Here is a 121,896-nt window from a genome sequence, read left to right as displayed (position 1 = left end):
ACCCGGTTCCTTTCTCCATACCCTCTGCCCATGGGACCAGGAGTTCTATTTACACTCAGCCCTGGGCCTTCAGCTCAGTTACAGCTATGCGTAGCTATGGACTTCACTGACCTGGACTGCGACCTGTGGAATGAATTCCCAGACTGACCTCAAAACTATTTCATCACTGTGCTGATCACGGGACTGTCCCTGACCTCGAGCAGTGGGCTGCCTTCCTGGCTTCTATACTTGTCTCATCATGACAAGGCACAGCGTACTTGCCTCATCTCTGTGGACTTGCCTTACCACCTGCACTCACGGCTGATGAACCTGCTCGATTTACCTGCCTTGTTTAAATACTGTGGCATGGGGCTGGCTTGCTCTTGTCTTTGTCTTCCCTGGAAAGTAGCTGGTGGCTTCTGGCATTCATTGGCATGTGTAGTGTAAATCCAGGAAAGAGGAGCTGCCTGCAGAAACTGTACGAAGAAACCGTGTGAGATATTGAATGTGTAGGAGTGTATGTGAAATGAGCAGGAGGGTGTGGAGAATGATACATGTGTGGGAATTGAGTGGGGTACTGCATAAAGCGGTGAGTATTGATGTGGTGCAGTATTGCTGCAAAGGGAGTGACATAAAATACCAGGAGGAGGAAGTAGTAGCTAAATGATGAAGCCTGACGGGCAAGTTAAAAAATAAAAACAAGAATAATACACTAAAATAATTAAGAAAACAGATGCTCTCAGCAGTATAAACTGTAGTGCAGAAGTCTGTGAGTCTTCACTGCTTAAAAAGCAAAACTAACATGAAAACAAACAAAAAAAGGCTGTTTTAAATGAGCCTTTTGTGTTGCTGGGTGGCTTTAAGAGGGGGAGGTCACCCACTATGATTTTAACCTGCTAAAAAAGAATCGATAACAGAGGAGTAAAGTACGTACGTTAAAAAACAGCCGAAAATATATCTGATATCTTAGGGAATATTCATTGAAGCGTCGTGAAGGAATTCTGAGAGCTTTATTCACGGATATTTCAGAAGGGAGTTTTAAAACGGATTCTGCGTTCTAAGCGATTTCTGCCCTGAAAGCAGCAGTGAGGCTGGTGCAGACGGGCCGACCTACCTACGGCTTGGCCACGCGCAGCCCTGAGCCGCGCCAGCAGCTCCCTGTGGTACCGGGCGGCTTTGGCGGCGGCCGCCATGTTGTGACGGAGCTGCGCCTCCCGCGCAGGTGTGTCACCTGCCACCGAGCGGCCACGCATCCACTCCCCGCCCACACACCCGCCGCAATCGACCGCCGAGGTAAACAGCCGCCAAGCGGAGTAGCCCCGCCCACGCGAATATTCCCCCGTGATTGGTGTGAGCAGCGGCAGCCCTGCCCGCTGGTTGGTGGGGTCCTCTGCCACTCCCGACGTTTGAAGGCGGGAGCGGGCGCTGACGTGTACGTGCGGAGTGTGCCGTCCCTCTCTCCGCGCGGAGGTGGGCGCGTGGCGGGAGCCGTCACGTCAGCCGCGCGTGGTTCCCGCCGTCAGCGCGACCCGCGCTTCGGATGCTTGCGCAGCCGCCCTGAGCGGAGGCGACGGGCGCCGAGAAGAGGCTGACGCCATGGAGGCGAAGGCGGCGGACCCGCTGCTCTGTGACAGCCTCATCCTGTGGGTGAGTGGCGCTGGAGGGCCCGTTCCGTCAAGGCCGCGCGGGCACCTGTTGGGCTCCCGGTGTTGCCGCGGTGACGGAGGGCGGGCCGGGGGTTGAGGAGCCGTGTGGGAGCGGGGGAAGGCGGGCTGTGAGATCCGGGCCTGCGTCACGAAACGGTGCTTAATGACGGGAAAGCGTTCTGTCAGAAATAGCCCTGCGGAGGCGGTGTGGTGAATGTCCCGTGTAGTGAATGTCCTGTGGGCCCGAGCAGCGGTTCTCCAGTGTGGAAACCGCTCTGTAATTAACATCATCAAGAGCAGAAACCACACAGCTTCGTTCAGTTTGTTCTTTCCAAGTTCCTAATGTTATATGTGCCTAATTGTTTAGTATGGCCGCGATATCCAGTAGGGTCTGAAAGGGAATGCTGAGGCAACGTGGAGAAGCCATCTGAGAAGGCTCTGCAGGTCTCTGTTGTAATAAAAGTTTGCATTTGTTTATTCAGCAGTACAACAAAAGCCTGGTCACCTTGTTTATGACTGTGTTCTGCTGCTGTATCTCCCTGGCCTTTTTTCCCCACAATTTGGGCACATTTTATAGTAGGAAACATTCATTGCTTAAAAAATGCTACCTGTTAGTTCTGTAATGTGGGTGTCATTGAGTTGAATGTTTTGATGACGTTACAGAAAAATGTAATATAGTTGCATTAAACTACACAGGGGATGTGCATGAATTCCTAAGAAAAATTAAGTAATGTGTGTTAAGATTGTGTTAAAATTTGTTAAGAGCTCACCAGTCCACCGCAGAAACAATTCTCTAAGTGAAGAAAATAAACTGGTTCCTGCATGTGAAGTCAACTCTGGGTAGGAGTGGATGTCCCATCCCTGGAGGCATCCAAGGTCAGGCTGGATGTGGTTCTGGGCAGCCTGGTCTGGTGGTTGGAGACCCTTCACAAAGCAGGGGGTTGTAACGAGATGATCGTTGTGGTTCTTTTCAACCCAGGCTGTTCTGTGATTCTATGAATGGCATGTAGGAGCTCTATCAATAGAGCTGGGGATGTTCTGGTACTGTGCCTCTCAGTTTTCTGCTGTTTTTGTCTCCAAACTGGAGCAGTGTTAAGACAAACCTCTCTACATATGGGTCACTTCTGCATAGCAGATCCTCTGTAGGGGAATGGCCGGAGAACTGTAATGCCTTGAAAGTATTTGTGAGGCATTTGTGCACACTGGCCTTTAAATATATGTGTGTGTGTGTGTGTGTATGTTGCAGTTTTTAGCGTATGTGTGTTTTGGTGTGTGTCATCTGTAATTTAATAAAAGGGGAGGAAAGTGAATAAGGATTGCGTGTGGGGATTGGAAGTACAGTGTGCCTTAGAATCAGTTTTCCTCCCATAGTTCATTTTGCATTAGCACTCCTGATCTAAAAGCAGAGCTGAATTATGTGAAATCACGTGCGGGTGACAAGTGTGACACATGTAAATTGAATCTTTTTGTGTCCAAAGCTGAATAAAAATCATGTCATGGTAAAGGCTTGATCTTGTTTGTACAGAAGTCACTGACACAACTTCTTTCAGTCACTGGTATGAAAACCTACTGAACTGGTTTGTTTACAGGAAAACCTTGTTTCTGCTTGGTTATGATCTCCTTCTTAAAGTATCTTTTAGATATCTGATATGAGAGTACATAATCCAAAGCTTTACATGTGCAAATCAGAAGATGCACAAGGAAAACTGTGTTAAAACTGTCTCTAAAAGGGAGGGGTTTGAAAGTCTGGTGGAACTAAGTCGTCCTTCCCAGTTCTCTTATGGCAGCATGGAGACAGAAGGCTTTTTTTTTTACAACAGATGTGCTTTTATTTCGGTGCTTTATGGCACTGGCAGTATTTGTAATGTTAATGTCCTTGTGACTTAGTCCTGTGTATAGTCATAGTGTATGCCTATGAGAAAGATATCTGCTCCTGATGTAGAAATAAATGGGGTGGTTGTTTAAGCCAGACTCCTGAAATGGTCTTTAGCTTGAGTAGCAGTGTGTCCTTGGGGCTATATTTAGAAAAACTAATCAAATTTGAAAAAATTAGTACTGGTGCAAACTAAAAATCTACAGTTGCTTCTACCAACCTCCTCCCTGTGCTCCCAAATCATGTTGGTTTTGTAAATACACAAAAAACGCTCAGAGGAAATGACTGCATTGGCATGGGGTTTGGAGAATCCTTAATTAATACCCCTGCTATCATATTGTTTGTAGACTCTTATAAAACTTTAAAATGTGCAGAGAGACTAAGACTCTTGTTCTTGCTTTTTGCTTAATCCTAATGAGCTGTTTTATTCCTCTAGATAGCAGCATACATAAAGCAGCTGCACACCACAAGGTTTTCTAAAGCTATTTGCTCAGCTTTTGCAGAATTAGGTGGCCTTGGTCATAGAACTAAAATGACAGAACCTGTTACCCTACTTAGCAATTTATTTGGTTTACAAGGCTGTGTATCCAAGGCAGCACTGAAGTATTGTGCCATAAAACCCTGAATTCTGGCGTGCTGAATCTTGACATGTGAGCTTATGTCTGCTCCTGTGTTGACACGAAAGCTGCTATGCTATTAGAAAGCAGCGCTGTCAATCACTGCTGCTTCAGTTTGTGTTCTGCTTAATCTTTTATGTAACCTGCAAGGGATTACTGACTTCTTGCTCGCTTTAATACAAGATTTTAAGAAGACTTTTCAAATTGAAAAATAAATGAATAAAAAATTGTTTGTTTCTCCCTCATCTGGGGTTACATGAACAGTTTTAGAAACTTTTTGCCTGATGTGGTGTGACTTGAGGACCTGGGTACATCTGTTTTAAGGCTTTATAGCTTGAAACTGTTAGTGTTGGATGCAGAGCTTGATAGATAGCCCGACAAAAGAGCATCCTGTGGATGTGTGATGCTGGTGTTATAGATGCTTCCTCAGACTGATGGGATAGTTGGTTATATGCTGTGTGTATAGCAGTCTGATAGGCAAATGCTCATTGCAGAGCTCTGTAACAAAGCAGAAGTGTTGAAATTGTTCGTTCTTTGAGTTTGGCTGTTAAATTTGAATGGTCAGGATGGGAGCTGAATCCCGTTTGTGTAGTCCTTGCACAAAGGGACTCCATTTATGCTTGTGCCTAGAAGCAGTAGCTAGAACACAAGGATTAGATTGAATAATTCATACAGAATAGATCGGTAAACTTCCTATAAAGAACTTTCATCTGTAATCTGGTTTTCTAATAGGGGTGAAGAGTGAAAACTGGGGCTTTGTTGCTTAATCTTTAGGTAGAAATATGTAGAAGAGGTGACTTGCTTAAACGTGGTTGGATGTACGTAAACGTTAAACGTAGTGTGATGCTTGGAAATTGGCAGGAAATATAAAGCTATTTTAGCTGTAAATATCAGGAACAGTATACGAATGAAATTCAAGTACCAGGAGAAGATGTATAGTAGATTTTACAGTAGAAATTTATTTTGTGTAACAGTATTTTGAAATTGTACGTTTTAATAAGAACATCTGTGGACTGATGTTTGAATTCCTGTGTTGAAGGAAATAAATACATTGCCAGCTTGCACTGCTTCAAATGCTTCAGTCTTTCTCAGTCATCTTCATACCCCCCAAGTGTGCCATAGCTCTCAGATAACTGCATTTTCCAACGTTTTTGCATAATTTTCTCCCTTTTGTTCTTAATCACCAAATAATATCAGGACATATTTGTGCTGTGACTTCTGTTACGAAGTGCATCAATAAAAGGCTGGATTATTTTTATCTTATTCAGCATTCACTTTCTGTTTGATGCCAATTTTTCTTGAGGCAATATGTATCCACAGTTAAGTGTTCCAACATAATCTGAGGGGTGGGTGAATGGGACCTTTAGTTCCCAAATTAGTGATTTATAATCTGAGGTATAATAAAAACGCTAGTATGGAAAAACAAAGCATGATAAAGCAAACTTTTAAGGTACAAGTTGTAATCAACAGCTACAAATACTGAGGGAATTAGGTTAAAATCTACATCATTCAAAAGAGATTTCAGACTGCCCACAAAAGAAGGGGAAGGTCTGAAAAGTATATAGATGGACCTCGTTCCTAAAGAGGAAAAGGAAATTGGTAACTTATGTTGTGTCCTTCTGTCCACTGACTAAGAAAACTGACTAAGTTTTTCACTCTTCTAGTTGCAGACGTTCAACACTGCCGCACCTTGCAGGAATGTTCAGGATTTGACCAATGGTGTTGCCATGGCTCAGGTGCTTCATCAAATGTAAGTTGATACATGAGTTCAAAGAACAGGTATTTAATTTCTTGAGGCTTGTGTATGTAAGTCACTTTCCCACCCAGAGGTTTATTATACAGTGATAAATTCAGAGCAGGTGGCTTGTAGCAGAAAATGAAGTGTTTCTTTAAATCATCCCCTGAACAAAAATATAGTGGTATAATAAAGTGATAGAAAGGAGAAGGGGATGAGGAGATATTCTAATACTGTATTATTAAATTTATACTTAGGAGTAACAAGGCAAAAAATACGATCTTTTTCAATTTTCTTGTTAGCAGTGTTTCTGTGGATACCCATAGTTTAGGGTTACGTTCCTCTATAGAATAAGGAACTAAAAGTTCAAAAGGCACTGGTCCATTACTACTTAAACTAGTGGGAGTGGGCTGATCACCAGCAAAATCATTGCAGTTGTACTGGCATGATGACAGAGTTCAACTGAGTGACCCGTTAATTTTCGAACTTGAAGTCTCCTCAAAGAGGATTCTGACATGAGGCATTTATTGAAACTAGTTATCACTGCAGTTTTGGTTTTGGTGGTGATTCCAATAATAAATTATCATTTCTTATGCAAACTGTATTTTTGATTATTAAGAAATTACTTGTCAACCTAAAAAAGGTTTATTTTTACAGATCTTGAGGAGTGTTGTGTAAACACTCCCCCTTTTCCTGAGGTGTACAACAATTGGTGTGGGGTTGCCTAGTGAAGATTTGCTGAGGGTCACTTCCCAGCATCTCTGTGCTGTGTGTGTTAACAAGCTCTGCTTGTCGCTGTTACTTAGCTAGATGTCCCTGCAGGATGCCACTATTGCTAAACCAGTGTGTCAGTCAGACAGCCGTGTCAGGATCAGAGAATAAGAAATAATCAGCACTCCTACAGGCAAAGATCTGTAGCAGCAATGTAGCATAATGGCCAGAACACTGGCTTACTGTGTGTTTTGTGATGCTAGGGTTGTTGCGGACAATTTAATTTAAAAGCAAGTTAGTGAATAGTGGGGGTAATAGCTGTCTCTTATTAGGTGCTTTGATATCAGTGGATAAACAATGCTGTGTAAAAGTTGAGATATAGTTAGATATGATGTGATTGTAACTTTTTGCAGCTTAAGGTGTATAAACTCCTCTGCCAACAACTCATTTATGCTGGTGAAAGTGAATATAGTTCTGTCTAGGATAAACGGATAGAAAAGAAACTATCAAAAACAACTACTATCAAATGAAAGTAGATAAAATGTCTTTTTTTTTCCTCGATAAGTGCCTTTGAATAATTGCAGTGAATGCTGTGAAAAGTCCAAATGTACAAAAGTAGGTAGCAAATTTAATGACAGCTCTTTCCAAATGATGACATTTCTGTACAGCACTGTGACAGCTTTGGTAGGTGTAGTAACTGAGCGTGACAAAGGCCTTTACCTACTTGTGTTTCCAGGTCTAGATGGCTCAAACCTGTACAGAAATTCTTTCTGGCCAGGAAGATGCTATCTTAATTCAGCCAGGAGGATGGATATTTCCTGTGACATGAGTATGACATGCAATCTCCTGGAGTTCTTGCTTCATTGAAGACCCTAGTTAAACATCATGATGATTTAATGCTGAGAATCTGATGGCTTATTTATTTACACGCGTGCTTATTAATGCTTCAATCGTTTAATTTTGTTTCAGAGATGTTGCTTGGTTTGATGCATCTTGGTTAAATCGCATTAAAGAGGATGTTGGTGACAACTGGAGGATAAAGGTATTAAAAACTCTGATTAATAGTAGTTTTATGAGTGTGGATCTGGTGTCCCTCCTGAGCCTGCCTGGCCGTCCAAAACCTACAGATCAGAATTAGGCTCAGACTTGTTGAGGTTACGTTGAATGTACTTGAACTGTTTATTAATAGTTTAAGTGACTTCTGGAATTGGTGCGTGGGGATTTTCTGTTGTGATATTTCTCTTCCTCTGTCATCGTGGTCCTCTTCCAGAGCTGCTTTATAAACATTTGATTGTAAAAATTATTGATTTCACTGTACTTAAATAATAGATTAATAAAAACCTGTAACCTTATCTTTCATGTACAACAATTAGTCCAGTAATCTGAAGAAAATACTGCAAGGGATTATGGACTACTATCATGAGGTATGGAATTCTGATTGTTCTAATCAATAAATATGTTTTTCACTTAGGGTCCTTTTTTTTCCTCTTTCACCTTGGCTAAGTAGTGTGTATGAGGGGCTTTTTGGGTAGGATGTATGTAGTAATTATCTGGTTAAATGAGAGATCTGAATGGACAAAAATTAGTGTAATCGTATAAAATTGGATATGTTTATGTGTATCACACACATACATTCTTAAGCATGTATAATTTAGATAAGACTTAGAGTATAATCTGGAGACTAGTTTTCTGTTGCTGCCTGGACAAATGTCAGAAGTACTGAACTACAGAATCCTGCAGGCTTTTGGATGTATCTTCATTTTGCTCCTTCCAAGTAAAGCTTTAATCCTTTCCTATTCAACAGGAACACATATAACAGCCTTAGTCTATTCTCATATTCATCTAGAAGCTGGGAGATAAATTATAAATTCTGGGGATAAAGATAATGGTGTTCCCTCTTAAGCAGATCAAGTACAGTAGCTGTAAATGGGTGCTGTGTCATGACTTAAAAAAAACAACAAAAACAAAAAGTAATGGAAAGCATTGTAATTTTTATGGACAGTGATTACAGTGATTAATTACAGTGAAAAACTTACCTGATCATCTTACTGCTTCTTGGTTTCACCTCTTGTGATATCAAGTGCCAAGCCATTCCATATTGCCAGCATTGAGGTTCTCTGGCAAGCCCAGGAGTGGAGTTTGTTTAGGTTGATGAAAACCTAAGAGAGGAAATAAATTTAGAATAAATATATTCTATATATATTCTATATATAAATAAACATAAATATATATATATATATTTTTTTTTTTTTTGTCTTGTTGGTAGAAGAAAATTATTATCTCATATCTGAGGGCTGTCATAAGATCTTTAACTTACTGCTGCTTTATTTTCTTCTGCAAATGGTCATTTAAAAAAAATAATAACAAAGATGACACACCCCAGTTAATAGACTTTCAAAATTTGTGTTCTTGCTGGGACAGTTCTAATGAACTCTTATTGAAGTGCATAACTACATGGCAATAATTGCTGGCTGATTTCAGTATATCTTAATGCCATCTACTTTTGATTAGATTGGAGGCAAACATCAGGTACAGAGGTTCATAAAAGACACTGGCTAGCACTGTATTGAGCGCCCCCTACGCAAGTGCACACTCGAGGAGAGGGAGTTTAGAACTGCTTTTTCTTGCCCCATAAAAGAATAGTTTGTGCTACGTCTGTATCATGTATGAAGTCCTGTAACAAATGTGTTAACAACATCTGTTTTATCGAGGCCATTTCAGATTTCCTAGGCTAATTATAATATGTGCTCTCTGATAAACCAGTATTTTTAGTTTGTATCTCCGCATTTAATGGTTACAAGCTTTTCCTTCCATAAGTTTTTTCATAACAAATTTATTAATGGCCCTTTCATTGTCGAAATTTCTTGAATGACTTATGATTTCATGGTAAGCAAAACCAAAAGTCCCATGTCTCTTTTTGATTATGTTTCAGTTTTTGGATCAGCAGATTTCAGAAGAACTTATTCCAGACTTAAATAAGATTTCTGAGAAATCAGATCCTACTGAACTGGGGAGGCTTATGCAGCTTATTTTAGGCTGTGCGGTCAACTGTGAAAAGAAACAAGGTATGCACTGCCTTAATCTGATGAACAAACAGACTGACTCAGGACATGGTGATTTTTAAGGTGGAAGGCACGTAGAATCTTTCTTATGTATCAAGATGTCTCTGTTGCCTAATCAGATGCCTAACCTGAAACTGGTATTTACTTAAAAGCAGAACACCTATGGAAATCTGTGTATAAAACTCAAACTTCAAGATTCAAACTGTTCAGGATTGGGTAAGAATAGTGTAAAGTATGCGTGGGGGAATTATTCCTACATTGTAAAATACAAATAAAGACTTCAAACATATTATTCAACTGCTACCTCTCAAGCAAGTTAAATGAAAAGCTACCTTCTGTTTATGTGCAGAGGCTGAAGTTTTATTTGTCTCTCACAAGAGCTGGTGGCTAAAAAAACCTTGCCATGCTTTCATTCACAGAATAGGTTTGATTCCTGGGTAGTCTGGAATGATTGCATCAAAGAGCGCATAGGAAGTAAGCTGTCAGGTTGCATTGGCAATGAAGATACTAGCAGTAAATGTCTTTTGTTACACTTGATTAATTCACTTGCAAGGGTTTTGACTTTTTTGCAAAAACGTATTCATGTGCATCTGTATAGGTGAGTATTAGAAAAAGTGCTGTGGAAGTATGTGTGTCTTGATCTCCTTTCTCTGCTGTATACAGGATAAAATTTGTTCACTTAGGAATTTATAATTCCTTATGTTTAATTGGATTATGGTGATGTTGGTTAATGCTAATGCTCTGTGTGAGAAGAGCACTACCTGTTTAGGAGCAGCTCTTTAGAGAACAGTTTCTCCTGGATCTTTCTAAAAAGTTGTCAAGTTGTTCGAAGCATCAAGATGAACATTGTTATTAATAACTACAAATCTTACTTTCCACAGAACAAATACAAAATATCATGACCCTTGAAGAGTCTGTTCAACATGTTGTCATGACAGCCATTCAAGAAGTAAGTAACTCCCAGCCTAGTGCACTCAGCTGAGAAATTTGCGTAACTATTTGGAGACGATAGCCACCAACCAAATAGTCTTGGTTTTAGTCCCATGTCCAAATGCACAACCTGTGGAGGTGCATCTAGAAATGTTAAGAAACGTATCTAGTTGCCAAGTGCTGATTAGATTGTAATCTGGATCTGAAATTTCTTCCCTGTTTATAGTCTTGTATCCAGACTGCTGATCGTAACTGTGGGGCTGCATTGTTCTGACAGCTCCTGATGTACAAACTCCCAGCTGAGTCCCTTCTATTTTTGTCATGGTTCTCTCCCACTGCCATCTTATTATGTTCTTAGTTGGATCATCTCAGTGATCCAGCTCAGAGCATAGTCACATTTGTTGAGGGTCAGGACTGAAGCTCAGCAAAATGTGGAAGTAGTCAATAACTGCAGTACTGACATTGGAAGAAAAATTTATGTGTAAATGCACCCCCATCAAGATAACGATGGAGATAGTATTAGACTTTAAAATTTCCTGATTAAAACGATCTATATAGGTTTAAAATCCATCCTATTTACAGAAATCATTCCATACACCTCATTTGTTGTTTTGTGACTAATCAAACTGAGTGAGGTCAAGAAGTAATACTGTACTTCCTGAGTAAGCAGTAAAGCCCTTTAACTGCTGACAAACAATGTGCATCTTTGTATCAGAGATCAAGGAAAGCTGTGTTAACGTTCCTATTGTTTGCTTTTAATGGCAATTAGCTCACAGTGGCACAAAGAAGTATGATAACTATTAAATTTGAGCGGTGAAACCCTATCTTCTGGTCTGCTGTTTTAGCTTGACTGAGGAATATATTCATCAAGTAACACGTTACTGTTTGCGCTTCAGTTGGGGGGGGAGGATCAGCTATCTTACTCTAGATTTTCTTCAAATTCTGTATCAACAATGAATAATTTTATTATTATTAATCTGTTTTTATGTATTGGAGGGGAACAAGGACATGATAGAAAATACAGCTGGTATGCAGCAGTAGTAGACAGTGGATTTTCAGAATATTAACCTCCTATTTAACCTTTTTTTTTTTTTTTTTTTTTTCTTCCCGTGGCCTTTTTCTGTAGCTCATGAGCAAGGAAGCAATGGGTTCTTCTGCAAGTGATGCACCAAGTGAAATGGAACAACAGGTGAGTGCTTAACACTCTGTAGTTGTTATAATTCAGGACTGAAGATTATGCTGGTATCTTGACTTCCCTCAAATGAAGAGGACGGCTCTTCCTCTCTAATTCTAAAAACAAAACAAAATAGACAAAACCAACGACAACAAAACAACAAATATGTTAGATCTTGTTTTCTTCTCTCTGCACAAACTGCTTGATGTCTGTTCTGTCAGAGCTGGCATTAAACCGTTCAAAAAAGGTAGAACAACATCCTGATGTAGGCTATTATACAGTAAGGTAATGCTCTCTTTTATTGCCAGTTCTAAGAAATGGATTAAAAGGCTTGTGCTAATAAAGCTTCTTTAAAATGTATGTGAAGGAAACTAGGTAATCCTCCTTGGTGGTGTAGAACCTACCAATACAAATCTATGTAGCAAGAAGAGCTAAGGGTACATCAAGACTCAGCTGTATCAGACTAAATGCTTTGTTTTCTTCTGAGATGAAGGTATTTGATTGCCCAGAGCAAGCTTGAATTTAAAAAGATATTGCTGTATTGACAATGAATTTTATATTGAGAGAAGGAAGATAGGCATCCCACTTTTAGATTTGATACACATGTATAAGTCTCACAACTTACTTAATGAGCATATGTGATCCAAAGAACTGGAGGCATTTAACAGGCATAGACTTTGAACTTGTGACAATACAGTTACCTCTGGTTTTATTTGTTCTTGTTTTGCTTTTAGCATAAGTTGTATTGAATTTGAATGTTTGAGTTTCAGTACTTAATACAGGCAGTACTCGTTTAAACTGTGTTTAAATGAACTGAGGTCCTGATCCAACAGTAGATGCAGGTTTCTAACTCTGTGTGAGTGCCTAATGTCCTTTAAATGATTTATTTAAGCAATTGAGACGCTTCGGAGACTAGAAGTGTTTGACTGTCTTTGTTCTTTTAAAGCTTAAAAAAGCTTTGGAGGATCTTCAAGAAGCAATAGCAGAAAAAGAGGAGTTGGCACAAAGATGTCAAGAGCTAGATTTACAGGTAAGAAACAGTAAGCAGCTTATTTCTTCAGTGTGTAGTAGTGGTGTTGTTAAGATGCAGAAATTAGGAAAGTCAAACTGAATTTTGTATTCATTTAACTTTTAATGAGATTTCTTAATTGTGTTTTCTTGGAGGGGGGAAGCAACCATTCTCCACACTGTATACAATGACTTTGCTGATGGAAATGTAAGCTGAGGTCCTGTGTCAACTCTTAACCCAGAGGTTGTTTCATTGTTACCTTTATGTTCGCCTCTAGTAGCAAACAGCCATCAAAACAAAGATGCCACAGCTTTTTATCACTGCTGCTGTTAGTCCTTTGAACTTTATATTAAAAAGAAATGCCATTCATTTACTAATCAGTCATTAGATTTAATCAAAGGAAAATTATGCAGTTTTCAAAAGCAGTTGATAAAAGATTATAAAATTTATCTAAAAATTTGAGCTTTCTTGTACACAGTTTGATCATGGAGAATACTTTGAGAAATAGAAATAAGAATCTAATTGCTCGCTTAGCCCCTTGCTTAACTTGCAAAGATAATACATGTACCTCTGTTTTTAGTGGTAATAGCAGTTGAGTCTCTTTTGAGAAAGGATTTGTTGATTTCACAGCAATAAGTGAGAACTTGAATTTTTATTTTTTATTTTTTTTTCTAAAGAAAATTAGACAAGTGCTAGCCCTAAGTCTGATTCCTTTGTGAGAATAGAAAGAGGCTTATGTGCTAAAGCAGCTCATCTCGTATTTGATCCTGTACAAAGCAAACGTTTGTGTGGCATCTTCTTGTAGGAGCCAGAGTGCTGTACTGGCTGTAGGAGCCTTAGTAATAAATAACTCGAGACCAATTTTAGATTTCTTACAGACAGTAATGACTGAAATAGTTGTGCCTGCATAGAAAGGGAGTTCTGGTTACTAACTGTAGATACAGTTAGTAGATAGGATAGGATGATCTTCTTGGGGACTTAAAATATTAATTCAGTTCTTTTTCCTGAAGCAACAGTATGCCTTCTTGGTAAAAGCAGAGACATAAAAGTTCTTGTGAATAGAACCCTGAAGGAGAAAACAATTTCTTTTAAACGTGCAAGAGAATTGCTCTGACAGTTGAATTTGCAGATTACAGTTGTTAAACTTTGGAAAGCATTGTATTTACTATTCAGAAGTTCTCACTTCTAGAGATGAAGAAAGGTTGAGGGAACTGGGCTTGTTTAGCTTGGAGAAGAGAAGGCTCCAGGGAGACCTCATTGTGGCCTTCCAGTACTTGAAGGGAGGTATAAACAGGAGGGAGTACAACTGTATAAGAGGGTGGATAGTGATAGGACAAGGGGGAATGGTTTTAAACTGAGACAGGGGAGGTTTAGGTTGGATATGAGGAGGAAGTTTTTCACACAGAGGGTAGTGAGGCACTGGAACAGGTTGCCCAAGGAGGCTGTGGATGCCCCATCCCTGGAGGCATTCAAGGCCAGGCTGGATGTGGCTCTGGGCAGCCTGATCTACTGGTTGGTGACCTGCACACAGCAGGGGGGGTGAAACTACATGATCTTTGAGGTCCTTTTCAACCCAGGCCATTCTATGATCTAAGGAGTGGCTGAACCTTGGACAGGAAGTATTACACTGAGTAAGGCTGATATGCTGTTTACTCACAGGTGTTTCTGCATGCAGGTATACAGTAAGTTGTTATCCAGTACTTAAAAAAGGCTGGACCTAGAAAGCCAGCATCTAATGAAGTGCTGCAGGAAAAATCGTTTTGTTTCTTAGATCTGTTAGATAAACTTTTAAATTTCAATCACAAACATGCTGTTACTTAGTATTGCATGGTTTAGGTTATATGTATCTGATGTTTTATCTAATAATGTCACCATGATATGCTTTTTTAACTTATTTATTGAAGCCATAATAATGATTGACACTTCTCATTTAAACTAATTCTTAATAAATTCACTTGTAAGGTCTCAGTCTTCCTTGATAGATTCCAAGAATATAAGAAAGGTAGGTTTTCTTTATGATTCAGGAAAGCATAACCCACAAAGCATATTGTCCCTGTTTAAATGCCAGTTAACTAACACGTGCTACATGCTCTTATGTTTGACAGGATGTTAAAATTAACACAGTAGTTTTCACTAGAAAAACTTTACAAGTTCCATCCTCTTAATCCTCCCCCATTTTATGGCTGTTAATATACCTACTGTTTCAGTACAGTGCCGTATTCTCATTTGCTTAGCTGTGAACACTCAGTTTCAAACTTGTTGCAAAAAATGCATGCTCTATCTGAAGCAGTCCAGGTTTTTTCTTTTGCGTGTGTGCTTACCAGCTTCTGGCGCTTGGAACCGCTTCTTGCGCAGCCGTTCACTGCTGAGCGCACGGCAGTACCGTGTGAGTGTGCCATCCTGCTTTTATTGCTAAGGACAAGCAAGATGGAGAGTACCTTTCCACCAGTACTTTACGGTTTTTGTATGGTGCCCGTTGTATCTTTTCTACTGAAAATCAGTTTCTCTCCATATCGCATCATACGCCTCTTCCATGGTTTCAGTTACAAAAGTTTCTTTTTTTAGAGATACTTTTCCTTTAGTGCTTCACGACTATCAAACACTAAACATCTGTATGCTATGTATTTACATTCTGAAGTTTCTAAACACTCAGCCTTTCTCATGAACTAATTTGGTGACATGTTTCTGTCTTGCTCTAGTTCTTTCCAATTGGACGGGTCTTACAGTGTTGATGCTGTTTTATCTGTGCTAGGTGGCTGCCCTTCAGGATGAAAAGAACAGCTTGGTGTCAGAAAATGAGATTCTGAATGACAGGCTGGAGCAATTAGATGACTCTCTTGATGATCCAAATACTGCGGTAGCAAAAAAGTATTTTCATGCGCAGTTGCAGCTAGAACAACTGCAGGAAGAAAACTTCAGGTATGAAACCATTTTATTTTTCTTTCAAAAAAGCCTTACTTGTCACGTCAAATATATCCTGAGAATTTCTGATAGTCTTTCAGGGTTTTCCATCTTAATTTCTTTTGCTAAAATTCAGTAGCACTTCACTACTGTATTAACATAACCTAATCTAAAGGCAGTCCTCAACCTTAATAAGAAAAACAAGTTGTTATTCTGTAATCATTATTTTATGGCCCTTTCACACATTAATCTTTGTGATCCGTATGTTAAAAAAAAAAAAAAAGCATTTTCATTTTTCACATGGTTCCCTGAAATAATAATAAACATAACCTACAGTATGTAATATAATCCATTGTGGGTTAAAAAATAGGCCTTAAAATGCTTCGTACTTACTGTACCATTTTTTGGCTTCTTAAATCAATAGGTTTCCGTTTTAAAAATCTATTTTATTAGTTCTAGTACTAAGTGGAACATTATAAGCCAAATGTGTGATGAATATATTCTTAACAGACTTCCTGTTTTTGTTGTGGTAGGCTTGAAGCTGCCAAAGATGATTATCGTGTCCATTGTGAAGATCTAGAAAAACAATTGATTGAACTACAACATAGAAACAACGAACTAACCTCCTTGGCTGAAGAATCTAGAGCCTTGAAAGATGAAAATGACATTCTTAGGTATATAATTCTGCTCCACATTAGTAGGATTTAATGACTAACCTCAAGGCTTTGTATTTCTTAAGAATTTTTCTATCTGTGGATAACTCTCTCCTAAACAAGATACAAAGGGCATGTTGGAAAAGGGCTCTTAATTAAAGCTGAAATGAAGAGCAATTACATGCAGAGCTTCTCTTGTTTGTATAAGAACAGCAACTTAGAGTTCTTCTGTAAAGAAGGATTAAATAAATACGGAAATTGCTGTTCATGTGGGATGAAAGGAAACTTAGGCTCTGGAAGAATGAAGATATTTTTGTAGGGATTCATACATGTATTTTACTAAAGGGAGACATTCGTGTTGGCAAGAGCCTGCCTTTTCTGATGTCGGAAAGCACATGTGCAGCTAGAACTTTGACATAACTTTTGGTATCTGAATTCTAGGTTAGATTTAGGTTCACTTCTTGATACCACTATTTATAAAACAGAAAATCATAGAAGCATTTAGGTTGGAAGAACCTTCAAGATAATCAGGTTCAACCACTACATCAACTGTAATGTCATAAAGGCCTACAGTAAACACCACTTATCTGGCTTACACGTGCAAGCATATAAATGTTGGGGGTACCCTTAGTATTTCCCAGCCCTCCACATCCAGCAGTGTCGAAGCAGATGAAGCAGCAGTCACCTCTGGAGTCTGGTCCAGCCACTGGTCCCTACTTGCTTCGTTGCCATGTTACATCAGACATTTGGATGGGCCGGCAACTCCTCTTAACATACTGATGCAGAAAGAAGTTACCAGGAGAAAGAGTAACAGCAGGGCAGCACCATCACAAAACAATCTATCAGCCTTCCCCCATGGTTTGGTACTTATCCTCAAGTGTTATCTCAAGTCTCTCTTGCAGCATTTTTATCACAACAAAGAGAAGGAAAAGCTGGGGAATGCCACGTCACCACAGGAAAAAGTCCATGCTTAGATTTTTTTCATGCCAGGATCAATGGCCATAATATGAATAAAACATGGAAAAAAATGATTTCAGGTGTTTATGTTATAGTGGTTCTTAAATAACATCAGAAATAATAACATCTTAATAATAGATTTTCTCGTGTAACTTCCTTGCACTAGCTTCTAGTGATATGAGACAGATATTAAATTTTGTTAATGGTCAGCTGGCAATCCTTGATCATATCTGCTAATGGTTTTTCTCACAGTATCCCTCTAGTGAGGATATCTGCATTTTTGTCCTTTCCACTTACCAGAACTTTGAGGTAACTGTGCAGCACAGGATGTTGTGGTGTATTTAAGTTACACTCTGCAGGATTCCATAGAGATATTTGATACACTAACGTCTGCTCATACTTCTGGCACGATTGACTTAGTCCAGTGTGAACCCTGTGGTGATTTCACTCTTCATAAACAATCTTTGCACATAAGAGCAAGTTTGCAGTTAAAAACAGAGCTGCAAGATTTAACTCTGCTCTGAAGTATGTTGAACCTTCCTTTGAAAATAGCTTGAACGTGCATGTAAGAAGAATGTGATTTATTTAATCTTTGAAAGAGCAGTCTGTCTTCTAATTCCTGTCTATCCTTTAAGAGCTACGGCAGACAAAGCAAGTAAGCTGGAGTCAACTGTTGAAGTGTATCGTAAAAAGCTGCAGGATCTGAACGACTTCCGAAGACAAGTCAAATCTCTGCAGGAAACTAACATGATGTACATGCACAATACAGTCAGTTTGGAAGATGAACTGAGGAAAGCCAATGCAGCCCGTGCCCAATTAGAAACCTACAAAAGACAGGTAGGGCTGCACCTATACTAAAGATGTTATTTTTTTTTTCTTCAGATACTTTTACCTAAATGAAAGCATTTTTGTTTCACTGGAAAAAACAAATAATAATGAGTAGTTTAATCTAAAATATCATGGACTTGAATATTCAAATATGGTGGTTACCTCTTATGGTTGACAACATCAACATTAAATTAACAGGCCATGGACTTAACCTGTATTCTCTCCTTAGACCTCTTAGAGCTCTTCACCTTTAAAAAACAGAGGAAAACAAGCATATTAACAATCTTAACTGTAGCTTCCTCCTTGATTGGTTGGTTATCCATTATTTGGAGGTTTTTCTCCTTTACTTTAACTGAGGTAACTTGTAATCTTGTGAGAAACTGTTTAGCTGCTACTGAGATCACCATTTGCATATGATGTTCTTAACATTATATTAAAAATCAATTTTAAAGAGAAAAATTTATGCTTATGATCATAGGATAGGATGAAGGTTCTCACATAATTCTAAATGTCGCGTGTGTATTTGTATGCTAAACGTAATCTCTTAATAAAAAAGGTCCAGGAGCTTCATCACAAGCTGTCTGAAGAATCTAAAAGAGCTGATAAGTTAGCATTTGAAATGAAACGACTTGAAGAAAAACATGAAGCTTTGGTCAAAGAAAAAGAGGTAAGTGTGAGCTTATTTGAGCAGCTAATGAAAATGAGTGTGTTCAGTGAGTCTGTGTGCACATATCTCTGTAAAACAAAAATATATTAAAAAAAAAGTTAGTACTACCCCTTATGTTAGTACTGCCCCTTATTAATGTTATTTGGGCTTAAAATATTGCAGTATTAATTACTTCCATCTCAAATTTGTGTGCTTAGAGACTGATAGTACAGTGTGATGCATTGAAAGAGACCAACGAAGAGCTCCGGTACTCACAGATGCAGCAGGATCATCTGAGTCGAACAGGTACTGCTTTATCTTCAGAGGCTTTTCTCTCATAATCAGTGATTTTTGTATGTTTGTTAAACTGAACTTCTGCAATTTCAGATGCATCTCGTATTAAAAGTCACGATAATCTTGCTGCTGAGCTTCTGCCAGTGGAATATAGGTAAGACATAAAGGTTGAGTTTGTTTTATGATTTTTGTGGATGGGACGTAACATTAATTGTCTCCATGAAAGCTCAGATTCAGGGCCTTTTCACCCACTTCTTGATTTGCATCCCTCATGTTTACATAGATCCCTTCATGTAGTTGTTAGTAATTATTTCCCCACACTGAAAGATTTGCATTCTTTCTTAAAAACATAACAGTTTTCTATATGTAATACACAAAATATGCAGCAGCTAAAATAGAACAGCTAGTTGCTAGCTCTGGTTACTTTGAAAGTCTGGCAGAGTGAAGCATAAAGACACAAATAATTTGAGTTTGGAGTTACATAATTTACAACTTTGCTTATCTCAAGAAAATGCTTTTGTGGTGTTTCCGAAGTTTAAGTTACCTTTCCATCCAAAATTGAATTATTACCCTATCTATATTCTTCAGAACTTGTGTTCAACTTAAGTTGAACAGGAACTTTTTCTCTTCTTTTTTCTTAATCAGTGCTATCAGTGGTGACTCTTTTCTTCTCAGGTTTTTTTTGTGTTGTTTTTTGTTTTGTTTTTCAGAGAAATGTTTATTCAGCTTCAGCATGAAAATAAGATGCTTCTACTGCAACAGGAAGGATCAGAAAATGAACGTATTACAGAGCTCCAGAAACAGCTGGAGCAAAAGCAGTGGACAGTAAATGAATTAGAAACTGAAAAAAGGTGACGGGCGAAACAGTATCTAAAATATAGCGAGATGTGGTTTCTGGTCCTTCAGAGTGGCATCTGTAGCACAGCACTGTGCTGGCAGCCAGTTGCCCATTTAATTTCACCAGTGTGAAATGAACAGGAAGGGATAACGACAAGCTAGATGGAAATCTTAAATATGACATAAAATTTAGCAGCTCTGAGTCTGGATTGGTGTGAAGAAACTGTAGTCTGTAGAACACTCTTAGCTCTGATTCCTGGTTTTCTAACTCGATTTCTAACGCTGCAAGCAAATGATGCTGGGATATGGTTTGAATTTTTTTGTCAGTTAACAAATGCTGAAAGCAGTTTTGTAGGACATGATAACTTAGGAGCAGTTAAGGTTTAAGTTCACTTAAACCTTAAAATGGTTTCAGTTCAATCATTATAAAATGTTTAATAGAGCTGCCAGATGTTTGTTTCACCAGAACCCCAAGTCATACTAAAATAACTTGGAATGAGTTTATTTGTGGCTTATGTCCTGCTGGGTAAGTCCTCTGCAAAATTATCAGCCAGGCAGGAAGAAAAAACTCACTGTACTGTGATCTGTTTAGATGATATTAACTGTCTTTCCTTGGCTTTTCTACTTTAAAGGCTAAACAAGGAGCGTATTGGAGAGTTACAACAGCAGATTGAAGATCTGCAAAAGACTTTACAGGAGCAAGGTTCTAAGACAGAAGGAGTAAGTGAAAGTTCAGCTTTCTTGACCCTGATGAATATGGCTTAGCAGTTCTTGTTTAAAATCCTTCAGTGCAGCATCAAATACTGTTTAGGTGTACCTCTTCTTTTTCAGTGTGTTTGGTGTTGACTGATACTAAGGAAGTAGGATCCTAGCTAGATGCTTTTTTTTTCTATTTTTTTCCTTCCCCATTTAAGAAGCTGTAACTCCTCTGCCTTTTACTTCACTTCAGTAAGTCTCTAGTTTTATGCTTAAGTGGTGCTGTGATGAGAAGGATAACTTTAAAGAAAGAAAGATACTGGAGTTGGTATCTATCTGGTGCAAAAAATATGAATGCAGTTATGGGAATAAGTAAAAAATGGAGGTTCTAAAGCTTGCTTAACTTTTTTAGATGTGATCAGTTTTCAAGGATTGCTTGTAGGTTTGTTCTTAATATTGTACATTGTGAAATGCTGAAATTAACTGAATTTTAACTTTCCTTTGTAGTCTAGCAACCTGAAGCAGAAATTGGCAGCACATATGTAAGTAACACACGTGCACCCACAGTAACTTAATTATGCCAAGTAATTTGATTCTTGTAGTGTGTAAACTGCCCAAGTCGTCATAGTGATGTCTTGTGGCTTTTTCAGAGTCCTGTTTTAAATACTGTGCTCTGGTCTTGAGAATCTTTTTCAGTGGTATCCACTTAACCATCTCTTCTTCACCAGCAGTAACTGAATTGTTCTGATTCTGTAACACTTACAAACGTCACCCTTGCGCAACTCAAAATGCGTTTAAGTATTCTGAAATGTATCCACCCTTTCAGCAAATGGAGTTCATGCTTAAGAGGTGCTAGAGAGGTTTTTTTGTTGTTCACTTTCTTTCTTGCTTTTACCCTTAGGTAATTTTTGCATTGAATCTCAGTTACAGTTTGTATTGCTGTGCAAAAATGCATACTAATATTTAAACTCAAAAGCATCACTGGAGTTTAAAGCTGTTGCTTAAACATTTCCTGCAATTAACTTGCAACTGCTGTATCTTAGAACTGTGCATGAAATCATGCATAGAATTAAGCTTAATTCTTTCATTTGTAGGGAAAAATTGAGTGAAGTTCATGATGAGTTACAGAAGAAAGAGGCTGCTCTTGCAGAACTACAGCCTGATGTTAGTCAGAACCGTAAGTCGGGTTTTTTTTGTCTGTTTATTTTTTCCTCTCTGTGGATCTATGTTGTTTCTTCTGAAATGGTTTGCATAGTCTCTGGACTGTGAGATACCACTCTGGATAAGGCTTTCTTCTGGAGTGTAAATTTGAAATGTGAAACAATTAAAAAAACAATCGCTTGGGGCTTTTTTTATTTTGGTGGTTTGGTTTTTTTTGCTTACTTGTTTTGCACACAGAGGCTGAGGCTGGTTGGGGTGTTACTTTTGTTGAATGATAAATGGGAGTTCAGAGTCAGATGGAACCCTATGATAGGAAACTGCATAGCAGCTGAAAAGTTACCTGGGGGGAGGAGGAGGGAGGAGGCTTAAATACCATGTCTATCTTTGTTTTGGTTGTCATTGTTCGTGGTTTCCACAAATAGCCCAGAAGATTGGGGAGCTGGAAGCAGCTTTACGAAAAAAAGACGAGGACATGAAAGCAATGGAAGAAAGATATAAAATGTACCTTGAGAAAGCAAGAAATGTGAGTGGCATATTTCTGAAGATACACAAATTCTTGACTATATTGATTTGTCCTGTTCCCAAACCTCTCCTGCCCTTGATTACTTGATTCCAGTCAGAAATGTATGAGAATATATAGTTCAGCCTGAACAATGAGATGCATTAGTCATCTTCAGTAACTTAATATCCTATTTCCTACTGGATTAAGAAAACAAAAGCTTGGTTCTCATCCTCCTTGACCAACTTGTACTCGGTCTGTTTTTGTATTTCTCCTGTGAGCAAACGAGGTGCAAAGCTGATATGTAATGCATTTGTTTTTGCCTTTTATAGGTGATAAAAACCTTGGATCCCAAGCTGAATCCAGCATCTGCTGAAATCATGTTGCTTAGAAAACAGATAACAGAGAGAGACAAAAAAATTGAAGCATTGGAGGTAAAATCTATATATACTTAAAAATAACTTCAATTAGCGTGTTCTGCTGTCTTGGATGTTAGACACTGAAGTTACTCATGATCCAGTACCCTTCAATGCTCCTTTTATTTGGGAACTGCAGAGACTATTAAACCTATAGATTTTTAGCAGTGTCTTTCCTTGTACGTCTGAAACACAAATATGAAATGTTTCTAAAAACTTTTAAGATGTGCTAACGAATACAGCACAAGAGTAAGGATTTTGCTGCCACACAGTAACTTGTACAGAGCTGCAGAGTCTGATCTTTTTCGGTGGTAATGAAATTCAGTTTGTGTGGCTAACTAGGTGTTAGGGCAATGACAGTTTTATTAGACCCATGGTATCAGTGGTTTCATCAACTGGAGTGCTTGAAACTGTACTGAGGAGTAAAACGTGCTAATTTAGTAAAATTTCATTGCCTGTGATTCTCTGGAAGGAGCATTGGCAGCAATTCAAAGACAAAGGGAAACTGGGAAATGCTGCATTTATTTCCATAACAATATTGATGGGACGAGTTAGAAGAGTTACTTGACAAATACAGAATTCATCACTATGAGTTAGTAGGCCTAGAGGTCTGGCTTAACAAATGTTGTAGCCTCAAATTTCTTTTATATGAACAAACTAGTCATTAAAAGTACATAGAGAATAGAAATTCAGTAATGTGACAAGAATATTCTGCCAAGTTATGTTCTTATCTTTAAGTCTCTTTCACTTTAAAGTGCAAAAAGACTTCCAGACTATTTCTAGACTTTGCAATACACTTTCATACTTTATTTTTCCAGTTTGAAAATAAGTTTCTAAGTTGAAGTGCAGTTTCTGTATAAAGGTTAGTTGCTTCTTGAGGTAGTCACTGTCTCAGATATCTCTGTGTTGTTTAAGGAAACAACTTTATTTACATTTGTACACCTTGTAGTTACTTTGCATGCTTAAAGTTTTCTTCTGCAAAACTTATTTTCTTACTGAGCTGCAGTAAATTTATGCAGACAATTTCTGTGTATAATTTGAGATTGTCTTCTCCAATCTCTCTTTCCAGGCTGAATACAAACTTGCTAAGTTACGTGATTATGAGGAAAATTTAATTGTAACTGCATGGTACAACAAGGTGGGTCAAAAGATCATTTGTTAATGTTTTAGAAATCTTAAAAGTGCATGTTGCAAAGTGTGGCACTGAAATATTACTTTTTTTTTTTTTTTTTTTTTTTTTTTTGGATATTCACTGTGAACTGGTGCTTAGGACAGAAAGGCAATAATTTAGCTACTTGTCTGAAATATCCAACTTGCAGGTTAGCATGGCCTCATGCCTAAAAACATTGAACTAAGGTAAGGAGAGGAGCCTGAGATTCTGAGTTTGAAGTGAGATCCCACTCTTGCACTTTCTAATGCTGGCTGCAGGCAAGAATGCGAAGTTTAATGAGTTAGTTAGTAAATGAGCTAGAATTTCCAGTTTTGAGGTAACTTGGAATCAACATTCCAAGCATCAACATTCCCAATAGTAATATAAAAGGAAAATGCTTTAATAGTCAAGTATTTGGTAAAATTATTATACTTAATCTTTTCTGCTTGGCTTTGGAACAGGAGACTTAAAATTTGTCATAGGTCATGACTGCCATCTTAACAGTCATAAGCTGTCATAAGGTTCCAGCTGGATTTGTCAAACCAAATTCTTTAATGCTCAATAGCCACATCTCACATAACTCTAGGCAAAGAGAGGCCATGATTCCAAAGACTTTCAGACTCCTGCTTCAGATCTGTAGAGTCTTTAGCGTGGCATTTGTGAAATTAAGTTAGAGCCATACTTACAGCAGTGTTGCAGTGTTAGATCTTAGACTGCTGTGAAAAGGACTAGAGAAAGTTCATTTTCATTTGAAACAATGTATAGAGTTTCATGAAGGCTGGGAAGGAAAATCAAACAATGAAAGCAAAGTTAAATAGCATGCTTAATAAAGAAACAACTTTGCAATGAACTAAAATTAACATATTCTGTGGTGAACGAATCTGATTTTCTTTTGCATTGGTTCATACCTTGTATGGCACTACAAGGTTCTCCTAGAAGTATAGTAAAAGCAATTACTTACGCATATTAACTATGTGTGTGAAAGATGACCAATCTTTTGTTTGCTGTGTGAAATAAGTGTTTTCTCATTTGCAGAGCTTAACACTCCAGAAATTAGGTATGGAAGCCAGACTGCTTGGCAGTGATGGTGCCTGCAGGGATGGCCCAGGACGATCCTTCCTAGCTCAACAGCGCCATGTCACCAATACTAGAAGGAATCTTCCTGTTAAAGTACCAAGTGCAACACCTGACTGAACCACAAAGACAGTGAGGGAAGCTTACATGCTTAAGTGTCCTTAAATGTTTTATACCTTCCACTTCAACTATTTGGTGAAAGATGATGTTACAGTGGTGGGCATCTGTGAATTCAGCATCAGAATTTATCAAGAACTTAGCTTGATTAACTTGATCAGTGGTATCCAGAAGGTAGCACAATAGAAGTAGATTTAATAACTACAGTATGTACTTACAAGCACAACTTAAGATTTATATTTGCCTTGAAGATATATTGTAAATATGAAAATTGGCACTATATATTTAAAACTAATCAATTTATTTGGACTAGAGACTTGACTTTTGTAATAGGAAGATGTTATGCAAAAATATACTTCAGGAAACTGGCAATATTTGACATTTTTGCTGGCCTCTTCTAAAATGAAGTTTAAAAAATTGGTAACGTGCTTTAAAAATACTTCTTCTATAATATAATATAAAATACAATTTTAGAAGCAAGAAAATATTTGCTTTTATTTAAAAACAAAATTTTAAAATTGTATTACTAGTTGACCTGTATGACAGGAGACAGGCTTTGTCATCTCAAGTCAGAGACACAATTATGCAGTCTATTTAAGTAAAGGTCAAGTTAGTGCTTATATACACTGAGGAAATCCTACCTTGAAGATGTTGAATTCACCAAAGCCAAATAAGCTTTTGTTTTAGGAAAAAAAAAAAAAAAAAAAAAAAAGAGCTATTGTATTAACTCAAGTCTGGGCTGTGTTTTAAAAGTCTGGAGTACCTGTGCACTGCATCTGTGAGACGTGGGAGGATGAGGGGACAAGGCTGCAGGTGGAGATGGTGTAGGAAGAAACCTTTATTTCCAGCTATGTATACAACCTTAGGAATAGAAATTATTTTTCTTCATTTTTAAATGTAGTTTCACTGCAATTATTCTGAACTAACTGTGCTCTGCAGGTGAGTGAAATGCTGCTTTGCTAATCCTTGGCAGCAAAGACTGAGGGTGAAAAGTCAGGATTGATACCTGACACTTGAGGGGGGAGTTGCTACCTTTCTCCAAATGTGTGTGTCCCTTTATTGCAAAAGTGTTCCATTTTTGTGAACTGTATTTTTAAGAAATTTATGTCCATCCTTTTTTTCAAACTGTCTAGAACAAATTTGTTATAGCTGGTTAAATGACAGTAATAGCAGTCCTTTAAATGAATACACTTAACAGTGTGCAAATGAGGTTGCTGCACCTGTCTGTAATCCATTATAAATCTCGTCACTGAAAACATATAGTACCTTCACCACTAAGGCCATCTTTTATTTGAGAGCTGGGTTCAGCTTTGTTTTGCAGAATTGAAGTTTCTGCTTTGAGTTTGGTTTGAATTATGAATTTTGAGTAGTCTTGCATTTTGTATGCCCCTCAGTAGGGCTTGTTCCTTGATTTTTCCCTTCCCAATCTTCCTTCCCTTCTGCCTTCTTGGGCATTGTATGCAATGCCAGAGAAAAGGAAACTTCTCATTTGTAATACTTAGTAAGCATTGCTTCTTAATAGTGTTGATGGCTTACAGTCTTATACACCTAAGCACTGCATAAAGATTTCCTCTTGTGAAACTTACATCTATACAAGGTATTATTTAAAAGCCAGATTCGTCTGAAAGGTCGGGTTGTATGAGCAAAGAACATTCCAACAAACTGCTTTTGAACAGTTGTGTCTGTCAGTTTGTGTTCTTCAGGACTCTGTGCTTCTTTGACTACCTCTTGAGTTTTGAAGTCTTTGACTGCGGCAGCGATGGTTTTGTTTTTTGTATTCTTAAGATACAATTGTGTGTTTAATCTGGTGGTGGTGTGGGAGATGGTGGTGAGCAGTAGAACATGAGAGTAAGCCCTAGCAGGATGCTTACATTTCTTAAAGCCTGGTACTTCAGCGTGTTCTGGTGAAATATGAACCTGTTGTTGATGGTGTTGAATGAGTCTCTTAGCTTTTGTTCTTTACAGCATGAAAACTCTGGACATCCTTCAAGTACTCATCTAGTTAATAGGCTTGGTACATGCGGTGTTTCTCACGGTAGTAGAGCTGTGTCAGTAGTCGTGTCAGGTGCTGAATAGTGAAAACCTTGGAGCAAATATCTCTATAATCTTCTCAAAACTGCGGACCCTGGGACCAAAAAATGACCAAGAACCTCCTTGTTATTTAATTAGAAGCTTATCTTCTAAGCAGAAATGAAAAATTTAAATACCTAATTACAGATGGGAATAAGGCTTTTTCAGAGTAGGAGTGGTCTCCAGTAAACCTATTGAGGATGCAAACATTTAAAATGTTCAGGTATTTGGAGAAAATTTTCTTCCTTGGCTTTTTTCCAAACTGTTAAAACTTAGATGGGTAAATACAATGTTATTTAGTGTTTCTTTAGAATTTAGGGAACCTGCAGAACAGTGGCTGTTATGGGTTATGCTCTGTGAATGAGGAAGTGATGCGCAGAAATAATTATTTGAATCTAAGCCATACTGTCGTATTCACTTCACCTCATCTGGGTGTGCAAAGAGGAATAAAAGTATTGTTAACATCATTAACATGAAACAAAAGCTACGAGTAGAACTGCTGTGTTGTAGCTACATTTCACATGCCACATAACAGCAGAACTACATCAATCCAACGCTTTTGATGCAGTGTGCATTTCCAGATTTCACAGTTAGGAACAGATTCATCTGAGGTGACACTGTGGAATACTGCTGAATTTCATCAGCACTATTGGTAATTCTGGTTGGTTTCTGGTAAAACGGGTAGTATGAATCCCGAGAAGCAAAAATAAGTGACATATCATTTAACTCACAATTTTCTTTTATATAAGATCTAAGAAAATAACCACAAGGGAGGAGAAATGCTTTGTAGCAATAATAGAAATTTAGGGCTGTTGGGTTCTTTTACTCAAGGTGGATCAGGCAGCAGTTTTGAGAAGATGATTTTTAGAACAACTGTATTGTAATGGATTAAGAAACGGTCACTAAAAATAAATTTTTCACCTAAGTTTTTCTTCATGAAATATATATGTATATAGGTATTCTATTTTCTACAATATACACTTACTTGAAAGTAAAAAATATAAGCAATACCAATGTTTTAAGTAGCCATAGTCTAGAAATTAGAAAACAAAAATAATTGTTTGAGTTGATAATGTCTAGTAAAATAATTTTCTTAAGGCTTCCTTGCTTTTTTCCTTTTCCTCCACTAGTCCAGCTAGAGGTAAGATTTCATGTTGTATCAGTGTCTACATTGTCAGTTGAAAACAAATGTAAACACTGTATTGCATAGAACTTGAAAAGTTGCACTAATTTTTAAACTTCTTTTTGTTTTATTTCTTTGGAAATGATTCTTTTATATTCACATAAAGATTTTTAAAATGAATTCATTGGTGTCTTTTTTCTCAGTTATGCCCTTAATGGTACCTAGCTAATGCAAGCATCTGTTCTTCTAGGCAACGTATGAAATAATTGTGTGCTGTTCCAGTCACACTGTATCAAATATTACCTTACGGGATATTGTTGTCTTGCAGCAACAAATTGGATGTGTGATGCCCTTCCCAGTTCATTCCTGCTTTATGTTCTGCTTCCTTGTCCAGCTAGTTGCCTCTAGTAATCATCAGAGAACTGGGCAGGTGAAGTGGAAAGGTTAAAAGCTGCTAGAAATTAGTTCTTGAATGACTTACATAATTGCTTATTGGTACTGAAAGAAGTTCAGATCTCTGCATGCTCTCCTCAGCCACACCTAATAGGACAGCTCTCTGCTCATTATTATTTGGAAAAGAAGACTTGAGAGTGAAGATCAGCAGGAGGAAAGAGCCTAGTTTCCTTCAAGGTCCTCATTTCTGACCTGTTTGTACCAGAGCTCGTCTGTATCCTAATCCTTGGCCTGAGCAGCCTGATATGTAAGCAAACACTTTTATTACCTTGGTCTCTTATCCTCCATGAGGAGGGGAGCTGGGGACTATCTTGTGGAAAAGGGAGGGACTTTGAGCTGGTGGAAATAGCCAGTGAGAGAGAAGTGAATGGCCAGATTTGGAAGAATTGGTTTTCATCATTTTTTGAGGCAGGACCTAAAAGCATTTTAACCCATCAAAGAATAGAAATGCAGGTGTTTATTTCAGGGAGAAGGGAAGGAAAGAGGCTGTCAGCTGTGAATGTTTTCAGCCCCTCAGCTCGAGGGGAGCCGCTGCTGCCTTCCTGAGCGTGGGAGGAGGGAGTAAAGGCTGCTGGGTGCAGGAGGACACAGTAGTGGCTGCGTGGCAGCCAGGGAGTGGGGAGAAGAGGGTCAGGAAGGCCTCATTATGCATCTAGTAGGAAACCTGCTCAAGGTTCCTGTATTGTATCAATGTGTTTGTTTCCTAGATAACTTTCTCACATCTCTCCCTTACAGATCTGTGAAACAGGAGCCACGAGTGCCAGAAATATCATCTTCGTCCAAACTGTTGTCTGGAATTGTGCTATGTGTTACAGAACTGTGCTTGGTCAGTATGCAACCGTGGGAGAAATGGTGTGCCGCTTCTTTACCAGGCAGCTCTGCAGTGTCAGCTCAACCTTCCCTGCTGCCTCCTAACCAGGTGTGGAGAAGATTCAGGTTTGGGGGAAAGATTCAGTGGGGGAGAAAGAATTTAGCTTATTCTAGGAGACAGGATCCACAATTTCTTTACCACCAGCTGCAGATGCTCTGTAAACGGATGTCAGAAATGGCACTTGTCATCCTCTGAGTGCCTGTCACTGCATTCATTGCAGTGGTGTGGCAGAACGCAGCCACCAGCTTTGGTGGTTTTCCTGCTGGTTTGCTCACAGAGCTCGGATCATGAATATTCATCAGCTCTGAAAGAACGGCCTGTGCTGTTCCTGTGCCCTCCTTTCTGCTAAGGGAGAGCTGGTGCTGTGCAAGCTCAACATGACTCTACATCCCACCCCCTGCTGCCCCCAAATGCTGGCATGGCTGGAGACTGCAGGCAGTGCTGAAAAGGCTGTGCTGGTCATCACTTTGCAAAATGCTTCACATCAAAAATGCTTCAGTTGGGATTTATTAATGTGCAAGAGAGGGAGATGTCACAGGGCATCAGTGTACTTCTAACAGTTTTCCTAAGATCAAAGTAGAAACTATTTCCAGTCACTATTTGTACTGCTCCCTTCCACTACTGATCCACAGCTGTGATGCATGGCCATCAGACATGGAATTAAGAAAGTCCTGAGTACCTCAATCATTGACAGTGCTGGGCTGCAAGCCCAAAAGTGCCCTGACCAATCTTTTTCAGCTGATACAGTGTGTAAAATGTGCCTGTAAAAGAAAGAGAATTGGCAATTACTTTAAAAGAAACAAAACGTGTAAGGCTGCTGTTGCAATGGCCCATGGCAGCTGGTGAGGGGTCAGTCAGTGGATACCATTTGAAGCTGAGAGTTCTCCCTCAGAACAGAGGCCGCACTCCCTATCGAGGCACTGCACAGATCATGTAGGGTCGCGGGGCCAAGGTCATGCCCAGAATAAATTTGAAGTCGAAGATGGTGTCCGGGGGAGCCTGGAAGGTGAATTTCTGGAGCAGAGCCGTGAAGAAGAGGAAGAGCTCGGCGCGGGCCAGCAGCTCACCCAGGCAGGCGCGCTTCCCTGCGGAGACAGCCGCCCAGCGCCCATTCAGCCCTGCTGGCTGCCCAGCTGCTTTCTCTGCTGGAAAAGCCTCAGCAAACACCTCCTGCAGGAACATCACCCTGCCCGCATCCCTGTGCCCACCTTACATTTCCAGCACCAGGACTGCCATCCCAGCTGAGCTCCTCATGGAGCTGTAGCACGATCTGCCCCCAGCTGGGTGCTGCAGTGAGGGCACATGCATGTCAGTGTAGACACACACATTTTACCCTACCCTGCTGGGATGAGCAGTGCTTCACGTGCAGTCCCCATGAGCCCAGCTTGGAGCCAAATCACCAGAGAAAGCATGTCATTCTTGGGCAGGAAATTGGAGATGCTAAAATCACTCTCCACCAGGAAGCTGCTGACCAGGACAGGGCACCCTGTGGTGGTGGTGGCAAAGCCGATTGGACTCAGCTGTGTGGGACTGGGAGCACAGAGCACTGCTCTCACCTTGCTGAAAGCATTGTTGGGGTCTCCAGCATTTTTCCTGGCTCCTGTGTTTGTGAATAAGGGGCTAAGAGATGAGAGTGGTGCTTTGAGGTGGCTGCATGGTCACTGCTAAGGAAGGGTTCAGTTTGCACCATTATGGGCAGTAGGATAGCAGCACCTCCTGCGTGCAGCCACTGCCTGCTGTTACCATCACTAGTTTGCTCAGGGTCTCCCTTATGCAGCTGAAAGCCCCATCCCAGTGCTTCAGCACAGAAGCATCAAACTGCAGCTGATCTTACCTATAGAAAATGGCATAAAAGCCTCCCTTTTCCAGAACTGACCATCCTTCAGGAAATGCTCAGGGTTAAAACTGTGAGGGGTTTCCCAGTCCTTCTTGTCAAGCATCACGGAGGATAGGTTTGGGACTACAATAGTGCCCTGCGAAAAGAAAGAAAATCACTTTGCACTCTCTCTGCCACTGCCAACAGGAGGAAAAATTTTACTTTCCTGTGTGCTTGCCATGAAGAACATCTGTATTCAAATCCACCACAAGTATTTTTTCCTCAGGGGTGATCTCTGGGCGGGGTAAGGATGCTGCTGCTTTGTCCCTTTGTGGACTGGGAAATGGGAGTGTTCTCCTAAAGACTTGTCTGATGTATAGTCAAGTTACCTTGGGCAGGTGGAAACCAGCCAGGACTGTGTCCTTCATTGCCTCTCTAGGCAAACTGAAAGGGATGATGTTGCCTTTCCTCTGCACTTCATGGATGACGGCGTTGGTGTAGGGCATCTTGTCCCTGTCCTCCAAGGCTGGCTGCCGTGTCTGCCCAATGACAGCATCAATCTCTGCTTGCACACGGGCTGTTTGGAAAGAGGAAGCATCAGCTATAGTGCAGCAAAGCCATAGCTCCCCTGGGGACACCATGTCATTTTTATTGTTTGGCTCCCCCAAGGATCATCCCACATCAATCATGTATCACCAGGGCATCTTGCACCTTCAGGTACTAAAGGGGCCCTGAGCTCTTTGCAGTGCACCTGTCACCTCTGCCCAAATGCCAGCCTTTGTTGGAGAGGTTGCCCCTTTTGTCTGTTGGTATTCCAATATTAGAAGGGCAAGGATCATCATAGCAGAGGCATATGGCTGAATGCAAAAACAAACAAACAAACCACCAAACTTTCCTGTGCCTAATTTGCAAGAGTACTGAGGGATTCACATAATTGCAAGGGTTGGAAGAGATCACTAGGGATCGAGTCCAACTCTCCTGCTTAAGCATCTTCCCTACTGTAGGTCACATGTGTAAACATCCAGGCAAGTCCTGAGTATCTGCCAAGGAGGTGACACCTTAAGCACTCAGGGCAGTCTCTTCCAGTGCTCTGTTACCTCTACTCTAAAGCAATTCTGCAAATTTGTGTGGAACTTCCTATGTTCCAGTTTTTGGCTGTTCCTCCTCTTCCTATACTAAACAACACTGAAAAGAGTCCAGCCACATACAATTGCCTCCCACACTTTTTAGGTATTTATAAAGGGGTCCTTCTTGGCAGAGCTCCTCTCCAGTAGGTCATCCATCCCCAAACTGTTGTACTGTTGCTTGTGGTTATTTCTCTACAGGTGCTAAACTCTACACTTGCTTTAGTTGAATCTTATCAAATTTTTCTCCTCTCTTGGCCTGAACAGAATATCTCACCAAGCTACAAGAGAGCTGTGCACATTCTACTCATACCTTGAATCTCTGGATATATGGCCATAAACAGCAGGGCCCAGCGGATGGTTGTGGAGGTGGTCTCAGTCCCAGCAAAAAACAGGTCGAGAGTGCATGCAACCAGGTTATCCTCGCAGAAATCACTGCCATTGGGCTTCAGAAAATCAAGTGTTAGTGCCACATTAAAAGCAAGAACTTCCCCCAAAATCAGACTCAGTCCCACCTCAAGGGTTTTGGCAGAAGCTGCTGGCCCTCTGCATCCTCATTCCTCCAATGGATGCCCCAAAACTAATGTCCATCCTGAGCTCACATACGGACACACCAGCAGCTCAGGTGGGGAATTTCATTTGCTTCTCAGCCCTCCTGATCTCCTGTCCCCACTGAGGAAGGCCTTGCTCCACACTGCTGACCTTGGCCATCTCCTGCAGGTAGCTGTCGATGAAGTCTCGGCTCTCTGAGGGGTTCAGGTCTTCCTTATGTTTGCTGATCTTCTCTTTCACAAAACCTTTCATGAGTCTCCAGTTTTCAAAAATGGTTTGGTGAGATCCTGGGAGGTACTTTATTACAGAGGGGAAAGCATTGTACAGCTTTGGATAGAAAAAAAAGAAAAAAAGAAGGAAATTGAGTAAAGGACTGAAAACCCAAATTGTTCTCAAAACTTGAAAAGCCTGCAAAGCCACAACCCTACAACAGCAGAGTAGATGGAATTAACTCCTCACCAGAAGAGCATGACAAAGGATTGCTATCTCCACCGTCAGAGAGATTACTGCATTCTTCATAGTTAGAGCAAGAAGCTTGGTGCTCAGTGGACAGGAGCAGTGATGAAAGAGAGCAATGTGAGCATTGCACAGCTTGAGAATGTGGCAGAAATAAATTACAGGCAGATGTACTCGATGCAATGGAAAGAGGAATGGCAATGAGTGCTCTTGGAAACTTTAATATTGCTCCTTCCCATAACCTCTCCTAGGGACCCACCCAAACCCTCTGCTGTATTCATTTCCTTCCCAAAGCACAGGAAAACCAGCTGGGGTAGCTCAGCTTTGTGACCACTGGGGACTGCACCAGCACCAGAACATCTTAAGGGAGAAGAGGCACCACAAAGCTGTGGGAAGCAGCAAAGAAAATGTCATGGTTCCAGAGCAAGGAGAAACAGCTCCTGGGCTTGGCCAGCCCCCACGTTTTGTGAGGGCCTCACCCTGAGCAGTGTGCAGTTTTGTGTGCTGTATTACGTAAGGATATAGAACTAACAGAAAGCATCCAAAGGAGTGCTACAAAAATGGAGAAGGGTCTACAAGGCCAACACATGAGGATTGCTGAGGTCTGTTGTTCTGTTCTGGGGGTGGGGGGGGCTGTACCTGGCTCATTATCTTCCCATGGAGGGTAACAGTCTCATCCATCAGCCGCAGCAAGTTTTGGAAGTTTCCATCATGGTATTCAAACCGATTGCCAAAGGTGATGGAGCAGATAACGTTTGAAACAGCATTGTTGATTTTAAGGTGAGGGTTGAAAGGATTTCCTGGAGAAGGAAAAAGGGAACAATCATTCTCTTCCGGTCTCTGCAGACAAGGGGAAGAAAGTGCCATCATCAGAGGAAAATATTCAGTAAGTGGGATGAAAGATCCTGGATGGGCACCTGCTTGGAGATGCTTGTTTGCTTAGAAAGGAAAATGCAAAACAGCTTCAGAAGAGCAAACATCATTGGTGTTAATTCAGAATATTGGTGTTAACTGGCCCATGGAATTTCCCAGAGATCTCAAAAGGAGCAATAGACAAAGGTAGGCTAAGAATACTGTTTTGAGTGTTACACAGTTGCATCTATCAGTTAATCTCAGGGCAAAACACTTATAGAAGGAGTCTGGGATGCTGGCAGATGATTGCTTAGCATTGCTTATGAGATGAGGAGAAAGAGGATGTTGGTGGGTTAGTTAGCAGCTAGCAGAAGATGAGTATGCCCATGAGACCAAGAATGAAAATAGCATCTGGGCTCGTATCAGATACAGTGTAGCCAGCAGGAGCAGGGTGGTGATCATCCCTCTGTGCTCAGTACTTGTGAGGCCACATCTTGGGTGCTGTAGTAACTAGACAGATCAATACAACGAGAAAGGCATTACAACAAAGATATGATGACAGAATGAGTGACACAATAGAAAAGTACTATAAAGGATGGGAAAAAGATTGCTTATCTGTAGCAGAAGATTCCAGGTTCACACAGGAAAGCTTCACCAAGGACAGATCTCCAAGAAGAGATCCTTCCTTAGTGGCAGTCAGCCCTTAAATGAGGTCTAAGAAGGTGCAGCCAGGCTCCACCCCTTCTGGTCACACAGCTGAATTCTGTCACAGAGCTGAATTGCCTTCACCTGTGCTCCCAGGGCTGAGGGGGTCCTTTCCTCAGGTGCTCAATCAATGGTTGAGGCCATGACTCAGCATCTCCCATACAGGTGCTGAGTTGAGTTTTGGGCCCCTCTCTTCAAGAAAGACATTGAGTCTCTGGAGCATGTCCAGAGAAGGGGAATGAAGCTGTGAAGGGTCTGGAAAACAACTCTGATAGCCAGCTGCAGAAGGAACTGGGATGGTTCAGTCTGGAGGAGAGAAGGTTCAGGTGATACCTTATTGCCCTATACATCTCCCTGAAAAGAAGCGAGAGCAAAGTGGGGTTTGGCCTAACTTCCTAAACAACAATGATGGGATAAGAGGTAATGGCCTTAAGTTTTTCCACGGGAGGTTCAGGATGGATATTACAAAAAATTTCTTTTCAGAACGATTGATCAGACATTGGCATATGATTCCAGAGAGGTCATGGAGTCACCATCCCTGGAGGTTCTCAAGAAAAAGGAACTGTGGCACTAAGAGAAATGATTAGTGGACATACTGAGCATGGGTTGGGGTTGGACTTGGTGATCTTAGAGGTTGTTTCCAACCATAATGATTCTGTGGTTCTATGATTTTTCAGCAGGCATTAGCATAGGGGAAATTAAAATGGTCCAAGCTGGATTCTGCCTTCAGCACAACTGCTGAGGGAAGTGCTCCTCACCCTGCTCATCCCTGAACGCATCCGTGAGGAACCGGCACTCCTCCTGGATCCGCTCCTCCAGGCTCCTCTTCCCCAGGCCAAAATTTCGGAGGGTGGTCAAGGTGAACCTTCTCTGCTGCTTCCACAGGTGCCCATTGGAGGAGATCAGCCCTGGCAGAAGCATTCCACAGTGAGCAAAGATGCTCTCAGCAAGGGGAAGAAACTGGACAGCATACTGATAAATGAGGAGTTGTGAATGTAGCCATGTTCAGAGCGAAAGTGAAGCTACAACGTTTCCCCCAGCTTTTCTCCTGGTATGTCCAAAAGAATGCTGTTTTCACTGTGCTTCAGATATGTGTAACTATTGATAACTCACCCAATTTGTTGAAGATCTCTGTGTTGATAGGAATTTCTGGGCGATCCAGGAAATTCTCTCCCTGGGTCACAAGGGCTTCCTTGATCATTTGCAGCCCATTTAAGATCACAAAAGACTGGGTGCCTACTTGCATGCTGAAGATATCTCCATGTTCTTCAATTATCTGGGAAGGGGGTAAGTATATAATATGGGATTGATTTGCAAGGACTTTTTTTCCTAGAATCCTGTACCCATAGGGAAGGACAAGGAGATTTGAAATGGAAATAGGGCAAGCTGAACCTGGGAGAGTGATGCGATAAATACTGGCTTGATTGTTTGCAGTCTTTTTCCTTGTTTCTTGAGTTAGTGTTCAGGATTAGATATAAAACTTTCCAGGTTGCATTTTTGAGGCTTTGCAATACTCAGGTGAGCAAAAGTTTTCAGCTGTTGTTAACTCCCTTTCCAGTCACCCTTGTCCTCACACCCACGTACGGATGCAGTGGAAGTGCCATGCCCTTTGCCCAAAGGATGTGGCTCTGTATTCCAAGCCAAACCTTATCAAAGTTGCAGTTGATCAAGGGCCAACCTACTTCCCACTTGTGGAAAGCTCTCTGTGGGCCATTGGATTTAATGTGATTGCTTTGGGTGGGTCCCCTCACCATGCTGAAAGTCCTCTTACCTTCTGTGTTGTGGCCAAGGGGTCTTTGGCAAACAAAAATTGCACATTTCCCAGGAACGGCAGGGCAAAAGGACCGGGGGGGAAGTCCTTGGGCTTTCTCCTCTTCATGTAGTCAGCGACCAGCAGGAAGACCAAGAGGAAGACCAAGAGCATCTGCAGGGAGACGCTGTCCCACAGGAAGCGCAGCATGGTGCGGCCGCAGCTGTGGGCACAACCGCAGAGGGGCTCGGGCCGGCCCGGCCTCGGGGCTGCCTTTGGGCCGCCGCTGCCTCAGCCTCAGCCACACGCGTTCGCCAAAGCCCTCCTCGACGCCACCCGCGCATCTCTCATCTCGCCGACGACAGCCCACCCTCAGCGCACCGGCAGCTCCCCGCTCCGCTCCCGTCTCCCACCGCCGCCTTCCCACAGCCCGGCGGCTCCCGCACGGCCCTCCCTCACCGTCACGGTCCCCGCTCGCGGCCGTCGCCTCCCCGCCGCGCACAGCCGCACACGGAGCCGGGCCACGACGGACGCGAGATAAGGCTGCACGGAGCTCCCACAGCGCCTCTGACTCACGGCCCGAGGCTCCGGTGCCGGCAGGGCGCAGATGGCACTGAGCGCTGCGACGGGACGAGCGCGTCCTGCCCGGCGGTGACACCGGCCCCTCCCGTCCCGTCCCTTTCGAGGAATTCTTTTGCTGCCGGCTGAGAACTGCCGCGTTCCCGTCGCGCTGCGCAGCCGCAGCTCGCACTCGCAGTGCGGTGGGCGGTGCGGGCTGCTTCTGTTTGGGGTCGGCAGCTGTGGCAAAATGGATTTGTCCGGATGAAGGCGCTGCTCGGAGGCTCCCGAGTGCCGTTGCGCAGCGAAGCTGCTGCGGTCCTATGATCAACTTTAATAAGTTCAACCTTTTCCTGAAACCTGAAGCGTTCCCCTGCGCTCACATGGGATGCTCTGCTCTTAAGATAAACATCTTCACGGCTTTTGCCTTGTTGAAAAATCACTGCGGAAGAAAAGAATAGGAAGACTGCAACCATTTGTTTCCTCCCATGATGCAGCGTAGCTAGATAAGGAAGCAATAGAGCATAAAATAAAAGGGAAGTGATTAGTATTTGTTTGCTCACGCAGTGCAAATAAGAGTTGTTTCCATGTCCCAGGGATCAGACCTGCACCAGAGAGAGCAGAAGTCGAGAGAAGTCGAGAGAAGTCCAGTAGTCTGGAATGGCATTAGAAAATCACATATTCATATACATGAATACAGTCTGTGGATATTTTGCGTCTGTTAAAACATGGCAGGATTGAAGCAGCCAGTGAGAAGCACTGCCATTCCCTTCTCGCTATTCTGAAGAAGGAAAGGAAGGAAAAGAAGGAACATAAGGTCTGGAAAGTCAATTGAACATCTCCATTTCTGCTGTGCAGGGAAGGCGTAGGAGACCCTCAGTGGGAGCAGAAGAGGACAGCAATGGTAGCTGCGTGGCAGATAGTGCCAGGGTTTGGTTAAAGCAGGGTCAGGAAGGGCTCATCCTGCATCTAGAGGGAAAGCTGTCAAGGTTCCTGCATTGTATCAGTGGATTTGTTTGATTCCCAGGGCTTGTTCTCTCATCTCTGCATTACAAATCTGCAAAACAGATATATCACCTTTGCCCAACCTGTTGTCTTCCACCTGTCTGGCACAGAGAAGTAGAGGATGTGGCAGTCACAGGATGATGTTTAGTAATTATTTATTGATGTACTAGAAGGAGAGGTGATAAAAGTTATGCTTGTATTTTATTTCTTACAAATTATTTTCCAGAGATCAAAGTTAAAAAAAAGTTTCTGATTGCTGCTGGTATTAATGTTGTACTGCAAGGGCTGCTACTGTGTTCTGACAGATCTGGGCTACAGCTCAAGAAAAGCAATCTCTAACACTGCAGATTTTCTTGCTGCTATGATGTACGGCCATCCAGCATAGAATTAAGAATGTCCTGAGCTCCTCATTCATTGACAGTACTGTGCTGCAAGCCCAAAAGTGCCCCAGCCCATCCAATACCAATTGTCTTTCTCACCTGATACAGTGAGCAAGATCCACTTGTAAAAACAAGTGATTTTGTAATTGCTTTCAAAGAAATAAAACTGCTGATGAGCCCACAGCAACCAGTGAGGGCTCAGTTTGTGGAACTGCTCCAAAGCCAAGAAGATCCCCTCCCCAAAACAGTGGCCGCACTCCCTACCGAGGCACTGCACAGATCTTGTAGGGCCGTGGGGCCAAGGTGATGCCCAGAATGAATTTGAAGTCGAGGATGGTGTCCGGGGGAGCCTGGAAGGTGAATTTCTGGAGCAGAGCCGTGAAGAAGAGGAAGAGCTCGGCGCGGGCCAGCAGCTCACCCAGGCAGGCGCGCTTCCCTGCGGAGACAGCCGCCCAGCGCCCATTCAGCCCTGCTGGCTGCCCAGCTGCTTTCTCTGCTGGAAAAGCCTCGGCACACAGCTCCTGCAGGAACATCACCCTGCCCGCATCCCTGTGCCCACCTTACATCTCCAGCACCAGGACTGCCATCCCAGCTGAGCTCCTCATGGGGCTGTAGCACGATCTGTCCCCAGCTGGGGGCTGCAGTGAGGGCACATGCATGTCAGTGTAGACACACACATTTTACCCTACCCTGCTGGGATGAGCAGTGCTTCACGTGCAGTCCCCATGAGCCCAGCTTGGAGCCAAATCACCAGAGAAAGCGTGTCATTCTTGGGCAGGAAATTGGAGATGCTAAAATCACTCTCCACCAGGAAGCTGCTGACCAGGACAGGGCACCCTGTGGTGGTGGTGGCAAAGCCGATTGGACTCAGCTGTGTGGGACTGGGAGCACAGAGCACTGCTCTCACCTTGCTGAATGCACTGTTGGGGTCTCCAGCATTTTTCCTGGCTCCTGTGTTTGTGAATAAGGGGCTAAGAGATGAGAGTGGTGCTTTGAGGTGGCTGCATGGTCACTGCTAAGGAAGTGACTACTTTTCACCCATATAGGAAGCAGCACCTCACGTGGATACAGCCAATGTCTGCATTTTCCATCACTAGTTTGCTCAGGGTCTTCATTTTGCAGCTGGAAGCCCCATCCCAGTGCTTCAGCACAGAAGCACTGTGATGAAGAAGAAACTGCAGCTGATCTTACCTATAGAAAATGGCATAAAAGCCTCCCTTTTCCAGAACTGACCGTCCTTCAGGAAATGCCCAGGGTTAAAACTTCGAGGCGTTTCCCATTCCTTCTTGTCAAACATCACAGAGGTTAGATTTGGGATCAAAATAGTGCCCTGAGACAAGAGAAAGAAAATCACTTTGCACTCTCTCTGCCACTGCACCAAGAGAGTGCTTTAATGTTCCCTTTTGCTTGCCATGAAGATCATCCGTAGTTCAATTTGTCACAAGCATGTGTTCCTCTTTTTTTTGCCTGGCCATATTTTCCTACTTCTTGGCTATTTGATCAAGATATATCTGCACTTTTCTCACGTCAGCATTTTTTTGTTCATAGTTCCTCTAAGAAAAGTCTGCATGAGGAGGGCTCTATTCCTTGAGGATGCGTGTGGATGCCTCACCTCATGGCCTTCATTCTGGACACAGACAATGCAGTGTGCTGGAAAGTGATTTTGGGACAGCAAAATATGATCCACAGGAGTGATCTCTGTAAGGGGCAGCGATGCTGCATTTTTCTCCCAGCAGGAATGGGGAAATGGGAGTCTCCTCCTAACGACTCAGTGCTAGGGATTGGTGTTACCTTGGGCACCCGGAAGCCAGCCAAGATTGTGTTCTTCACCGCCTCTCTAGGCACATTGAAAGGGACGATGTTGCTTTTCCTCTGCACTTCATGGATGACAGCATTGGTGTAGGGCATGTTGTTCCTGTCCTCCAGGGCTGGCTGTCGTGTCCGCCCAATGACAGCATCAATCTCGGCTTGCACACGGGCTGTTTGGAAAGAGCAGGGATCAGCTATAGTGCAGCAAAGCCATGGATCTCTGGGGAGACCATGAACTTTTTGCTATGCGAGTCTTCAAAGGACCATCCCAGGTCAATCATGTACCACCAGGACACTCATGGTACTTCTCTGCATGTTCATCACTCAAGCTGCTGCATGGGCCCTATGCTCCCTTCAAAGCCTCTTTCGCTTCTGCTATAAAGCCCTCAGGGATCTCCAGTGCTTGTGGGGGGAAGTGCCTGCGTTTGGTTCTTGGTCCCATATTAAAGCATTACAGAATTACCAGGGAAAGTTTTAAAACAGCTTAGACGTGTGCCTGAATACAGAAGAAAGCATTTGTTCCTCATTTGTACGGAGGGATTCCTGTTTTTCCTTTCAGCCAAAAGGAGTCTCTCACCAAGGTTTATAAACAGGAAAAGCACACAGCCCTGCTGCTACCTGTACCTTGAATTTCTGGATACACGGCCATATACAGCAGAGCCCAGCGGATGGTTGTGGAAGTGGTCTCAGTCCCAGCAAACAGTAGGTCAAGAGTACATGCCACCAGGTTATCCTCATGGAATTCCCTGCCACTGGGCTTCAGAAAACCAAGTGTTAGTGTCACATGAGCAGCGAGGGCTTCCTCAGTACCCCACACAGTTCTGCCTCAAGGCTTTTGGCAGAAGCTGCATCCTCATTCCTCCAATGGATGCCCCAAAACTAATGTCCATCCTGAGCTCACATATGGACACACCAGCAGCTCAGGTGGGGAATTTCATTTGCTTCTCAGCCCTCCTGATCTCCTGTCCCCACTGAGGAAGGCCTTGCTCCACACTGCTGACCTTGGCCATCTCCTGCAGGTAGCTGTCGATGAAGTCTCGGCTTTCTGAGGGGTTCAGGTCTTCCTTATGTTTGTTGATCTTCTCTTTCACAAAGCCTTTCATCAGCCTCCAGTTTTTAAATATGGTTTGGTGAGATCCTGGGAGGTACTTTATTACAGAGGGGAAAGCATTGTACAGCTTTGGACAGAAAAAGAGATGAACAAATTGAATAAAGGAAAGCAATCCCCTCCTGTTTTCAAGACTTGAAAAACCTGCAAGCCACCGCCCTGCAATGCTGGAGTAGATGGAATTAACTTATCTATCTCCAGAGGAGCATGACAAAGGATTGGTATCTCCATTTCACAATCAAGTAACTAGTGTGTTCCTCAGTCACAGCAGGGAGCTTGGCACTCAGTGGTTAGGAGCAGTGATGTGATGGGAAAGAGCAATGTCAGCATTGCATAGCTTGAAAATATGGCTGAAGGAAATTACTGACTGATATACACTGCGTGGAGGATAGCTACAACATCCTTGATTTGTTCGGTGTTGCTCCTTCCCAAAACCTCTCCTTGAGAGATTTTGGGTGTACAATATAAAAAGGATATAAAACTATCAATGAGTGTTCAAAGGAGTGTCAGTGCTGAAGTGTCTACAAGCCAAAGCGTATGAGGATCAGATATGGTCCCTTAGTTTGTTCATCAGGAGGAGGGGGGCTGTACCTGGCTCATTATGCTCTCATGGAGGGTAACAGTCTGATCCATCATCCGCAGCAAGTTTTGGAAGTCCTCATCATGGTATTCAAACCGATTGCCAAAGGTGATGGAGCAGATGATGTTTGAAACAGCATTGTTGATTTTAAGGTGAGGGTTGAAAGGATTTCCTGGAGAAGGAAAAGCGAACAATCAATTTTCTACCCATATCCACAGAAAGAAAGGGAAGAAAACACCATAATCAGTGGAAAATATTCAACAAGTGAAATGAGTGGCCCTCAGTGGACACCTTCTGGTTGGTTTCATTGAAAAGGAAGTTGTGGAATGGTTGCAAACACCACTGGAATGAACTGGAAACATTGGTGTCAACAGCCCCAAGGAATGTTCTAAAAGTTTCAAATGGAGTGATAAACCAAAGGTGGGCAAAGAATGATGTTTTGAGTGTAACTTAGCTGCATCTATCAGTTAATCTGAGGACAAAGCACCTGTAGAAAGAATCTGGGATGCTGGCAGGTTGCCAGCATTCCCTGTGAAATAAGGTGAGGTGTTTTTCAGCAGGTATTAGCATCAGGGAAATGAAAACAGTCCAAGACGGATTCTGCCTTCAGTGCAACTGAACTGAACTGCTGAGGGAAGTGCTCCTCACCCTGCTCATCCCTGAACGCATCCGTGAGGAACCGGCACTCCTCCTGGATCCGCTCCTCCAGGCTCCTCTTCCCCAGGCCAAAATTTCGGAGGGTGGTCAAGGTGAACCTTCTCTGCTGCTTCCACAGGTGCCCATTGGAGGAGATCAGCCCTGGCAGAAGCATTCCACAGTGAACAAAGGAAGGTGCTCTCAGCAAGGGGAAGAAGACAGGGGGTATCTGCCTTGATAAAGGGAGCTCAAGCATGCTGGTGACTCTGCTCACCATGAGTGTCAAGCCATGGCATTTTCTCCAGCTTCCCTTCTGGTATATTTGAAACACACTAACAGCACATTTCAGATATGAATTTAAATAGATAGCTCACCCAATTTACTGAAGATATCTGTGTCAAGAGGAATTTCAGGGCGACCAATGAAGTCCTCTCCCTGGGTCACAAGAGCTTCCTTGACCAGTGGAAGTCCATTTACAATCACAAATGACTGGCTGCCTGCTTGCAAACTGAAGATATCTCCAAATTTTTCAGTAAGCTGTGCAAGGAGTAAATGAATGAATAAATAAATAAATGGTGATTGGTTTGCAACGACGTTTTCTGAAGAAAGAATGCATGCCCTGGCATTGTGCACCACAGGGAAGGACAGACAGACTTGCAATCATGACAGGGCAAGCTGAGCCTGAGAGAGATGTGGTTGCACAAGTGCAAGGATGTTGGCTTGATTGCACACAGTCATGTTCCTCATTTGCTAAACCAGATTTCATGAGTTGCTGTGAAGCTTTCCAGGCTGCATTCATCAGATTTTGCAAGACTCAACTGAGAAGGATTTTCCAGTAATTGTTTAACTCCCTTCCCAAAAAGTTTTCCCATCAGACCGGCCTACAGCTGCAGATGAAATCATGGCACTGTACCATGCCCATTGCCCAAAGGATGTGGCTCTGTATTCCAAGCCAAACCTCATCCATGTTGCAACTGAACATGGGCAGTTTCCTTCCCACTTGTGGAAAGCTTTCGGTGGGCCATTGGATTTAATGTGATGGGGTTGGGTGGGTTCCTTAAGACACTTAAAATCCCCTTACCGTCTCTGTTGCAGCCAAGAGGTCTCTGGCAAACAAAAACTGCACGTTTCCCAGGAACGGCAGGGCAAAAGGACCGGGGGGGAAGTCCTTGGGCTTTCTCCTCTTCATGTAGTCAGCGACCAGCAGGAAGACCAAGAGGAAGACCAAGAGCATCTGCAGGGAGACGCTGTCCCACAGGAAGCGCAGCATGGTGCGGCCGCAGCTGTGGGCACAACCGCAGAGGGGCTCGGGCCGGCCCGGCCTCGGGGCTGCCTTTGGGCCGCCGCTGCCTCAGCCTCAGCCACACGCGTTCGCCAAAGCCCTCCTCGACGCCACCCGCGCATCTCTCATCTCGCCGACGACAGCCCACCCTCAGCGCACCGGCAGCTCCCCGCTCCGCTCCCGTCTCCCACCGCCGCCTTCCCACAGCCCGGCGGCTCCCGCACGGCCCTCCCTCACCGTCACGGTCCCCGCTCGCGGCCGTCGCCTCCCCGCCGCGCACAGCCGCACACGGAGCCGGGCCACGACGGACGCGAGATAAGGCTGCACGGAGCTCCCACAGCGCCTCTGACTCACGGCCCGAGGCTCCGCTGCCCCGGGGCGGTGCCGGCAGGGCGCAGACGGCGCTGAGCGCTGCGGAGGGACGAGCGCGTCCTGCCCGGCGGTGACACCGGCCCCGCTCCCTGCCCTCCTCCCCTCCCGTCCCCTCCCCTTCGAAGATTTCTTTTGCTGCCGGCTGTGAACTGCCGTGCTCCCGTCGCGCCGCGCAGCCGCAGCCCGCACTCGTGATGCGTTGGGCGGTGCGGGCTGCTTCGGTTTGGGGGGCGGCAGCTGTGGCTGCGGAGATGCGGAAGTGAGTAAAAGGAGCTGCTGCGTTCACCTGCTACACTTTAACAAGTTAATTCCCTGCTCCATTATGGACTCTAAAGCACTCAGAAAAGCTCCCTTGCACTCACGTGAGATGCTCCACTCTTAAAGTGAATATTATCCTAGAATCATAGAATCTGTAGACTTGGAAGGGACCTTTAAAGGCCATCTAGTCCAATTCCCCTGCAGTGGACAGGGACTCTACAGCTAGGTCATGTTGTCCAGGGCTGATGCAACCTCGCCTTGAAAGTCTCCAGGGATGTGGCATCAACAACATCACTATGTAAGCTGTTCCAGTGCCTCACCACTCTCATTATAAAAGATTTTTTGCTTGTATCTAACCTAAATCTAGACCTTTTTGAGCTTGAAGCCATTTCCCCTTTTGCTATCACCACAGGGCCTGCTGAAGTTTCTCTCCTTCTGTTTCCTGTAGCTCCCCTTTAGATACTGAAAAGCTGCTATCAGGCCTTTGAGTTCCATTTAAGGGCTTTACACTAGGCAGGAAAAGGGTAGGGGATGCAGTGAGGCTTGCTAGGGTAGAGTGAGCAGCCTGAGGCTTTGTACTAGTTTTGATGGGGGAAGAATGTCAACTGCAGCAGGACAGAGAAAGGCTTGGACTTGCTGTCAGGCCAGGAGATTGCAGGGAAAAACCTCTGAACTGTTCTACCTACATTCTTCTGGGAACTCCTCAGAGCAGGTAATATTGCCAGCCCCACATACAAAACCCTCTCAGGCCCCTTTAGGAACCAGTGGGAGAAAACTTCACAGTTCTTCCAGAGGTTTGAGGGAGGCCCACTCTAGTAAGGTGGTGTGTCAGAAAGCACAGCTGAAGTGCCTTTATACCACTGCGCGCAGAATGAGGTTCACCTGGGCCCACTGCTCCGCCTGTCTAGATCCCTTCAAAAGGCATCCCATCCCTTTGGTGTGTCAACTGCACCCCACAGCTTGGTAGCACCAGCAAACTTGCTGAGGGTACACTTAATTCCACTGTCGATGTCAGCGATGGAGTAACAGCCCCAGCATCAATCCCTGGGAGACACCATTTGTCACCAACCTACATCCAGACATTGAGCCATTGACCACCACTCTCTGACTCGATCCTGCAGCCAGTTCTTCATCCATTGAGCAGTCCACCCGTCACATCCATACCTTTCCAATTTGGAGAGAAGGATGTTGTGGGGTTCCATGTCAAAGGCCTTACTGAAGTTGAGCCAGATGACATCAGTGGCTCCTCCCTTGTCCACTGATGCAGTGACACTATTGTAGAAGGCAACTAGAAGGTCCCAGTTCAGCCAGGCTAGTCTCTTACCTTCCTTTCCTGATTTGCTACACCATGTCTTCTGCTTGTGTAAAACATCAAGGAGGAAGAAAAGGAAGACTGCAACCTTTATTGTAACCCACAAAGCAGTATGGGTAAATAAGTAAGCAATAAAGAAGCAGGGAAATTCAAGTAGATAGAGGTGAGAGGTGCACAGAGACTCAGTCTGTGTACTTGTGCCAAAGCTGAGAGTTCTCCCTCTGAGAATAGTGGCTGCGCTCCCTACCGAGGCACTGCACAGATCTTGTAGGGCTGCGGGGCCAAGGTCATGCCCTGTGTGAATTTGAGGTCAAGGATGGTGTCCGGGGGAGCCTGGAAGGTGAATTTCTGGAGCAGAGCCGTGAAGAAGAGGAAGAGCTCGGCGCGGGCCAGCAGCTCACCCAGGCAGGCGCGCTTCCCTGCGGAGACAGCCGCCCAGCGCCCATTCAGCCCTGCTGGCTGCCCAGCTGCTTTCTCTACTGGAAAAGCCTCGGCACACAGCTCCTGCAGGAACATCACCCTGCCCGCATCCCCGTGCCCACCTTACATTTCCAGCACCAGGGCTGCCATCTCAGCTGAGCCCCCCATGGAGCTGTAGCACGGTCTTAATGAGGGCACATCCATATAAATGTGTATGCACACGTTTTATCCTACCCTGCTGGATTGAACAGGACTTCAACTGCATTCCCTGTGTGCCTGGCTGGGCTCTAAGGAATGGAACCAAATCACCAGAGAAAGCGTGCCATGCTAGGGCAGGAAATTTGGAGATGCTAAAATCACTCTCCACAACGAAGCTGCTGGCCAGGACAGGGCACCCTGTGGTGGTGGTGGCAAAGCCCATTGAACTCAGTCGTATGGGACCAGCAGCAAAGAGCACTTGCATTTCTGAATGCATTTCTCAGGCACTTTTGTAGTCTCATATGTTTGTGAAGAAAGGTCTAAGAGGTCATTGCTAGGGGTCTGTCTGCACTGATAAGGGCAGTGGGCAAGTAGCACTTCCCCGTTCCGAAGCAAGTGTCTGCACTTTCCATCAGTGCTTAGCTCAGGTTCTCCATTGTGCAGCTGAAAGCCCCATCCCAGTGCCTCCGCACAAAAGCATCAAACTGCAGCTGGTCTTACCTATAGAAAATGGCATAAAAGCCTCCCTTTTCCAGAACTGACCATCCTTCAGGAAATGCCCGGGGTTAAAACTGTGAGGCGTTTCCCATTCCTTTTTGTCATACATCACAGAGGATAGGTTTGGGATCAAAACAGAGCCCTGAGACAACAGAAAGAAAATCACTTTGCACTCTCTCTGCCACTGTCATCATGAGGGGGATTTTTACCCTTCCATGTGCCAGCCATGAAGATTATCCATAGTCAGATCTCACAAGGATGTGTCCCACTCCTTTTACGGGCCATGTTTGCCTTCTTCTGGACTACTTTGATATGCAATCAGTATATATCCACCCTTTTCTCTCATGAACATAACTATTCCTAAAAATTCATCTAAGAAAAAGTTGCATGCTCAGGGCTCTGTCCCTCCCTGCTATGCCCAGATGCCGCACCTCATGGCATTCATCCTGGGCACTGAGAATGCAGTGTGCTGGAGAGCAGCGTTGGGTGAGCAAAACAACACGATCCACAGCAGTGAGCTCTGGGACAGGCAGCAATGCTGCAGCTCTGTCCCTGCAGAAATGGGGAGATGGAAGTCTCCTGCTCAGACCTCACTGATCCAAACTGGGTTTACCTTGGGCACCCGGAAACCAGCCAGGACTGTGTCCTTCACCGCCTCTCTAGGCACGTTGAAAGGGATGATGTTGCCTTTCCTCTGCACTTCATGGATGACAGCGTTGGTGTAGGGCATGCTGTTCCTGTCCTCCAGGGCTGGCTGTCGGCACTGCCCAATGACAGCATCGATCTCGGCTTGCACACGGGCTGTTTGGAAAGAGCAGGGATCAGCTATGGTGCAGCAAAGCCATAGAAACCCTGGGGACACCACAACATTTTTGCTGTGAGGGTCCCCCAAGGACCATCCCAGGTCAATCCTGTGCCACCAGGGGACTTGTGGCACCTCTCTGCATGTTCATCTCTCACTTCATACACTAAATGGGCCCTTGGCAGAGCCCCTGTTGCCTTTGCTGGACAGCCCACAGTGGTCTCCAGTGCTTGTGGGGCATATGGGCACATTTTCCTCTTTGTCCCATGAGAAAGAACAGCAAAATCATTAGGAAAAGTTTTAAAACATTGAAGGTAAACACTTGCAGTAAACAATACTTGCAGTAAATCTGTCGGAGAACAGAATATTTCCACTTTTTCTTTCAATAAGGATAAACTCTCACCAAGCTACAAGGGCTAAAAATAGGAAATGGATAGCAGTGCTGCTACTTGTACCTTGAATTTCTGGGTATATGGCCATAAACAGCAGGGCCCAGCGGATGGTTGTGGAGGTGGTCTCAGTCCCAGCAAAAAACAGGTCGAGAGTGCACGCAACCAGGTAATCCTCGCAGAAATCACTGCCATTGGGCTTCAGAAAATCAAGTGTTAGTGCCACATTAAAAGCAAGAACTTCCCCCAAAATCAGACCCATTCCTTTCTAGTTCTGCTAGAAGCTGCAGGACTTCTGCATCCCCATCCCTCCAATGGATGCCCCAAATCTGATGTCCATCCTGAGCTCACATATGGACACACCAGCAGCTCAGGTGGGGAATTTCATTTGCTTCTCAGCCCTCCTGATCTCCTGTCCCCACTGAGGAAGGCCTTGCTCCACACTGCTGACCTTGGCCATCTCCTGCAGGTAGCTGTCGATGAAGTCTCGGCTTTCTGAGGGGTTCAGGTCTTCCTTATGTTTGCTGATCTTCTCGCACACAAACCTTTTCATGAGCCTCCCATTTTTCAAAATGGTTTGATGAGATCCAGGGAAGTATTTTATTATGGACGGAAAAAAGACGTACAGCTTTGGAAAGAAAAAGAGATGAGCAAATTCAAGAATGGACTGAAAAACCCCTCCTATTCTTTAAACTTGAAAAGCACGCAAAGGCACAGCCTACATTGTTGGAGTAGATGGAATTATCTTCTGTCCAGAAGAGCATGGGAAAGGATTGATATCTCCATGGTGATAGTGACTAGTGAGTTCCTGAGTCGCAGCAGGGAGCTTGGCACTCTGCGGTCAGGAGTGGTGATGCAGGGGGAGGGAGAGCAAACTGAACGTTGCACAGAGATTGCTGGCTGATGTACCCTTTTCAATGGAATGACGAATGGCAACAAACACCCCTTGTACATTAGTTCTTGCTCCTTCCCATAACCTCTCCTAGGGAACAGCCCAAAATCTCTACTACTTTCAGTTCCTTCCCAAAGCACTGGAAAACCAGCCGGGGATAGACTGACTTTGTGATCCAGGGGGAGCACATCTGGCATCTTTGCAAGGACACATGCAGCAATGGAGAGCCACCACACAGCTGTGGGAAGCACCAGGGAAAATCTCGTGACCCCAGAGCAGAGGGAAACATCTCCTGCGATTCGCCAGCCCCCTATGCTTGATGGACTCACCTTGAGCAGTGTGCAGTTTTGGGTGCTGCGATATATTAGGGTACAAATCTATCAGAGAGCTCTAAAGGAGTGCTATGAAGACAGAGATGGCTTTACACAGCAAAATGTATGAAGAATGCTGAGGTCTGTTGTTTTGTGCACCATGGAGAAAACTGAGAGGAAGCCTCACAGCAACCTGCGCCTTGTTGCAGAGAGCAGAGCGCAGAGCTGAGCCCGGCTCTTTGGTGACAGCAACAGGATCCAAGGGACTGGTACGGAGCTGTGTGAGGGGAGGTCAGGCTGAGAGAGAGGAAACATTGGACATGGAACAGGCACCGGGGGTAGTGGGCACAGCCTTGATCTAACTGAGATCAAGGCGTCATTGGGCAACGCTCTCAGACATAGGTGTTGATGTTCAATATTTCTGTGTGGAGTCAGGAACTGGACATGAGTGCCCTGGTAAATTTTTCCCAACTTGAGATCACCTATGAAGCTAAGAAAGTGCTCGAGCTTTTGCAGTTGACTCCAGAGAAGAAACAATAGCTCTTCAAATCTGCAGGCCACCTGTGCTGAAGCAGGAGGGCTGTACCTGGCTCATTATCTTCCCTTGGAGGGTAACAGTCTGATCCATCATCCGCAGCAAGTTTTGGAAGTCCTCATCATGGTATTCAAACCGATTGCCAAAGGTGACGGAGCAGATGATGTTTGAAACAGCATTGTTGATTTTAAGGTGAGGGTTGAAAGGATTTCCTGGAGATGGAAAAGGGAACAATCAATTCTCTTCTTGACTCCACAGAAAAAAAGGGAAGAAAGCACCATCATCAGAGGGAAATTGGTCAACAAGTGAAATGAGTGGTTTCCAGTGGGCACCTTCTTGGAAAAGGTTGTTTGCTTGGGAAAAAAAGATCTGAAATGACTCAGAAGAGGAAACACCATAGGAATTAATTGTGAACATCGATGCTGACAGGTCCATGGTATTTCCTAGAGGTCTCCAATTCAGCAAGAGGACAAAGGTGGGGTAAGAGTACTGTTACATAGCTGTATCTATCAGTTAATCTGAAGGCAAAACACCTGTAGAGGGAGTCTGGGATGCTGGCACATTACCAGCATTGCTTGTGAGATGAAGAGAAATGTTGGCAGCTGACTGAAGGTGAGCCAGTAGTGTGCCCACGTAGCCAAGAAGGCAAAGGACATCCTAGCTCGTGTCAGCTGTAGTGTAGTCAGCAGGAGGGGGTGGTGATCATGCCACTGTTCTTGGCACTGGTGACGCTCCCCCTTGAGTGCTGGGTTGAGTTTTGTGCCCCTCTCTTCAAGAAAGGCATTGAGGCCCTGGAGTGTGTCCAGAGAATGACAACAAAGCTGTAAAGGGTCTGGAACACAACTCTGATGGCCAGCTGTGAGAACTGAGATTGCTCAGTTTGTAGGAGTTTCAGTGGAGAAATCATTGCCCTTCGCCACTCCCAGAAGGAAGGTTGCAGTGAATTTGGTGTTGATCTCTTCTCCTAGGTAACCATGATAGGATGAGACATAACGGCCTTGAATTGCTGTACATGTAGGTGAGGTATTAAGTAGAATTTCTAGGAGAAGTGGTCAGACATTGGAACAGGATGCCCAGAGGTGGCAGAGTCACCGTCTATGGAGGCATTAGAAAATGCGTTGATGTGGCACTGAGGGACGTGGTTAGTGGGCATGCTGGGAATGGGCTGGAATTGGACTTGGTGATCTTAGAAGGATTTTCCAACTGAAATGATTCTTTGACTCTGATTTTTCACTAGGCATTAGCATAGGGGAAATTAAAATGGTGCAAGCTGGATTCTGCCTTCAGCACAACTGCTGAGAGAAGTGCTCCTCACCCTGCTCATCTCTGAACGCATCCGTGAGGAACCGGCACTCCTCCTGGATCCGCTCCTCCAGGCTCCTCTTCCCCAGGCCAAAATTTCGGAGGGTGGTCAAGGTGAACCTTCTCTGCTGCTTCCACAGGTGCCCATTGGAGGAGACCAGCCCTGGCAGAAGCATTCCACAGTGAGCAAAGGAAGATGCTCTCAGCAAGGCGAAGATGATGGAGGACATCTGCCTTTATAAAGGAGGCTCAGCCACGCTGGTGACTCTGCTCAGTGAGAATGCAAAGCCACAGCATTGCCTTCTGGCACATTTAATTGGACAGCACTTTGACTTTGTGTTTCAGATCCCTGTCTCCACTGATAACTCACCGAATTTGTTGAAGAGTTCTGTATTAGCAGGAAATTCCGGGCGATCTATGAAATTCTCTCCCTGGGTTACAAGGGCTTCCTTGATCATTTGCAGCCCATTTACCACCACAAACGACATGCTGCCCACTTGCGTGCTGAAGATGTCTCCGTGTTTTTCAGTAAACTGGGGATGAGTTAAAGAAATAAACCACAATTAATTTGCAATGAATTTTTCTGCTTGAAGAGGGAAAACACTGGTATCCTGCACCCACAGGTTGGGACCAGAAGACCTGTCGTGGAAATGGGGCAAAATGAGTCTGGGAGAGATAGAATAATTGCATAAGTGTTGCATTGATAGCATGCATTCTTTTTCCTCATTTCTTCTGTCAGTGCTCTTCAGTTGGACTCAAACCCTCCAGGTTGCATTTTCCAGGCTTTGCAAGGTTCAGCAGAACAAGTATTTTCAGCTGATGTTTAACTCTCTTCCTGACTTCCCTTCCCAACAGATATGCCTACAGCTGCAGTAAAACACAAGGCGTTATACCATACCCTTTTACCCAAAGAACATTGCTCTGTATTCCAAGCCAAACACCATCCATGTTGCCTACTAAGCCCAGGCCAAACATACTCTCCTGCACTGAGAACCCTCTGTGGACCACGGGGCTTGAATGTGAGTAGATTAAGATGGCCCCCTCCCCAAGATGAAAGTCCCCTTACCTTCTGTGTTGCAGCCATGGGGTCTTTGGCAAACAAAAATTCCACATTTCCCAGGAAAGGGAAGGAAAAAGGACCGGGAGGGAAGTCCTTGGGCTTTCTCCTCTTCATGTAGTCAGCGACCAGCAGGAAGACCAAGAGGAAGACCAAGAGCATCTGCAGGGAGACGCTGTCCCACAGGAAGCGCAGCATGGTGCGGCCGCAGCTGTGGGCACAACCGCAGAGGGGCTCGGGCCGGCCCGGCCTCGGGGCTGCCTTTGGGCCGCCGCTGCCTCAGCCTCAGCCACACGCGTTCGCCAAAGCCCTCCTCGACGCCACCCGCGCATCTCTCATCTCGCCGACGACAGCCCACCCTCAGCGCACCGGCAGCTCCCCGCTCCGCTCCCGTCTCCCACCGCCGCCTTCCCACAGCCCGGCGGCTCCCGCACGGCCCTCCCTCACCGTCACGGTCCCCGCTCGCGGCCGCCGCCTCCCCGCCGCGCACAGCCGCACACGGAGCCGGGCCACGACGGACGCGAGATAAGGCTGCACGGAGCTCCCACAGCGCCTCTGACTCACGGCCCGAGGCTCCGCTGCCCCGGGGCGGTGCCGGCAGGGCGCAGACGGCGCTGAGCGCTGCGGAGGGACGAGCGCGTCCTGCCCGGCGGTGACACCGGCCCCGCTCCCTGCCCTCCTCCCCTCCCGTCCCCTCCCCTTCGAAGATTTCTTTTGCTGCCGGCTGTGAACTGCCGTGCTCCCGTCGCGCCGCGCAGCCGCAGCTCGCACTCGTGATGCGGAGGGCGGTGCGGGCTGCTTCTGTTTAGGGGATGGCAGCTGTGGCTGCGGAGATGCAGAAGTGCGTGAAAGGAGCTGCTGCGTTCACCTGATAAACCTTAACAAGTTCAGTAATGCTTTATCATGCAACCTGATGTGTTCCCCTGCACTCAAATGGGGTACACCACTCTAAAAGGAAAAATCCTCATTACTTCTGCCCTTTTAAAAAACAAATGCTGCAGAAAAGTAAGATTGCAGCCATTTATTGTCTCCCATGAGGCAGTGTGTGTAGATAAGAAAGCAGTAAAGTTGCAGGGACTTCCAGGTAGACCAGAGGGGAGAAGTGCACGAGGTGAGCAGAAATGCTGAGAAGGCAGTGTGTAATCTCCACATCAGGTTTTGAACCTGGTCATGGCCGCTGCATTTCATCCTGGGCAGCACTGCAGTGCCAGCTCAGCCTTCCTCACTGCTGCCTGTCCAGTGTTGAGGAGAGCACTCAGGATTGGGGGAGGGAAAAGAAGACTACTGAGGTAACACTAGGAGACAGGACCTGTATTTGCTATGGCTCCAGGTGCTGCTATTTTAGAAACAGATGTCAGAAGTGGCACTTGTCATCCTCTGAGTGCCTGTCACTGCATTAATTGCAGTGATGTGGCAGAACTCAGCCACCAACTTTGGTGGTTTTCCTGCTGGTTTGCTCATAGAGCTTGGATCATGAATATTCATCAGCTCTGGAAAGAATGGCCTGTGCTGTTCCTGTGCCCTCCTTTCTGCTAAGGGACAGCTGGTGCTGTGCAGCTCAGCATGGCTCTGTACCCCACCCCCTGCTGCCCCAAATGCTTGCATGGCTGGAGACTGCAGGCAGTGCTGAAAAGGCTGTGCTGGTCACTACTTTGCAAAATGCTGCACATCAAAAATGCTTCAATTGGGATTTATTAATGCTCATGAGAGAGAGATATCACAGGGCATTGTGGTATTTTTCTTTTGACAAATTGCTTTCCTAAGTTCAAAGTAGGAACTGTTTGCAATTACTGCTTTTACCAGTATAGTGAGATGAGCTCAGGTGTTGCTCTCTATCAGTACTGATCCACAGCTGTGATGCATGGCCATCCAGCATGGAATTAAAAAAGTCCTGAGCTCCTCATTCACTGGCATTGCTGGGCTGCAAGCCCAGAAGTGCCCCAGCCCATCAAGTGCTGATAGACCTTCTCATCTGACACAGCCTGCAAGATCTGCTTGTAAAAAGAAATTATTCTGCAATTGCTTAGAAAGAAACAGAACACGTGAGGAGGTTGTCAGCATGGCACATGGTGGCTGATGAACGCTCAGTTTGTGCATCTGTGCCAAAGCTGAGACATTCCTCCTCCAAGAGCAGTGGCTGTGCTTCCTATCGAGGCACTGCACAGATCCTGTAGGGTCGCGGGGCCAAGGTGATGCCGTGTGTGAATTTGAGGTCGAGGATGGTGTCTGGGGGAGCCTGGAAGGTGAATTTCTGGAGCAGAGCCGTGAAGAAGAGGAAGAGCTCGGCGCGGGCCAGCAGCTCACCCAGGCAGGCGCGCTTCCCTGCGGAGACAGCCGCCCAGCGCCCATTCAGCCCTGCTGGCTGCCCAGCTGCTTTCTCTGCTGGAAAAGCCTCAGCACACAGCTCCTGCAGGAACATCACCCTGCCTGCATCCCTGTGCCCACCTTACATTTCCAGCACCAGGACTGCCATCCCAGCTGAGCTCCCCATGTAGCACAATCTGTCCCCAGCTGGGTGCTGCAGTGAGGTCACATGCATGTCAGTGTAGACACACACATTTTACCCTACCCTGCTGGGATGAGCAGTGCTTCACATGTAATCCCTGTGTGCCTGGCTGGACTCCAAGGAACGGAACCAAATCAGCACAGAAAGAGTGCCATGCTAGGGCAGGAAATTGGAGATGCTAAAATCACTCTCTACAGGGAAGATGCTGGCACTCTGTGGTTGTGGTGGCAGAGCCCACTGACCTCAGCTGTGTTGGACAGGGAGCACAGAGCACTGCTCTTGCATTCCTGAATGCATTTCTGGGACACTTTTGTATTCTCCCGTGTTTGTGAAGAATGGCCTAAGATGCAGAGGTGGTGGTTCTTTGAGGTGCCTGCATGGTTACTGCTAAGGAAGGGTCTAGTGTTGACTGGTACAGGCAGTGGGCAAGCAGCCCTCCTATGGTGGAACCAGCAACTCCTGTTTCCATCACTGCTTAGCTCAGGTTCTCCATTGTGCAGCTGAAAGCCCCATCCCAGTGCTTCTGCACAGAAGCATCAAATCCCAGTAAACTGATCCAATCTTACCTATAGAAAATGGCAGAAATGCCTCCCTTTTCCAGAACTGACCATCCTTCAGGAAATGCTCAGGGTTAAAACTGTGAGGAGTTTCCCATTCCTTCTTGTCAAACATCACAGAAGACAGATTTGGGATCAAAATAGTGCCCTGGTACAAGAGAAAGAAAATCACTTTGCACTCTCTCTGCCTCTGCCAACAGGAGGGGGATTTTTACCCTCCTGTGTTGTTCACAAGATCATTGTTAGACAAATCTGCAATCCACGTCTTGCATTCATTTTGCCTGGCCGTGTTTTCCTATTTTTTGATTGTTTAGATGCACCCTTTTCTCTCATGAACATAACTATTCCTAAAAATTCATCTAAGAAAAAGCTGCATGCTCAGGTCTCTGTCCCTCCCTGCTATGCCCAGATGCTGCACCTCATGGCATTCATCCTGGGCACTGAGAATGCAGTGTGCTGGAGAGCAGCGTTGGGTGAGCAAAACAACACAATCCACAGCAGTGAGCTCTGGGACAGGCAGCAATGCTGCAGCTCTGTCCCTGCAGAAATGGGGAGATGGAAGTCTCCTGCTCAGACCTCACTGATCCAAACTGGGTTTACCTTGGGCACCCGGAAACCAGCCAGGACTGTGTCCTTCACTGTCTCTCTAGGCACATTGAAAGGGAGGATGTTGCTTTTCCTCTGCACTTCATGGATGACAGCGTTGGTGTAGGGCATGTTGTTCCTGTCTTCCAGAGCTGGCTGTCGGCACTGCCCAATGACAGCATCGATCTCGGCTTGCACACGGGCTGTTTGGAAAGAGCAGGGATCAGCTATAGTGCAGCAAAACCATAGAAACCCTGGGGACACCACAACATTTTTGCTGTGAGGGTCCCCCAAGGACCATCCCAGGTCAATCCTGTGCCACCAGGGGACTTGTGGCACCTCTCTGCATGTTCATCTCTCACTTCATACACTAAATGGGCCCTTGGCAGAGACCCTGTTGCCTTTACTGGACAGCCCACAGTGGTCTCCAGTGCTTGTAGGGCATATGGACACATTTTCCTCTTTGTCCCACGAGAAAGAACAGCAAAATCACTAGGAAAAGTTTTAAAACACTGAAGGTAAACACTTGAAAACAAAACCAGTACTTGCAGTAAATCTGCCGGAGAACACAGTATTTCCCCTTTTTCTTTCAATAAGGATAAACTCTCACCAAGCTACAAGGGCTAAAAATAGGAAATGGATAGCAGTGCTGCTACTTGTACCTTGAATTTCTGGGTATACGGCCATAAACAGCAGGGCCCAGCGGATGGTTGTGGAGGTGGTCTCAGTCCCAGCAAAAAACAGGTCGAGAGTGCATTCTACCAGGTTTTCCTCATGGAATTCCCTGCCACTGGGCTTCAGAAAATCAAGTGTCAGTGCAATATGTGCAGCGAGGACTTCCTCAACATCCCACTCAGTTCTGCCCCAAGGCTTTTGGCAGAAGCTGCATTCTCATCCCTCCAGTGGATGCCCCAAATCTAATATCCATCCTGAGCTCACAAATGGAGACACCAGTAGCTCAGGTTGGATCTGGTTTCTTTCTCAGCCCTCCTGATCTCCTGTCCCCCACTGTGGCTTGCTCCACACTGCTGACCTTGGCCATCTCCTGCAGGTAGCTGTCGATGAAGTCTCGGCTCTCTGAGGGGTTCAGGTCTTCCTTATGTTTGTTGATCTTCTCACACACAAACCTTTTCATGAGCCTCCCATTTTTCAAAATGGTTTGATGAGATCCAGGGAAGTACTTTATTATGGATGGAAAAATTGTATACAGCTTTGGAAAGAAAAAGAGATGAGCAAATTCAAGAACACGCTGAAAAATCACTTCTGTTTTCAAGACTTGAAAAGCCTGCAAAGCCACAACCCTTCATTGCTGGAGTAGATGGAATTATCTTCTGTCCAGAAGAGCATGAGAAAGGATTGGTATCTCCATGGGAGATAGACTAATGTGTTCCTCAGTCACGGTAGGGAGCTTGGCACTCAGAGATCAGGAGGGGAGATGAGGTGGGAAAGAGGGGAACATCAATGTTGCAAAGCCTGAAAATATGGCTGAAAGAAGTTACCCGAGCATTTGCCCTTCCCATAACCTCTCCTAGGGACCTGACCAAACCCTCTGATATATTCAGTTTCTTCCAAAGGCACTGGTAAACCAGCAGGGGACAGCCTGGCTTTGTAATCAAGGGGGACTGCATTGTCACTAAGATGCATGCAGGGATGGAGAACGGACACACAGCTGTGGGAAGCACCAAGGAAAATATCATGGTCCCAGAGCAGGGGGAAACTTCTGGGCTTGGCCATCCCCTGCGCTTGGTGATGGCCTCCCTTTGAGTAGTGTGTACATTTTTGTTTGCTGCAATATATAGGCATTTAAAATGATCAGAGAGCAAGCAAAGGAGTGCTAAGAAAATGCTTTTGCAGGGCAAATACATGAGGAGTGCTGAGGTCCCATGGTTTGTTCAACATGGGGAAGATGAAGGGGAGGCCTCATGGCAGCCTGCAGCTTGTCAACAGGGAGTGGAGGGGCAGTGCAGAAATCTGTTCTCTGGTGACAGCAACAGAATCCTAGGGATCAATCTGTGTCAGGGGAGGTCAGTCTGAGTGAAAGAAAAAAGTGGGCATGGGGGGCTGTACCTGGCTCATTATCTTCCCTTGGAGGGTAACAGTCTGATCCATCATCCGCAGCAAGTTTTGGAAGTCCTCATCATGGTATTCAAACCGATTGCCAAAGGTGACGGAGCAGATGATGTTTGAAACAGCATTGTTGATTTTAAGGTGAGGGTTGAAAGGATTTCCTGGAGATGGAAAAGGGAACAATCAATTCTCTTCTTGACTCCACAGAAAAAAAGGGAAGAAAGCACCATCATCAGAGGGAAAATAGTCAACATGAAATGAGAGGTTTCCAGTGGGCGCCTTCTTGGAAAAGGTTGTTTGCTTGGGAAAAAAAGATCTGAAATGACTCAGGAGAGGAAACACCATAGGAATTAATTGTGAACATTGGTGCTGACAGGTCCGTGGTATTTCCTAGAGGTCTCCAATTCAGCAAGAGGACAAAGGTGGGGTAAGAGTACTGTTACATAGCTGTATCTATCAGTTAATCTGAAGGCAAAACACCTGTAGAGGGAGTCTGGGATGCTGGCACATTACCAGCATTGCTTGTGAGATGAAGAGAAATGTTGGCAGCTGACTGAAGGTGAGCCAGTAGTGTGCCCACGTAGCCAAGAAGGCAAAGGGCATCCTAGCTCGTGTCAGCTGCAGTGTAGTCAGCAGGAGGGGGTGGTGATCATGCCACTGTTCTTGGCACTGGTGACGCTCCCCCTTGAGTGCTGGGTTGAGTTTTGTGCCCCTCTCTTCAAGAAAGGCATTGAGGCCCTGGAGTGTGTCCAGAGAATGACAACAAGGCTGTAAAGGGTCTGGAACACAACTCTGATGGCCAGCTGTGAGAACTGAGATTGCTCAGTTTGTAGGAGTTTCAGTGGAGAAATCACTGCTCTCTAGAACTCCCTGAAAAGAGATCGCAGCAAGGTGCGTGTCGATCTCTCCTCCCAGCTAGCAGTTACAGGATGAGAACTACTGACATTAAATTACTTCACAGGAAGCTGAGGTTAGGTATTAGGAAGAATTTCTAGGAGAAGTGGTCAGACATTGGAACAGGATGCCCACAGAGGTGGCAGAGTCACCATCTATGGAGGCATTAGAAAATGCGTTGATGTGGCACTGAGGGACGTGGTTAGTGGGCATGCTGGGAATGGGCTGGAATTGGACTTGGTGATCTTAGAAGGATTTTCCAACTGAAATGATTCTTTGACTCTGTGATTTTTCACTAGGCATTAGCATAGGGGAAATTAAAATGGTCCAAGCTGGATTCTGCCTTCAGCACAACTGCTGAGGGAAGTGCTCCTCACCCTGCTCATCTCTGAACACATCCGTGAGGAACCGGCACTCCTCCTGGATCCGCTCCTCCAGGCTCCTCTTCCCCAGGCCAAAATTTCGGAGGGTGGTCAAGGTGAACCTTCTCTGCTGCTTCCACAGGTGCCCATTGGAGAAGACCAGCCCTGGCAGAAGCATTCCACAGTGAGCAAAGGAAGATGCTCTCAGCAAGGCGAAGATGATGGAGGACATCTGCCTTTATAAAGGAGGCTCAGCCACGCTGGTGACTCTGCTCGGTGAGAATGTCAAGCCACAGCATTGCCTTCTGGCACATTTAATTGGACAGCACTTTGACTTTGTGTTTCAGATCCCTGTCTCCACTGATAACTCACCCAACTTGCTGAAGAGTTCTGTTTTCACAGGATATTCCGGGCGATCTATGAAATTCTCTCCCTGGGTTACAAGGGCTTCCTTGATCATTTGCAGCCCATTTACCACCACAAACGACATGCTGCCCACTTGCGTGCTGAAGATGTCTCCATGCTTTTCAACAAACTGGGGATGAGGTAAAGAAATAAAGAAGGATTGATATGCAATGAATTTTCTGCTGGCAGAGAGAAAGCCCTGTATCCTGCACTCACAATGACGAACAGTTTCAATTGCACAGGAACAGGAAGAAAAACTAGGAGTAGTGTAATTTCATAAGCTTTGGCCTGACTGTGTGCAGTCGTTTCCCTGATTTCTTCTATCACTGCTCTGAAGTTGGGGTAAAACCTTTCAGACCGCATTTTCCAGGCTTTGCAAGACTCAATTGAGCAAAACTTTTCCTGATGCTGCTTAACTCCTTTCATAGAAACCCTTCCCATCCGAGGCACCTACAGCTACAATCAAAACCGTGGCATTGTGCCGTGTCCTTTGCCCAAAGGATGTGGCTCTGTGTTCCAAGGAAAACATTGTCCACAGTGCCTTCTGATTCCAGGCTGCACTACAACCCACCCCCAGAGAGCCCTCTGTGGACTGCCGACTTTGAGCGCTGTTGAGTTTGCATTGCTTGGGTAAGACCTCTGTACGTAAAAAAGCCCCTTACCTTCTGTGCCACAGCCATGGGGTCTTCGGCAATCATAAACTGCACATTTCCCAGGAATGGCAGGGCAAAAGGACCGGGGGGGAAGTCCTTGGGCTTTCTCCTCTTCATGTAGTCAGCGACCAGCAGGAAGACCAAGAGGAAGACCAAGAGCATCTGCAGGGAGGCGCTGTCCCACAGGAAGCGCAGCATGGTGCGGCCGCAGCTGTGGGCACAACCGCAGAGGGGCTCGGGCCGGCCCGGCCTCGGGGCTGCCTTTGGGCCGCCGCTGCCTCAGCCTCAGCCACACGCGTTCGCCAAAGCCCTCCTCGACGCCACCCGCGCATCTCTCATCTCGCCGACGACAGCCCACCCTCAGCGCACCGGCAGCTCCCCGCTCCGCTCCCGTCTCCCACCGCCGCCTTCCCACAGCCCGGCGGCTCCCGCACGGCCCTCCCTCACCGTCACGGTCCCCGCTCGCGGCCGCCGCCTCCCCGCCGCGCACAGCCGCACACGGAGCCGGGCCACGACGGACGCGAGATAAGGCTGCACGGAGCTCCCACAGCGCCTCTGACTCACGGCCCGAGGCTCCGCTGCCACGGGGCGGTGCCGGCAGGGCGCAGACGGCGCTGAGCGCTGCGGAGGGACGAGCGCGTCCTGCCCGGCGGTGACACCGGCCCCGCTCCCTGCCCTCCTCCCCTCCCGTCCCGTCCCTTTCGAGGAATTCTTTTGCTGCCGGCCGCGCTGTTTTGCTGCCGGCTGAGAACTGCCGTTTCCGTGATGCAGTGGGCGGTGCGGGCTGCTTCTGTTTGGGGGGCGGCAGCTGTGGCTGCGGAAATGCGGAAGTGCGTGAAAGTAGTTGCTGCGTTCACCTGAGAAAGTTCAATCCGTGCTTTTACATGAACTCTAAAGCACTCACAAAAATTCCCTTGCACTCACATGAGATGCTGCGCTCCTGAAGTGAATGTTTTTGTGTCTTCTTCCCATTAAAAACATCAGGAAGGGAAGAAAAGTAAGATTGCAGCCATTTATTGTCTCCCATGAGGCAGTGTGTGTAGATAAGAAAGCAGTAAAGTTGCAGGGACTTCCAGGTAGACCAGAGGGGAGAAGTGCACGAGGTGAGCAGAAATGCTGAGAAGGCAGTGTGTAATCTCCACATCAGGTTTTGAACCTGGTCATGGCCGCTGCATTTCATCCTGGGCAGCACTGCAGTGCCAGCTCAGCCTTCCTCACTGCTGCCTGTCCAGTGTTGAGGAGAGCACTCAGGATTGGGGGAGGGAAAAGAAGACTACTGAGGTAACACTAGGAGACAGGACCTGTATTTGCTATGGCTCCAGGTGCTGCTATTTTAGAAACAGATGTCAGAAGTGGCACTTGTCATCCTCTGAGTGCCTGTCACTGCATTAATTGCAGTGATGTGGCAGAACTCAGCCACCAACTTTGGTGGTTTTCCTGCTGGTTTGCTCATAGAGCTTGGATCATGAATATTCATCAGCTCTGGAAAGAATGGCCTGTGCTGTTCCTGTGCCCTCCTTTCTGCTAAGGGACAGCTGGTGCTGTGCAGCTCAGCATGGCTCTATACCCCACCCCCTGCTGCCCCAAATGCTTGCATGGCTGGAGACTGCAGGCAGTGCTGAAAAGGCTGTGCTGGTCACTACTTTGCAAAATGCTGCACATCAAAAATGCTTCAATTGGGATTTATTAATGCTCATGAGAGAGAGATATCACAGGGCATTTTGGTATTTTTCTTTTGACAAATTGCTTTCCTAAGTTCAAAGTAGGAACTGTTTGCAATTACTGCTTTTACCAGTATAGTGAGATGAGCTCAGGTGTTGCTCTCTATCAGTACTGATCCACAGCTGTGATGCATGGCCATCCAGCATGGAATTAAAAAAGTCCTGAGCTCCTCATCCACTGGCATTGCTGGGCTGCAAGCCCAGAAGTGCCCCAGCCCATCAAGTGCTGATAGACCTTCTCATCTGACACAGCCTGCAAGATCTGCTTGTAAAAAGAAATTATTCTGCAATTGCTTAGAAAGAAACAGAACACGTGAGGAGGTTGTCAGCATGGCACATGGTGGCTGATGAACGCTCAGTTTGTGCATCTGTGCCAAAGCTGAGACATTCCTCCTCCAAGAGCAGTGGCTGTGCTTCCTATCGAGGCACTGCACAGATCTTGTAGGGCTGCGGGGCCAAGGTGATGCCCAGAATGCATCTGAGGTCGAGGATGGTGTCTGGGGGAGCCTGGAAGGTGAATTTCTGGAGCAGAGCCGTGAAGAAGAGGAAGAGCTCGGCGCGGGCCAGCAGCTCACCCAGGCAGGCGCGCTTCCCTGCGGAGACAGCCGCCCAGCGCCCATTCAGCCCTGCTGGCTGCCCAGCTGCTTTCTCTGCTGGAAAAGCCTCGGCACACAGCTCCTGCAGGAACATCACCCTGCCCGCATCCCCGTGCCCACCTTACATCTCCAGCACCAGGACTGCCATCCCAGCTGAGCTCCTCATGGAGCTGTAGCACGATCTGTCCCCAGCTGGGTGCTGCAGTGAGGGCACATGCATGTCAGTGTAGACACACACATTTTACCCTACCCTGCTGGGATGAGCAGTGCTTCACATGTAATCCCTGTGTGCCTGGCTGGACTCCAGGGAATGGAACCAAATCACCAGAGAAAGCGTGCCATGCTAGGGCAGGAAATTGGAGATGCTAAAATCACTCTCCACAAGGAAGATGCTGGCCAGGACAAGATGCTGTGGTGGTGGTGGCAAAGCCCATTGACCTCAGCTGTGTGGGAATGCATCATAGGATCACAGAATGGCTTGAGTTGGAAGAGACCCCAATGATCAGCAACTTGCAACCCCCCTGCCACAGGCAGGGCCACCAATCTCCAGATCTGGTACTAGATGAGGCTGTCCAAGGCCATATACAACATGCTCTTGAACACCTCCAGGGATGGAATATCCACAACCTCTCTGGGCAGCCTGTTCCATCTCCTCACCACTCTCTGTGAAGAACTTCTCCCTGACATCCAATCTAATCCTTCCCTCCTTTAGCTGTCTCCAACAGCTCCATACTTTTGCTGTGCTGGGGTCTCCAGATGTGGATGCAGTACTCCAGATGGGGCCTCACGAGGGCAGAGCAGGGAGGGACTATCCCCTGCCTGTCCCTGCTGGCCAACCCTCTTCTCAGTGAGAGCACAGAGCACTGCTCTCACCTTGCTGAATGCATTTTTGGGGTCTCTGGAATTTCTGTAGTCTCGTGCATTTGTTAAAAGGCCTAAGAGATGGTGCTGTTGGTGCTTTGGGGGGGGGGGCCATGGTGACTGGTGAGGAAGGGGCTGCTTTTCACCAATATATGCAGGGGGCAAGCAGCAGCTCCCATGGTGGAGCCAACGTTTGCTATTTCCATCACAAATTTGCTCAGGGTCTCCCTTGTGCAGTGGAAGCCTCCTCCCAGTGCTTCAGCACAGAAGCATCGAACTGCAGCTGATCTTACCTATAGAAAATGGCATAAAAGCCTCCCTTTTCCAGAACTGACCGTCCTTCAGGAAATGCCCAGGGTTAAAACTGTGAGGGGTTTCCCATTCCTTCTTGTCAAACATCACAGAGGATATATTTGCAATCATAATAGTGCCCTGAGACAAGAGAAAGAAAATCACTTTGCACTTTCTCTGCCACTGCCAACAGGAGGGGGATTTTTACCCTACCTCCTGGTCACTATACTGATTCCTGCATAGATGGAGAAATGGGAGAGACTCCTGCTCAGACCTCAGTGCTTAGGATGGGGTTACCTTGGGCACCCGGAAGCCAGCCAGGACTGTGTCCTTCACTGTCTGTCTTGGGACATTCAAAGGGATGATGTTGCTTTTCCTCTGCACTTCATGGATGACAGCGTTGGTGTAGGGCATGCTGTTCCTGTCCTCCAGGGCTGGCTGTCGTGTCCGCCCAATGACAGCATCAATCTCGGCTTGCACACGGGCTGTTTGGAAAGAGCAGGGATCAGCTATAGTGCAGCAAAAGCCATGGATCTCCTGGGGATAACAGATAACGTTTGCTGTGCGGGTCCCCCAAGGACCATCCCAGGTCAATCCTGTGCCACCAGGGGACTCATGGCACCGCTCTGTGAGTTCATCACTCCACCTACTAAATGGGCCCTGTGCCTTGTGTAAAGCTCCTGCCGCCTCTGCTGGAAAGCCCTCAGGGGTCTCCAGTGCTTCTATGACTGGTGGCCACATCTGTCTCTTGGTTCCAAGGTAAAGCATTACAAAATTACCAGGGCAAGTGTTAAAATAGACAAAGCACACACATGAGCAAATAAACAAAACAGTATTTTGCATCTCTCCTGCTTGAGTATAGAAGGATTCCTGATGGTCTTTCAAAAGAGTGACTCTCTTACCAAACCACACAGGCAAAACCCAGGAAGCACACAGCCCTGCTGCTACCTGTACCTTGAATTTCTGGATACACGGCCATATACAGCAGGGCCCAGCGGATGGTTGTGGAGGTGGTCTCAGTCCCAGCAAACAGTAGGTCAAGAGTACATGCCACCAGGTTATCCTCACAGAAGTCACTGCCATTGGGCTTCAGAAAACCAAGTGTTAGTGTCACATGAGCAGCGAGGGCTTCCTCAACAACCCACACAGTTCTGCCCCAAGGCTTTTGGCAGAAGCTGCATTCTCATCCCTCCAGTGGATGCCCCAAACCCGATGTCCATCCTGAGCTCACATATGGACACACCAGCAGCTCAGGTAGCATCTGGTTTGTTTCTCAGCCCTCCTGATCTCCTGTCCCCACTGAGGAAGGCCTTGCTCCACACTGCTGACCTTGGCCATCTCCTGCAGGTAGCTGTCGATGAAGTCTCGGCTCTCTGAGGGGTTCAGGTCTTCCTTGTGTTTGCTGATCACATTGCACACAAAATTTTTCATCAACTTCCAGTTTTTAAAAACAGTTTGGTGGGATCCAGGGAGGTACTTCATTATGAAGGGGAAAGCATTGTACAGCTTTGGACAGAAAAAAAGAGGAAAACTGAGTAAAGGACTGAAACCCCTTCTGTTTTCAAGACTTGAAAAGCCTGCAAAGCCACAACCCTACAGTGCTGGAGTAGATGGAATTAACTCCTCACCAGAAGAGCATGACAAAGGATTGCTGTCTCCACTGTCAGAGGAACTACTGCATTCCTCAGAGTTACAGCAAGAAGCCTGGCACTCAGTGGAGGTGGTGATGCTGAGTGAAATGGAGCAATGTGAACATTGCACAGCTTGAAAATATGGCTGAATGAAATTTCATGAAGAAGGCCTCTGTGCAACCGTATGATGAATGGCAATGAACGTCCTTAGCAACATTATCATTGCTTCTTCCCATGACCTCCCCTGGGCCCTGCCCAAACCCTCTACTGTATTCAGCTCCTTCCCAAAGCACAGGAAAACCAGCTGAGGTAGCTCAGCTTTGTGATCACTGGGGACTGCATCTTCACCAGGATGCATCCAGAGGTGGAGAAGGATCACATAACCCTTCAAGGCTGTGTCTTCATGGTCTCAGAGGAGAGACCATCTCCTGTATTTGACCTGACCTCTGTGGTTGGTGATGGCCTCACCTTAAGCAGTGTGTGCAGTTTTGAGCGCTGCAATATATTAGGATATGAAACTATTGGAGAGCACTAAAGGAGTGCAAAGAAGATGGAGAAAGGTCTAGAAGGCAAATGTATGGGAAGTGCTGAGGTCCCTTGATTTGTTCACCGTGGAGGAGAATGAGGAGAGGCCTCATGGTGGCCCTGCAGCTCATCATGGTGGCCTGCAGCTCCTCACAGGGTGAAGGGGCTGTGCTGAGCTCTGCTCTCTGGCAGCAGGATCCAAGGGACTGGCATGGAGCTGTGTCAGGACAGAGTAAGGTCCTGCCCCATAGGGAGGGGAGCACAGGACATCTCTTCAGGGCAGTGGGCAAAGCCTTGAGCTAACTGAGCTCAGGGAACGTTTGGACAGTGCTCTCAAAAATAGGGTTTGGACCGTAAGTATTCTTTTATATGGAGCCAGGAACTGGACTTGATAACCCTTATGGGTCCCTTCCAACTCAGGACATTCACAGAATCTAAAAAGTGCTCAAGGTTTTGTGGTTGACTCCAGAGAAGAAACACTGCCTTCCAAATCTGCATGCTACCAGTGCTGGGGGCAGGAGGGCTGTACCTGGCTCATTATCTTCCCTTGGAGGGTAACAGTCTGATCCATCATCCGCAGCAAGCTTTGGAAGTCCTCATCATGGTATTCAAACCGATTGCCAAAGGTGACGGAGCAGATGATGTTTGAAACAGCACTGTTGATTTTAAGGTGAGGATTGAAAGGATTTCCTGGAGATAGAAAAGGGAACAATCAATTCTCTTCTTCTCTCCACAGAAAAGGAGAAGAAAGTGGCAGCATCAGAGGGAAAATGTTCAATAAGTGAAATAAATGGTATCCAGTGGAACACCTTCTTGGAGATGGTTGTTTACTTTGGAAGGAAAGACTTGAAATGGTTGCAGAAGAGGAAACATCATAGGAATTAATTGTGAACATTAGTACTAACAGGCTCATGGAATTTTCTAGAGGTCTGAAATTCAGCAATCTGACAAAGGTGGGGTAAGAGTACTGTTTTGAGTGTTACACAGCTGCATCTATCAGTTAATCTGAGGGCAAAACATCCTTATAAAGAAAATGGGATGCTGGCAGGTTGCTAGCATTCCCTGTGAAATGAGGTACATTTCAGCAGGCTTTTGTGTAGGTTTAGTTAAAATGGTCCAGGGTGGATTCTGCCTTCAGCACAACTGCTGAGGGAAGTGCTCCTCACCCTGCTCATCCCTGAACGCATCCGTGAGGAACCGGCACTCCTCCTGGATCCGCTCCTCCAGGCTCCTCTTCCCCAGGCCAAAGTTTCGGAGGGTGGTCAAGGTGAACCTTCTCTGCTGCTTCCACAGGTGCCCATTGGAGAAGACCAGCCCTGGCAGAAGCATTCCACAGTGAGCAAAGACAGATGTCCTCAGCAAGGCGAAGATGATGGAGGACATCTGCCTTTATAAAGGAGGCTCAACCATGCTCATGCTACTGCTCAGAATGAATGTCAAGCCAGGGCATTTCCTCCAGCTTTCCTCCTGGCAGGTTCAAAAAAAAAAAAAAATCAATGCTTTTTAGATATAAGACTCTATTGATAACTCACCCAAGTTGCCAAAGACATCTGTGTTGATAGGAATTTCTGGGCGATCCATGAAGTTCTCTCCCTGGCTCACAAGGGTTTCCTTGACCAGTGGCAGCCCATTTACAATCACAAATGACTGGCTGCCTATTTGCATGCTGAAGACATCTCCATGTTTTTCAGTAAGCTGGGGATGAGGTAATTAAGTATATGAGGGTACATTTGCAATGACATTTTTTGCTGGGAGAAGAAAAGCCTTGGCATCCTACACCCACAGAGAAGGGCAGGCAGACTTCAGTGGAAATAGGGCAAACTGAGCCTGAGAGAGGCAGCAGAATGGCTGCACAAGTGTTGGCTTGATTGTGTGCAGACTTTTTCCTCATTTCTCCTATCAGTTTTCTGAAGTTGGGGTAAAACCCTCCAGGCTGTATTTTCCAGGCTTTGCAAGACTTAGCTGAGCAAGGATTTTCACCTGGTGTTTAACTCCTTTCCCAGTCACACTTGTCCTCAGAACAACCAACAGCTGAAGTGGAACCCATGGTTCTGTCCCATGCCCTTTGCCCCAAGGATGTGGCTGTGTAGTCCTGGGCAAAGATCACCCACCTTGATGATCATGGGCTAAACGTCCTCCCCACTCATGAAGAGCCCCTCTGTGGGCCATGGAAGTGACTGGAATTAGACTGCATTGTGTTGGCCAGTACCACATGTTGTGAATCCCCTTACCTTTTGCACTATGCCAATGGGGTCATTGATAACCATCAGAAATTCCACGTTTCCCAGGAACGGCAGGGCAAAAGGACCCGGGGGGAAGTCCTTGGGCTTTCTCCTCTTCATGTAGTCAGCGACCAGCAGGAAGACCAAGAGGAAGACCAAGAGCATCTGCAGGGAGACGCTGTCCCACAGGAAGCGCAGCATGGTGCGGCCGCAGCTGTGGGCACAACCGCAGAGGGGCTCGGGCCGGCCCGGCCTCGGGGCTGCCTTTGGGCCGCCGCTGCCTCAGCCTCAGCCACACGCGTTCGCCAAAGCCCTCCTCGACGCCACCCGCGCATCTCTCATCTCGCCGACGACAGCCCACCCTCAGCGCACCGGCAGCTCCCCGCTCCGCTCCCGTCTCCCACCGCCGCCTTCCCACAGCCCGGCGGCTCCCGCACGGCCCTCCCTCACCGTCACGGTCCCCGCTCGCGGCCGTCGCCTCCCCGCCGCGCACAGCCGCACACGGAGCCGGGCCACGACGGACGCGAGATAAGGCTGCACGGAGCTCCCACAGCGCCTCTGACTCACGGCCCGAGGCTCCGCTGCCCCGGGGCGGTGCCGGCAGGGCGCAGACGGCGCTGAGCGCTGCGGAGGGACGAGCGCGTCCTGCCCGGCGGTGACACCGGCCCCGCTCCCGTCCCGTCCCTTTCGAGGAATTCTTTTGCTGCCGGCTGAGAACTGCCGCGTTCCCGTCGCGCCGCGCAGCCGCAGCCCGCACTCGTGATGCGTTGGGCGGTGCGGACTGCTTCTGTTTGGGGTCGGCAGCTGTGGCAAAATGGATTTGTCCGGATGAAGGCGCTGCTCGGAGGCTCCCGAGTGCCGTTGCGCAGCGAAGCTGCTGCGATCGTATGATCAACTTTAATAAATTCAACCTTTTCCTGAAACCTGAAGCGTTCCCCTGCACTCACATGGGATGCTCTGCTCTTAAGTTAAACACCATTATGCCTTCTGCTTTTTTTTTCTTTTTTTTTTCTTTTTTTTTTTTTTTGTGGAGAGATCCTTAAATTATAGCTTTTCGATGTAGATAAAGGAAGATTGCAACCATTTATTCCCTCCCAGAGGGGAGCGTGAGTATGTAAGGTTTCGTTAAGGTAAGAGGGAAAGTCGATATGAGGGAATAGAACAGCTTGTGTTTGCTCACGCTGTGCAAATAAAAGAGCTGTACCCATGCTCCAGAGGTCAGACTACAAATGGAGAGAAGTCACTGTCCACTCCAGAATGGCTTTAGAAATTCCATACGTGAAAAAAACAAAAGCCCACAGATATTTTATGTCTTCTGTATCAGGAATAAAATAAACGCGCCTGTAACAGAGAAAAGTTAATTAAAAACGCAATAGGATGAGAGTTAGGAGAGCATGAATGCCGGCATGGGATGTGCAGAGGACTCTCCCCTGCGGCGCAGATCTGTCACTGCACAGCAACTGCGCGGCAGCACAGCGCTTGCCTGGGAAGGCGTCCAAGCCCAGTGGAAATGAAGCCTGATGTAATCCTGTTTTCCCGTTAGCTATCCACTATCCTACGAGAGCGTGCGTAGAAAAGTCACTTACGAAAGGTCAGAGGGAGAAACAGAAAGAAAAAAATATATATTTCTCGCAAATATATTGCAAGTAAGAGCAGATAGGAGGCGACATGGGCTTTTGAAGTATTAAATTTGAGTTGCAGACTTGGAATAATCTTCATAGAATAGAATCATAGAATCATAGAATCACCAAGGTTGGAAAAGACCTAAGAGATCATCCAGTCCAACCGTTCACCTATTACCAATAGCTCCCACTAAACCATGTCCCTCAGCACAACATCCAGCCTTTCCTTGAACACCCCCAGGCTCGGTGACTCCACCACCTCCCTTGGCAGTCCATTCCACTGCCTGACCACCCTTTCTGAAAAGTAATACTTCCTAATGAAGTAATGAAGAGAGACCCTCACATGGGCAGAAGAGAACGTCCATCAACCACAGCCCAGCGCTGTGCTGTGGAAATGGCCCTGACCTGTGTTAGAGGCAGATCTTGGGACTTCCCACCAAGCAGCTTCCCTTGATAACTGTTTTCAAGGTTGAAGCACAAGAAGAATAAAATTTCATCCAAAATCTGTGGTGAACACCTTGAGAGCTGCAGTCCCTGCCACAGAACCAGGCTGATGCATTAGCGGCACAACAATGAGGCCACGCATCCCACTGGTTTTAAGGCTTTATTGCTCTCTCTCACTTTTTTTTTAAGTTTTAATAACAATATTAAAAGCTAAAATAACTTTTGTTACTTATAGACATTAACTGTATAATATATAAGGGTTGCTCCAAAAGTAGTGCCTCCTGCCTTATGTCAGCCCCTGACAACAGAGGCAGCTGTTGGTGGTATGGCAGTAGAGGTTGGATCTTCCCACCAATACCCTATTATTTTCATTGCAGTGGTTCATTCAGATGGCAGCAGAGGGGCAGTCTGCCAAAGTGGCATCTGAGATGAAAGCACATACAAAGCAAAGGTGTATCACTGAATTCCTCTTCATTCAACGCAGCCCAGGCCAGTCAAAAGTTTAGACACCCATGGGCCAGCCAATAAGATACTTCTACCATCTTATTTAAATTTCTATATACATATGGAAGGGGGAAAAAAAAAAGAAAGGATGTTTATGTTTCCTCTGCAATGTATTATATTTAGGTATTGACTTCCCATTGCAAAGCAGAAACAGTGCTTTGTGGGGAACGCACGCTGCACCAATCCTGAGGTCAGGATCTGCGCTGGCAGCTAGCTGTCCATTAAAGCAATGGGTATGAGCCTAGGTCTCATATGTGCAGACAGCCACCCCTAGTGAGCAGGAAGGCCCCCAAACACACAGCCCATGGCCATTCACTGTGCAGCAGCATTGAGTTTTAGCGATTGCAAGGTCTCTGGGTGATGAACATGCCCACTATAGAAGAGACACAGCAAGCACAAGTGTGCCCATGGCTTACAACTGACAGCCACTTCCTTGGCGTTGCTGAGGGTGAAAATAAAGCAATAAGGCTTTTGAATTCATGTATTTTATCAAACTGATCAGGGAAAGGAGTAGGAGCACAAGGGTGCAGTGCTTGTCCTCACTGAGGTGTGCAGAATGCAGCCCTCCTGCCCTCCCCCCTGTCCACACACCACACAGGGCTGCTGGCTGTGAGGAGTCCCAGCACTGCAGCCTGCAACCTAATGGGACAGCTGAGAAGGGAATGCTTTCCATCTTGCCCTCAGCAGCGAGGCAGGGCGCAGAGTTGGAAGGGCTTGGGGCAGCGCGTGAGGCTGATTGTGAAGGCAAAGCTCAGCACAGTGGCAGATGGAGCTTGGAAGGTGAATTTCTGCAGCAGGGAAGTGAAGAAGATGAAGAGCTCAGTCCTGGCCAGCTGCTCACCAGGACAGGCACGCTTGCCTGGAAGAGGAGCAAAGAAAACCACACTCAGTCCAGAGTTTAAGCATCACCCTTAATTGCTGTTCTCACAGAAGGGAGGGTGTTGTGCAAGGGGGTCACTGGTGCCAAGGGACACAGAGAAGGACAGTGCTTGCAGACCAAGGGCACTGGCCTGGGGTCTCTGCAGCCTCCAGGCTCCTTTCACCCATGCTGCATTGAAAAGGCTGCAGGAGCTTTTCTTCCTAGCAAGGTTAGGTGGCAATGTTCACCCACACATCGTGCAGAACACGTCCCCAGAAGTTCCCAGCTCAGCAGAGAGATGAAACCGTTCAGATAAGCAAAGGGGGAACACTCAAAAGAAAAAAAAAAAAAAAAAAAAAAAAAAGGAAAAAAAAAAAGCACCCATTTACCCAACTCACACAGAAGGAAAAAGCCTTGTTTTTCATCCTGCGATAACAAATTGATCTCCCTCCTGCCCACAGCAGTCAGTATTAACTACTAGGGGATTTTCACTGTGGGAAATGCCAGGCATGAGCTGCTATCAGACTGGGAACAGTTCTCTCCCCACTCCAATGGGGTAAAGAAAAAGCATTACAAAAAGCAAAACCATCTCCCCATCCATCTTCTTACCTGCAGAGAAGGGCAGGAAAGCCTCCCGCCTCCTGTACTGGCCGTTCTCCAGGAAGTGTTCAGGATTAAAGGAGTCTGGAGTCTCCCACACGTTTTTGTCAAACATTATTGAAGTCAGGCTGGTCATCAGCGTGGTACCCTGAAAGGGTGGGGGAAACAAGAGGTTCCATGAAAAGCCAACATGCTGCCAGCCTGGGTTACTATTAGCTCTTTTCTACACACATGAAGCAAGATACTTCTTTTTTTTTTTTAAACACACAAAATGTTTTTCCAAACCAACATGGTTAAATGAGCGCAAAAGCCTGCAGGACTGTTCACTTCAATGTGCCACTGTCCACCTCCATGCTGCTGATCCATACCTTGTGCTGCTGTTAGTGGTGATGTTAATATGAATTCACTTTTAAATCAATCAAGTTGTCTTATCATAGGGATTGAAAACAACTTCACCAAGTAATTGTCAATCAACCTGCTTTACTTTACTTTTTATTAAAACTGTATCTGGTTTACCTTCCTATCTTCCATTAGGAGAAATTAAAAAAAAAAATGCTCTAATCAATGCACAGCAAAATGCCCAGAACTTTTAATTTTTAATTTGCCAAGAAGCAACTGATCATGTCTGTGCAAGAGACTCAATCTATCCAAATCTCATATTTGCTTTCATAATGTCAGAACAGTGTACATTCATCAATAACTATTACTTGGCATTTATCAAGGGCTATTTTAATAGATGTTCTCTAATACTCTGTGGAATTAACAAATCCAAACTGCTTGCTTTCCTGTGTTTCTTGAACCTCTGCTTCCAAAATTCATGCAAGTCATCTTCTGTAAAACCTGAGAGATAAGCCTTGAAAAAAAATATGAAAGTGATGACCAACAAAATAGAATCTCACCGTTCTCTCCCATAAAGAGGTGAGATCCAAACAGCCCTACAGCATCTGCCAGGACTACTCCACAGATGAGAGATGTTGCAAGATGCTGCAGGTTGGTGCCTCCAAGTGAGGTTTGGGATGGGGGCTGTGGAGACCCCATGCTAACAGGGTGAGGGGAGGGCTGTGTCCTGGGCATACCTTGGGCACGTGGAAGCCAGCCAAGGTGGTGTCATTGGTGGACATCCTGGGCACTCCCAAGGGCACGATGTTGCCCATTCGCAGCACCTCGCTCAGCACTGCACTGGTGTAGGGCATGTGCTCCTTGTCCTCCATGGTGGGCTGGCGGCACTGGCCAATCACAGCATCAATTTCAAGCTGCACTTTCTCTACAGAAACAACAACAAAAAAATACATATATATGTGTGTGTGCTCAAAGACTTCTAAATGAGAAAGCCAGGCCACAAGCACATCTGTTACAAGAAGGAAGGACAGCAAGGTCTTGTACTAAGGTGAGGGATGGGCTGCTCAGATGTAATAACAGTAGGTGTAGAAAAAGCAAAAAGAATTCACTTACCTCAGGAAGGCTCACACAATCCTTGAATAGGCAGAGATCTCAAACAAGATGCTCTCACCTCCTCTGCCAACCCTTAAGTGAGGTCTGGGAAAGAGTGGCTCCTGGCTCCACTCTTTCAAGTCACTCAGGTACATTGCATGCACCTGAGCTCCCCTGTGTTTGCCCTGCCTTCCCACCAGGTGCTCAATCAGTGATTCAAGCAGTGACTTAGCATTTCCACTGCACATAGCCTGTGTGGTGAGCCTACAAACAACTCAGTTTTCTGTTTCACTCATCTGGTTTCAGGCTATGTGATGAAGGACCCACCAGTGGCCCTACCCTGAATGTGGGGATACACAGCCATGTAGAGCAGAGCCCAACGGATGGCGGTTGCTGTTGTCTCTGTCCCAGTCAAGAAGAGGTCCAGTGTGGAGCAGAGCAGATTTTCCTCATGGAAATAGGAGTTGGTGTCATCCTTAAACTTACATAAAAAAAAAGACAGTAGAAGTGCTTATTAGGGAGGGGATGCTTTCAAAAACCCAACCCAAAACCAAAACACCCTCCTGCAAATTCTCATAGGATCATGAATAAGTTCCCCGAGAGCCCTCCTATGCCAGTTGACAGAATGAGAAATAGAAGATAAAGTGTAAATACTTCCAAATGAAAAAAAAATATATAAAAATCAATGTGTTTTCAAAGCGATCAAACTCCTGCTGCTGCTAAAAAGTCTGACATGAAAGAGGTAAGGGAGGAAAAAGCTCTTCTAACAAAATTGCCTTGAGTCTTGTCTGCTCATTTTTGTGATCAAGCTTTAAGTGGCCTTAGGTATTTCCCTCTCACCTTTTCTATTTCCTTTAAGTAACAGTCAATGTAATCTCCCAAGTCAGACTGGTCCAAGTTCTCCTTGTGTTTTGCAATCACTCCCCTCACAAAACGCTGAAGTTTCTCCCAGTGCCTGAAGATTTTCCTGAAGGGCCCTGGTAGCCATCTCATTATCAGAGGGAAAGCATTATACAGCTGGTGAGAAATCAAACAGAGCACAAAAGCACTTACTGGGGTGAAAAAAGGTCAGGTCTCACAGTTGAGATTGTAGTACAAATTGTTAGTTCCACTTGCTCAAAGGATAAATCAGTTTTGAGACAAAGCTCAATTAAGTCAATGAGGAGGAGCCCACTGGTGTTGGGGTTGGCAGGGACCAATTTGTCCGGTCCAAGGTGTGTGGCAATACAGAAGCTATGGCAGCCCCCAGAGCCATCTATTTTGGTAATAAACTTAGGATCTCATTCATCTTGTCACATAATACAAGCAGTGCAGAATTTGGTTGGGAAAGTGGTAGAAGGGAGGAGATGGGAATTTTGACTGAGTGCTACTATTTTCTTTTTGTGGAGATGTAGATATTTAAAAGGTATTTTTTTCTTTCTTCCATTGCTCTTCTGTTCTGCTTGGTACAAGGTTGACTTTACAATCCCACAATCTTTTTTCCTCCATGTACCTCAATCATTTTAACTCGCTTGCTTTCTTGATGGATTTAATGGATTAACCCAGCCCCATGTAAATTAATACCCATGGTCATTTCTCTTACAACACGACTCTTTTTCTACAGGGAAAAGCAGATTACTTCAGTACCTTAGAAACTCATTTCCAAGCACTTACATGGAGCTGAAATTACAAAAGCAGCAGTCTGGTTTTACCTGGCCCCAGAAGCTTCCTATCAGCAGCAGTGTTTCTGCGAGCAAGTGCAGTAATTCCTGGAAGTTGCTGTCGTGGTAGTCGAAGCGGTTCCCAAAAGTTATGGAACAGATAATATTTGAAACAGCACTATTAATTTTGTAATGAGGGTCAAACGGTTGCCCTGAGGGGAACAAAATGAAAACTGTGAGGCTCGGTCTTCAATCTCAGATATAGCACTGTACACAACAGATGTGAAAATGGGGTAAGGCCTCACCTACTACCTATTCATGGTGATGCTGAGACTTCACCCTTGTCTTGGGATCCCCACTACCTCTAAAAGCTGGGTGCTGTGTGCCCCAGCATCCTTTCTCCAAGGACATCCCCTTACATCTAGGCTGTAGCAGACCCCAGTGTTAGCACAGAGCTTCTGAAACAGGATCTGAGCCTTTTCCCAGTGGTAACAAGTAGTTATGGCTGTTGGGTTTGTTTACTCCAACTCGTCATTGGTGTCCATCAAACACCAAGAGAAGGTCCCTCCAAACCTTTGCCTGGGGCAGAAAACTTAAGACCAATCACATTGCAAATGTGTCATTGTATTGGCCTTTGGCCACACATCACGGGGAATTCAAGCAGGAAAATCCAGCAATAGCTCACATGGCCAATGGACATGAATCATAGAATCATAGAATCATAGAATCACCAAGGTTGGAAAAGACCTGAAAGATCATCCAGTCCAACCGTTCACCTATTACCAATAGCTCCACTAAACCACGTCCCTCAACACAACATCCAGCCTTTCCTTGAACACCCCCAGGCTCGGTGACTCCACCACCTCCCTGGGCAGTCCATTCCACTGCCTGACCACCCTTTCTGAAAAGTAATACTTCCTCATGTCCAGCCTGAATCTCCCCTGCCATAGCTTGAAACCATTCCCTCTGGTCCTAATGATGCACGTTGGCTCCTAAAGGATCAAAGCGTGGCGTGATGCTCATCACATCTGCTTTCCTCAGGAGAGCTATCGAGCAGAGGCTACCATCTCCCAGGGCACATTTAGAAAGCCCACATCACTACTTGCCGTGATAGGAGAGAGTAATATCTGTAATGAGTCCAGCATGGCTCTGAGCTGTGCCGGCGCAGTGGGGAGCATCATGTTGAGATGCAAGGCACCGTGCACAGCACTGCTCATCTCTCCACTCTGAGAAAGTAATTAAGCTGGGCTGGTGCTCAGATACTGGAGTGATGGACAAGATCACTATTTGTCATTACTAATGGGAAGAAAGGCCTGAAACTGCAGCTTAATTAGTTTATTGATTAGGACTATAAAGGACTATAATCAATTGGCAACATGAAGTATTTGGCCTGTTCAGAGCAACTGCAATTAAAATGGAGCAAGTTCAGTATATAATTTCACAATTCCTATTTAGATCTTTCTTGTTTACTATATATAGCTCCATAGAATTAGCTAAACCCCATCTGCTTCTATTTAAAGCTGAAGTGCTACATCACCCATATACCAACATACAAATTATTCTTACTAATATCTCTCTGGCACTTCTTAAAAGCCGGACCATAAAAGAGCAAAGCACACGCTTCATCTGTGCATGATACAAAAGGAAAGCCTGACTAAACAAGTTTTAAAATACTTTGCAAAGCCAAGGACAAGCAGAGGTTAACGGAGCCTCTGAGTGAATGTGCTTGATATCATGAGAGCTGCATTTCTGCCTTTGCAGCTATAGAAAGGGCTTTCTTAGACACATAAACATACCGATTTTAATAAGCACCGAGTATACATTCGTTTAATTCTAATTAGGAAGAACTGAAATGGCAGGCCTGAAAAGCACAATCTGGAAACCTAAGATAGAGATTTGTGCTACTGCGGAGTTGCTCTGCATATTAGGAGTCACACTGGTGTGAATTCATCTGGTAAGAGGCTGTTGAAAGCTTTGGGCACAGTGCTGCCCAAGGACCACCTACCCTTCTCTTCCTCCATTGCCTCCACGAGGTACTGGCTCTCTTCTTGCACTTTTGACTCAAAACTGACCACAGTGTTTTTCAGCGTCGCTAAGACAAACTTTCTCTGTTGCCTCCATATGTGCCCATTTGAGGATATGAGACCTGTAGAAAAACAGGCAAACAAAAGCTAGCTCTGTGTGGAATGTGAGTGACAGGATTCAGAAATGGCAATCGGTCTTAAAAACCCCAAACCAAAGCAAGTAAGAACAGCAGACATTGGGAAGCTATAGCTTCGCCTGGGAATTAAAATTCAAGGGTAATTGGCTTATGCTAAATATCTAGCTTTATGGATTTTCTTCTTTGTCACTTTGCGTGGGAAAAAAAGGTGTAAGCCAAAATACTCTGAGTACGATCACGCTGCTGGCAGAGCTGCTGCAGGAGCAGCAGAACCCGCCTCTGGAGCTACGTGTAGCCAGGGAAAGAAAGTAAAGGGGAGATAAATCCAAGGGGAACACTGTTCAAGGAGCACTGGACAGCCTGCATTTGTTTCTTGTCTTTCACCTGACTCAACACATCACGTTGATCCCCGTGTTATCCCTAAATCCCAGACAGATTCAAATATATACCTGTGAGATTAGGCTGAGTTCAGTTCTTGTCTTCCTCTACAACAGGCTTTTATTGGCACAGTTACTGAGGGCTGAATTCAGCCTCCTTCACTCTAATTGTTATCATTGCAAATAGATTGCCAAAATCTTGGAAGCTATACTTACCAAAGCCTCTAAAAATTTCTTGGAGAAGTGGAATATGCGGCCGATCTGCAAATATTTCAGCCTGGTGGACAAGAGCTTCTCTCACCATTTGGTACCCACTGACTACCACAAAAGTCAGACCTCCGAACTGCACGCTGAAGATGTTCCCATACCTTGCAGTAAGCTGAAAGAGAGTCCATTACTCTCTGAGGGCAAGAAGACGGACAAGACCTGGGATCTAACTTTGAGTTTAGTTCCACTTGGAGCATTGGGTTGGGCTTAAGAAAAATCCAAACCCAAGTCTTCCACGGGTCCCACCCAACCTAAACTATTCTGCAAAGGCTGGAGATGGCATAAGAAATATTATAAGTGAATATAAGTGAACTGTGGTGTGGCAGGGATGATTTGCATGTTGTCTTTTACCAGGTTGTTGTGTCAATTTAACTTGAACCCAAGGACTTTTTGACTGAGGGGCACCTGCTCCTTCCCTCTTCTTCACTGAAAGAGTGAAGGAGGAGAAGGCTCCACCTGGGTCACTGAGACCAGGCTCTTGCTGCTGAAAGCAAGGCACAACACAGTCTATTTCACCAACTTTGTTTAAAGTAGTGAGATTTCTTGCTCCAGCTGTCACAGTTAGAAAGTGGCTCCAACTGCTGATGCTCAGAAAACTTCCTCTAATTTTAAGCCTGAATGCATTTATAGCCAATTTATAGCCATTTTCCTTGCATGGACATTGCTAGCATTAGCCTCTCCTCTTCAGCATTTAGCTCCCTGATGTATAAGGGCAGAGGACAATTATATCCTCTCTTGGGTCCTCATTTGCCAAGGAATTCAATGTGCATGCTCCTTAGTGTGACTCTGCAGGAGAGGACATGCATGGTCACCGTGAACTCACATGGTGGCTACTGAAATGAGCCTGGGATCACATGGGCAGCTCTGCCAGTGCTTGCATGCAGATGAATGTGATTAATTTTATTAGTAATAATTATAAATGTTAAAATGACCTGAGCATACTCTGTTCCCTTGGGGATACCCCTGCTAATGGCTGGGGTAGATGAGATGGGGTCCTCTTTTAAATTGAAGCAAGAGACTAAAAGTCAATCACCAGAAGGATACTTGCAACCAGCACGTCAGAACCTTATCTCCCACTCTCTCAGATAAGGTACTCCACATGTATCACTTATCACTGTTGTTGGCTTTGGTGGGAGTCAAAGAAACCTTTCTAAAGTTGTCACTGCCTCTTCCTGTGACACAGAAGAAGCCACAGAGGTGTTTAACTTTGGACCTTAGTCTTTCTTTCAGATGTAATGGTGCAAATTGCAGATCTTTGGGCACAGACAACGACAATACAATTTTCAGAGGCGAAGTTCCTTGTTCAAAGTTTGTTTCCCACTGTTCCACTATCCCATAGCCTCCAAACCCTTCCTGGTCTGAAGCACACAATGGTTGTGTTGAAATGGGAAGAAAAAGGAGGAACATGCAGACTTTCCTCTGGTACAAATTCCCTTCTGATGAAACTGTCCAACTCCTTTGGAAGAGGGGATGGCGGTAAGGGATAAACCCAATAGTTGCCTACATTGTTATTATACAGCTTGTAAACCAGAAGTTGCCTCCGTTTTGCCTTTGATAGGTGACAAAAACCACTGAAAATATACAATATTAATAGTAGGAGAAACGTCCATGAAGATCTTACCTTCTGCATCTCAAGATGGAGAGGTTGCCTTAAATCCACGATGGTTCCCACAAGAGGAAATAGCTGTGGCCCTGGAGGGAAATTCCTGGGACGCCTCTTCCTCACAAAGTCAGTAATCAAAAGAAGCATGACAAGAACCGCCAAGAGCATCGAAGCGTTCAGCTTTTCCAACTGGGAAATGGGCCAAAAGCGAAACTCCATGTTGGTTAACGAACTCCCGGTTTTTCGTCCCAGGAAAGCACTTGATGCTGGTGTTAAACTTGCTGAAACAGGAGTAAGGACGGACTAGTGAAGAAAAATAACGAGGATGCCCATGGCTCACTGGGACAGGACTCGCCACGGGCAAGCTGCTTTGCATAGACAGCTTGTGCCCAGTGCAATCTTTCAAACCTTTGGCTTTACATCTCGGTCAAGGACCTAATTTCCTTATAGAAGAAAATTCCTCCCCTCCGCCCTTAACAAGGAGCTCCTTTATACAGACACCTAACCGGGATTAGAAGCATTACAAACATTTGAGGTTAAGAGAAAGCAGCTTACTGTCACGGAGTTAACTAGATCAATCCATGCCCATGACAGGGGGGCAGTAGGCCCCTGGGCCCCCCCGGCCCCACAGAATAGGAAGGAAAAGGGAAAGGGGGTAGGAAGATGGGAGCTGGGCTCAAGGAAGGGAAAAGAAACAGCGGCAATGATCTATGGAGGAAAACTTATTTTACTATGATATCAGAATGCAAGATAACACAATATAATACAATCTAATTGAAATTGAGACTAATAAACCAAATAAAATAGGAAAGAGAAAGAGTTCCTGAGACCAGACAAACCTGAAAAGCTTGGAACGGCTAGGAAGGCACCCTCCAGCACCCACTGCCAGGCAGTAAGAGACCGCCCAACTAGGAAGGGCCAGATCCCATGACTTCTATGGCGTACCGGGACAGGTACCTGGAACTGGAGCATTAACGCTTTAACTTCCAGTGCACTACATGGTGTTATGATGTGGAACACCGAAAACCAAAAATCACAAAGCCATGACACTCACTTAGCTAATTACATATGGGTGGGCATTGCGTAAGTTAAAAAGTGTAAGGCATCTGAGGTGATGGACAGCATGCAAGTTGCCAAGGGGCTGATCCTGTTAAGCTCTAAGCACTGTCTGGGAAGGCCTAGATGCCTTCAGCACCCACCAAAGCCTGCTCAGCTTTGCTGGAGTCAGGTGAAGTTCGGACAAGGGAAGCACTGTGAGAGCTCTAGGCTCAACTTAGATGAGAGTTAAAGGAGCTTAATTCTGAGAGTGAGAACGCAGGCTCATGTGCTTGTTGGCTAAAGGAGAGATTGGAACTTACTTATTTTAATCTCCCCGATTTCCTCAAAGCCCCTCTGAATAAAGCTTCATGCTGTCCAGGGGAAGGCTGCAATGGACCGACAGTGACCTCCACGTCCGTGAACCACCCTCGTGTCAGCTGCCAATATTTTAGCTTTGATGTGTTTCCACGTCTTTTATATCTGTCTATCTATACGTATGTCACCACTTAAGGACTGCACTTCACAAACCACATTTATAATGATGAAGAACTGTCAATAATGATTTTAAAATGGCTGGCCTAGAAATTATGATGAGAATGTTAGTAGAGCCCGGATCTGTTCAGCCAGGGGAAAAGAACATTGAGAGGGAATCTGATAAATGTTCATAAATATCTATGGTGGGAGGTGGGAGGCAAATGCATGAGGCCAGGCTCTTCTTGGTGGTATGTAATGATAAGACAAGGAATAATGGTCCAAAACTTGAACATAGGAAGATCCATATTGACATGTGGAAGAACTTCTTTATGGTGAGGGGAATGGAGCACTGGAACAGGCTGCCCAAAGTGATGGTAGAGTCTCCTATGGAGATATTCAAGACCCATCTGGATGCCTAGCTATGTGACCTATTGTAGGGGACTGCTTCAGCAGGGGTGTTGGACTTGATGATCTCTTGAGGTCTCTTCCCACCCCTGCAATTTTGGGATTCTATGTATGGTAATTTTTTATTTTCTTCAACATTTTCTAGAAGGCTTTAATTTTTTTTAGAAAAACAAAACAGCAACACAACATCACATATTCATGGAAAATAATCTTTGGGCAAAAGATGTTGATTTCTATTTCTCTTTACTGTCCATATGCTTTTCTACTTATTGACTGCTATGCTGCATACAGACTGCATGACAGATTCGCACCTTAGTTAGCACAGGATTCCTCCTTAAGGGTGATGCCTATCTGCAACCCAACACTCTTAGGTTTGAAATATCATTTACAGGTTTTGGGATTGGGCACAAACTGTGGATCCATAATGGGAGAAACATTGCACATCACTGGTCTGTACTGTACCATCTGTGTAGCACAGCTGTGAGCAGTGGTGGTTGGGCACTCATTGCTTCCCCTTGCTGGTGCACCTGGGCTGATCCCTTGCCTCTTTACATCACTGCACCCTCTCAGTGTGGTGAGCTGAGCCTCGGAGGCTAAATCAGGATAGTGGGCTCGTGCTCTTCATCCTGGCATCGGGGAGATGACTCGGTTGGTGGAGGTGTCAGCCTACAGCATGCTCAAAGGGACTGTGATGATAAGGCGTCAACTTCTGCTAGCCCAGTTTCACTCCTCTGTTCTTCGCTATGCCATATGATTTGTCAGCATGCACACAGAGTGCAGATCCCTCTACCACTTGTGGCTGCTGTGAATTGGGCTACGTGCAAAGCCAAGGTGTTAATGTGTTCTTCTGGGTGGTGTTGTGGGGGTGGATGCATCGTGGTTGACAGGAGAAATGTTATTTTTAGCTGGAGGAGCACATTTTGCATGTACTCACATGTGTCTTGTCAGTCAGAAACCTCATGCCTATTACTTTGCCTTGAAGATTCCCATGTCCAAATGCATCTCTTCACAAAGTCCCTAACTTGATAGATTTATTAAAAATCAGGGAAGAACACTCCAGCATTACCATGCCTCTCCTAATCTTAGTAGGCAATAACACCTGTAAGTTACCATTGCAATGGTGCTGTTTCGGCTCCCAGCTTTTAATCAAATCAGAGCACAGTGATGTGTAAATCCCCAGAGAACTCAGGAAATCACAGCACTACGGCGTATGGGCAAAGAAAAATTGTTGGACAATTCTTATTTCTGTAGTCTCTGCAAAACCTTGTCACCTAGAAGGTAAGCCTGTGTCCCTGGGCAGCACCACAAACACAGGAATATAAACCCTTTGTTGTCTAATAGCCAAAATGTGAATTCATGCAGGATAAGGACGGCATGCCAACACCTAATAGGGAGCAGGTTGTAAGCCCACTTTCCCCGTTTCCTCCTGGAATGCTCTTCTAACCATGGTATAAAATTTTTGGCCATCTCACCTGAGCTCGTGGGTATCGGGCAGAGAGATACACTGTGCCATATTGCATGGACACACACCCATCACTGCTTAAATATTAAGGCATCTTGATCAGCCAACAGACAGAAATTGGCCCATATGCTTTGTACCTTCTTCCCTGGCTAGATGTCTAACTGTGTGCAGAAGGTTTTGAAACACAAAGAGAAACATTCTGTTAAAAACTCAATTACCATTTGTTTTTCAAGATATAGTATCCCATTATTTTTTCCAGAGAAGTGAAATTCAATAAGGTTACAACAGAATGTAGTCCAACAGTTACCGTACTTCCAGAGCATTATTTAAGCTACAGAATTTCTTAATGATTAGAAACATATGTAGGAAAAATCACATGCAAAATGAGAATGACTGGAGACAATTTTCCCCCTGAACACTTTTTTTGCAGTCAAGTAACAGCTCTGTGGTTCCCTTTGCAGCATGAAGGACCTCCAGGGGATGCAGGAGGTATGGGATGCCCACCTGGCCATGCCAACCAACAGGCCCAGAAAAGTCAAAGGAAGCAGGGAATATTTTGCTGCTTCTTTCTTTCTTTCTCACATCAGATCCCAAAAAGCCATTTTTGCTAGTGAAGAACTCTACTGTGTGCATGGGGTCACGTCCCAAAGGGCTTTGTGCACGCACAGCTGTCGCTTCACGATCCAACCCAGGTGAGTCCAAATGGACCCAGAGGCGATGGCGGCTTTGGACATTCATTTCCTTTTAGGATTTGTGTTATTGGATCTGGTGAAACCTACGGGAGATCTGTAATTGCAGAAAGTGAGGAGCTGTGAGTACTGCAGCACCCGTACCTCCTGGAGCAATCTGCGGACTATGTGCTTGAACCCAGTGCTAAAAGGGGGAAAAGCCAAAGTTCCACACTTTGGTGTGACTTCACCAGGACAAAAGCTCACCCATGGGAGCTCAGGGCTCAAATATCTCAGGGAGTCAGACTCCAAGCCCCAAAATCGGGGAAAAGAGTCCCTCGTTACTTCTATGTGTGCATGGCAAATACTCAAACCTCCAATTTTAAATCTTCCCTTTTTCCTACTTAGGAGTAGATGCAAATGCTCTCCTACATACCTCTCACTTATTACCTCCTGGCTGCAGTGGAGCTTCCAGAATGGATTGAAGCTGTAAAGCAGGTGGCTGTCACTGTGAATGGTTAAACTGAGGTGTTTTGAGCCTAAGCTGAACAATATGAGTATACCTATGAAGTGGCCCTTGGTGCAACCCAGGAAGGTTTCCAGAGGACGGCATATTTGGTTCCCTTCTGTAACAAACCACCATTTCCCTTTTCTGCCATAGAAGACATTTGTGCTGGAGAGCTTTTCTTCACATTTCTCAGCCAGATAATTACACACAGGTAATTTAATTACACACAGGTAACAGGAAGCACATGGGGACTCAGGTCTGTGCCTCCACACCCCAAACACCTCCACTTTTTGGTCTTCAGGACAAGATTTTGTTCATTGCTTTCGCCAGCTCCGTGCAGTGATGCGCTCACGTGGCCACATCGAGTCAGATTTGGGGGTGCTGGACTGTGCTCAGCATTGGGTTCCCACACCAGAGCTCTTCCTTTGGCTCTTGGTAAACCTCTGAAATTCTCTCCTTCCTAAGATGCACCTTTTCAATATTCACAGAGAAGAGTATAGTCACATATTCCTCTCAAAGCCACAAGGACTTGACTAGAGCTAAAATGTCATTTATGTACATATCACAAGCGTTTTTCTAGGCACAGATGTCTTTCTGGTGCCAATATGCTGTTTATGTACTTATCTGTCACAAGCACATGTCTACATACATATGCCCTGCTGGCAGAGGCACAGAGCATTTTGAAACTCTTATTAGACTGCTAATGAATAATACGCATACAAAGGAGAAAACAGAAGGTGGATCTATCAGGAACAGCCTCTTTCTTAACTACCTTTTAATTGTAGGAGAGGAAGAAAAGAGATGAATTTTGATATGCTGGCATCTGTGAAGGCCTGCTTAGCAGCACCGAACGCCATCGTTTTAAAAGAGGATTTTTCACAGGTTTGGGTATTTGGGGGAGAGAGGGAAGGAGGGGGAGGGGGGGGGATTTAAAAAAAAAAAAAACACACAAAATTTTGACACTGAGAGTATTGCAAATCCTGGTGCCAATGATGTACGATAGTGTGATTGTCACCATGGAATGCTGAAAAGCCCGAGCAGCTGTTTGGCATATTGACAGTGCGAATTCGGAGCGTTTTAAATGCAAATGACAGTATTCAATTGATCGCACGAAAACAATGGGTCATAGCCTTACCTTTCCTTGGCTGTGCTCTGAATAATCAGTCTGCAAATCCATGCACAATGGGGATATTGTAGGCGTTCTGGGGATTTTGTTCCCTGCGTGCACGGGGGTCTGTGCAACGCCTCTTTTTGGGCAGAGCTGAAAAGAGGTTCTGCTGCACGGTCCCGAGCATGGGGTGAGGTGGTGAAAGGGGCATAATTTGCCCCAAATCCACCACGTCCTAAGTGTCAGCCTGTTTTTCTTCACTTCTATCCTTTCCTGCTTGCCCTTTAATCATTCCCAAGGGTGGCTGGCTTTCTGCCCGACTTGTCTCCATTATACCCTGCTGCAATCAATATGGCAAGCAGAAATCAGCGGGAGAAGGCATATTCTGCTCTCAGTGAGAGCCAGTGGGAGGGAATGAGATCAGGCCAGCCAGCTGCAACCCCGGCCCAGAAGGCAAACTGAAATGCAGCCACAAAGCTGCCGCCAGGCACCTCAGTCTTGATTCTTCCACTGTGTCCCCTGCCCGCGGCCAGCAGAGGCCTTCCCTCTCCCAGGCCAGTGCAGTAGGGAGGATAAGCACGAAAACCTGGCCCCTTTCCACTGAAATCAGTTTATACAGTGGTGGAAAGAAAGAGGTGAGGGGCCCTCCTGATGGGAATGGGAACCTAAAGTGTCACTATGGGCAAGGCTGGGATGTGCTGAGGAACTGATGGCTGGTTTGGGTCTCCAGGTCTGGCCATATGGTAAAAGGAAGGCAACTGCTGTCAGTCCTGAGTATCTCCATCCAGAGATTTTCTAGATCCGCTTTTCTTTAGAAATAAAGGTAAAAGAGATGCAGGAGTACCTTGGGGTAAAGACACCACCCAGGCTGTGCCCCCAGCCCGTGGAGGTAGGGGTTCACAATCAGCATACGTGTGACATCTACACTGAAGAATTTTAATTTGGTGAGTTTCTTCCCTTTCCTTATTTTGTTAGCCTGAGAGAGCCTTCTCAGAACCACAAAGCTGTGCTTTACTGTCTCTCTTTATGCCTTCACCCACCCTTTGCAGTTTTAGTCATGAGCTTTGGGGGGTCGAAGCTTTTGGATCTCCTTACCCTCTGGGTATCATTAGAGTTGGAAGGGACCTCTAAATGCTATCTTGTCCAACACCCCTGCAATGAACAGGAACACCAACCATTCCATCAGGTGCTCAGAGCCCATCCAGCCTGATGTTCTGATGGCTGATGTTCTTTAAAACTCTGAACGGCAGCCTACACAGTGGTCTCCAGAAACCACTTCCCCTCTAACTCACCAGTTAGAAAATGTTCCACTTTAAATGGGGGTGTTCACGAAGAGCTGGGGGCTGGGTGGTATCATCACAATTGTTTTCAGGCTTTCCTCATCTTTCCCAGCAACTTGGGACATAATGATGCACAGGTATGAAAATCAGCTGAATTCTGTAAAAGGTTAAATCACACCAATTTCAGTGTTCAGCCTTTCCATCTCTGAAGGAAGGCAATGAGTAAAACCCAACGTCATTATGATGTTTGCATTTCTAAGATAAATCTGTTTATCTGTAAAACAGACACATTAAAAAGCAATCAGCCAATACAAATAATTAGTTACAACGTAGGCACATGATTTGCTTAGCCTCTGGAACAGGGCAGTTTCTTGCTTAGCTTGAACTCGTTGCTGATGGATGCTCGATGAAAGGTCTTGGAGACTCTGTGCTCAGCTAAATGCTGGGGAGAAAAAAAAATGATTACTTCAGAGAGACATTGCTCAAGTCAGCTCTGCAAGAAATTCATCACCAACAGCATTGGCACTGCACATCAGCAGCGGCGTATGGAAGCTGAGCTGCAGAAAGTAACAAAGTGAAGGAGAGGAATGCCTCGTACCATGAGCATGGGGGAGTGCATCATTACCCAAAGGGATAATGTTCTTCTTTAGAAAGCTTTTCTTTGGTTAAAGGCAATGCTCATAGGGGGATTTACTTGTGATCAGAAAGCCTTTGTTTTCTGTGAACAAAGAGAACTAAAACAACTCATATTGCTGATGGATAATCTTTTTATCAAACTATTTAAAGTTTATTATTATATGAGCTTGCTGTGAAAGAGGCAGGACTGGCTTCTGGTACCCAAGAGCTCAAGAACCAAGCAGTTGTCCTTGGAAGGAAATGTGCAGCTTGTCTGTGCTTAGCTTCAAGTGTCCAAAAGGACATGGTAAGAGCAAGAGTAGGGGCTGCTGTGAAGGCTGCTGCCTCCATCATACACGCCTGAGCAGGATGCTGTTCAATATAAACCTTTAAAAGAAGTAGATGGCTGCAATGGGGCAGTGCTTGGTTTGAGTCCTTCTGAAGGAAGGCCTCCTGAAGGCGAGCAGGAATTGCAGTCTCCTTTGCACCAAAGACTTTTTCTGAGACCTTTTATCTGGAAGGTGGAGTCCAGAAGTCTGCAAGGTCTCATGGACACACAAGGAAGCACTCAACTTCTTCTTGAATAGGAAAAAAACTCTGTTTACACACAGCTCTTCTGCTTAGCACATCTGGAGCACGAGAGAAGTCTGGGTTTAGCTAAACAGAGGGTTTGACCTCGCTCTTTCTGGAGGAGGAGGATAATAAAAGCACTCCGCAGTTATTGCTTATGATAACAGGATCAGTAGAATTTTTCCAATCTTCCTGCTGCTGGCAAACGGTAGAAGGCAAAAGTCTTGTGGAGACAGAAGGAATAAAAGCAAAATTTCTTGCAGAAGACTGGAAAAGTTTCCCAAAGCATTTTTCTTTAAACTTAACCACATGATTTACAAGCTTATTATTAGTTCTCCCCCCTCCCCCTCCCCCCCCCCCCCCCCCCCCCGTCTCCTTTACATAAAAAGAGAAATTTAAAAAGTGTAGATTAGCACATTTTTGGATGTCCTCCAAGCTCTCCATTCCCCTGCAGAAAGGGTTATTTTGACAAATCAAAGATCCCTTTTTGGGTGGCCTGGAGAGACGCAAATCTGTGCTCCGTGCGGCAGAAACGACAACTCCTCGAGGAGAGCTTCCCTGCGCCTCTCAGACACTTACAGAGAGACAAACGCAGTGCACCTTCTGATTGAGCTATAATAAAACACTGCCTGGATGTTCCTGAGAACTCCTCCCATTTAAGGGCTCTGTGTCTGCAAGCACCCAAGGTCAGGCTGGAAGGGGCTCTGAGCACCCGATGGAGCTGTAAGTTTCCCTATTTGCTGCAGGGGAGTTGGAACAGATGGCTTTTAAGGGTCCCTCCCAACTCGAATAATTATTTGATTCTATAAACATGGGCTGGGAACTGCCTTGGGTACCACCCAGAAGCTAGCATAGCTTTCTCAGTAATGGAGCTCTTGGGAAGAATCGTGAGACCATCTTCAGTGGCAACCAACAATGAGAAGAATTTGTTTAGTGGCAATTTATTCCCACTTTGTATTTATCTGCTGCTTATCATACGGTCCTAGTGTTTCTGCATTGCGTGATAGCTTTCAAAGATGAGCAACACCTGGGGCATGCAAGAAAAGTACATTTGCAGAAAATGCTGGTGATTGAAAGGCATCGTTGTGAAGAGCAGCCACTGCAGCAAGGTGCGTGCTGCCGTGCTTATTCTGGTAGCAAAGTGTCCACTTTTGCAAAAAACCTTAGGTGCATACATTCACTCACCATGTTGGCCAACAGCAGTACAACTGGAAGTGCCCTGCTGTCACCCATGCCTGTGGCACCAAGGTAAAAAACCTCCTAATGCCATCCATGGGGCATCCCGGGTTTCTCACCAGGTTTTGGCCAAAGGGCCACCAGTGATCTCCATATATCCAACCATAAATCCTCATGGCCTCAAGGCATATGTTCACATCAAGGGATTAAAATGTGTATTGGAAGGCTAAATAGGTCAGTGGCAAAAGCACACAGAGGGGCTCGGAAAGGCAGTGTAAGAACGAGTCAAACCACAGTGAAAGAAACAATTGTCCTGGAATGGAAAAATATATATATTCACTTAAAGGAAATCTTCGTAAACAGGTTGAACAAGACTATGAGGCTGGAGGAACAGATGGGAAAATGGAACAAACAGATGGAAAAATTCTATTTCTGAAAAAAAAATTCTATTTGTAAAGCTATAGCTACTTTCAATGAATGCTTCAATGCTAGAGAGCTGAGGCATCAGAATATTCATAACAAGGCCGCAAATTCATACATCTGAGATCAATAGAATGGCAGGTGTTTCAGATAGGTGAGTAAGGTGCTTCTCAAACAGCCACGTTCATTGTTTTTCCATACTTAATGCCTCTATCCACACGGATGGTTCGCTGTACTTACAGGACGCTACTCACTTCAAGATTAGAAAATAACTGACAGCGTTTCATCAACTATTACTGGGTAGAAAAGGAAGAAGATCACCCTGCTTTTTGCCACCTCCCTGGAGGAGAGGAATGGATCTGAGCTCACTGACACCAGCAGGAAAGTCCTGCAGACAAGGGCAGGAGTGTGAGTCCTACAGCGTGAGTCCATCAAGTTCATGGGGAGCGATTTCACTTCTAGCAATGTCTGTCCTTGGGCAGTTGTCCTTGAAGTTATGGTGGGGAACGCCCTGAGAAAAAGAGGGGAGATGTCTGAGCGATGAGCAGCTTGAGCTGGGAAAGCAGTGTTAATGGGTGGGGGGCTTTAATCCCTCTGATTGCAGCTTCGCAGCTGTAAGAGAGAAGTGCTCCACTCCTCACTTCGGGTCCTTTAAGTCAATGCTGGGCTTTTAAGGACTCTGTCCCATATCTGGGTCTTAGCAGCTTTGCCCACATGTTTTTCTGCCGTATCTCTGGGACTCATAAAAGCGTCTTTAGTGCTGAAGTAAGTTCCCCTGTGAGGAGGGGCTGTCAAAGACGGACGCTAATGTCATTAGCAGGTTACAAGGGGGAAACAAGAGAGAATTTGCTGCAGATCCTCATTTCCATAATCTTGCCTCGCCATCCTGGTTGTCAGCTCTTAACCTCAAATCCTTCACCTCCAAATCTGTGGCACCGGTGACCTCGGGGATTTGCTTTCAAAGTGGTTTCTGGTTTTAGGGAAACTAATCGAGGCTTCGTGTGACAGAAGACAAACTTGGTCTCTGCACCCAAATGTGAAAGACGGGCCCAGAGTGCAAGCGAAATCTTGCAATCATTTTTTCAAGCCATCTGCCCATCTGCAGTCCCATAACAATATCCGTTCAGTGCTGGCTTCCCTCTCTCTCTCACAGGAATAAAGAAATTACCATAAACAAAGCAGATCAAGGGCCTGTTTAAGCCAAATGCAGCCCAGACACATTGCTTCAGAAGTGGAAAAAAAGAGCTGCAGGGGAAGTTTCTTCCTACCTGCCAGTGACTCCAGCGATGCCAGACACTGCAATTTGGACTGGGTGTGTGCATGGGCACTTGGTTTCCAGGGTATTTCTGTGGCAAAGGAAAGTGAGTGCCACAAAAGCCAAGAAAAAGTAAAAGGAAAAGAGAAAGAAAAAAGAAAGAGAGAAAGAGAAAGAAAGAGGAAGAAAAAGAGAAAGAAAAAAAGAGGGGGGAAAAAAAAGAAGAAAGTAAAAAAGGAAAAAAATAAGAGAAAGGAAAAAAAAAAAGAAAAAAAAAAGAATAAAAGCAACTGAATGGTTTTCCAGCAGTGCAGAAGAGAGAGAAAGAGGATGAATACAAGAAAACAGGATAATTGAGATGGGCACGAACAGCCTTTTGGTCTCATAACACTTTGCATCACATACAACAGTCTAACCAGTGCCTGAATCATTCTGTTTATTTTGGTGTGTAAATTTATTGTGAAAAAATGCATCATCTCCAAGAGTGAGCTCTGAGTTAGAGAGTCTGCAGCAAACTGGCAGGGCAGCTTGGCATGAGGATGCCCTGGAGGTAGGGAGGAGCTGGACCAGTCCCTACATGATACGGAGAAAGGGAGGCTCGATAATTCAGTGCCTAGGTTGGAAAACATTGCCAGAAGTCATGAAACTAAATGCTTGAGCAGCCCTTCAATGGATCAGATAGCAAGTTTTGAGGGAGAAAGAGAGAAAGAGGCACGTCTGTGCAGGGAGCAGCTTGTGCAGTGGTGGCTGCTGGGGCTGTGTGTGAAGCTTCCCAGGTGCCAAGAAGGGGGACGGAGATCTGCAGGAGCCTCAGCCTCATTATTTTTATGTTCAGCTGCCTAATTACTACGTGTCAGCTGTCTGTTGGAAGGAACGATGCACCGCGGCCTTTCGTTTGGGAATTTGTAGTGACTAATGGGCCTGGAGGGAATGACTAACGAGGAAATGTTAGAATTAGTAAATATGCATCACAGTGAGATGGGTAAATGGGGGAACGTGACAAATGAGCTTGAGGATGTGAAGGATGCAAGAGCAAAGGGCCGGCCCCCCAGGAAGCCCTGGGACCCACTCAGAAGGAGGGGAGGGTGGGTGTAGCAGAGGTGCAATACCTGAGAACATCATGGGCTGGTAGCAGAGACAGAGACGTCCTCCAAAACCTTTCAGCCAGTGCTGAGCAGAACTGGGGGAACAAATGCACTCCAGCACCGCAACAGGACCACAGCCCTGCATCCCTGCAGGACCACAGTTGCTTCATTTGAAGCACAGCACCAATGGTGATCCTGCATCGGCCTCAGCTCTGTCCTGATGTAGCCTACATCACGACCTCATATGTGTAGAGGTACTGCCAGACCTAAATTACTGTGATGGTTTCATTCATCCGTTTCACATGCAGAAATTGCTTTCTGTTGGCTGTTTCGAAGAATCCTCCTAATTACCAGCTTTGCTGTGCACTGGTTCAACACCTGTGCTAAGGAACACCTGCAGGTTCGGTCTTACAGGCAAGAACAACGGGAGACAGCATCACAGAAGGGACTGAATTTGGGGATAGTTTCTGCTGTATTGCAAGAGATACATATAATTCTCAAAAAGTACAGCTGACAGGTGTTTCTGAATGTCTGGTAGTAAGAAACTTGAAGAAAACTTACTGAAACTGATAGAATTTTCTGGAGTCCAAAACTCATTAAAACCAGTAAAATCATCCAAAGGTACGGGAAATAAGGAAGAAAAACAGCCCTCTTCTGTTTTTGGTTTAAAATCTCATTGAGATCATCTGGCAGTCGCTGGTCTGCTGCATCTGTCCATTGCCAGCATCAGCTGTGAGACATTCTCCAAGCAGCCTGCTGAGATCCTTTGTGTCAGTGTCGCTGCCTTCGTAAGAATAAACTACAGATTCAAATATTCTTGAGCAGAGGGTCAGAGAAATTGGAATCACATCTGCCACAGGATGCTGAAATGTGGTCTCATTTGCGCTTGCCCGATCAAGCCCCCCACTGCACCCAGCTTTCCCATTTTATTTAAATCACAGCAACATTATTCAAATCTCACCCCATTGAAAGATGCAGCTGCTTCTATTTTTGGTGCTCCCCTGTTAGAGAATAGGAAACAAGCAACAATCCTGCCCTGTTTTTGGTGATCAGCAACATTGTGTCTTCAAGATGGCTTTCATTCATCGGAAACTGATGGCAGGGGAGCAATAGTTCAGGTGCCTCTGTCCTTTAAACACCACAGAACAGCTGTGATGCATGCTTGCTCTACGACAGATGTTTCAGAAAGCTGGGGCAAATTTTCAGGGTGCTCAGAGCTGGATCACAGATAAGCCTAGAGTTATGGAATGGATCATTTTCCTTTTCCGGCATGCCTGAATGCAAAAAGAAAAATACATTTAGGGAGAAAAAACACAGAAATCAATCAGCTAAGTTATTTGATGAGATACTAAATAATCTAAGTAACTCTTGAGTTTGTTTGTGTGATGTCTAAGTCCTGTAAGGAAGTGAGGTGAGGAAGGAGTGACACAAAGTCTTTATCATTATCATTCTGTGTATTAGCACACCTCTGTTGGCTCTGGGTTCATCTGGAGAACTAGAAAGCCAGGTGAAAGAGATGATTTTTAAAGAGCACCAAATGCACAAACACAGGGATCAACAAATGGTCCACGTCACAGCAAGACCCCAGATAGATGGAATCTTATCTCTGAAACACCAGTATTACCATGGATCACAGAATCATAGGAAAGGCTCAGAATCATGGAAGAGACCTCTAAGACCACCAAGCCCAACTGTAACATGCCGCCACTGCCCACATCCCTCAGTGCCACATCCCCATAGCTCTTGAATACCTCCAGAGACAGCAACTACACCAGCTCCTTGGACAGTCCACTCCAGTGCCTGATCACCCTTTCTGTGCACATCCCAGCACACAACGTGGCATCTGGAGCTGAAGTTACACGTCCACATCATGGAATCCAACCACCATGGAGCTGGGAGGACGACCTGTATCTCTTGACTTTCAGAACTGATCGTTTTTACCAACAGGCACCAACTGGTTGACACTTGACTGAAACAACAAAAAACCAAAATATTTATTTCGTACAATACGTACGCCCTGATTACAATTGATTCCCTAAGAAAATATCTCAATTTTACCATAACGGCTTTATTTTGAGGCTGTTCAAACAGAGAAAAAGGACTTCTGTTTTTCCACAGCAAAATTTGATGTTTTTGAATGTACTTTTTTTTTTCTTTCAGTTGGAAATTGACAGGATGGAAAATCCACAGCTATCTCTACTTATAACACATCATGGTTAGGTGTGTGTGCATAGCACTTAACACAGCATAAAACATAACATAGCACATAACACATCCAGGTGGGTGTGCATATGGCATGGGCGCAAAAAGTAAGTTTTAGAGACAAAGTTTGAGGACACAAAAACTATTGGAAAGGAGGCTTAAATAACATTCAGATCAGATGGTAGGAAGAAAGTTGTATTTTCTTGCTCTTGGGGAAAGTTGAGATACAGCCACTGTTTGACACTGAACACATCTGGAAATCCTTCACTTACTATCAAGCACCCAGAGACCTGGTGCAAGAAGTGATGCCACTTCTTCAACATTTTGGGGGAGCATGAGCATTTCAATAACAGCAGCAGCAAAGTTCCCCATGTGCTGTTACTGACTGATTTTCATTTTGACTCTTGTAAGTTGAGGCATTCTTCCACCCTTTTATTCAGTAAGATCTTCTAATATTTCAAGTTACTCATGTTTTTTGGGAGGGATCTGTTTCTAGATGCCAACATTTCCTGCTGGAACGCTTATTCCTGGCCTGGCTTTGCAGCATGCTGGCAGCAGAATGGCCTTTCAGCAGCAAGGTGCCTCAGGCAGGGCCAGAATGAGGCGATCGCTTCTGTTCCAGAATGGACCTAACTACTACCTGAGCCGAAGGAAGGAATTCTTTTTTAACAGATCACCTATAAAAGAAATAGTATTTACTAAACACTCTGGCAGTGTCATAGTTAATGCAGACATTTCTGGTGGGGCATTGCCTGAAGTGGGTCAGCCATTGGCCCATCTGTACCTCCTCACACCACACCTGGGTGCGATCTCCAGCAGCCCAGCTGCTGTTTCCAGTGCAATCAAAGCCGATGCAGCAGTTGACTCCTAAGATCTCTGATAGGGAGATCTCAGCTGTGGTTACCAGCTGGGCCCTGCAAGTGTCATTTTCCAAAAAAACCATCTGCTGCACTGAAGCTCCAGTAGCCAAGAATCTGCTACTTACTACCACAGAACTGCTCCAGATTTTTACAGGGGTAACCACTAGAATTTACATTTTGGGAGGGACAGAGAAGGTGGAATTTAGAAACTGTTACTTTCAGTGTTGAAAGGAAATTTTCATTTTCCTGCACTGGTCCAACGCTGCCTTTTTCTTTCCTGCTCTCTCATTGTGCTGTTTCATTTTCAGATAGATGCCCTTACCTTCCCAGAACTGTCGGCCATCTCATAGCTTTTCTCTTTTTCAGCATTTTGTTTTGTGTCTCTTACCATTGTGTTTGCCTGCAGCCTGGCTTTCTTTTTTTCTCAGATTCAGGTTTAAAGGCAGAGACAAACCAGCTGAGATTCACATCTCCCTGGATGTTGTATGTCTCCGGGGTTGATGTCTACACTAGAGCTACTGGTCTAGACTCCCTTTGGCACAAGTGGAGAGAAATAAGTGGCCAAAGCATGATTTATCTGACCTACCTGAGGCATCTGGACTTAGTGGGATGCAGTTACTGCATTGCAAGTGTCTATTTTCCTCAATTACAAAGCAACAGAGAAGTCAACATCAGGAGAAGACTCCTGTGTCATTGAGAGCAGTTCTTTAAATGTTGCCTTTCCTTTAGGAAGATCCTGTGCCTTCACGAATGCCTTTCTACACACGTTGGGTCAAATGATCTCCAGGCACCCTCTCTCCCAGGAGGTACCACCAAGGATGTGGAAGTTGGCCTGGTAATCTACTTATGGTTGTTTCCAAGGTGTTGACTTGAGTTTTCTCCATGCAAAACCTAAACAACCATCAGTTATAATATTTGGAGAGTGTGGTCTTCTGTGCGTGAGGAGGTAAGCTTCAGAATGAGGGCTTGTTTGTAGAAATTGAGATTGATCATGATGGATGAAGGACGTTTCTAGCCCAGGAGGCAGCTGGTTTCTCCGTGGCCAGATGGCCACAGGGTCCAGGCCAAACTTCTCACCTTGACCGTGCTCCAGCATGATGATTACAACTGACTGAACTCAGAGTTTGGCCACTATACAAATACTAAACACTCCAGAATGATTCCTAAAAATTATTGTATGACCCAGCTTGACATTTCACTACTGGGCTTGGAAAAACCTGAAGGGGAAACTGATAGCTTTAAAACAAAGGCAGCAATAAGAAGTGTTCCCCAAGAGGAAAACACAAAGTCATTAAAACTGGACTGGGATGGAGATCCTGGAACGCACCTAGCATAAAAGGAACTTTTAAAACATGCAAAATCTGAGCTCAAATCTGCATCCTGATTTCAAAAAGAAAACCCGCACATTTCAAAAACAAAAGCACTGGCTATAAGCTTCTCAAGAATTAATGGTTCTTCAGACTTGGCTTGGTTCTGAAGTACTGATGTTTGAGCCACCTCTATTAATTACCCATAGGCACAGCATATGATTATCCAGTATTATATCCCAAGCGACTGCCTTAAAACACAGCTCAAGTTCACCTTCTGTTAAACCTCTCCAAAACAGATGTGTGAAAACCTGTTAGCAGCAGTAATCTTTTTCAGGTTACTTTAGAAAGGCAGCTGAGCCTGGTGGCATCTCAGGAACTTGCTGCCAAGTAAATTTATGGTCCCTGCTTCAAGGAGGGGCATGGGGGAAGCGTGGGGGGGGAGGGAGGGGAAGGTGGGGGGACCAGATCTATTCAAAGTGGCAGAATGGAGGTCTGGTACCTATCTGCTCTGGTTGTCTGGCATTAATCTGGAGGCAGGTGTCTGTTAAAGCTCCCAAAATCTACAGGTATCCTAGAGACAGCTGAGAGGACACAAGCGTGAGAAGGGAGTCAGCTCTGAAAAAATCAGTCCTAGGTATGTGGTACAGCCTGAGCACCTAAAAACAGAGCTGCAGAAATTGCTTCTTTACTTGAAAAAGGAAGACCTTAGATCTGTGAATAATATAAGTTTTGGGAGCCAAACAGAAGGACGAACCTTGTTAGCATAGAAAACTAGGAGAGAAGAGGAAGAGAAATAAAAATACAGGCCAGTTTGCTTGTCTATGAGGTTGAGAGAAGTACGTAAAACCTCTCAGGACCAAATCATCCCAGCAACCAGTGCCAGCAGAACCACGTTGGTCTGCAATGCTGCAGTGAGGACTCAGCCAGAGGGAGGCTCTTCCCCAGCGCATCTGCACTTCGTTAGGACTTTGTAGACTGCTAAATGAGCACCAGACCACAGCGTGAAGGCACATTGTCTGGGCTCGGCTGATCACACTATGTGATAAAAAGGAGTGTTAAAAAAAAAAATAAAAATGCTGTTCTTCAGTAAACATTGGAAAAGGAGGCTGAAGATTAATTCAAACAGTTTGGATGGCTGGAACAAGAGAAACAAGCTGAGCTTTTCCAAATATGGGCTACCTTTCTCCAGCATCAAGCCAGGAGAACCTTGAGGCATGTGAGCCAACTGAGCTGCAACTCCCTTGGTAACAAGGCCTTAATTAAAAGCTAAATTGCACATACATAAAAAAAACAGCACAGGGCTCACTTCAGCCATAGAGGTCATGAAATCACAGGCAATCGTATGACAAACATTAAATCCAAAGTGGTCCAGGGAACAACTGCTCTGCACACACTCACTCAACACAAGCCACAAATACACTTCACAAAATGCCATAACGAGCTTAAGGCTTTTAGTACAAATAATTAAAGCCACAAATAGGAACACCAAAGGAAGAGAGAAAAGGAACCACCAAGGACTCCAGTCTTCCACAGCAGGAATTTGTGCAATGAAAATGCCAAATTAATTCTAAGAGGGACACGATACCCAGCGCCTCTGCCAACCCCAGTGTCTTGTTTCCCTGCTTTGCTCCCCCAGCAAACCCTGATGATATGAACTGGAGGAAAAAGCCTCTCTCATTTCAAATCTGGCACTCATTTTACCCTCACGTATAATCAAAACATGCCAATGAACACTTGAGTTGTTTTTCTTTAATACCGTTAAGAGCAATAACACACCATGTTCAACATCCCATCTCCAGCTGCTTTGGAGAAAAAGCAAAAAACCCCAACTCAGACACCAAACTATGCACGGGGCTGTGGGGAGAGGAATAATTAGCTGATTCATGTGTTTCCTGCATTCAGTTTGGGTTTTATTTCCAGGTACAGAGCACTGACTTTCAGCCCGTTGGACAGACCCAATGCCACACTGCTTGCTGCCCCAAGCCCAGCAAAATAAGCATCTGATCTGGTGTGTGCCGTGGCACTGAGGACGGATGCAGATGGTCCCACCTCACTGTTGGATCCATGAGGTCAACATAGTGATTTATCTCTTGGAGCACAGCAAACCATAGGGCTCAGCTGCTGTAATATGGGGGGCACTCCAGCTACAGCCATGGACAACAGCAGCGGAATCTCTTGGTTTCTGCACTGTTTTTGTCTTTCAAGATCAGCAGCTTGCTAGGGCAGCAGTAAGGAAATCTACAGAAGTTATAACCTTTATATGTGGTAAATCATATCTGTTGTCCCCATTGGCGTGTGCTGCCATACAATGAAAGGTGACATCCCTATGTTGGCATCACTCACCCCACCAATGGCATACAATGAAGGACTCTGGATTTTGAATCCAGAACACCTCTTAATAGACTTTTTTTTTTTTTTTTTTTTTCCTTTGTGCTTTGGCTGGAAGCTTGCAAGACCTTTTCATTTGAAAGAGATGCCAGCCCAAAGCTTGGCATGGTGCTTGGAGGTTGTGGCACTGCCAACTGCAGGCTACTTGTAGGAGAAGTCTCTGTGTTGGGTCAGGACACTTCCAGATCCTTCACCCACAGAAAGGACAGCCTTTCCCATTGGCTTATTGAATCACCCAGGTGTGAAATGTGGTAGCAAGCTTCTAGAAAAACCAAGGGAACAGGAGAAAGAAGCATCTCGTTGGAAAGAGTGGTGTCAAGAAACTCCAGAAACAATTTTTTGTCTGCAGAAGGGAACACATCAGGATTAAATACACAAGAGAAAGAAAAATAAGCTTTTGCCAAATTTTCTGAGCTTCACAGGGTGGAAGCCTGAGCATTGCTGCAAGCAGGAAACAACATGTGACCATACTACTGAAATAAACAATGTACTTTCCCATCGGCCACAGAACAATACAATTAAACACAGCCACTGGCAGCAGAAATACACTTGAGACAGAGTTTCCCAAACTTTCCTTCTTCTACCACTGCCTGCATGTCATGGACGTGTTCTTTTTGCTTTGGTTTCTGAGATAGGAACAAAGCAGCCCCAGCAGCCTCATCCTGGTGCAGTACAGATCTATACAGATTTTCCTCCAAAGGTCCTACTGGTGTGGGTGCGTTCACAAAGCTGTCTGTGAAGAAGCAGTAGCTATGAGTGTTGTTCTCCATCTCTTGATGCCAAGCACTGGGCTCCAGAGGAGTTCTCCCACCCCACGCACCCAACACGAGATTGCAGCCAGCTCCTTCCCATGCGCTGGGTGCTCACACACCTCCGCCCAGAGCTGCTGCAGATGGGGATGCTGCAAAACACTGCCTGCCCAAAAAGATGCTTTGCTGGCAGCAGCATCTCATGCTGGACCCTTATTCTGTTAGCAGCAGGGGTTGTGACAACACATGCCTTTGACCACAGGGAAGGGGAGAACACAGTAGGCTTGGTGGAGATGGATTGGGATTGGACTTGATCTTAGAGGTCTTTTCCAACCTTAATGATTCTATGACAACCTCCTTTCTCTTCCAGGTGAAAAAGTGTTGCTTTCCTATGGGTGTGGGCTATTCCTGCTGCAGATAGCTAGGAATGAGCAGAGGGAAAGGTGACTGCAGCAGGAGCAGGTCACACTCCTGCAGCTGAGATGCAGAATCAAAAATGTCCTTTTTCAGGGTATCCTTAAACAAACCCACGAGAGGAGCCAAACCGCCCCTAAACTTTCCCCCTCAGCCTGTAATTTTCAGACAACAAACCAATCCTTTCACTTCTTCCAAAGGAGCAAAGAGAAAGGCAGAGAACTGGAAAAACCCTTTATAGAAATATCAGCTGTTCCTCCTCATTCCCACCCCCAGTTCTGTTTTTTGACAAGTTAAAGTGAGGCCATAACTTATTCTGCTTTGTTCGACAGGGCTAATCACACGTGACTCTAATCACTCATGATGTTTTATTGATTTTAAGCACATTTAATCAGAAATTGGCTCCGAGTTAGATTCCTGCTAATTACTGAGAAGCAGCATTTTGAATGACTTCACAATTGGACTGCAGATTAGAATGGACAATATGTACTAAAATAATGATTCATGCATTCAGCTCCCTGGATTTATTTTGTTTATATTGGATTTTTTAATCTTTAAAGACATAATTCTGCATATGGGCAAGCAGCATTTAAAACCCTTCATGAAATGGGTTTAATTTAACAGGCTAGGCCTCAGCCAGGGGTGGGATGTGTGGGGAACAGTTTATCCCCTGTAATTCTTCTCTGGAGGTCACTGGAGGGGCTTGCCCTTGGTCTCACCACACATGGGTGGTCGATGCTGTGGTGTGGGGCCCCTTTGGCATTCCCACCCCACTGAATTCAGTCTCCAATGCCCAAATCACGCTTCCTCAACAAAGCTTTCAACAACAGAGGGTCCAAAAGTTGATATTCCCAGAAACATTTATCAACCCAATATATACTTTCTCACTGTAGATCCTGGTCATACCCTGGTAACCGATTCATAGTTTTAATAGTGACAGGCATCTTATCCCATCGGTGCCTATGTTGGATACCCATGGCATAGAGACTTCCAAGGGAAATTTTCCATGCTCTGAAACATCTGTGGCCAAGCACGGGCAGTTTCCCACTATGCAAAGCTTCCACTGCACCTCAGGGAACACCAATCCACAGAGCCACAGTGGAGCTGGAGGCCAGCAGGCAGCCAGGGCAGAGACTACCATCAATGCACACCAGTAAGAAACTTGCCTTTTACACGAGAACAGAAAATTTTCCATTTCCCTCTATGCTATTTCATTTTGGCTTAAAGAAACAAGAAGCCGCACTGGGGAAGGCTCTCCAGCTGAAAAGGTTTCAGCTGAAGTTTTCAAGTTTTCAGTTAAAAAGTCAAAATTTTCCAAGATTTTTTTTTTTTTTTTTTCCCCTTCAAAACAGCACTACTAGGAATGCTTGCTGCAATCTTGCCAGCCAATGGCTTTCACACAAAAACAAGCCCAAATTCAGAATGATGCACAGAATACCCTGTGATAACCAGCGTCTGAAAAGCAACAGCTCTGAAGTCTCCCTTTCTGCTCCCACACTCCTTTCCACAGGTCTGCGACACGATGGTGCAGTGGGTGGAACTCGCTCACAACTGGTGTGAAACCTCACTTTCACAGAAAGCTGGGAAATTCACCCTAGAATCACCACTGGCCTCCAAGGAATGAGCCTATGGCTGTCAAACGATGGAGATATTTATTTAAGCACAGTTATACTGCTTGGATATAAAATAGTGAGAAGCTTCCCTTCAGGAAAGACTCGGTCACTATAGATCCAGCAAATAATTCTGACTTTTGTGCTATCCTACCCCACAGACTATCCCATTCCCTCTGTGCCACTCCATTATCACTGCAGAATAGGATTTAGAGCATGACGTAGGGCAAAGGGATAACTTCATACATTGCAGAAAGGAAACATCTCTTTGAATTAAGCCCCTTTAATCTTTCTTTCTCACCTACTTCCACTCACTGTTTTGTTTCCTTTTCAGCTCTTTGAGTTGTCTTTCATTCTTTCTTTCCTTCGCACGAAATCCACACTGATCAAATACGTTCTGCAGAAGCAATCCATCTGCATTCCCTGATGTGCCACTGTCTGCATCAGCACCAAAGCCTGCAGAGGTGATGTGTGCGATGGAGGGCTCGGGTTCTGCCCTGTCTGTCTGACTTCACACCTCTCTCTCTTATATCCCTTCCAAATTGGCTTTGAGGTCTTCAGAAGGACTTAGAAAGATGCAGAGTAGCATTGCCAGTTTACCTTGCACTGAAAGGAGCTGTGCAACCTATAAAGCTCACTGTTTCCAACATTTTTGGGTGTAGGTGTTCACAGCCCTGAAACGTGTTGTTTCAGTAGTTTTCTGAATGGACACAAGTGTCAGGAAAAGAAATTTGCATTCTTCTACTCACTGGTGACTCCAACTTCAGAGTCTTCAGTGAAAAGTACAGGCATGAAATTATTCTGAAGTTACAGCACCTACAAGACTTTTAGCAGATGGAAACCTGAAAAAAGATTACTTCTCAGATTCATTGCTCATTTGTTCAGAGCGATTAGTAGATGTAAAACCAAAAATAGACACTTTTCCTTTGATCCTTTCCAGTTGCATCCTGTGAGTAAAGACCCAAAGCACGTCTTCGTATTCTGCACTCAGAAATACTCAAAGTGCTGCAGCCTCCCCTCGAAACCCCACCAGCATTTCACATCTCACCTACAACACTGTATGTGGAGATAAGCCCCATCAGAGGACATCAGTGAGCACCAACGTGGCCCAACCCCTCACATTTTTCATCCTCCTGGGGAAAAGAAATCACAGCCAGGCTCACTTAGAGAACGGAACGCGTCTCAGTGATGTGCTGGTACTGTTCTCATCTGGTTATTTAATCATCTACTAAAAAACTGCCCTGAAATGAACAACGGATGTCCTTGCAGTCTCCTGAAATCCACAGCCCTCTCTCTGACACTGCTGGTGCTGGGATTAGTCCTTGATATAAAGCCTAATGCAAAGCATGAGGAAGAGAAGTGGTTTCTAGGAGAAATGGATGGAGAGCCACAGCAGGAGCTAAGGAGGCATAGGAGGACAGAGGGACGGGTGTTGCTGCAAATCTTCAGCACTACCAAAATGACCAAAAGACAACAGGGGCTCCAGCATCTCTGCTAATTGCTCTGAAAGAGAGGTGATCCTCTTAGGGCATAAAGCTGGCTGAGCACAGAAAAGCACCCCAGCACCTCTGCTGAGCGACTAACCATATTTAGATTCCTGAAAGCTGGGACTCACACTGCTGTACAACCCTTGTAGCAAAGCTTTAGCATGAAAATATAATTCCAAACACAACTAGAAACAAATATTTCCCCCACCCCAGAGGGGCACACACTGGGGCTTGTCGATGGATGGCAGTGCTGCCCATGCTGGGCGCAGCCTGCTTCCAGCTGTACGTTTAACAAGCCTCCTTCTTTATGCTTAGCATTAGCAACGATATCCTGCACTAGAGATTAGGGCTAATGCTGTACATTATTTCCAGCAAGGGATTAATTAAATCTCAACATTTCTGAGAGGTGGCCGGTATAAAGGAAGCCATTCATTTCAATGAAAACTAAGTTAGCAACAAGTTTCTTATTTCTTCCTAAAGTTACTCCATGATGGAATGACACGTAAGCTGCTAACTGCCTCTTGCAAATACCTTAAATGCAGAACAATATACCCAGCAGGGACAGGGCCTAAAAGTGGGGAGCAGGATGCCAATAGCCAATGTCTTGTGAGTGGGAGGTTTCCCCCAAAAAGGGGGTAGCTGCACTCAGAAAGCCCCAAAACTGAACAAAACCCCAGGTTCCCTGGGGCTCTTTTCAGGCAATAGTTCCCTGGTTTAAACAGATCCCCCTGATCACATTCATATTTCTATAGACAGACCTAGGAATCGTGGAGGAACTGTTCCCATCACCATGGGGGTATTTCCGTGGTGCCTCAGCTTTTTCCAGAGCAGCTCAAAGAGCTGAAGCTGCCCATAACCACCCCATTCTCTTTCTCAAAACCTGCTCTTTCTTGTCTGGGTTTGTTTAAACTCACTTTTTTAGCATTCACCTTCATTCTGCTTTCTGTCATCAAAATCCTGATTGCAATTTTGAGGGCTTTGGAGACCTACAAGGTTTCCACAGCTCTACCTAGTATTAGAAGAGACCATTACCCACCTGAGTTTCAGTACTAACGCACCTGTTGCCATGCTGAGGAAAACCAGGAGCATACACACAGCCTTACACAAGGACTTTCTTCCTTCACAGCAGGAAAAAGGGCTCCAGGACCATAGTCATAAGGTGGATGTGACAGGAGAACTGTAACTGGAGCACTAGGAGCTTGCATTTCCAGCTTAGGGGCTGGCCAGATTTGAGGCCATCTCACTTGTCACCCAGGTGTCAGGGGCTGGGTAAAACCTTGGGTGTGAGTAACGGGGATTTAACACACCTGCAGGCAGGAAAGACAAGCCAAATCCTCTGCAGGCTGCAGCAGTGTGGCTGCTTTATTGGCTCGCTTTTGCTGATCCCTCCTTGCAAACACATCCTTATGCTCCCTGAGGGATGGGCACCTTTGAGTCGCATTAAGCTGCATTTCATAGCACTATTTTTTGATAGACTTCCACAAGCTATTGGTGAAAGGACCACAAGGCTAAACTTGCTTACAGGCTTCACAAAAACTGCCTTTTGTTCAGACAGGTAGCATGGGTTGAAGTATGACCATTCCCCAAAGCAGTGCTAGTGACACAATAATAATGTAATAAACACCCTAAGTCTGTAAACAAATATGAAAACAAAACTTTAATAAATAATACAAATATAAAAGCTGGAAATGTAAAAGCCCTACAGGTGCAATAATAACTGGGATTACTCATGCACTTTGTGTCCAGTGGGAGTGATGTTTCCATCAGTGCCATTGCACAGTAAAGCTGCAAAACTGGCAGTTTTTGCAAAAAGCCACGAGATGGCAATGCAATAGAAATTTCCATGGAGAGGAAGAGCGTGAAGGATGAAGAGGAAGGCCTGTGTGCAGAGGCAAAGTAAAAGACACTTTCACAGCAATGGGAGTTTTACATTATATTCCTCCTGGTTGTTTTGTTTTTTTTTTTCTTTTTTTTTCCTCCTTTTCCTTTTCCTTGGGCTTATGTTGGTTCATGCATTTATTGTGCATTTCTTTAAAGATCCAGGGTGAACTGCAGCCCTTTTGAGTTTGTTGCATAATGGTGATATAAAAAGAGCATTCTTCCCTTCTCTAGCAAAACACCCCAAGAGATATGTCAGTCATTGATAGCTGCGCCGAAAGAAATGTTGACACAAGTGAAAAATTAATTAAGATTTTTAATTAAAATACAGAGAGGCGTGGAGGATGGAGAGCCAGGGATGGGGTCTCAAGGAGCAGCACGTGGGGCGGGTGTTTGAGAGCAGCCTTTCCAGTTTGCCCTCTTTGTCCTCAAAAGCCATCCTTACCTATTGCAGGGCAATGTGAGCATCTCATTGAGTCCCACAGCGCTGCACAGGGGACTGCAGCCCCATATGTGGGGAGCAATGGCTGTGCAGAACCCAAATAATGCACATAATATGTATCCTTACACATGTTTCTTATGGGTCCCTTCCAACTCAAGATATTCTTCTATGATTCCATGTTATTTATATTTCTCTTTGTTGAGTCGGATGAATCAAAAGCACCAAATGTTGAGCAAAAATTCAATTAGGATTTGACCAAATGCAATCAAACTTCTCTCATCAAAAGTAGCCTTGCAAATTAAAACTGCAATCTGCCCTTTAAGTCACTGCTTGAAGAGGGGATGGTGGAGAGTTTGTGGAGATTCATTTTTCCTCTAGTTTATATATAACTTGCTAAGCTTTTTATTTTTCAAATGAGCTTACTATGTCCAATTTAAGTCAAAATTTAATGATCCCTGTAGTAATTCATTTAAGGATACAGCTTCAATAAACGCTGTGGCATAAGTCAGGGAATAACTGTCCTTGTCCGTGGTGCAACAATTAATCACCTTTATTAAAATTAGGACTGGCGGAGGGGATTTGCATAAAGTAAGAAGAGTTGGAGCCTTCTCAGGGCTGCTCAGCACCATTCAGACCGAACTTGTGGGCTCTCTTTCCCACTTGTCGGGTCCTCTTTCTCTGTGTACTCTGGGAGCATCCATGCCCCAAGTGGTTGGAATGGCTCATGTGTGATGATCCAAAAAGAGTTAAAAAGGACCAACGTCCTTAGCACAGTCCAGGAACTTGCAAAACACTTTTGGAAGGAAGGGGATGTGGGAAACTTCCTAATTGGGGGTATCTCCGTGCTTTGGTGTAAGGAATTTTCTGGGAGAGGTATTAATTGGAGGGACCACCTGGAGATATTTTATGTTATTTTATGTTTATATTATTTTATGCCTACGTTCTCCCCAGCGCAGCCCCACAGCTGCTGCTCAACACAGCTTCGCCCCATCTGCAGGTTAGGGATAGCAAAAGGTGCTGGGGCTGCCCCAGTGCAATGACCCTGCATGTAGTGCTGGCCAGCCAGCAGGGACCAATTAGATCTCTGGATCCAATTAGCTGCAGCTGTGATTTGTGTGCAGCCCTCTGTACATATGGCTGGGCTGAACTTTCCCTCAGTTTCAAATGTCCCCCTGTAACGCAGGCAAAATGGGAGGAAGAGCCATTTGTCTCTTTTTTTTGAGAGTCTTTATGATGATGGACGGTGAACCTTTTACATCATTCACCAACTTGCAAACAAATTAACTACCTTCATCACCTTCCCCTGATAGCCGAGCTGGCAAGCACCGGCCCAATGCGCTGTAATGGGTGCAGAGAGGAGGGGATGTGGGTATTTCATTGGATATTATCAACCAAGTTTTCTGGAATTAAAATATAAGTGAAGTCAGATGCTGTGGCTTAAGTGTCCATGCATTAACCAAGATGGTTTCAGGCTCATGCAGCCATTTGGGCTCTGGCCATTTGATGAGGACTGGGAATTGTTACTCATTCTAATGAATGTTGGGCATCCAAATCCCTTTGGCGGGACTGAAATATTTCACCCCTAATTTCTCTGTGCTCCTCACTGCTTGTGGGGCCAACTCTTATAGAGAGCTCCAGGAAGTCCATTCTAGCATTGCTGGTATTACCCACACTTGGTTTCCTTGAAGAGCTTGTAGCATTGAATCATAGGATCATAGAATGGTTGGATTGGAGGTTTCAACCCCTGACATGGGCAGAGTTGCCCCCCACCAAATGTGGCTGCCCAGGGGCCCATCCTACCTGGCCTTAGGCACCTTCAGGGATGGGGCATGGAGTTGGGTGGCAGGCAGAGGAGTGGTACTGGCTCCTTCCTCCCCATCAATGATTCCAGCCCAGAAGTAGAAGATAACAGAGGAGGGCACCAGTGGAAGATGCAAACGCTTTACAACGTGCTTTAGAAAAAGAAGTTGTCTATCTGGAAAGTATTAAAAAGTCATATGCTGGAGGAAAAGCCCCTGTATGCAAACAAATCCTTGAAAACATTGCTCAGGGTAGAAAGTCTAGAAATGAGACAGGGAAATATTTTACTGCATAGTAAATAATTCAGTGTCTCTGTTGCCTGCATGAATTGGAAGTGAAGTTACTGTGAGAATTAGGAAAGCAGGAGAGCGGCTGGTATTGACATGGCATTGCTCTAGGTTCAGGTTCTGGAAAAAAAGAGAATTTCTCCCTTTTTGGCTGAGGAGAACCTGGAGAGGACCCATCCCTCTTCCTTCTGCTGGTGGGCAGCTCAGTTTGGGCAGTGCTGGCTACAGGCAGGAAGAACCACACGATGCTCGCTGTGGAAGTGGAAAATTCAGCACAATTAAACTCGGTCCCTGGAAGAAGATCAACATGTTTGCAAACCCAGCCCAACTGCTGAAGTTACAGTAGCTGATCCACAGAGAGGAAGAATGGTTTTGTGGTTAAGGCACTTAAATGTGATCTGAAAAGTCTGGGTTTAATTCCATCAGCCACAGCCTCCCACACACTCTTGGACAAATTGCCTGATGTCTTTCTGCCCAGCTCACTGTAGAAGAGGAGGGAGATCGCTCTTCCTTTTAAAACACATAATCCTTTCCTCAAAGATTTTCCCACTGCAGCTACATTTTCACATTGCAGACTGAATCAACAAGTTCCAGGAGCACAGCACCTTGACAAGGAGAGCAGCGTTTTAGTCTCTTATGTGGAAGGAGCTGGATTCTGTGCATAAAAGGAGCCCGTATTATATCCACAGTCCGCTCTTCTTCCCGGGTTGGGATTTGAAACCAATTCCTGCTTTAGAAAAACAAATCACAGTGCAAAACTGGCTGAATTAACTCAGCAGACCGCTGTCGTGAGCACAGAATGCCCCACATGAAAGTCCTCTCCAGCCAAGGACTGTCCTTTGGGAACTTGGCACTCCTTCCAGGCTGCGTGTCAAGGAGACCGAGTAACTTTACATCAACACAACATGGATTTTCCTTCTACCAAACTACTATGCAATCTGTAATTTTTAACCTCACAAGTTTGAGATTGTACCTTAACATTTGCAGGAAGCAGATGGCTTCTGCATACTGCCAACCTGTTGTTACAAAAGCATCTTCCAAGAATTGTTTTCTACCCACAGTCGCTAACCATAATTAACCTTTCATATGATTTAATAAACAGGAAAAAATATTTGCCATCTCATATTAATAAAGAGAGCTCTTCAGGACATTTTTTTCCCCCCTCCTAGAACAGAGAGCTGTGGAAATTTTGTTGTGCTCTCATTCTATCAGCTTTTAAACTCTTTAGGGATGCAGCTCACCTATGCAGATTAAAGCTGTAGAGGACAGCATAACAGCGGATGCACAAAGTGCCTTCAGGCACAACACAAAATGACCTCTTCTTGAGGGGAAAAACAAACAGGGAGGAGTGAGAAGAGCTACTGTTGAGCCTGGAGAGAGATGCAGCCCCAGCGTTACCCAGGGAGCCAGCTGCCTCTTCCACCTTTCCCACTCATGTGATTTTTATGCCTCGTATAGCTCTGAGTGGTAATAATGGTCCTGTAGTGCTTTGACCTTTTCAATATTCAGGAACTTTTCTAACCATTCATTTTTGGATGGGGAGCTGTTCATATATGCACCCAGCAGTGACAGACACCTCCCAAGTCCCTCTGAGGGAGCTAAGCGCGGAGTTGTATTATTGCGATGATTTCACTAATGAATGAAAATGAAGATGTTGGCTGAGACTTTTCTCATATTACGTGGGAAATTAAATGACAGAAGTAAGTGAAAAGCTGGCACGGGGGACCCAAGTACGTCTCTCAGATCCTGATGGGTCTTTGCTTTGGCTTAGGACATCAAAGGCTTTCTGAAGAGCTCAAACTATAAAGGAAATATTCTCTTGGCTTAACCAATTTCCATAATGGGGATTAGGGAACACTGCTAGGACAGGAGAACTTCCTTTTTAATTAGTGCTTCTTGTAACTATTGAATGGTCACCATCACTTGGTGTGATAATGCACCCTTGATATTACAAACACAATTACGATAACCGCTTGGCTATTAAAAAAGCTATCACGCACACAAGGACTGTTGTGTTGCTTGAGCTGCAGCTCAGAACTGGCTCCAGGAGATGACTTGGGGTTTCCTGTCATGCCCTGGTCCTCCAGGTACAGCGGAACTCACAGGATGCTGTTTCATTCCTGTTTGCTTATAGACATGATGCCAAGATCAAAAGGAATCAATTTGAATAAAGGTGGATGCACATAAAATTGAAGCAAATCTAAGGAGAATGACTCAGGAGGTGGAAACCAGGAATGGACAGCTGCATGATTAGAAAAGAAAAAAAAAAGGGGTTTGTTGTCTGAGGCAGTTATTTTCTTACAGGTGTTGTGATCTCCAAACTTATACTTGATAACAGTAGAAGTGAAAAAAAAATGCAAATATGATTATTTTAATATAAATGGTTTCATGGTTTAATAGAAATGGTTTCTCTTTCTGCTGCTTCTTGTCCTCTGTTTAGCTGTTCTGTTTGTTAGGTCCTGATTTCCCTGCAGAACTGTCCAAATCACTGCTCTGAGCACTGCTTGGATTTGTTGGATTCAGCCCAAATCTCCAGGACAAACATTTTGCTGCCACAAAGCCCCAAAAGCCCCCTGCAACTCCTGTCATTGCCATGATGGCCAAATTGAGCTGGGGGATGGGGCTGGGCAATGTGGGGAGAACGTGCTTCTATCCAGAGATGAGTTGAGAAAGATCTGCGGTACTCTGAAGACAGCAAAGTCTATGCACAACTCTGCCATTGCTGTGGCCCCTCTATTTTTAAGGCATTTACTTCTGTGGAGTAAATGGAATGTTTTTATCCCTCTTGCAGCTGCAAGATAGGAAGAGCTCTGCCACTTGCCCAAGTTTGGAGGTGTTGGGCAGAGGTTTGCTGCTTGGTCTCTCAAACTACAGCTTCTACCAGTAACCGTTGCTCCCAGCCCTCCCCAGCTCTGCCCCAGCTTCTCCAAGCCAGGGGAAGGAATTGCTGTCTCCCACTATTTTATCCTAAATCTCATCATCTTTGAATTCTTTTTTAAACTCCCTCTCTCTGAGGAATTTTGAGGGTGTGGGAAGCTACATTTTTATTACAAGCAAAATTAAGCAATTGGCAAAAGGCTGAAGAAGAAACACAAGAAACCCTAATGTTCATAGAAAGAATTGAACATTTTTAAAAACCTGCTGCTCTGAGGGTCATCTCCTGATTTACATGGGGTGACTCATGATTTTCAAGCACAGTTGCTGGGCAGACCTCACAGATCGCCGCCTATGTGTGAATACTAATTTCCAAACGCATTCAGCTCCCCATCAGATGCTGAGGAGCACGGGGCGTTTTCGTTTTTTAGCCCTGTACATTAGCCAAATTAAATCAAAATAAATATCAACGAAAACACTGCCTGGGACATAAACCCATCCATTTGCAGCCCGGCCATATGCCTGCTCTACGAGGCGCCGGGTTCCGCTCTGCTCTGGCTCTCTGCTGCCAGCCCCAGCAGGCACTGTGCCCCGATGTGCTGGGGTGCGGGAGCTCATTGCAGGGCCTGGATGTGTTCTCCTCTCCCCATGCACCTTCCTGAGGCTTATTCCTGCCCGCAGGCAGCTTACTGCTGCCCAGCTCCAACCTTGGCACCGGCACTGCTGCTGTAGGATCAGCCCCGCGGCAAAGTACGGTTGCTAAGAGGTGTTTCGTTCTTTGATTATCGTCGGACAAAGAGAAAGGTTTTTGTGCCCAGGGAGTTGTTTCATGGGGAGGCCAAATGTTGGGTCGCTCGCTGTGCATCTGCATTGCTGCCACCGCGTGTGCAACCTCCCCGCAGAGCCATGCACGGAACTCAGGATGAATAAAACACAGCACAGACCTCAGGATGGAAGAAAAAGCAACCCGATCGGTGTCATCTCATGAGCAGAAATAGTGATTCCTGCTTTCAGAACCGGTCCGGTTTGGGGTAATGCGATTAGAGATTCAACGTTTTCCCACTCATTATTATTTAGCTCCCTCATTTGAATGCTCAGGTTGGAGGGATCGCTTGGAAATTACACACGCAGCCAAATTTCTTCCTTCCCCTTTGACAGGGCAGAGCTGATGGTTATTGTTCTTTTCTAGCGGCATTATGCTGTCCTTGATTTTTGTTTCAAGCAGTCTAATGGCATGATGTCAAATCCTGCTAATTGGTTTAGGATTAAAATGCAGGGCCACATCACTCTCTTGATTAACAAGCAGCAAAACTGCTTTTGTCTAACGATCGTTTCAGAGGAGAAAGAAAATAAAGCACGGAAAGGAAGCTTTGGGCTTTTGTCAGTAAAATACATAGGAAACAGCTTTTTTTTGGGGAAAAAAAAATGCCACAGCACAGCCCAGTAAGTTTTGACTTGTAGCAGCTGAAAAGCAGCAGTGCTGGGAAAGATTGCAAGAACTGTGCTTTCACCCAGCATCAGCATCCCGTGCATCACTCCAGAGTGCTGCATCTATGGCTGCAGCTTGCAAGAGTTAATGAAGATGACTGAAAAAGAAGCGGGGATGACTCAGTCCCAGTTGTGTCCCTCTGACATCAAAATGGCTCCAACCCAAGTGTTTGCAGCAGCAGAGTGAGGGCAGACCTGCTGGAACCCAGCACAGGGTCAGGCAGTGGGATTTCACTCTTTGGGGAGTGAGGATGAAGGATTATTGCAAGGGGAGGGGGGCTTCAAGTTGAAACACTGACAGCAATAACAACCTACTGCTTCATGAACCATTGCCAAAAATAAAACCACACCAAGAATCTCACCAAACTACCCCCAAAATTGTCCCCAGCCAGCTGAAGGAGCTCATTTCCAGGGAAGTGGGTGCATGATTTGCCACCCACAGCCCAGAAAGTCTGAAAGGACTTCAGGACTGAAGTCTTCCTGAATGTTCCTGAGCAGCCCGGCTCCTCTGGGGGGGTGCAGAGGACTTTATGGGGTGGGCAATGATGCCTGCGGCATGCCTTTGATCCTGGCTGCATGAAAGGCAGGGAGTGAGCTTTGAGAAAGGGAAAAAAAAAAAAAGAAAAGAAAAGAAATAAAAGGGCCCTTCCCACCTACCTGCCTGCATTCAATGGGAAGCTTTATAAGGGCTATAATAGGGGTTTGTGTGTTCCTGCTGGGATTTGTTCTGCTCAGCTCCTCCGGGATGCTCAGATGGGGCAGCGTGGTGCCAGCCCTCCCTGCTTCAAACAGAAATCAAGTCTGCTTCTTTTTTCTTAACTTATTTTTTTTCTGCCACAGAAAGCACTGCCCCACACACACATTGCTCTGGCACAAAAGTGACGGTGGCCAGGACTGCTGCAAACAAAAGTAAGCTTTCCTCAGGGCTTTCACAACAGCGTGGTTAATCCCGGTGCTCCCCAACACAGCATCAAATCAGTCAAACCCAAACGTCCCCGCAGCAACCACCCCACCCAGCATGGGCAGCAGCCCCATCTCAGCCCAATTCTGCAGCCTGGAGGTAAAGCATCACTGACTCCAGAGGCCATTCTGCTGCTCACCTGCTCTGTGACCAGACACAAAGCGGATTGTATTGTATGCACTGCCAGCTTTGGCGCAGAAGAGGTGACATTTAACAAAGGCGACGCTCAAGAAGGAGCCCCGTGTCAGCACCAAACAGGTACAAAAAAAGCTGAAGAAGTTCTTGGCTGTTGTGCAAGGCTTTCTGCTTTGCAAACTACGACAGAAAGAGTGGAAATATGTTTTGTCTGCTTTTCCCTGACTCTGGGACTCCAAAGCAGGAAGATGAGAACATCCTGCACACATGTTAATTAGTCATTCCTGAAAACCAAATGTCACAGCGCTCATATTTAATTCCAAGAACAGACTGATGAATATGTACGTACCGTTATATTTCATTTACATACTCTGGGATTTGTTAGGAGACGCCTAATAAAACCATCTAAAATGAATTAGGTCCTATCCTACCAACATTTATTTTGAGTACACATATATCAGAGTAACATTCCCAACACTGTAATGCGAGTTTTTTTTCACAGGAGCAAAATACATATATTACATTTCATAAATGTAGAATGTGAGTTCAAGCTTCTAAATGGGATATTATTTATATTGATGCAGCAAACACACAAAAACGTGGCACTCTCCTGTCTTCAGCTTCTGCGTTCGATTCCATTTCTTTAAACCTGATTTCCTCCCCCATTCCCAGAGCAGGCAGCATTCAGGTAGCTGCAAACCAAGAGTCCTTCCAGCTCGAGGGGCCTCACAGGGATTTTTCCCCTTGCAAAGAACAACCTGGTTTGCAGGTGAGGGAAAACACAGCGTTTTGGCTTTCCTTCTTTCCTGCCCAATGCCACACACCCCAGGGACCGGAGCAGGCAGGCACATCACCCATCCTGCAGGGCTGGAATTCAGCTCATTCTGCTCAGAAGGTCTGGAACAAATCTGGCGCACCCACCCCGCACTGTCTGGTTGTAGGGCCGAGCAGTGGAAAGCAGTAAAATCTCATTTCAGTCTATAAAAACCTGCAGAGATATTTGGAATGTGCAGAGGGAGCAGATCTCCCGAGTAAAGCGGGGCGATGATTAAAATAGGCACTTTTGGGAGCGTAACTGCAATTTAAATACTGCAGCTTTTGTTTGCAGAGGGTTACAGAATGGCCATGGTTTATATTCCGGTGACAGTCACACAACTGCAGGGGTTGTTATGGGAGCTGGCGGCAAGAACATGTGGTTTCAATCTAAAGTCTTCAACTTAGAGGATCGGCGTTACTCCAGCAAAGATATTGCCAGTGTCTTTGTGAGTCATAATTCTAAATCATCAGGAACCTGAATGCTCCTCATTAAATGATTAGAGGGAACGGTAATGAAAAAGCTAAAAGAAAGGATAAATATACGGACGTAGAAGCAGCAACATCTATTTTCAAAGCGGGAAAAAATATGGCCGCCCTGACAAAGGACAATAAACATATCAAACTAATTCACTTTTTTTTTTTTTCAGCAGAGAATGAAACCTTAATAAAGCAACAAATTTTAGATGGCAGAGCATGATTGCAGCTCTTCTGGACCAGGAAAGGAGGTTTCCCATAAACAGGTTATTGCCACAGATCCCGGTCCCAATTAACTCTATATTTATGCCCCACTTTCTGAGAAGAAAGCAATCTCTGAGTCAGGATGCTTTTTGGGGAAGGTTTTAGCTGGGCTGTCAGCCCTATTTCCTTACTGTGAGCTTTGCACAACTGTCTCAACTCAACCTCCCAACCCCAAACCCACGAGGAACATTAAACTCTGGTGGGGACACACTGTGCCCCCATGGAAGGTGAGAGAATCTCCACAGATGAACACGCAGTACAGCTTTGCCAGCTGTTTCATTGACAACAAGCCACTGTTGGGCTGGCTTTTAGCCCAGTTAGATCAACCTTTTTTTTTTTTTTTTTTGACCAGTCCTGAAACGGGATCATGGTTCCCGATATACTGCTGTCAAACTGCTGATACCTCGTGCTTACATGAGCTGCACTGGATGTGCTGCAGTTCCAGTCTCTCAGTGCCCATTTGGGAGCAAAAATGTAGAAAACAAAATAAAGAAGACTGGAAAAAAAGATGGCTAGATCTATTGGCTGAGGCACTATGTAGTGTATATACAAATATAAACACATGAGATGCTGCAGGGGAGAAAGCCTGACTCTATTGATACATTGGCAAGAACGCAGGGTTATATTTTAAATGTGGAAAACAACGTGATGAATCATCTTCCACACGCCGGCTTGTGATGCTCTTCCCTTTCTGCTCTGACCCAGGAGGGCACCGCACACAGCCTGAAAATAGGCAGCAAGATTTTAGGCTCCTTCACAGGTGATGCAGAGAGAAGATTTTAGGAAGCACAGTGCCTGGCTAAGGGTAAGCATCATTTTCTCTTCTTCCCACCAGTCTCCTGTCCCTACCCAATCTTGGCTATCTAATGTAAGCCATAGGGCCTTTTGTGAACTACCACCACACTATGTTCATGTTTAGGATATCAGTTACAATCTTTTTTTTTTTTTCTTTTCTATTTGCACATTGCAATTTGATGCAGAGATGCTCCTAAACCTGCCTGCTCTCTGTTCTCCCATTCCAACAGCCACAGCCACGCATGGGATACCACGACCAAAGGGCTTGGCGTGAGCCTCAGCTTGACATCAGAGAACAATCCCTTTTTATTCTGCTTCCATATGCATGCGGATTGTGTAATACAGCAGTTACACAACAGTCAGGACTTCAGCACTTTCACTATGATTGCTTTTTAATAATTCCTCCTTCCATGGAAATAGAACTGAAAGCCCGATGCAGAAACATCCCTAGGGCTGCTTGGTTTTACCCTGTCCTTAGCACAGTGGTGAGACAACTCCAGGCACTCTGCAAGTTGCACAGCCCCTGTAAGATGGATGTTTATGCAGCACCACGAGCACCTTTGGTGAGCTCACACACGCTTTCCCTTGGATAATTTGTATGACAGAGAAGCTACGGGGAGGCAGTACCTTTGGAATGGTTGATTAGAGGAATATTGCTCATACACGCAAAACATAACATTTTTAATCCCATCCTCATTTCATTTTTAAGAAGAATAAATGATCTCTGTATCTTGGCACATGCATCATTTTGAAATGGAGCCATTACTCTGGACAGCTTTTTCACAATGGCTCACATAATACGGCATGAAAATCATGTACGACTCCTGCATTCGAATCTCAGAAGGAAAATAAAAGGCAGTTAAATTATAATGCAAGAACCAAGCTATGAATGGATGTTGTACTCAAAGAGTCTAATGTATGAGAGGGGGAAATGACAAGATTTTTTTTTGCCGTTCTAGATATTTTACCCCTGCAGCAAGCTCAACTGTCACATGTTTTCAGAGAGGTCAAAAGTAGTCTATCTGTCTTTTTTATGCAAGTTTGTGAAAGGAATCTCTCCTCGTGGAGTTTTACAGGAATTGACACGATAAACCTAAATGGCTCCTTTACAACTGTTAGGGTTTTCTGTAAACACATGCTGTCCTGCCAGCCAACCAGCTTCCAACCCGGGTGCTGAGCACAGCAGATGGTCCTCCCTGCCGATACGCACGGTACTAATTCATATTTCAATACACAGCTTTGCTGCATAAATGGAGCCGCAGCATCTCACAAAGTTTTTAAACTCTCAGCCACCAGTGATTTTGGGGTTTTGAAGTTGGTGGCACAGGAAGGTGCCAAAGATGAGGTGACCAGCTGTAATGTGAATTGATGCTTTGGAGCTGGTTGTGGTGCTGTGATATGTTGTAAACATGAGTCCTGCAGTGCGGCGTCTCATGCCAGATGGGAACCATGGCATGGCAGAATTAATAGAGAGATAAATACAAAAGCACCAACCACAAGTCCTGAAAGGTGGACACTGTGGGAAAGGTGAGAGGTGATGATAAAACAAAGCTGAAAAAGGGACTTGCAGCAGTCCCGGTAGTGGCATGTTGCCATTAGCATCGCCATGTCAGATGCTAAGGGCTTTCGTTGTGAAAGCAGATTTTCAGGATGCATGCAGGTCTTCGGGATGCATCCCAGGGAGATGGTAAAGTTACCATCCGTGGGGGTTTTCAGGAAAAGAGTAGATGTCACACTGACTGACATGGCTTGATGGGTGCAGTGGGGATGGGTTGGACTTGGTGATTTTAGAGGGCTTTTCCAGTCTTTAGGACTCAATGATCCTTTGGTTTTATGTTATAATGCAGTATCTCAGACAGCTCTGCCATTCTGAATGTGTGCAGGAACGACTGTCACTACCAACACTACGTCGTAACAAAACCTTCTTCAGCTCAACTGGATCACAACCCTTTCATCTCCCGCAGCATCCAGTTATTGCCTACTGGGTTGAGGTAAGATAATGCTGTACAAGATTATCACCTTTCTGCTGGGCTGCCACAGCAGGACACAAGGGGAAAAGGAAGGGGGAGGGAAAAAGAAAGCTCTTGTTTAACAGGGAGCATGGAGTGGCAAGTTTGCAACGCTTAACGTACCATGAACACCACCTCGTGCACACCCCACAGCACGTCAGCCCAGAGATCACGGCTGGGCTCTGTGGAACCCATGCTGTCACCGCTTCATCACCCTACCTCAGAGCTGGGGCCTTTGGGTGTCACCAAACTGAAGCTCCAGGAGTGAAGCCAGAGTCCCACTGCTGCTTTGCATCAGGAGAACGAGATGCACAGCTGGTGTCCAAAACAGTCTCAAGACTGGGATATATTTGTCCCAGTGTCCCCACACTTTATTCACTTCTGTCCTCCTCCAGTGCTGACAACCGCTTACACCAGAAAGAAAAATAAAGAGCTAAAAAACAGATGGAGCAGAGATCCTCTGCATGAATAACCCCCTCCTTCCAAGGGGACTGCTTCCTGAATTTCTGTCTTGTTATGTTTTTGTCAAATGCTGAGCCTCCTCCACTAAACCATGATAAGTTGGGCAACTTCATCAAATGCAGCACTCGGTAGGAGCAGAACCTCTTTCTTAAACTCATTAAATCTTTCTCCCCAAGGAGAAATGTGAATTAATATTCACTTTCTCTCTCTCTTTTTCTTTCTTTCTTTTTTTTTTTTTAATGTACTTAATTTCTATTCCAGAGACTAAGCAGAGACATTTCCAAACCCACAGTTTATTTCTCTGGCCATAATGGAAAGCAAACAGTCCTGAAAATTTTGTTGGGGTGGGGAGGGGGGGAACAGAAGCGAAATGGCCCTAACAAAGGAGAGCAGCAGTTGATTTCATAAACCATTTTGGCTTTCCTTAGCTGAAGAGTCTCAGGTGTGCAGTTGGATTTGCTCTTGTGAAAAAATAAAAAATAAAAATAAAAAAATCCCACAAAAACTAAGCATTTAAATGCCTCCTGTGTTATTAAAGGACAGAAAATTAAAATCAGGAATTGCTGCAGAATGCAGTTATGCAGTAGCTGAAGAAAACATAAATCAGCAGGGAGACTTATACCAGTCTTACTGCTTGATCACAAATTAAAACATACTGGAGTGCAATTACAGAGGGTCCTTTGACAAACATGCTGTAGTACACGAATTAGCTCTGTGCAGACACACACACGGTGTTGCAATAATACAGTCCTTTTATATTCTAGGCAGAAAGGCATGGGGTTTGTGCGTGCTTATATTACATTGCTACAAGGTACTGCACACACTGCTATGCTTTGCTATTCCAAATAGAAAATCTACTTACCATAAATCAGATAACTCCGTTTCACTTAGACTTACAAGTTCTCCCTTGCACACCTGCTGCCAAACAGGGGGAGAAAGGGGAAGATTTCCAGAGGGAGATGTGGAAGCTAATGAGGAACAGCCCTGTATGTGTGCCAATTCCATGGGGCAGGAGCGTGCTTGGTGCATGGGATAGGGGACAGTGGAGCTGGATGCCTTGCCTTCAGGACTTAATCTTGGTGACCTATTCCAGTTTCAAAGTGTTTCAAATGAGACTTACTTCTATCTCACACATCCAACTGCAAACCAAGCGCTGCCACTGGCAGCTCAAAAAGTATTCCCCACATCCAACTGCTTCTGTCTGTGCCTACCACTGAACGCATTCGCTGGCAAACACAGCACTGCTCAAATCTGGTGTTTCTGAGGCCATGTTACTTCACGTTGTGGATGCCAGGAGCCACGTTGCTGCCGAAGACCCATGGCAGAGCAGGTGGATGGACCAAGAAGGACAGTTGGGATGAAGCACAAGTGGCACAGCCACCAAAGCTCACCACATATGTCCTCACAGCCTGTCTCATTTCTCCTGCAGACAGGGTAGATAGCACAGGAATATATTTTCTCAAATTCTCCTCCTCTTTCTCCCTGGAAAATCCTCCCAGAAAGCCATGGCTGCCCGTGAGCCCCGGGGGTGCTGCTCCCATGGGCAAACAGTGTATGGAGGCAGAAACACACCAGGAAAAAAGAGATTGGATGGGAAGAGAAGGAGAAAGGAGGGGGGAGTGAACAAAAAAGCTGGGAATGTGTGAGTTAACTTGGTGTGTTTGTTCGAACCACTTCCTGACACCCGAGCGAGTCATCTGAATTTAACACATTTCTCTTTTGCATTTTGCAGCTCACCTTTAAGAGAGCACAAGGCGGAGGAGGTGGGAATATATGGACTTCAGCCCTTCCCATCAGTTTCCCCCTGTTACTTTCAAAGATTTTCTATTTAGAAAGGAAGGCTTTTTTTTTTTTTTTTTTTTTTTTTCCTGCTGTTCATACTTTACACATACTTCCCAGCCAAAATATCTTGCTTGTATATTTTTTTAATTTAGCCTACATTACTCAAAATTGCTCCAAGAATAATTAAAGAGAGTCACTTTCCCCATCTCTTTGATTTACCTGACGTTTTATTTCTAAAGGACGTTACAAGAAATAACCATTAAAAAAAAAAGATATTAACAATTAAAGAAAAAAATAGCCCCGTGTCGTCCTCCTTCTTGTCTCAGTCTAATGAAAATATTTAAACTGCATGGCTGTTTATCTTTATGAAAAACACATGAACAAAACAAAACCCCCAGTATCCGAGTGAGATTCTGTAAACAGGACAAAACATTAACTGCGGAAATACATCATGTAAGACCTTTATTTCCTTCTAGCTCCTTCCAGGCACCAAACGAGCTTTGCATGCAGATTTCGTTTCGGCGCGGTGGAATTGTTCTCATAACTGTTCTCCAAAGCCCGAGCTCTGAGGTCAGCCCTACTCACTCTGCAATGGGATAAATATTAACAAGTGTGACTAACCCATTCCTTGCGCCCTTCTTAAATTTTCCAGAGTGTGGCAGCAAGCATGAAAGCAAGAGATCAAAACCGCACGGGTTTTACTGTTGAAAGCGGATGTGAAGAAGGATGCAATATAGGCAAAATCCAAGCACCTCGGAGGAGCTGGTCTATAACACCAGCAATAAAAATGAGGGAATTACTAGACTGAGAGAAAATTACCTTGCCTCCCTGCTCAAAAATGAGTAAATTTTCACTCTTCCCTACAATAATATTTTATGGTGCAGTATTTTATGGAACAGTGCCCCAAGTCCAAACTCAGACTTTCATTGCGGGTCCCAAAGCACACAGAAGAGGACAGAGGTGGTGAGGAAGGTGTGCGCAGCAGCTCGGTGCCTTCAGGGCACAAGTGATGGGGCTGCAGTGGCCTTGAGGGCCTGGGCTTGCTCTTGTCTTCACAGATGAAATTGCTTCAGAAATTACCTAGCTTTCTGGATAATCTCCCTCCTTTGCATGCAGTGCAGCCTCCTCTGAGCCAAGCTGCCCTTTACACTGAGGTTTGTAAGAAGACCAGTACAGATCTGATTATATATCCCAGATATTTTTATGGGAAGACTCTCAGGGTAATGAATCTGGCATTAAGTAACGCTTGTTATTGCTGTAGTTTGATATTGGAAGAGCAGCAGCAACGTACAGCCCTGTTTGGAGAGGCTTCAGGCACTGGAGATCACACAAGTCAGTTCAAGCAATGCAGTTTTGTCCGTGCTGTGTGAAAAGATGAAAAAGCTTTAGATTGCCCTTCTGGTGAGCGAGACATCACAAAGGGAGTGGAATAAAACAAGGAAAAGAGTAAATACAGCAAGGAAAAGTGTAAATACAGCAAGCACCTATTGCACAGCTTTCCAAAACCAGATCAGTTCTGTGGAAGAGTGAGGAACCTCTGACCTACTGAAAGTTTGTCAAAAGCAGATTACAGCCTTGAGAATATTGTTATCCAGGGTCAGGTGTAGTCCTGATGAAGTCAAGGAGAATTCAAAGCCAGTTGAATAAAAAATAAAAATAATAAAGCACAGAAACTACCAGAAGAAGTATTTAAGCCTGAAAGAGATCTTATTCAAGTGATCAACAAAACCTGGGCTCATAAGTTTCAAAGCTGTTCACTCATAGTGCATAGAGCTGTTATTTTCCAGAACGTGTTTAATTCTCATACACATTCTCTCAAATGAAAGGTATGCCCTGGATTTCGGCACCTCCTCTGCTATTACTCCACTGACCCTGCAAGAAATCATCTTATTCAGTTTGTTTCCACACCTGGCTTTCTTCTCCTGCAGGATATCAAAACGCAGAGCAGAACGTGCCCAAGAATATATATCCTTTTCTCTCTCCCTCTTTGGCTCTCAGTCTGGTGAATGGATGTGCATTTTCAGGGTCTATGGGATTACTAATAAGAAAGGCTGACAAAGAGACATGAATTCTGGTCCTGATGTGCACAGCTCCTGTTGCACAGCCTAATTCCACCCTAGACATAGCTTCTTAAAGCTGATGTTTCTTAAAGATGAAAAGACAGGAGGAGGAAGAGATGTCATTTATTGACTTTCACAATTCGTGGTCTGTGACATCTCCCATCATCTGCCAGACTACAGGAAACCCCTCTGCCACCTCCTGCAGACATTGAACAGCAGAGGTGGATCTGTTCAGAGTTGCCTTTTGTAAAAGTAAACCTCATGCTCAGAACCCAAATCTAAATCTTATGTTTTTCCAACCTGCAAAACATCTGCATCTGGGTTTGGATTTCTTCACTGTTCTTCACTCTATATCTGCTAGTTATTTTAACTCTTGATCTCCAAGACATTCCTGTGTGCGGATACCAAATACCCAGCTGAGACCATGGAGAGTCAAGGAGGCACCTGCTGAGCAGTGTTC

At 45.2% G+C, this 121,896-nt stretch overlaps 7 protein-coding genes across 7 annotated transcripts; 1 reads left to right on the top strand and 6 right to left on the bottom strand.

Annotated features, from left to right (window-relative positions):
• Nucleotides 1-1,575: 1,575 nt before the first annotated feature.
• HOOK1 (hook microtubule tethering protein 1) lies at nucleotides 1,576-24,968 on the top strand (the record flags this gene model as incomplete). The annotated part of the gene is made up of 22 exons (XM_079536271.1): nucleotides 1,576-1,626; nucleotides 5,780-5,865; nucleotides 7,531-7,603; nucleotides 7,935-7,985; nucleotides 9,494-9,626; nucleotides 10,505-10,572; nucleotides 11,680-11,742; nucleotides 12,674-12,757; nucleotides 15,489-15,655; nucleotides 16,171-16,311; nucleotides 17,883-18,084; nucleotides 18,632-18,742; nucleotides 18,940-19,027; nucleotides 19,109-19,169; nucleotides 19,726-19,866; nucleotides 20,485-20,572; nucleotides 21,056-21,090; nucleotides 21,643-21,725; nucleotides 22,132-22,232; nucleotides 22,541-22,642; nucleotides 23,694-23,762; nucleotides 24,810-24,968. The coding sequence occupies 22 exons, from the start codon at nucleotides 1,576-1,578 to the stop codon at nucleotides 24,966-24,968; spliced, it is 2,157 nt and encodes a 718-aa protein (XP_079392397.1).
• Nucleotides 24,969-30,391: 5,423 nt separating this feature from the next.
• LOC306946207 (cytochrome P450 2J4-like) lies at nucleotides 30,392-37,088 on the bottom strand (the record flags this gene model as incomplete). Its single annotated transcript, XM_079535180.1, has 10 exons — nucleotides 30,392-30,567; nucleotides 31,317-31,455; nucleotides 31,688-31,875; nucleotides 32,736-32,868; nucleotides 33,125-33,301; nucleotides 34,070-34,230; nucleotides 35,746-35,895; nucleotides 36,101-36,263; nucleotides 36,759-36,960; nucleotides 37,045-37,088. The coding sequence occupies 10 exons, from the start codon at nucleotides 37,086-37,088 to the stop codon at nucleotides 30,392-30,394; spliced, it is 1,533 nt and encodes a 510-aa protein (XP_079391306.1).
• Nucleotides 37,089-38,940: 1,852 nt separating this feature from the next.
• LOC306946209 (cytochrome P450 2J2-like) lies at nucleotides 38,941-44,224 on the bottom strand (the record flags this gene model as incomplete). The annotated part of the gene is made up of 10 exons (XM_079535182.1): nucleotides 38,941-39,116; nucleotides 39,872-40,010; nucleotides 40,472-40,659; nucleotides 41,114-41,246; nucleotides 41,491-41,667; nucleotides 42,189-42,349; nucleotides 42,826-42,975; nucleotides 43,188-43,350; nucleotides 43,895-44,096; nucleotides 44,181-44,224. 10 exons carry the CDS (start codon nucleotides 44,222-44,224, stop codon nucleotides 38,941-38,943), a joined length of 1,533 nt encoding a protein of 510 aa, XP_079391308.1.
• Nucleotides 44,225-46,280: 2,056 nt separating this feature from the next.
• On the bottom strand, nucleotides 46,281-52,780 carry LOC306946208 (cytochrome P450 2J4-like; the record flags this gene model as incomplete). Its single annotated transcript, XM_079535181.1, has 10 exons — nucleotides 46,281-46,456; nucleotides 47,157-47,295; nucleotides 47,767-47,954; nucleotides 48,411-48,543; nucleotides 48,796-48,972; nucleotides 50,134-50,294; nucleotides 51,398-51,547; nucleotides 51,755-51,917; nucleotides 52,451-52,652; nucleotides 52,737-52,780. The coding sequence occupies 10 exons, from the start codon at nucleotides 52,778-52,780 to the stop codon at nucleotides 46,281-46,283; spliced, it is 1,533 nt and encodes a 510-aa protein (XP_079391307.1).
• A 1,807-nt stretch (nucleotides 52,781-54,587) lies between these two features.
• On the bottom strand, nucleotides 54,588-60,809 carry LOC306947268 (cytochrome P450 2J4-like; the record flags this gene model as incomplete). The annotated part of the gene is made up of 10 exons (XM_079536540.1): nucleotides 54,588-54,763; nucleotides 55,514-55,652; nucleotides 56,105-56,292; nucleotides 56,752-56,884; nucleotides 57,123-57,299; nucleotides 58,157-58,317; nucleotides 59,428-59,577; nucleotides 59,785-59,947; nucleotides 60,480-60,681; nucleotides 60,766-60,809. 10 exons carry the CDS (start codon nucleotides 60,807-60,809, stop codon nucleotides 54,588-54,590), a joined length of 1,533 nt encoding a protein of 510 aa, XP_079392666.1.
• Nucleotides 60,810-62,608: 1,799 nt separating this feature from the next.
• Nucleotides 62,609-68,659, bottom strand: LOC306947267 (cytochrome P450 2J4-like; the record flags this gene model as incomplete). Its single annotated transcript, XM_079536539.1, has 10 exons — nucleotides 62,609-62,784; nucleotides 63,942-64,080; nucleotides 64,237-64,424; nucleotides 64,894-65,026; nucleotides 65,269-65,445; nucleotides 66,625-66,785; nucleotides 67,262-67,411; nucleotides 67,628-67,790; nucleotides 68,327-68,531; nucleotides 68,616-68,659. The coding sequence occupies 10 exons, from the start codon at nucleotides 68,657-68,659 to the stop codon at nucleotides 62,609-62,611; spliced, it is 1,536 nt and encodes a 511-aa protein (XP_079392665.1).
• Nucleotides 68,660-71,567: 2,908 nt separating this feature from the next.
• On the bottom strand, nucleotides 71,568-80,044 carry LOC306946435 (cytochrome P450 2J2-like; the record flags this gene model as incomplete). The annotated part of the gene is made up of 9 exons (XM_079535465.1): nucleotides 71,568-71,746; nucleotides 72,356-72,494; nucleotides 73,423-73,610; nucleotides 74,117-74,258; nucleotides 74,618-74,794; nucleotides 75,469-75,629; nucleotides 77,423-77,563; nucleotides 78,172-78,334; nucleotides 79,844-80,044. 9 exons carry the CDS (start codon nucleotides 80,042-80,044, stop codon nucleotides 71,568-71,570), a joined length of 1,491 nt encoding a protein of 496 aa, XP_079391591.1.
• Between the last annotated feature and the right edge of the window lie 41,852 nt (nucleotides 80,045-121,896).

Source organism: Tetrao urogallus (assembly GCF_951394365.1).
Source record: "Tetrao urogallus genome assembly, chromosome: 5".
Lineage (NCBI taxonomy): Eukaryota > Metazoa > Chordata > Aves > Galliformes > Phasianidae > Tetrao > Tetrao urogallus.
This window is presented reverse-complemented; position numbering and strand designations above follow the sequence as displayed.